Source organism: Triticum aestivum, chromosome 7B (assembly GCF_018294505.1).
Source record: "Triticum aestivum cultivar Chinese Spring chromosome 7B, IWGSC CS RefSeq v2.1, whole genome shotgun sequence".
Classification (NCBI taxonomy): Eukaryota; Viridiplantae; Streptophyta; class Magnoliopsida; order Poales; family Poaceae; genus Triticum; species Triticum aestivum.
This window is the reverse complement of record NC_057813.1, coordinates 598,220,165-598,364,343: the sequence shown is the minus strand read 5'-3', so window position 1 is coordinate 598,364,343 and position 144,179 is coordinate 598,220,165. Positions and strand designations below refer to the sequence as shown.

Genomic DNA, 144,179 nt, shown 5'->3' with positions numbered 1-144,179 from the left:
TTAGTGGGCCCTGACCCACAGGTCTTTTCCCAGGATCTTACCTGACTCTTCTAATTATTCCGGAGACATACCTAATTCTTTTCAAGTGCGATGTAAGAATGAATTTCATCAGTCAGATGCTTTTCCAAGATCGATTTCAAATCATTTTCATTGTTGGCTCAACCTCTCTCGCTTTTCATTCTTCCGGAGTATCTCAGTAATTTTGGTGGTGTTTTCCGTCGCATTTGAAGATCGAACAAGAGTTTTTCCTCTAAATCTTGTCTGTTCTCTCGAAGTTTCATGGTTCTAGCTTCATGTTATCCTCGCAATTTATTCCAGTTATCAGATATTCCTTTCTTACCCATCCGGAGTATGTCAGAAGTTGTTTTTCCGTTTCTTTTCACCGGAGGCCATCGTTCCAGAAGAATTCTTTGTCCTCACATTTCAGCTACCGTTATCCAATTATCCCAGCGCTATGTTCAAATGTTCATTAATCAGCTTGAGTTCTTCCCGTTCTCTTGCATCTAAATCCCCTCAAGCTTATTGGTTCTTCTAATTCTTCCGGTGATTATTTCTTTTTCGTCTGTCATTTCCGAATTCTAACGGTGGTTCGTTCAAGATTCTTTTTCTCCTATTACCATATTAATTCATTCGTTCTTTCCAATCCTACGGGTGGTTCATGAAGACCTTCTCAAGTTTGTGATATGTCACTACTCAATTCTTTTTCAACAAGAATAAGTAATATGCAAAATCCATTGTTTGTCATCAATTTAATTTGATGAAGGATAAGCATACAATAAATCTTATTCTTATTTCATCCAAGTGAGTAATCCCTTCCTTCGGAGTTTCTCCTTGATTAATAAATTCTAGTTCTAAGTGTTTTCATCTTTTCTTTTCCGGAGTTCAAATTTCCTCGGCCATGTCGTCGAAACCCCCATCTAAGTCACCACAAGCTTTAATCTTATTCTTTCATCCTTCATTCTATCTCATCATCCTTTTGTCACCGGAGTTCTTCATGGTGGTTCTTCATGATTTAATTCATTCCTCAATTGTTCATCAAGATTCTTATCGAAGGAGCTCAAGTATCTTTCCTTCTTGCTTTTCGAAGTTCAATTAAATCTCTGTATTTGAAGTGGAGTTTTGAATTTCTTTGTTCTTTTAAGCTATCTAATAATTTCTGTTTGTGGCTGGTTATCACCTTATGATCTTGAGATGTAACCTATAAGACCACAACAAGCTTATTCTTTTGTTGTTGATTTTCTCAACAACTCCATTCAACCCTTCCTTCTAAGTTCTTTTCATTCAACTCTTTCAATTCTTTCCGGAGGTTTTGTGTCATGTCTTCATCAATTATCATTCCATCCTCTCAAGCTCGTGTTCTATTCCTCCATGTTTCAGCCGGAGTGCTGCCTAAATCCTTTCAGTCTTATTCGTTTCTTATCTCGTTCTAACCGGAGTGGTTTCATAGTCTATCTGATTCCGTGAGCTTTAGATTCTCGTCATTCTCGTCGTTCCTCTCTTCTTCTCGAGTGCTCTCGATTCTTTGCTTCTTCTCTTGAGTTCTTGGTTCACCTCATCCCTTTTCCCTTCCGTCTCGGTCCTAAGATCTCGGGACGAGATCTCTTGTTAGTGGAGGAGTGTTGTGACGCCCCGAGACCGATGCTCCAGTTGCCTTCCATTTATCTTAGTTGTTGTCGTGTGTTTATTTTTTTGTTTGTTGCATTATCATAATTGTTTTGCATATTTTATTCCTACATGTTTATGCCATGATCATGTTGAGTGCCTTGTCATGTGTTTGCTTCTTGCACCATGCTCATTTCACTTGTTATGTTGCATTGTGCCTCTTGTCATTATATTTTATTGTGACATCTTTGTTTGTTTGCCATGTTCATCTCACTTTGTTATATGTTATATGCTTTGATATGCCTCTTGTCATTTATTTCATCATGATCATCATGTGGGTTGCACTCTTCATTTGGTGTATTGTTGTGTGTGCACCAGTCCTTGTTGTCTCTTCTCTCAAGCCATGCCCATGTATCATCACCTCCTTCTTCCTTCTTATTCCTTTCATTTTTGCTAGTGACATTTTCTCTCCTCCATAAATGTTCATTCTTTCCCTAAAAGTCTTATACATTGCCTACACCCTCTCTGCAAAGTTTCATCCCATTTGGAGTTGTTTTGGTTGGGTTCAAAAATGGCTCAAGTTTGAATTTAATTCAAACTTGGATTATTTTTCTACCTCTTAAAATTGCCAAGTCAATTTATTCAAATCCTGCACAAATTCTGGACTCCAGGAATATTCTCATATCTCTCTCAACCCTCTCCATTATACTTGTGCTTTTCTGTCTTGTTTTCTGTCTGAAGAAAAGAGAAGAAGGGAAGTAGCAGTAGCAACTGAGCAGCCCAGTAGAAGCAGCGCTGCTCCAGCCGAGCCGGCCCAAGTGCCGTGGTGAGCAGCCCCCCTCTGTTGGCCCAGCATGTGTAGATTCGGCCCGATGCGTGTTTTTTTCCTGCCTGCGATTTTACCAATTATCCAGAAAACTGCAGTTTTTCATAAAAATCCTCATGTTCATGCATGTAATAATTAATTAACCATGCATCGGTTTAAAACAAATTATATATGTAAAGTGCATAGAATTTCATCTAGTTTCATAATACGCCATTTTCATCCCATGTTAAGATGCTTAAGATGTTGTTTGTTTAATTTTTGCTTAGATAATATGCTAAAATGCTTTATTTCATAACTAAATAACCATAGCTCGGAATTAAATGTTCTTTATATGTAAATGGGGTGGAAAAATGCCTAGTTTAACATGGTGCACTTTATTTTCCTGTTTAACAACCTTAAAATATGGTTTAGGGAAGAACAGTACCAAATTCATTTTATGCACATGGGGATTTTTCGGAATTGTTTGTTTTGTTGTTCCGGCCTCATTTAAACTTGCTTAGATAGGTAGTTTTATTATGCCTCACCTCTTGCCATGTTTAACAACATTTAATATTGTTTGGTAGCTTAAACGAGATTAAACTAAATATGTCCATGTGGTGTTTTGTCAATATGCAACTCGTTGCATATTGAGCTCCACTTAACTTGTAGTATTGTTTGTTGCACTTTGCCATGCCATGCCTCATTAAACCGGACATGCATCATACTTAATTGTGCATCATGCCATGATTATGCTTGTGTGTTTACCATGTTGTTTGCTTCTTTCCGGTTGTGCTCTTCTCGATAGTTCCTGTTTCGTTGCGATTGTGAGGATTCGTTTGACTACGCTTGGATCATCTTCGTGGCTTCATCTTCTTCATGGACTTGTTCTTCTTCCTAGAGGAATTTCAGGCAAGATGACCGCAACCCTGGATCTCACTACTATGATTGCTATGCTAGTGGATTCGTTCTTATTGCTTTGCTGCGCTACCTATCATTTGCTCTTCAAGCCTCCCAAATTGCCATGTCAGCCTCTAACCTTTTCACCCTTCCTAGCAAACCATTGCTTGGCTATGTTACCGCTTTTGCTCAGCCCCTCTTATAGCATTGTTAGTTGCAGGTGAAGTTTGAAGAATGCCCCATGGTGGACAGGAATATGTTGGGATATCACAATATCTCTTATTTAATTAATGCATCTATATATTTTGTAAAGGGTGGAAGACTCGGCCTTATGCCTAGTGTTTTGTTCCACTCTTGCCTCCCTAGTTTCCGTCATACCGGTGTTATGTTCCCGTACTTTGCGTTCCTTACGCGGTTGGGTGATTTATGGGACCCCCTTGACAGTTCGCTTTGAATAAAACTCCTCCAGCAAGGCCCAACTTTGGTTTTACCATTTGCCTCACCTAGCCCTTTTTCCCTTGGGTTTCCGGAGCCCGAGGGTCATCTTTATTTTACCCCCCCCCTCGGGCCAGTTCTCCTACGAGTGCTGGTCCAAACCGAGCGATGTCCGGTGCCCCCTGGGCAACCAGGGTCTATGCCAACCCGTCGTCTGGCTCATCCGATGTGCCCTGAGAACGAGATATGTGCAGCTCCTATCGGGATTTGTCGGCACATCCGGGAGGCTTTGCTGGTCTTGTTTTACCATTGTCGAAATGTCTTGTAAACCGGGATTCCGAGTCTGATCGGGTCTTCCTGGGAGAAGGTATATCCTTCGTTGATCGTGAGAGCTTATCATGGGCTAAGTTGGGACACCCCTGCAGGGTATAAACTTTCGAAAACCGTGCCCGCGGTTATGGGCAGATGGGAATTTGTTAATGTCCGGTTGTAGATAACTTGACACTAGATCTGAATTAAAACGCATCAACCGCGTGTGTAGCCGTGATGGTCTCTTTTTGGCGGAGTCCGGGAAGTGAACACGGTTTTGGGTTATGTTTGATGTAAGTAGGAGTTCAGGATCACTTCTTGATCATTGCTAGCTTCATGACCGTTCCGCTTGCTCTCTTCTCACTCTTATTTGCGTATGTTAGCCACCATATATGCTTAGTCGCTGCTGCAACCTCACCACTTTACCCCTTCCTTTCCCTTTAATCTTTGTTAGTCTTGATACCCATGGTAATGGGATTGCTGAGTCCTCGTGGCTCACAGATTACTACAACAACAGTTGCAGGTACAGGTTATGTGATGATCCTGATGCGAGAGCGATGTTTACTTGTTTTGGAGTTCTTCTTCTGCTTCTTCTTCGATCAGGGGATAGGTTCCAAGTCGGCAGCCTGGGCTAGTATGGTGGATGTCGTTTGAGTTTCTGTTTGTGTTTCATCCGTAGTCGGAGGATGCTCTTATGTATTGTGATGTTGTATTCGTGTGGCATTGTATGCCTCTTGTATGTATCCCCATCTATTATGTAATGTTGATGTAATGATATCCACCTTGCAAAAGCGTCTTCAAGATGCGCTTCTATCCTTGGTGGGACCTTCGAGTTCCTTTAGGATAGGGTCGCATCTTGGGCGTGACATTGTAATAGTAACAACGGAAAAGTAAATAAGTGAAGCACAATATGTGAAAAGCTCGTAGGCATTGGATCAATGATGGATAATATGTCAGATGTGATTCCTCATGTAATAGTTATAACATAGGGTGACAGAAAACTAGCTCCAATTCATCAACGTAATGTAGGCATGTATTCCGAATATAGTCATACGTGCTTATGGAAAAGAACTTCCATGACATCTTTTGTCCTACCCTCCCGTGGCAGCGGGGTCCTAGTGGAAACTAAGGGATATTAAGGCCTCCTTTTAATAGAGTATCGGACCAAAGCATTAACAAATAGTGAATACATGAACTCCTCAAACTACGGTCATCACCGAGAAGTATCCGATTATTGTCACTTTGGGGTTGTCGGATCATAACACATAATAGGTGACTATAGACTTGCAAGATAGGATCAAGAACTCACATATATTCATGAAAATATAATAGGTTTAGATCTGAAATCATGGCATTCGGGCCCTAGTGACAAGCATTAAGCATAGCAAAGTCATAGCTGTTGGGGAACGTAGTAATTTAAAAAAAATTCCTCCGCACACGCAAGATCATGGTGATGCATAGCAACGAGAGGGGAGAGTGTGTCCACGTACCCTCGTAGACCGAAAGCGGAAGCGTTATAACAACGTGGTTGATGTAGTCGTACATCTTCACGGCCCGACCGATCAAGCACCGAAACTACGGCACCTCCAAGTTCTAGCACACGTTCAGCTCGATGACGATCCCCGGACTCCAATCCAGCAAAGTGTCGGGGAAGAGTTCCGTCAGCACGACGGCGTGGTGATGATCTTGATGTTCTACCGTCGCAGGGCTTCGCCTAAGCACCGTTACAATATTATCGAGGACTATGGTGGAGGGGGGCACCGCACACGGCTAAGAGATCTCAAGGATCAATTGTTGTTGTGTCCATGGGGTGCCCCCCTGCCCCCGTATATAAAGGAGGAGAGGAGGGGGAGAGGGCCGGCCCCTATGGCGCGCCCTGGAGGAGTCCTACTCCCACTGGGAGTAGGATTCCCACCCTTCCAAGGAGTAGGAGTCAAGGAAGGGGGAGAGGGAAGGGAAGGAAGGAGGGGGCGCAGCCCTTCCCCCTAGTCCAATTCGGACTAGGCCTTGGGGGGGGGGCCTGCCCTAGGCAGCCCCTCTCTCTTTCCCGTATGGCCCAATAAGGCCCAATACTTCTCCCCGGCGAATTCCCGTAACTCTCCGGTACTCCGAAAAATACCCGAATCACTCGGAACCTTTCCGAACTCCGAATATAGTCGTCCAATATATCGATCTTTACATCTCGACCATTTCGATACTCCTCGTCATATCCCCGATATCATCTGGGACTCCGAACTCCTTCGGTACATCAAAACTCATAAACTCATAATATAACTGTCATCAAAACCTTAAGCGTGCGGACCCTACGGGTTCGAGAACAATGTAGACATGACTGAGACATGTCTCCGGTCAATAACCAATAGCGGAACCTGGATGCTCATATTGGCTCCCACATATTCTACAAAGATCTTTATCGGTCAGACCGCATAACAACATACGCTGTTCCCTTTGTCATCGGTATGTTACTTGCCTGAGATTCGATCGTCGGTATCCAATACCTAGTTCAATCTCGTTACCGGCAAGTCTCTTTACTCGTTATGTAATGCATCATTCCGTAACTAACTCATTAGCTACATTGCTTGCAAGGCTTATAGTGATGTGCATTACCGAGAGGGCCCAGAGATACCTCTCCAACAATCGGAGTGACAAATCCTAATCTCGAAATAAGCCAACCCAACATGTACCTTCGGAGACACCTGTAGAGCTCCTTTATAATCACCCAGTTATGTTGTGATGTTTGGTAGCACACAAAGTGTTCCTCCGGTAAACGGGGGTTGCATAATCTCATAGTCATAGGAACATGTATAAGTCATGAAGAAAGCAATAGGAACATACTAAACGATCAAGTGCTAAGCTAACGGAATGGGTCAAGTCAATCACATCATTCTCCTAATGATGTGATCCCGCTAATCAAATGACAACTCTTTTGTCCATGGCTAGGAAACATAACCATCTTTGATAAACGAGCTAGTCAAGTAGAGGCATACTAGTGACACTATGTTTGTCTATGTATTCATACATGTATTATGTTTCCGGTTAATACAATTCTAGCATGAATAATAAACATTTATCATGAAATAAGGAAATAAATAATAACTTTATTATTGCCTCTAGGGCATATTTCCTTCAGTCTCCCACTTGCACTAGAGTCAATAATCTAGTTCACATCGCCATGTGATTTAACACCAATATTCACATCTGTATGTGATTAATACCCATAGTTCACATCGTCATGTGATCAACACCCATAGGGTTTACTAGAGTCAATAATCTAGTTCACATCGCTATGTGATTAAGACCCAAAGAGTACTAAGGTATGATCATGTTTTTCTCGTGAGAGAAGTTTAGTCAACTGGTCTGTCATATTCAGAGCCGTATGTATTTTGCAAAAACTCTATGTCTACAATGCTCTCCACGGAGCTACTCTAGCTAATTGCTCCCACTTTCAATATGTATCCAGATTGAGACTTAGAGTCATCTGGATCGGCGTAAAAGCTTGCATCGATATAACTCTTTACGACGAACTCTTTTATCACCTCCATAATCGAGAAACATCTCCTTAGTCCTCACTAAAGATATTGTTGACCACTGCCAGTGATCTACTCTTAGATCAAAATTGTATTCCTTTGCCAAACTCAGAGCAAGGTATACAATAGGTCTGGTACACAGCATAGCATACTTTATAGAACCTATGACTGAGGCATAGGGAATGACTTTTCATTCTCTTTCTATTTTCTGCCATGGTCTGGTTTTGAGTCTTACTCAACATCACACCTTTGTATCACAGGCAAGAACTCTTTCTTTGACTGTTCCATTTTGAACTACTTCAAAATCTTGTCAAGGTATGTACTCATTGAAAAGTTTTATCAAGTGTCTTGATCTATCTCTATAGATCTTGATGCTCAATGTGTAAGCAGCTTAACCGAGGTCTTTCTTTGAAAAACTCCTTTCAAACACTTCTTTATGTTTTCCAGAAAATTCTACAACATTTCCGATCAACAATATGTCATTCACATATACTTATCAGAAAGGCTGTAGTGCTCCCACTTACTTTCTTGTAAATACAGGCCTTTCCAAAAGTCTGTATAAAACCATATGCTTTGATCAACTCATCAAAGCATATATTCCAACTCCGAGATGCTTGCACCAGTCCATTGATGGATCGCTGGAGCTTGCACATTTTGTTAGCACCTTTCGGATCGACAAAACCTTCTAGTTGCATCATATACAACTCTTCTTCCAGAAATTCAGGAACACAGTTTTGATATCCATTTGCCAGATTTCATAAAATGTGGCAATTGCTAACATGATTCGGACAGACTTAAGCATCGTTATGAGTGAGAAAATCTCATCATATTCAACACTTTGAACTTGTCGAAAACCTTTCGCAACAAGTTGAGCTTTGTAGATAGTAACACTACTATCAGTGTACGTCTTCCTCTTGAAGATCCATTTATTTAACATGACTTGCTGATCATCAAGTAAGTCAATCAAAGTCCATACTTTGTTCTCATATATGGATCAAATCTCAGATTTTATGGCCTCAAGCCATTTCGCGGAATCTGGGCTCATCATCGCTTCCTCATAGTTCGTAGGTTTATCATGGTCTAGTAACATGACTTCCAGAACATGATTACCGTACCACTCTGGTGTGGATCTTACTCTGGAAGACCTACGAGGTATGGTAGCAACTTGATCTGAAGTTTCATGATCATCATCATTAGCTTCCTCGCTAATTGGTGTAGCAATCACTGGAACTGATTTCTGTGATGAACAACTTTCCAATTTGGGAGAAGGTACAATTACCTCATCAAGTTCTACTTTCCTCCCACTCACTTCTTTCGAGAGAAACTTCTTCTCTAAAAAGGATCAATTTTAGCAACGAATATCTTGCCTTTGGATCTGTGATAGAAGGTCTACCCAATAGTTACCTTTGGGTATTCTATGAAGACGCACTTCTCCGGTTTGGGTTCGAGCTTATCAGGTTGAAACTTTTTCACATAAGCATCACAGCCCCAAAATTTAAGAAACGACAACTTTGGTTTCTTGCCCAACCATAGTTCATAAGGCGTCGTCTCAACGGATTTTGATGGTGCCCTTTTTAAAGTGAATGCAACTATCTCTAATGCATAACCCCAAAACGATAGTGGTAAATCGGTAACATACATCATAGATCGCACCATATCCAGTAAAGTGCGGTTATGATGTTCGGACACACCATTACGCTGTGGTGTTCCATGTGGCGTGAGCTGTGAAACTATTCCACATTGTTTTATATGAAGGCCAAACTCATAACTCAAATATTCTCCTCCATGATCAGATCGTAGAAACTTTATTTTCTTGTTACGATGATTCTCCACTTCACTCTGAAATTCTTTGAACTTTTCGAATGTTTCAGACTTGTGTTTCATTAAGTAGATATACTCATATCTGCTCAATTCATCTTGTGAAGGTCAGAAAATAACGATACTTGCCACGAGCATCAACACTCATTGGATCTCATACATCAGTATGTATTATTTCCAACAAATCTGTTGCTCGCTCCATTGTTCCGAAGAACGGAGTTTTAGTCATCTTGCCCAAAAGGCACGATTCGCAAGCATCAACTGATTCATAACCAAGTGATTCCAAAAATCCATCTTTATGGAGTTTCTTCATGCGCTTTACACCGATATGACCCAAACGGCAGTGCCACAAATAAGTTGCACTATCATTATCAACTGTGCATCTTTTGGCATCAATATTATGAATATGTGTATCATTACGATCGAGATCCAACAAACTATTTTCATTGGGTGTATGACCATCGAAGGTTTTATTCATCTAAACAATTATTCTCTGACTTTAAATGAATAACCATTTTGCAATAAACATGATCAAATCATATTCATGCTCAACGCAAATGCCAAATAACATTTATTTAGGTTCAACACTTATCTCGAAAGTATAGGGAGTGTGCGATGATGATCATATCAATCTTGGAACCACTTCCAACACACATCGTCACTTCACCCTCAACTAGTTTTTGTTTATTCTGTAACTCCTGTTTCGAGTTACTAATCTTTAGCAACCGAACAAGTATCAAATACTCAGGGGCTACTATAAACACTAATAAGGTACACATTAATAACCTGTATATCAAATATACCCTTGTTCACTTTGCCATCCTTCTTATTTACCAAATAATCAAGGCATTTCTGCTTCCAGTGACCATTTCCTTTGCAGTGTAAGCACTCAGTTTCAGGCTTTGGTCCAGCTTTGGGCTTCTTCGCGGGAGTGACAACTTGCTTGCCATTCTTCTTGAAGTTCCTTTTCTTTCCCTTTGCCCTTTTCTTGAAACTAGTGGTCTTGTCAATCATCAACACTTGATGCTCTTTTCTTGATTTCTACCTTCGTCGATTTCAGCATCATGAAGAGCTCGGGAATCGTTTTCGTCATCCCTTGCATTATAGTTCATCACGAAGTTCCAATAACTTGGTGATGGTGACTAGAGAACTCTGCCAATCACTATCTTATCTGGAAGATTAACTCCCACTTGATTCAAGCGATTGTAGTACTCAGACAATCTAAGTACTTGCTCACTAGTTGAGCAATTCTCCTCCATCTTTTAGGAGAAGTATTAGTCAAAGGTCTCATATCTCTTGACACGGGCATGAGTCTGAAATACCAATTTCATCTCTTGAAACATCTTATATGTTCCATGACGTTTCAAAAACGTTTTTGTAGTCCCGATTCTAAGCCATAAAGCATGGTGCACAAAACTATCAAGTAGTCATCATATTGAGCTAGCCAAATGTTCATAACGTCTGCACTTGCTCCTGCAATAGGTCTGTCACCTAGCGGTGCATCAAGGACATAATTCTTCTGTGCAGCAATGAGGATAAACCTCAGATCACGGACCAAGTCCGCATCATTGCTACTAACATCTTTTCAACTTAGTTTTTCTCTAGGAACACATAGAAACATAGGGAAGCAAAATCATAGGGAAGCAACAACACGGGCTATTGATCTACAACATAATTTGCAAAATACTACCAGGACTAAGTTCATGATAAACTAAAGTTAAATTAATCATATTACTTAAGAACTCCCACTTAGACAGACATCTCTCTAGTCATCTAAGTGATCACGTGATCCAAATAAACTAAACCATGTCCGATCATCACGTGAGATGGAGTAGTTTCAATGGTGAACATCACTATGTTGATCATATCTACTATATGATTCACGTTCGACCTTTCGGTCTCCGTGTTCCGAGGCCATATCTGTATATGCTAGGCTCGTCAAGTTTAACCTGAGTATTCCGCGTGTGCAACTGTTTTGCACCCGTTGTATTTGAACATAGAGCCTATCACACCCGATCATCACGTGGTGTCTCGGCACGAAGAACTTTCGCAATGGTGCATACTCAGGGAGAACACTTCTTGATAATTTAGTGAGAGATCATCTTAATATGGTACCGTCAATCAAAGCAAGATAAGATGCATAAAAGATAAACATCACATGCAATCAATATAAGTGATATGATATGGCCATCATCATCTTGTGCTTGTGATCTCCATCTCCGAAGCACCGTCATGATCACCATCGCCACCGACGCGACACCTTGATCTCCATCGTAGCATCATTGTTGTTACGCCATCTATTGCTTCTACGACTATCGCTACCGCTTAGTGATAAAGTAAAGCAATTACAGGGCGTTTGCATTTCATACAATAAAGCGACAACCATATGGCTCCTTCCAGTTGCCGATAACTTCGGTTACAAAACATGATCATCTCATACAATAAAATATAGCATCACGTCTTGACCATATCACATCACAACATGCCCTGCAAAAACAAGTTAGACGTCCTCTACTTTGTTGTTGCAAGTTTTACGTGGCTGCTACGGACTGAGTAAGCATTCTTACCTACGCATCAAAAACTACAATGATAGTTTGTCAAGTTGGTGCTGTTTTAACCTTCGCAAGGACCGGGCGTAGCCACACTCGGTTCAACTAAAGTTGGAGAAACTGACACCCGCCAACCACCTGTGTGCAAAGCACGTCGGTAGAACCAGTCTCGCGTAAGCGTACGCGTAATGTCGGTCCGGGCTGCTTCATCCAACAATACCGCCGAACCAAAGTATGACATGCTGGTAAGCAGTATGACTTATATCGCCCACAACTCACTTGTGTTCTACTCGTGCATATAACATCAACGCATAAAACCTAGGCTCGGATGCCACTGTTGGGGAATGTAGTAATTTCAAAAAAAATCCTACGCACAGGCAAGATCATGGTGATGCATCGCAACGAGAGGGGAGAGTGTGTCCACGTACCCTCGTAGACCGAAAGCGGAAGCGTTATAACAACGCGGTTGATGTAGTCGTACGTCTTCACGGCCCGACCAATCAAGCACCGAAACTACGACACCTCCGAGTTCTAGCACACATTCAGCTCGATAACGATCCCCGGACTCTGATCCAGCAAAGTGTCGGGGAAGAGTTCCGTCAGCACGACGGCGTGGTGACGATCTTGATGTTCTACCGTCGCAGGGCTTCGCCTAAGCACCGCTACAATATTATCGAGGACTATGGTGGAGGGGGGCACCACACACGGCTAAGAGATCTCAAGGATCAATTGTTGTGTCTATGGGGTGCCCCCCTGCCCCCGTATATAAAGGAGGAGAGGAGGGGGAGAGGGTCGGCCCCTATGGCGCGCCCTGGAGGAGTCCTACTCCCACCAGGAGTAGGATTCCCCCCTTCCAAGGAGTAGGAGTCAAGGAAGGGGGAGAGGGAAGGGAAGGAAGGAGGGGGCGCAGCCCTTCCCCCTAGTACAATTCAGACTAGGCCTTCGGTGGGGGGGGCCTGCCCTAGGCAGCCCCTCTCTCTTTCCCGTATGGCCCAATAAGGCCCAATACTTCTCCCCGGCGAATTCCCGTAACTCTCCGGTACTCCGAAAAATACCCGAATCACTCGGAACCTTTCCGAACTCCGAATATAGTCGTCCAATATATCGATATTTACGTCTCGACCATTTCGAGACTCCTCGTCATATCCCCGATCTCGTCCGGGATTCCGAACTCCTTCGGTACATCAAAACTCATAAACTCATAATATAACTGTCATCAAAACCTTAAGCGTGCGGACCCTACGGGTTCGAGAACAATGTAGACATGACCGAGACATGTCTCCGGTCAATAACCCATAGCGGAACCTCGATGCTCATATTGGCTCCCACATATTCTACGAAGATCTTTATCGGCCAGACCGCATAACAACATACGTTGTTCCCTTTGTCATCGGTATGTTACTTGCCCGAGATTCGATCGTCGGTATCCAATACCTAGTTCAATCTCGTTACCGGAAAGTCTCTTTACTCGTTATGTAATGCATCATTCCATAACTAACTCATTAGCTACATTGCTTGCAAGGCTTATAGTGATGTGCATTACCGAGAGGGCCCAGAGATACCTCTCCGACAATCGGAGTGACAAATCTTAATCTCGAAATAAGCCAACCCAACATGTACCTTCGGAGACACCTGTAGAGCTCCTTTATAATCACCCAGTTACGTTGTGACGTTTGGTAGCACACAAAGTGTTCCTCCGGTAAACGGGAGTTGCATAATCTCATAGTCATAGGAACATGTATAAGTCATGAAGAAAGCAATAGGAACATACTAAACGATCAAGTGCTAAGCTAACGGAATGGGTCAAGTCGATCACATCATTCTCCTAATGATGTGATCCCGTTAATCAAATGACAACTCTTTTGTCCATGGCTAGGAAACATAACCATCTTTGATAAACGAGCTAGTCAAGTAGAGGCATACTAGTGACACTATGTTTGTCTATGTATTCACACATGTATTATGTTTCCGGTTAATACAATTCTAGCATGAATAATAAACATTTATCATGAAATAAGGAAATAAATAATAACTTTATTATTGCCTCTAGGGCATATTTCCTTCAATAGCAATATCAATCTCAAAACATAGTGGATACTAGGGATCAAACCCTAAAAAAACTAACTCGATTACATGGTAAATCTCATCCAACCCATCACTGTCCAGCAAGCCTACGATGGAATTACTCATGCACGGCGGTGGCCATCATGAAATTGGTGATGGAGGATGGTTGATGATGACGATGGTGACGAATCCCCCTCTCCAGAGCCCCAAATGGACTCGAGATCAGCCCTCCCGAGAGAGATTAGGGCTTGGCGGCGGCTCCGTGTCGTAAAGAACGATGAAACTTTCTCTCTGATTTTTTTCTCCGCGAAATGGAATATGTGGAGTTGGAGTTGAGGTCGGTGGAGCATCAGGGGGCCCATGAAACATGGGGGGCGCGCCTGGGCCCCCTGACCTTGATTCTTTCTCCAGTATTTTCTATATTCCAAAAGTTATCTCCATGGATTTTTAGGTCATTCCGAGAACTTTTGTTTTCTACACAATAAACAACACCATGGCAGTTCTGCTGAAAACAGCATCAGTCCAAGTTAGTTTCATTCAAATAATGCAAGTTAGAGTCCAAAACAAGGGCAAAAGTGTTTGGAAAAGTAGATACGATGGAGACGTATCACCACCCTCGAAGCGGGCACGGCGGCGTGGTGGCTGATCGCAGCCACCGCTGGAGGAGCCGTCGCCGGAGGAGGAGCCGCTGAAGCTCGACGGGATGCCGTCGCCGCCAGGGGCTGGTTCGCCTTCACCCTCGTCGCGGTCATCGCCAAGGCCGAGCACCTCGTCGCCGTCATCGTCTTCAAGGCAGCACACAACACGTCGGCCATCTTGTCCGAACACCCTCACGTAGAGGGTCGCGTTGCCATCGAACTTGAAGTGGAGGGTGCACCGCCGGCCCAGGGCACGCGCGCGGGCAAATGTCTGCCAGCTCCGGGCCAAGGCCATGTTCCTGGCGACGGAGATCTCCACCATGACCCAGGAGGCCCTGCTGCAGCAGCCGTCCGCCTGCAGCCAGATCCCACCAGGGCCAGCGGCCGGCAGTTCGCCGACGAAGAAGCGAGGGAGCTGGAGCCAGTTGCCGGCCGGGTTGTCCGACCACACAACAAACTCCGGCAGCACCTCTACTAAATGGAAGCACGGTCGGGGAGGCCGCGCAGCCACGACACGCCTTCCTCCATCGATTGGGCTGCCTCGATATGGGCGGCCACCACCACGCGAAGGGCCACCACCGCGACCACGAGGAGCCGTGACGGGAGTCGCGAGATGCTTGCGGGGACGACGACAGCCGCGCTTGGGCGGAGGAGAGCCAGACCCTTCCTGGCGAGCCTTCCCTTTTTCCGCGGCCGAGAACCTCTTCAAGGGCGCCATGGGACGCTGCAAGCAGCCAGAGCAAGGAGGGAGAAGAAGCAGGCGGAGCAAGAAGAGATGAACAACGAGGGCTTTCACCCCTCCCCATTTATAGCCCAAAGAAGGCCAACCGTCGGCCTCCACGATTACAGGTAATGATGACTCTTTTTGCATGCAGCAGGGACTCGTCAAATCGGGCAGTTGCCGAGGCAGCGTGGGAAAGCGGAGACGCCCACGTCCAATCAACCGCCACGTGGCGACCAAGGCCGCGGGCTGTTGGGGCCCGCGACGCTCCGCACTTGCCCTTTGGCTTCGCCTTTAAGCCAAGTCCGAGCGCGCCTTGGGCCCGGGGGCTAATGTCGGCGTTCTGGGAATGGGGGTCCCCAGACTTGCCTGCCTGCGGCCTGCAGTGTGGCTCACCAGTGGCCCAGTATGGCCCGTCTTCATCAACAAACGTTCAAGACCCTCGCGAGGGGCCAAGCCTCGCGGGGCGGACGACACAAGGCCTACTCAGGGGTGGCCTCGCCAGGCAGGCTCGCGAGGAGGCGGAGAGATCAAGGCAAGGGGTACCTCACAAGGTGCTCATGGCGCAAGCCATGACGATCAAGACCAGGCGGGCGCCAGGCGGGTGTCGGTGTCAAAACCGGCGGATCTCGGGTAGGGGGTCCCGAACTGTGCGTCTAAGGCTAATGGTAACAGGAGACTGGGGACACGATGTTTACCCAGGTTCGGGCCCTCTCGATGGAGGTAATACCCTACTTCCTACTTGATTGATCTTGATGATATGAGTATTACAAGAGTTGATCTACCACGAGATCAAAGAGGTTAAACCCTAGAAGCTAGCCTATGGTATGATTGTTGATATATGTCGTACGGACTAAACCCTCCAGTTTATATAGACACCGGAGGGGGCTAGGGTTACACAGAGTCAGTTTACAGAGAAGGAGATCTACATCTGAATCGCCAAGCTTGCCTTCCACACCAAGGAGAGTCCCATACAGACACGGGACGAAGTCTTCTGTCTTGTATATTCATAGTCCAACAGTTCGACCAAAGTATATAGTCCGGCAGTCCGGATACCCCCTTATCCAGGACTCCCTCAATAGCCCCTGGACCAGGCTTCAATGACGATGAGTCCGACATGTAGATTGTCTTCGGCATTGTGAGGCGGGTTCCATCTCCGAATACTCCAAGATAAATTGCGAACACAAGGACCGTGTCCGGCTCTGCAAGATAACATTCCATATACCACCATAGAGAGAATAATAATAATCCACGAATCTAATCTGCTGACAATTCTTCAAAAAGTGACATCACACCAAGGTCCGGTTTTTACTCGAACCGTTTTCTACAACCCGCTTCCGCACACATCGCGAGGCGGTTTCTTTGGCACGTCTTGTCAAAGTAGAGATCGTGTCCCCTTTTCACGGGATCTCCATCAATGCGGGTATGGGTAACCCAACCAGCACCAGTAATCGAGGCACCTGGAAAAATAAGAGATTTCAATAGGCAAGTGGGGAGGCACACATTCACATCGCCTTTATAAAGGGGCAGAAACCTCCCATTTTCACCCACGCCTTCTTCTTCCTTCGCTCATCCGTTCTCGCACCCTCGAGCTCCAGTGCCCAAGTTCTCACCTTCTCCATAAGACTGCAGCATGTCCAGAGCGGGAGGCAAGTGGATGGCCTCCTCTGTCACAGAGGAGAACATTACCAAGCTTCGGGAAGCCGGATACCTGCCGCAAATATCGCGCACAGGCTTCCAACAGAGGGACAGATTACCCCTACACCGAAGTCTCGGGAGAGAGTGGTATTTCTCCCTCATTTTGTCCATGGACTAGGGTTTCCACTCCACCCTTTCGTCTGTGGGCTCATGTACTACTACGGGCTAGATTTTCACGATCTGGCTCCGAATCTCGTCCTCAACATCTCGGCGTTCATCGTCGTGTGCGAGGCCTTCCTCCACATCAAGCCTCACTTCGGCCTGTGGTTGAAAATCTTCTGCATGAAGCCGAAGATCGTGAGCGGCCAACAGGTGGAGTGCGGAGGTGCCATGGTGGGCAAAATGCCCAATGTCATATGGCTCGATGGCTCCTTTGTGGAGTCCATAAAGGGGTGGCAATCAGGGTGGTTCTACATCACCGAGCCGCGTGACGCCAACTGGGTGGCGGCCCCCAAATTCAGATCCGGAATCCCCACGCGGCTCACCTCTTGGGAGAAAAGGGCCTGGCCTGGGGCGAACCCATGGAGCTAGCCGGACTCGAGACCTGCCTCAGAAGTATGAGGGACAGGAAGATCAAGCTTGTCAACATGGTCCAGGTTATGCTCATTCGCCGGATTCTCCCGTGTCAAAGACGGGCGTTTGATATGTGGGAGTTCGACCCGGCCGAACACCAAATGCTGCTAGAGCTCTTCGACACAATGCACAAAGAAATCTGGAAGGTTCTGTTCAAGACTAGTGAAGTCCCTCCTCCCCTTTCCGAGGACCGAGGGCTCAGCGCAACGCGCCTTGCCAGTCTGGTAAGTCCCTTGACTATTTACGAGACCTTCCCTTAGTACTTTTGTGGAAGGATTTTTAAGTCACCTTGCTGACCGAACAGGAGTGGGTGGAGACGGCGGAGCGAATCGACTGTCCGACTCCACTGCCAGACCCAGTAAGCGTACTCCTAGCGGAGATGCTGGTTCCGGCGCCTTACAAACTGCCAGAGAAAAAGGCCGAAAAGAAGGCCACGGGGACCCGAAGGGGTCTTCGGCATGAGGCCACACTCGACGCCTCGCTAGAAGAGGACGAGGCGCACTCCTCTCACGAAGGGGAGGAGAGGAAGAAGAAGAAGAAGAAGAAGAAGAAGAAGAAGAAGGCCGCCTCAACTAAGGGGGGTGAAGGGTCTAAGAAGGCGACCACAGGGACCAGAAAAGGTTACCGGCGCAGGGCCGTGATAGAGTCGTCATCTGAAGACGACGAGGAAGATTCTCCCCCCCCCCCGAAGACAGGGGAGAACATGAAGAAATGCCTCCTCCCCGCGCTAGGGAGGATAAGAAAAGGAAGGCTGCCCCGTCGGGGGAGGCCGGGACGCCGAAGAAGGGCAAGGCGTCCCTTCCAGATCAATCCACTACTGCCGCTTTTAGTGACAAGGAGTGGCTGCCCAGGGGTAAACCCCGGGCGAGGTCGTAAGTATCCGCATTCCATAATATTTTTCGTACGACTTTCGACCTCATGGTTTGTAATGACGCGAACATGTATATGCAGTCCGGCCGGGTCCGATCTCGAGGAGTCCTCTTCGGAGGAGTCTCTGAATGAGTCGGAGATGAATTCGCTCCCGACGGTGACCTCTCCACGACCTATGGATGACACCGGAGGTGTTGTCCCGGAGGATGCCAGAGCAGGAGGCGACGGTTCCGGAGACGCCCCAAGGCAAAATCTCGGGCGCCGAACACATGGGGGATGAGAACCCCATGGATTATGCTGACGGGAGCCATAGCAAGTCTGGCTCTCGGTCGGTTACTGCGCCGGAGCCTACAAAGGTTCCGGATTCCGGTAAACAGTCCCTCGGGAAGGAGGGCAAGCCGGCCGTGCCAATGACCTCCGCCCAGCCGGAGGCACCGGATAATTTGTTGGAAGTGCTTCGAGGCGCTTCCATCGAGGATGAACACCGTACACTTATGGGTATGGTGATTGAGAAGGTTCGGTCTGCCAAGAGCAGATTGACCGAAGCCTGCACCAGCCTGCTAACAGGCTTTGAGGTAAAGAAAGTGTGAGGAAATATCACGCGATAGATAGTAGCCCCTGATGCTCTGGTTGGTGTTCGGAAAGAAAAGCCAAACAGAGGATCAACTAAAAAACCGCAGGAAGCTAATAGTATTTGTCTATATGAATCAAACAGGCACTGCTGCTGACCGCCGCTGCACGCACGACCGAGGTCGCCGGACTCAAGCGCGAACTGGGGTAGGCCAAAGAAGAGCTCAACCTCGTGAAGAAGCAGCTTGAGGCGAACATAGGTGAGAAAAAACCCCGTCCATATGTCGCATAGAGGATAAAAAGTTGGTGATGCTAAGAAAAAGCATCATGGCTTTTGATAGGGACCGCGACCGAAGTGGCGGCCCTGAAGGAAGCGTTGTCCGCGGCCAAAGCCAAGGCGGATACTGAGCGCACCGAGCGAGAGAAGCAAGATGCTCGGGTGGGAGAGGTACAGCAGGAGCTCCAGGAGCTCGGCCAGAAGTTCGGCTCCCTAGAGCATGACTACAAGACGCAAGCATCTGAGCTTGCAAAGGCCCTCCAGAGCGCGGCCGACGCCAAGGCCGAAGCCCAAAAGGCCCTTCAGGAAATCCAGGCGGCCAAGAAGATAGCGGAGGGTAAGGCATTCTTTATGCAAAGCAAGCATGTGGAGGAGTCATTTCTTTTACTTACACGAATCCGGAGCTCTCTAGGGGCATTCGTAGATCTGCCACACAGCATTTCGAATGCTGCGGAGTTCTATCGCGCTGAAGAGAGGAGCTCTACGGAGAAGTTGTTCTGGTCCCAATATACTGGGGCCTAACACCCGATGCCTCTGAGTGACCAACTGAAGCAGCTTGTCGAACTCCACAATGCGGCCGAACAGGCCATGGGGGACCTCATAGCGGATGTGGCCTGGGGAGCCCCTGCCCAGTAGCTACTTTGGCCTGGTGAAGCGGATGGTGCATGCCTGTCCACGGCAAGAAGTTATCAAGTAGTCCGCATGTATTGAAGGTGCCCGACGGGCCTTTGCCCGCGCGAAGGTGCATTGGGGCAAGCTGGACGCTGAGAAGCTCGTGAAGGATGGACCCCCAGAGGGCAAGGAGCGTCGTTGCCCCGAGAAATATTATGATGGCGTTATGAAAGGCGCTCGTCTTGTGGCGAATGAATGTCCTAAGAACATAAATTTTGAGTGAATGTGCTCATGTCGTCCGTGTAATATGAGAACAGGTTTATTTGTGCTATGCAACACTTTGTTTGATTTAATATATTACCTTCTCTGCGGTCGTTTATCAAAATCTGAAAGTAGACAGTCGTCGGCTTCCGCCCCCTTGTAACTAGTACTAGGGTGTTCGTGGAGACCCAAACACTCTTTATCCAGAGTTTTGGTCCTTTAAGAAGGTGTTTGGCGCAATGAACAAGGCAATCGGACTATTCGGCTTTATAACTCTCACTTGACCATAGAGGTCTACAATTTTAAATTTCGGCGAAGCCCCTAGCATACGGAAAGCCGAACTGGGGCGTCATACACGCCTAAATCGGACGAAGCCGATTCCTCGCCTTAAGCGGAAAAAATCTTTAGGGATTTTGGTACCTCGCAAACAGCGACCAGCTCTCGCCGCATCATGACGGTTAGTTTTCGGCTTTCTCTACTGAGGTGCTCGTCCGGAAGAACCGGGACACAATCGCAGTAGTTCTCCCTGCGCTACCTTAGCCGATATAACGGAACATAAGGTACCAAAACAAGGGAGCCGGGCTAACCCAACTATTGACCCAAGATATGATTCGGAGCTGATGCATATAATGCTATAAGTTTGGGGTGCCGCACTGTTGAAAGTGTCCGGACTTTTCTTGCCATAGTATGGGGCCCGATAAGAAGCCCCTGGCAAACTGACCGTACCAAAACGTACGGATGCAATATTGAATAAATATTCAACAGAAAATATGAGGATAGTAATAAGAAGCTGACGCTACGTACTACTTCCAATTTATTTGGACAATACGGTAAGACGTAGGTGTACAATTGATGCATTAAGCAGAAAAAATAGGACTATTTGACATGTCCTATCCAAGGGCAGGCTACATGCGGGTATGTAAGGACAGGTATAACGATCATTGGAGAAGACCACCTGAGTATTCCCTTGTGTGCAAAAGCCTCTTGCCTCCTTGGTGCCCCCTCCATAATGAGTCCGGTTATCTGATCTCTTCTGAAGGGGCTGCCCAAAAGTGGGGTCCTGAAAAATAAAAAAAGGTATGCTGGCCTCCTGGCGGCTGAACCGCACTCTGGCCGCATTGTCATCTCGCCTCCACCTATGCCCATGTTATTTTGAGCGCGTAATTGTGCATGCGTGGTATGAACGCTGCTTGAGTGGGGCTGGGGTGGAGTCCGGATTGCTAATCAAGCTCCTGGCGTGCCTGACTGTCCTGTTGCGGGGTACTCCGGACTCGCTTGACGGTGTTCGGAGATGTCGTTGCCGGATTGGCTGTTTGTCGGAGGAGGCTGCTTTGTACTTCTGCCACGAGGGCCGCACTGTGTTCTTCCGTACAGAGGGAGCGGTCCGTATTTCTATTTATTATGACCCCGCGAGGTCCTGGCATCTTGAGCTTGAGGTATGCATAGTGCGGTACCGCGTTGAAACGAGCGCACGCGGTTCGTCCAAGTTGTGCGTGATAGACACTACAGAAAGGGACGATATCGAAGATTAACTCCTCGCTTCGGAAGTTATCCGGAGATCCGAAGACCACTTCCAGTGTTATTGAGCCCGTGCATCGGGCCTCTACCCCTGGAATTACACCTTTGAAGGTGGTTTTGGTGGGTTTGATCCGTGACGGATCGATGCCCATTTTGCGCACTGTATCCTGATAGAGCAGGTTCAGGCTGCTGCCACCGTCCATGAGGACTCGCGTGAGGTGGAATCCATTGATGATTGGGTCAAGGACCAATGCGACTGAGCCGCCGTGACGGATGCTGGTGGGATGGTCCCTACGATCAAAGGTGATCGGGCAGAATGACCATGGGTTGAATTTTGGGCGACGAGCTCCATCTCATAGACGTCCCTAAGTGCACGCTTTCGCTCCCACTTGGGGATGTGAGTGGCATAAATCATATTCACCGTTTTGACCTGGGGGGGGGGGGATTTCTTCTGTCCTCCAATGTTCGGACGCCGGGGCTCCTCGTCATCATCGCTGTGCAGCCCCTTGTCCTTGTTCTCGGCATTTATCTTGCCGGCCTGTTTGAACACCCAGCAATCTCTGTTAGTGTGATTGGCTGGTTTGTCGGGGGTGCCGTGGATCTGGCACGAGCGGTCGAGTATGCGGTCCAGACTGGACGATCCCGGATTGTTTCTTTTGAATGGCTTCTTCCGCTGACCAGATTTGGAGTTGCTGAATCTGGCATTGACTGTCGTATCCTCCGTATTGTCGCCATTATTTCGACGCTTGTGTCTGTTGCGTCTTGGCTTTCCGTTACTGTCATGGATGTCTAAAGTACCGGGGTTTCTAGGCGCGGTGTTGCTGCAAGCCAGCCAACTGTCCTCACCGGCGCAAAAGCGGGTCATTAGTGTCGTGAGGGCCGCCATGGTCTTCGGTTTTTCTTGGCCGAGGTGTCGGGCAAGCCACTCGTCACGAATATTATGCTTAAAGGCCGCTAGGGCCTCAACGTCCGGACAGTCGACAATTTGGTTCTTTTTAGTGAGAAACCGAGTCCAGAAGTTCCTGACTGACTCTCCGGGCTGTTGGGTAATGTGACTTAAGTCATCAGCATCCGATGGTCGCACATAGGTGCCCCGGAAGTTATCGAGGAATGCGTCCTCAAGATTTTCCCAACTGCCAATGGAGTTTGCTGGCAGGCTATTCAGCCAGTGTCTAGCTGGCCCTTTAAGCTTTAGTGGGAGATACTTGATGGCATGTAGGTCATCGCCGCGGGCCATGTGAATGTGGAGAAGAAAATCCTCGATCCACACCGCGGGGTCTGTTGTGCCATCGTATGACTCGATGTTGACGGGTTTAAACCCTTCTAGGAATTCATGTTCAATTACTTCATCAGTGAAGCAGAGGGGGTGTGCGGTGCCTCTGTGTCGGGCTATGTTGCGGCGTATTCTGATTGGGTCTGGTCGGTAATGTCCGGCCTGGTCGGATTTATCAGCATTGTATCCGGCATGACGATCGGTTTCATGAGCTATGGCGCGCCCCCGTGATCCGTAGATCGATCTTGGTTGTCCTGCATTGTTTTCCAATATGTCTCACAGGTCCTGCGTATTCCGCCGGGCCATGGTGAACCGGCGTGGGGGTGCGGGCTGGTGTCCGGCCTGAAATGTCGTTTTATCCCGGCCGCGTGGTGGCCGGTCAGCCTCGTCTTGTGCTGGAAGTTCAGGCTCTTCGGCCTCTTCGTCTAACGGTTTATGTTTTGGGTATCCCCTGCTCGGGGGCTCGAGTCTGTATTCCTCGGCCGCCAGGACTTCGGTCCATCTGTCTGCGAGCAGGTCTTGGTCAGCTTGGAGCTGCTTCTTCTTCTTCTTTAGGCTTCGTGCAGTGGCTATAAGCCTGCGCTTGAAGCGCTCCTGCTCTATGGGATCCTCTGGTACGCCGAATTCATCGTCACTGAGGCTCACCTCGTCTTCGGAGGGAGGCATATAGTTATCGTCCTCCAAGTATCCGTCCGTCGCCTGTTCATCTGGGCTAGCCAGCCCGTGTTCCTGCTCAGCTTGCTCGAAGGTGGGTTGATCAAGATCGTATTCCTCTTCGGCACCATCTGGATTTTCTTCTCCAGTGCCGGTATTGATGTGGCGAGGCTTGGAGCGGCGCCGATGACGCCCGTGTTTTGCTTTCTTCCCCGAGGGGTTATCTTCCGTTGCCTCATCGCCATTGGTTTCTTTGGGAGTATCCACCATGTATATGTCATATGAAAAGGTGGCAGTCCAGCGCCCTGTGGGCGGTGGTTCCTGTTCTTCTCCTGCATCGTCGTCTATATCATCGATGTCTTCGGAGTCGAAGTTAAGCACGTCGGTCAAGTCATCGACCGTGGCTATTAAGTGGGTGGTGGGTGGGAAACGAATTTCTTCGTTGCCAGCTTCCCACTCGAGCCGGACATAGTTCGGCCAGGAGTCTCCTGACAGAGAGAGAGAGACCTTAAAGAATCTAGCACGTCTCCGAAGGGTGAGTGCTGAAAGATATCCGCGGCGGTGAACTCCATGACTGGAGCCCAGTTAGATTCAATGGGCACGAGTGCGCGCGGTCCAAAACACACTGCCGGAGATGAGTCCAGGGGTCCGGAGACACAGATCCTTTTAGGAGAGGAGTCTGTGTTCGGCTCCAACGCCGAGGAGTGTGCGGCCTCTGGGGCGGGGTCCATCCACCCGTCCTTGGAAGGCACGACCCGCTCTGGAGCGAAGTCCGGATCGGTAGCAGGTGCGATGTTCCGAATACTGTCTGACTGCCGATCTAGGTCGTGCACGTCGTGATTGTTTGGCGCTCCTGACACAGGTCCGAATCCGTCGAAGATCAAGTCTCCGCGGATGTCGGCGGTGTAGTTTAGGTTTCCAAACCTGACCTGATGGCCGGGAGCGTAGCTATCGATCTGCTCCAGATGGCCAAGCGAATTGGCCCGCAGTGCGAAGACGCCAAACACGAAGATCTGTCCGTGGAGAAAAGTCTCGCCCAGGACAGCGTGGCTGAAGGATGGATGAGCCATCTAGCCTTGTGGCGACGACACAGAGGAACTCTCAATGAAAGCACCAATGTCGGTGTCAAAACCGGCAGATCTCGGGTAGGGGGTCCTGAACTGTGCGTCTAAGGCTAATGGTAACATGAGACTGGGGACACGATGTTTACCCAGGTTCGGGCCCTCTTGATGGAGGTAATACCCTACTTCCTGCTTGATTGATCTTGATGATATGAGTATTACAAGAGTTGATCTACCACGAGATCAGAGAGGCTAAACCCTAGAAGCTAGCCTATGGTATGATTATTGATATATGTCCTACGGACTAAACCCTCCGGTTTATATAGACACCGGAGGGGGCTAGGGTTACACAAAGTCGGTTTACAGAGAAGGAGATCTACATCCGAATCGCCAAGCTTGCCTTCCACGCCAAGGAGAGTCCCATCCGGACATGGGACGAAGCCTTCTGTCTTGTATATTCATAGTCCAACAGTCCGGCCAAAGTATATAGTCCGGCAGTCCGGATACCCCCTTATCCAGGACTCCCTCAGCGGGCGCCAGCCTACGCAGTGTCCTCGTTTCCTCTTTGGTGCAAAGAGGGCAAGCGCAGGCGCGGAGTACCGAGGCATCAAGCAAATGTTTCCATATTGGTGCAACGAGACCAAGACGAGCAGGACGGCAGGACGGAGGTCACTGTGGAGCCCAAGACGGCGTCATCACCAGTGCCTTTGGCATTCGAAGACCACCTTTAGTCAGGATAGCTTGTACTAGTTGTCCCCTTACAAAATGGTCGTTGTTGGCTCCCTTCCCGCTCAATATTTGGGAAGAGGATCAGGGCCTCTATAAATAGAGATAGCCACCACAGTAGGACGGGATCGAATCCTTCCCAAGCAGAACACCTCACCACCGCAAGAACACCCCTCGCGAGGCTGTTCTTCCTCTGTATTGTTCAGCATCAGCCCAAGAGGCAATCCACCACCACACACTAGAGTAGGATATTACACCACAACGGTGGCCCAAACTATTATAAACCATACGTCTCTTGTGTTGTTCATCGTGCTAGCTTAGAATCGCGGAGAGGTTTTGGGGCGTGGATCGGTAGGGAGAAGATCTTCGTGCGCACCACAGAGTTCGAACCTTAAGGGTTTTGTCGGAACCCGATATCTGACAGCTCCGGATCAGAATGGGTCGAAAGCGAACAGAAAATGGACGACGGTTTGTTTGCAGCCGCGCGTTGGAAGGCCTGCTTTGTTCGTTTACCCCCAAACGAACGCGAATGGACATGATGGGGGTCGCGTGTTGGAGTTGGCGTGAGAGAAAAAATCGGTAGGAGGAACCCTCCAGCGAATGTTTCACGCTTCCCCGGTCGTTTTCTACGGTGAGGGTTCAGCACAACCACTTAACTGAATTTTTTTTTGCAAAAAAGAATGCCATCAACAACAAAGCTTTAATTTATGAAAAAGGCATAGTAATGTAAATTTACAATTTTCACGATCTAAGTTTTAATTTTTTTTTGCCATGCTATAATATATAAAACTGCCATCCTATAATTTGTAAAATTTACAATCGTATCTCAAAAATAAATGTATTGTGTTTTCTAGAAAATAAAACAGAGAAAAAAATTACACACAAATTTGCCATGGGTGTACATAATAAAACTAAAAAACAAAAATTGTCATGCTCTAAAGTAACAAAAACTCGTCGTGCTCTAAACACCACTCTAAAAGTAACAAAATATTGTAATGCTCTAACCAGCTCTAAAATAACAAAAAATGCCATGGTTTAAAACAATTTAAATTGTCGTGCTACCTACAATAAAATTATCATGGTACAATTAATAAAATTGCCAGGTCTTACTGAAAAAATTGTCATGATCTAAAGTAATGAAATTGCCGTGTCATCTATAATTAAATTACCATAATCTAATTAGTAAAATTGTCATAGAGTAACTAAAAAAATTATCTTGGTCTAAAATAATGAAATTGCCATGCAGTCTACAATAAAATCAACATGATCTAATTTATAATTTTACATGGTCTAACTGAAAAAATTGCCATGCTATCTACAAAAACCACCATGGTCTAAATCACTTTCATGCTACCTACAATAGAACTATCATGGTCTAAATAACTAAAATTGGCATAGACATATGGAAATTTTGGGAATGACGCATACAATTAAAAATGTATTTTTGTGTTTAAAAAACGTTGCAAGATAAATCAAAACAATTTGTGGTGATGACCATTTGTACCTAGCAAGAAAATTTGCCATGTACACTTTTTTAAAAAATTGCCATGTACCTTTTTTTGCATTTTTTCACACTTGGCAAAAAGAGAAGCAAAAACAAAGGACCGGGATTCAAGCAAAGGCCCCCGGTGGAGTCATGAGGTGCTAGCCAGTGTGATGGGTAGGTCTGTTTGGACAGAGGAACGTTCACGCTGCTTTTGTCCCCAATGAACGACTTTCTAAAGCTGATGTGCATCCTCTCCCTACTCCAAGATTCGGGTGACACATCCGGCGACGATAAGCACGTTCGTTGGGAGGGAAAACATTTATGACATTCGCCAAATATCATTTCCCCTCTTTGGAGGAGGGGAGTTGCGTACATGGATGAGGTGTGAGATTAGATGACTGACGTGGGTTCGGTCGTACGACATGGGAGTAGGCCGATCCGGTGCTAGATCGGTTGATCTACGCAAAGTAGTGTCTGACGACACACTGGTCCGATCCAACGGCACATGATCTCGTCGATGCGACTGTGTTTTTTTAGGGTTAGAACGGCGCACAACACGATCGGTTGAATGCCAGGTTGGTCGCCAATTTGAAATACTTCCCATTAATGTCTAAAAATAACCTTCATATCCAAAAAATTCCATTTACAAGATTGGGAAGGTCATATTTAAGCATTGTTCTCGTTCTCGTAATCAAGCGGCTCATGTGCTAGCTCATTTCAGCTACGTAATAAGAGTTTGATTAGTTGGTTGGACGAGACTCCTGATTTTGTCGTAAGTGAGCTCATGTATGATGTAAATATCAATAAAGCTAGTCATGATGACCTTATCTAAAAAAAGCCTTCACGTAAAAAAATCGTGGGCCACTTGGAGTAAAAAAGCATCCAACGGCTAGGATTCAAAAAACTTTCCATATAATGTCTAAAAATAGCCATTGTGCTTAAAAGACTGCCTTTTGGATAATTTAGAATTAAAAAAGTTTCCAATAGCTCCATGATTTGAAACACTTTTAGGGCATCTCCAACGCCGCCCCTCAAAACACGAACAAGTATCCGTCCGTGAACATGGCTACGAGAGCCGGTCATGTAATCCTATACCTCAAATGTTTGCTTGTATTAACTTGAAAAATTGCAAGATTTGGTGTCCAAGACGTCCACCGTGACCCCTGCCCCCGCCGCCAAAGCTGGGAGTGACATTTTCGATTCCTCCCGATTCTAACCGTTCCCCTCCCCTCCATCGATCGAAATGGTCATCGCCGCACCACTGTAGGCCACCGAGCCGCGACTCAGGCGACACCGCGCCATCGGAGTTGGCCGCACCCATGTCTCCCATCTGTCCCATGCCTCGCCTTTCCTTAGCCTCCAGTGACTTTCACCAGTCAAAATCAAGATCGGCGCCCAGCGATTGTCAGATCTGCCTCCCTGCCTCCCCACCGTTGAATCTTTTTTTCGAATACGCATGAGTGTGCATATCATTCATTATAGAAGAAGGGAAGAAAGACTCCCAAAACATCCACCGTTGAATCTCACGCTTAAATTGTTTTTCAAATTTTAAGACACCAGTTTTACCCCGCAAAATAAAATAAAATAAGACACCAGTTTTAAACTAAAGCGGTTGAAACACCAGAAACTTTTCTAGTGCCTAAAAATCTTCTTATTTCTCCTGGCCTAAAATCATTTTTTGGGCCATAAAATGTTCAGCATCCGTTGAAGATGCTCTAACGTTCGACTAGCCGTCTCTCTCTCGTCTGCCGCCGTCGCCCTCCATCCCGCGGCGTCTGCTCTGTCGCGTACACGCCCCAGCTTTGCGTGACCCCTTGTCCGCGACCCGACCCACTAGGAAACCAGGACGCGGGCACCACCAGTTCGCGGGTAAGTGGATGTGAACCCGAACCAAAAAACCCGCGTCCGGCGCCACGTGTCACCAGTTGGAATAAAGTCCCGCCCGTCTCCTCCACCGCTCTCTCTCTCTCGCTTCGCCCCCCGCAAAAACCCTAGAGACCTCCCGCCTCGCCTCGCCGCCGCCGCCCTCCCCCCTCTCGGCGAGCCGGTGAGCCCCCCATCCCCACCCCTCCCCCCTTCCCCCACCTCGCTCTTCGCTCCCCGCGCTCACCGGGCTCCGGAATTTTTGCCTTCTCGCCAGGGATTCCAAAGCGCAATACATCTCCCAGGGAGGCCGCCGGGCGCGGAGGCGATGGTGGCCGAGCTGCGGCGCGACGACATGGCGGAGGAAGCGGGGATCGTCCGCGACGCCGTGGCCTTCCGGCTCGTCGAGCACGTGCTCCAGTCCGTGCGGATGGTGCGTCGTAGCTCCAGCCCCCTTTTGTTCTCTGTTTGCACTTGTTTTAATCCGAGAGACGCGCGGCCGGTGTTTCCTGCGGATGCCGTGATTAGGGGAAACGTTCGTTTGTTTGCTGGATCGTTAGCCTCGAACGTTCGCGTTTTAGCTTGAATTGCGCTCGCTAGTAAATTTGGCGTTTTAGCTGCTACTTTTGACTCCAAATTCCCCCCATTTGGGTGTCGGTTGCAACCATGGAGCCGAAATAACTTAACTACGTGACTTTAGAAACCAGTCAAAACTATACAGTATACAGTCTCCCATCTTATTGAAAAGCCCCTTAAATTGGCAGTCCTATTGGGAAACCCCTAAGCCAACGAATGGTTTAGCACTTCAGGTATGGTACTATACTAAAGCATGCCTTGAAACAGAGGTAGGACATGATTTGCAAACTTCGGAGATGCTGTTGTGGATAATAATAATATAACATTTTACATAATGACCAAATGTGGGAATCTTTTGAACACGACCTGCGTTCAATTCATTGGAGTGCTTAATGTCCAATTTGATGGTGTCATGATACTGACTTTTAAAAAAATTTAGTTGGCATTGCTTTTGTTACTCTCTGGAAGTCAGGCATGAGTAAAAATCTAATCTGATATACAGCTTCCACCTTCTTCCCTGGGACTGCTCGGGCAAAGGCAGAACATGCAATGATTGTAAAGGCATATCCTTCCTATGTGGAGAAGACATGGGGGTTCTGGGACCTTCTGGAGTTCTGGACCCCATGATATACGTTGTTCACTTCTGTTGCGTGTATTGAAGTCAATTTGGGGAGCCAGGTGCTTGCGTTCATCCCTTACACATTCAGGCCATCCGTTGTGTACTATTGAGATCAAAGATAATAAATGCATTCTTTATCATTTTATAAATAATGCATTTCTTCAGAATAATATCGAGACATCTAGTAATGGGTTCAAGTTTGAAATTCAAGGCTGTTATTGAAGATGTGAGAGACTATGCCAGATGGGTGAGAGTTTGTATAATTGTAAGGTGATTATTTTCCTATGGATGCATTTTTTTGAATGCCAATTTGTGGGTTAGGCAGCAGGGCGCATGTTATTTCTTCTATTCATACCTGAAAATCACCAAGGAGCTTCCAGATGTTGCATGTTTCTGCCAGCGAACAATTAGATTTATTTGGCCTAAGGCATTACCTTTTTTTGGGAGTGCTTAATATTTTTGTAGATATGCATTTTATGGAGGACTGGCATAAGTCCATAACCGACTCACTAGATAGAACTATACTTATGTTGTTTATTATGGGCATTATTTGAAATTCTTTCCTGTTCTGACCGCTTATCGAGTAATTTCTTCAATCCGATCTTATTGCGGCATATATGCATTCTACCGAGAGTGACTATCGCATTCTATCGAGAGTGACTGTCATACTGTACTCGCTGGAGATACAACCTTGTTGTTTATGGGTGATTTATGTTGTGAAAACCCGTTCCTGTCCTCACTCTGCTTATCGAGTAATTCACCCGTGAGCTTGATCCCATACTAGAGGAGTCCATTCCGGCCATGGTTTTCGTTGTGTGACATCAATCAACAATATATATCTCAAGAATGCCTTTTGAACCGTTCACACCATTTATCTTTGATTCAGGAGCCGTTTCTAGTTGACCCGCGTGATCTGGAGCAATATGAGAAGATGTTAAAAACTCTAGACACTAGCAAGAGAAAGAGTGCCGACGATGAGGCTTTGTATATGGTAAGACATTGATCTTGTTAGTCTATCCTACCATTTTTTGTACTTGATATCACTTCTGATAAAATGCACATATTGCCTATTTTTCCAGACGTGTTTGAAGGCATTGTCAGATGCAGTATCCAAAATAGACATCATGTACCATCATTCACTTTTGAACAATGTAATCTCATATTGACTACTTACTCTTACATCTCCATTTGGTTTGTCGAGTTACTTGGATCTCATCACTAAAAAAACATCCATTTCAGATATTCAGCGTCCGCATCTGGTACTTGCAAAGAGATACAATGGTTGCTTTACTGGACCTAATAACCAGATTGGTATTCTTCTAATAGCACTTACATCGTTTCCTGCATGATCTGCTTATGAGTGTCTGTAGCTAATTGATTATTCGTCCATCCAGGCTGCAGTGGCAGATCAGTATCTAAGAGAATGTTTGCAGATGCTTGTGAACAACTTTACTCCGCCTATTGTTGGTGAACGCAATGAGGTGCCTCCATGGGCAGTCTCGAGGAAGAAGGATATTTTTTCTTATCTGTGTGGGAGTTTGAAAACGATCTCCGACACTGTACCCTTAGCACCAAGGATGTTAAGGGATATAATAGATCGGAGTATGCCGAAGTTATTCGATAACAAAGCTGTAAGTGTGAACTCTATAATATATTTTCTGTTTTCATCGTCTGTTGAGTTCTCTGAGTCGCTTCTCCTAATTAGCTTGAATTAATGCTAGGCAAACAACACACAAATGCTGAAAAGGGGTCTTGGTCTCCCCAGTTGACATCCTAGTTAACCATAAATCCTTAGATTCTACACGGCTACATCCTTTCAACAACACTGCAGATTTTATTAAATATAAATGCTAATTTGCCATCATTTTAGCTTCTGTATGTTTGTGTGATGACCTTATCTTGAAAGCTTCTTCTATATCAAGTGATAGTTGGCATTTGACTACTTGGCCTGTCAGCTTTTGTTGACAATTTATGCTTCCTGATTTTTTTCACTTATATGCTGACAATTTAGCCGACGACTTTGCTCATTATTCATAGAGCATCATTTCTTACTTTCTGGTAATGCCTTTTGCAGAAGATGATCTCGTTTGTCGAGTGCATGTTGGGACTAGATACTGACAGAATGGGGGATCTTATCGGAGCTATTTTGCTGGCCAAAGTTGTTGATCTTCTTACAGAATTGGATGTATGCTTCTTTTTTCACTTCTAGTCTACCTTGCAAGGTCTCAACTGATTCTTGACCTCGTTAGTTGATTGGTGAACTTTTCAGGTTAATATAACCTGGGAAGATATTCTTCAAGAGGAACATGACAAAGGTATATTTGAAATGGAGCTTGAAGATTTGGATGCCGATGATGATGGGGATGGCTTTGGACAAGCAGGAACAAAGGTTTGGGAGCTATACTTAAAATTTCTGCCTAACTAGTCGAGTAGTTTTATACAAAAATTACCAACTCCGCAACTCGAACTCTGATTTTGTTGTTTAGGTCTGTTTTGGAGGAAATGCATGTGCTGAAAAGCTTGATGGTTTAATGGTTGTTGTATGCGAGCACCTTAAGTCATTAGATCGTCAGTGCCTATATAAGGTGAGTATGTGCTATGCAGTTTATCCAGGTCTTTGCAGAAAAAAAATCTGTTGTCATATTTTAGCATCCCTAACTTAATTCTTCCACTCGCTCCAGTTCATGAGCAAGTGGCGTTTTGGACATATCTTCAGTCAAACTTTTGAAGATTTGACTGCCAGTATTGATTTAAATTAAGACATTTTTTAGGCAAGTTTAGCCTCTTATATTTTGGTACAGAGGTAGTACATTGGAAACATGAAAATCATATGTATATATTTGTCTCAAAAAGTAGCTCTAAAATATTGTAGTTTTATAGGGTCTTATGCATATACGCTAGTAGAAATTAGTGGTCAACGCTAAAAAAGGAAATTAGTTGTCATAGTTAAATCTTGAAGACTCTGTCAATGTCCAAAATGCCGTACTTTTTTTTTGTGAACTTAAGGGAGTAATAAATAAGGAAATTAACTGTTAAAGCTGAATGTTAGTTTTTTTATTTGTCACTTCTCATGTTCTTTTTTGAACTGGACAGGAATTTGACATTCTGAAAACTATATTTCGAGCATCTCTGCTGAGAGTGCACAGATCAAAATTTGCCCAGGTCAGGATTCACTGTTATTTGGTGTGTGTGTAAACTAGATTCACCGGGCTTTCATGATCGTATTGAGTTTTATTCATCTTCATGTTTTCTAAATTGCTTATCGCTTTACCTTCCTTTTAATTTGGCTTTGCCTGCCATTGTTTGCAGTTTATCATGTTCTATACCTGCTCACTGGATCCTAAAACCCTTGGTGAGGGTTTTGCTGTTTTTCTTACTGACATTGTTACGGAAAAGAAAGATGATCCAATTTCAAGGTATGTCTTATCATGTGAGGCATACACCGTATGCACATCACTTCTATTTATATGTCATGTGTTATAGCCGTGATCACAACTTGCTTTACATGTTGTGATGATTGGTAGAATCTTTGGTTTGTCGCCACACTTTGCTTTACTCATGTTTGGCTTTTTGACAATCCTGTGGCTGGTGTTTGCATTGTGACAACAGTTGTGGCGATCCACACTTCTTGGCTCTTTGAACCACCTGCCATAGACATGACTTTTTGCCAAGTTGCCACAAATTTGGCAAAAAGTGTTTACATAGACAATTCATGAATACACCCCTCATATTTTCTGTCGCTACAGTGTAGTATACTCTGTTATGATTCCCATTTATAGCCTAAGCTTTTGTACGGGTTGAAGAAGCACTAATTACCACTTATGTTTTGAAGTGCAGAATGTCTGCAGTTTCATATGTTGGAAGCTATTTGTCTCGGGCAAGGTTTATTTCTGCTGATACAGTTGTTACTATACTCAAAAAGTGGGTGCTCTCTAGAAATTCATCTATTTATGACTTGCCTGATGTTTGTTCTGAGATCTGAAAGTAACTTTATTTGCTTTACACAGATTAGTAGATTGGTGCGTTGACTATTGTGACCATCAGAGCAAGAGAGAGGCCACACCAATTCCAAATCATCAATTATTTTACGCGACCTGCCAGGTTAGTTATGCCATTGTGTTTCTTTAATGACATTGATTGTGGGGGGTGGGGGGGTCTCTGGTCGCCAAATTTGTGTGCTACACAAGGTTGTCAGAATCGCGATTCTATTGTACGATTCTACGACTTTTTGATCCAAACTAAGCCCTCTGATTCTACGATTTTGGTTCATAGAATCTACGTTTTTACGATCCTGGTAGTTAAGATTCTACGATTTGCGATCCTGCCATCGGACTTCCGATCCGATTCAGAATCACGATTCTGACAACCTTGGTGCTACATACATTTATTGTTAGTACTCCCTCTGTTCACTTTTATAAGGCCTTGAAGACATTTCAGACAGTGTGCAAAGCAGTCCATTTTCAGTTGTCTGAAATGACTTGCAAAAGTGAATGGAGGGAGTAAGTGTTTTTCACTATTTTCATCACACTGTCTCTAAGCATTTATTTTCATATATTTCTTAATCTGCAGGCTGTGATGTATGTCCTTTGCTTTCGCTTGAGATCTATTATGGATTATCCAAATCTTAAATCAGATCTGTTTCACATGCCTTTTGGATTTCTGTTTCGCCACCGACTAGAACCTCTAAAGGTTTGTATGACATGCACTCTCTGCCTCCTTGATAATATACCCTCTTTAGGTATCTCCATGAGTGGTTACATTTTGATGCTTGGAGTTATTAACTGGCAATACTATGCTATTTTGGCAATTCACAGTGTCCTTTGATATCCTAGGTGTGCTTGCCTTCAATAGTAAACGAGTTTCTGAGACAGGCCAAGGATGCCGGATTGGTTGCTGCATTTGTGGATCCAGCAGCTGAAGATGCAATTGAATCTGATTTGTCCAGGACTTTTGGAGGAATCAATAGACTTGACATGTTCTTCCCATTTGATCCTTACCTGCTAAAAGAATCTGACAGGTTTGCACCACTGACGTTTTTTTTTGAACTTTTGAAGCCTACTACAGCGGCAATTAACCACTGCTCTTTGCATTGTTTGTGCTCTGTTGATGGGAATGTCTAGTAAGCCATGTCATTGTTGGACTTCCCTTAGGTTTCAGAAGAACTATACTTTGACAAAACTGTTTGGGATTTTAGTTTCTGTTATCTGTCTGGAGAACAGTGATTTGCAGTGTATTGTTGGACTTCTCTAGCTAGTTGTCCTCGTTATACTCACAGTTTTGCTCCACTTGTGCCTGCAGATATATCCGTCCGAATTTTGAGTTCTGGTCCATGGTCAAGACAACGTATAGCGACGACACCGACGACGATGACGACGAGCTCGAGGACCTTGATGCCCCTGAGATGAATGTGGGCAGCTTGGATGATCATGTCGAGATAGACATCAACAGTGACGACGACGACCTGGAGTACACGATGAACAAGATGTCTATAACCCCGCACCACTCTTTCTTACACCAGATGGCCATGGACAGCGACGGCGGCCTCAGCATGCCAGCGAGGATCAGACCATCGACAAGCCCTCCGTCGCGGTGGGCCATGTCAGGAGAATCACCATAGATGGAAGAAACAGCTGGATACTTGGGGCTGTACAAGGAGGGTATGACTGTCAAACTGATACGGGGAGCTTAGTTTGTAGTGGGGTCAAAGAACCCATTCATTTGCAGTGTATTCAGCCCAAGTAATTCTAAAATTTTGGGCTGAGAGTGTGAAGTACAGATGTTGTTAGAAAACGTAGTTGAGTGGTTGTAAGATTATATATATATATACTGCCACTAGGCTTGTATGAGTAAGACGATGATATTTTGATGTAGAACGGTCTGTCAACAGGTTGTTTCACTGGAACAGCATCGGCTTGAGTGATATATCATGTTGATTCTTGTTGTTGTTTCTGTTGTATGTATGTTTTGTTGATAGAAGAGTGTAGGTTGTGTGGCCTGTTTCTGTAAAGCTGTTGCCCTTCTTTTGACATTTTGAATTGCCCTTTTTTTGACATTTCGAATTTTGTGCATGACGTCAAGTTTCATTTCATCAGAGATAGCAGCCTGGCGTCAATAGTTACCAACTTGAACTATGTATGCATCTTCTGCCCAGGCCTTTTAGTCCTCGAATTTTGAGTTGAACTAGAACTTAGAGTAACAACATACTCCCTCGAAACTTGTTACACCACGATCAGCCGCAGACGCGAAGCGAAGGTACATGGCCCCGATGAAAGAAGGGACGGTTTTTGGGCTGCAGGTGCCTGATGGAGTTGATGACGGCTGCCTGGACGGCAGTGGTGTCGTTGTGGAAGGCGTTGGAGGGCTCGATGGTGACCATGGCAAGGCACCGGGCCGCCTCATAGTCTCCCTCCGGCATGAAGACCTCGACGGAGTCAGGGTGCCGGGATTCCGCCGCAATGGAGCGCCCAGACGAGGGGGAGGAGTGAGATGAGCCCATCAGAGGCGATGCGGAACCGTCCGAGAGTCCCCCACCGGCAGCAGCCTGGATGGGGGGCGGCGCGCCTCCGAGCTGCAGGCAGGCTGGGGATGACCCAGATCGGGAGATGTGGCCCGTGACGAGGGAGGGGGGAGACTACAAGAACTCTACGTATATGATTACTACTTGCACCTATTGAAACGGTGGTTAATTGATAGTAGGTGGGCTAGGCTTGCAGTGTCTGCTCGGGATCTTAATTTTCTTTGTTGAATCTTATTTATTTGCAGAAAGACCGAAGAATGTATATATATATATATATATTCTGGTGTGCCAAAGTCTTCTTTCTTCCGCAACCACCACCAGGGCGCCGTAATCAAAGGTCATCATCTTAGCGAAGCAAATTTGTTAAATCCAAGAGCTTGTAGTTGTAGAGGTAGCGGCGAGGAAGTCTTCTTCGGATATTACTTTGGTATCAAACTGCAAAAGAAACAAAGGTGTCGTGAGAAATAAACTCCTTCTTTAAAGTAAATGAGAAAGAAACTACTTTTGTGATGTTGTACTGAACACGTACCTTGAGTGTAGGACGGTTGGGATGGATCTCAATTGTGTGCTTCAATGACGCAATTGCCTGCAACATGTCAATTCGCATGGCAGCGGTACCATGTATGTGAACGTCAACTTTCTCAAGACGAGGGAGGTTCTCCAAGCTGTTGAAGTCCACGCCACTGGACAGTACCAGGGCGTATAACATAAGAGACTCTAGGCTGGGCATTGCTCCCCATACAAATTCCGGCCGTACAACATTTGACAGCTCCAAGTATCTCAACTTGGGGAATGCACCCTCTTCCATGGCATCAGGAAAAACAATGTAATCTCTGGAACGAATTTGCAGAGTAATGAGCTCTGAGAACCTCCCAAGGATCTCCATATCCCACGCTTTCGTAGCTTTAAGACGCATATACAAGTGACATAAGTTCGGGAGGCACGAGGAGTTGATCCACATGGGCAGACCAGGAAGCTGACCATTCAGTCTCAGATGACGGAGATGCCCAAGAACCACAGAGCCATTGTAACCAGACCATGGCCCATAACTAATAAGATCAATTTCTATGACTTGAAGTTTGTGCAGATTGCCAATGGTTTCCATCAAATCTTCGAGCCGCACATTACCAATACCAAGCTCTTGATAACCTATCTTGAACTCTCTCAGCTCCATCAGCTTGCCCAGATCTTTCAGAAAGTCAAAAGAGATACCACTCGACAGCATCTCTTCACGGGATGTTATGTTCGTCCAGTTCGACAACCCCACGCTTAAACTGCCAAAGCGCATGCACTTTAATTGTGTTAGCTGACCAACACTTCGAGGTAATTTTATTATGTCAGCTCCGCTCAAGTCCAGTACCTGTAAAAACCTTAGATCGCCTATTTCTTCAGGCATCACAACGATAGGCCTGCCACGCAACCCAAACTTGCATGAGATTCCAAGGTACCTCAAGTGAATCAGCTTCCCAAGATGCTTAAGATGATAAGGATAAGAAACTTCCGGCTTCATTGAAAACATGCCTCTTGTCAAAAAAGTGCATTCTTCTAAAGCCAATACACGCAGAGCTTTAAAGTTTGTAAGTAATGGCAGCATACTAAAATGACACATGGTGGCATTATATGACCTCACTTGCTGCATGCTTTTGTTAGCCATACAACCATCCTGCTCTATGACTTCATTTTTCATGGCTGACCTACAAGCAAGGCTATGTGGAGACGTGAGTGTCCTGTTACTGTTCAATACAACACCAAGAGTTTCTTCCTTTAATAGGAAATGAATCATATCGAGCACCAAATCATGCACACGACAAGCATATATGACACTGTGATATGGCTTCTCCACTGCCTGAATCATGCTTCTATCTATCAGCACGTTGAAGTATTTCTCTCCGATCTCAAATAGATCTTTTCCTGGCTCCTCATGGACATATCCTTCAGCTAGCCACTTCCATATTAAAGTTTGCTTTTTGATCTCATAATCTTCAGGGTATACGCTTAGGTGCAATAGACAAAGCCGTGGATAATATGGAAGATCATAGTAGCTATATAGCAAAATCTTTCTTGTGTTATCCACTTCTTTGTTATCTTCATTTCCAAACCCAATAGAGTCATAGACCCCAGACCAATCCTTTATTGGTTTACTAGCCAATAAGCTTGCTATTGTAATGATAGCTAACGGCATGCCACCACATTTTTGTAATATCTTTTTAGTTGTCTTAACTGATAGATCACTATTGTTTTTGCTTCTGCTAATAGATAATCTCAACAAGAACAATTCCTTAGATCTACCAGGAGAAAGGGGTTCTTGCATGTAAATATCACTTGCCACTTTCGCCACTTCAAAAATACGAGTAGTTGTGATGACTCTGCTTCCACATTCACTATCAATAAAAGCACATTTGAGTATGTCCCATGAACTCATATCCCATATATCATCAACAATGATGAGGTACCTATTGACATGGCAACACGAGAGGCATGGATTAGTAAATCTATATATCTAAAGTGTCGACATAGAAAGAAAAGAAATGTGCAAGAACCTCAACCATGAATCCGAAAATAGCATTATTCTACTTACACCAAGGTGCTTCATAGGATAAGTAAATAATAAATGAGAACTGGAAGTCATTATCAAAATAGATGCAAGGGATTGATTGAGTTAATTCTATTAGAGTTTCTTAAACCTTAATCCATAAATGAAATATAATATTTCATATAATACACCATCTAAACTAACATGATTCCAGTTAAGCAAAAATAATTGGCACGAACATTTGATAGTAGGTAAATCTGGTATTTGTTTAACACGCGTAAGAGTATTACAATGAAATCTAAATCTAATTGATGTAAAACATCTGCAAGAAAACAAAACACCTATTTCTTCCTCACCCTTTTTATTACAAGATAGGAGTATAGAGTAATCATGCATTTGCAGTGAGGTAGATATCTCATAGCATGGATATTAGGTTGGATAGTGCGTGGTACCTCTTATTTGCAAGAAGCTCTCGGAGTTTCTCAATGAGCAGCCCCTCATCTAACATCGTTTCATTGGAACAAGAGTCTTTCTCAAGTCGGAGGAGAATTCCTATGAGAACATTCTTCAGGTTAGGATTCTGACCCACCGAATAAAAAGCCTTGCATTCAAATTTCGTTTGCAACTTATCATAAACTGCTCTGGCAAGAGTTGTCTTGCCAAGTCCTCCAAATCCGAAGATCGAGAGTACCTTGAGCTTCTGCTTGGACACACAATCATCATCTACCAGCCTCTTGATTAGCTCGTCCCTTGGCTTCTTGATACCAACAAGTTCTCTCTGATCTTTGAATTGAACCATCATGCGAGGGTCAACAGGGTCAATGATGGTTGTAGTAGCCTGACTTGCCTCAACATCATCAATCTTGTACCTGTCACGTCGATCTGCCACCTGCTGGACCTGATCCTTGATGCCTTTGATTGCATAGGCGATCTGGTGGCGGGTCTTGACTTCTGTGAACACGTTGGACACCTTCTTCACGAACCCTTTGAAGCTGCCTGGGTTAGTGGCAGGCACAAAGCCAACCACGAGGAAGCGTTCAACGGCATCCTCCATCTCATATGATAGCTTCTTGACATCATTGGCCCAGATCTTGGAGTTCTCATCGAGCTTGTCAGGCGGCACCATGGCCACTTTGCGGAGGGCAACGTCTATGCTCCTCATCTCCCTCTCGAGAAATTCTACATCTTTCCTCAAATCCTTTTGCAGCTTGTATTCTCCTTGGAGGAGCTCGACCAGCTTAGGGAGGAGAGAGTGCATGGCCGCCGTCGCAAGTTCCATGGTTCGAATGGTGGCTTTCACTTTTGTCTCTTGGTGGTGTAGTTCTTGCCTTCTGCATATAGCAGTAATTGTGAACTTGTGATGTGGGTCTGTGAGCTTACTCTTTTTATAGAGCCCGAGCTAACTGACTGATTTGCCAGGAAGCATCTGGCGTACACGTTGGCTGGAGACTAGAGCCGGTATACATCAAGCAGCTGGAATGGAACCTCCAAAATTACTATTGGTTGAGCTTTACTATGTTTCAGGAGACCGGGTCCGTCATTGTCCTTATCGTCAACTAATCATAAGATAATATATTGTGTCAACAAACATAAGTAGCTCGTCCTTCTCATATGATAATACATTAGCTAATCAAGGTAATCATATAGATTCGCACACACTTAGCTTAAGATACCTCATGTATGCCACATTGTCGTTATCATCATAAGATAAGATTTTCCCTTGGTCCTGTCGGGCCGGCAGCATCGGTGTTGTCGTCCATTGTCAGCAATGTTGCTGTGGACGACGCTGCTAGAAGTACAAGCTTTGGTGTTAGAAGTGTCGCTCCAATATGTGACTTATTCCATATTCCTTCGCCCGTTGGTAGAGAGGCGTTATTAGGTAACACCCGCAAGACAATATACGTCAATGACACCGACGACGATGACGACAAGGCACAAGCTCGAGGACCTTGACGCCCTTGAGATGAACGTGGGAGCTTGGATGATCATGTCGAGATAGGTATCAACAATGATGATGACGACTTGGAGTACTCGATGAATAAGATGTCTATAACCCCGCACCACTCTTTCTTCCACCAGATGGCCATGGACAGCGACGCGGCCCCATCATGCCCGCGAGGTGGCGAGCCCTACATCGTGGTGGGCCATGTCAGGAGATTCATCATAGATGGAAGAAACATCTGGATACTTGGAGTTGTACAAGGATGGTTTGACTGTCAACCTGATAACGGGAGCTTAGTTTGTAGTGGGGTCAAACAACCCATTCGTTTGCAGTGTATTCAGCCCAAGTAGTTCGAAATTTTTGGGTTGAAAGTGTGAAGTACAGATGGTTGTTAGAAAACGTAGTTGAGTGGTTGTAAGATTATATACATATGTACTGTCACTAGGCTTGTATGAGTAAGACGATCATGTTTTGATGTAGAACGGTCTGTCAACAGCTTCTCTCGCTGGAACAGCATCGGCATGAGTAGTGATATGTCCTGTTGATTTCTTGTTGTTGTTTCCGTTTGTATATCTTGTTGATAGAAGAGTGTAGGTTGTGTGGCCTGTTTCCGTAAAGTTGTTGCTTTTTTTTTTTGACATTTCGTATTTTGTGCACGACGTAAGTTTCATTTCATCAGAGATAGCAACCTGGCGTCAACGGTTACCAACTTGAACTATGCATGCTTCTTTCAGTAACAACATATGAGTTATATGCCATATCAAAACATCTTAAATTTGTGAATGGAGGAAGTATTGTTAGCTAAAATATATTTGTGAACGGAGAAAGTATTAGTTGGCTAAAAAAACATTACTAGTTAAATTTTGGGTGGACTCAAAATTCAAGGGGCCCTATGAACCCAGATGGAGTAATAAAATAAGCTTTGAAAGCATCTCCAACAACTGTCCTATAATACGGCACGAGGGGTTTTTAGGGCACAAGAGGGCAAAAACGCCCTCCGATAGCTGCCCAATCGCAAAAAATTTACTAATTTTTTTGGGCTGCCCAAAGAAAGAGCTTTATGTGCAGCAAATTTGCAGCTCGCACACTCACTCCACCCCGCAGCCGCACCCCGCCACCGGCCAAATCCACCGGTGTTATATCTCCCCGTGGCTCGACGCTGGCCGGATCCGCTTCCCCGTTGTGCCCCGTAGCCGCTAGTGGAAGGAATCAAGTCGCCACTGCACAAATCCGTCGACGGCTGCCCAAGCTTCGTCGTCGCCGCCGCTTCCTTCCCCGGTTCTTCTCGGGGACGGTGCCTCCCCGGAGCCGTCCACTCGTCACTGGCAGCCTGGCGCTTCCTCTTTGCCGCCGCCGTGGCTTCGATGCACAAGAGCTCTGCCGGCTACAATGGCGTGTGCCGGCAGCTGTCCGACAACTACGTCGGGGAGTTCCAGCACGCCGGCAGCCGTCCGGCAACTACGTCTTGGGGTTCCAGCACGCAGGCCGCCGGTATTCGCTTGGAACATTCACGTCGGCTGACATTGCCGCCCGGGCGTACGACGTCGCCGTGTGGAGGCTCGGGCTCCCCTGCTCAAGGCTCAATTTCCCGAAAATTCAGACTCGGGCCTGCCGGTGACGATTGGGTTGAGCCCTATTCGGGCTCCTCACATCGTTGTCGATGAGCGCGACAAAATCCGTGAGAGTGACGAAGTGCCCATGGCTGCATTTGCTCGGGCACATCTGGAGTATGTGCAAGCCGAGAGAGAATACTACTGGAAGGAGGCGAGAAGCGCAAGAACGACGACGAGGCAGGGCCATCTTTGTCACAGATTAAGAAGAATGGAGGAGGCGACAAAGTGGTTGACGTCGAGAATGACTCCGATTCCACCGAGTGGGACAATCTGTAGTTTAGTTTGGTAGTTTGAGTTTAAGTTTCATGTAGTACTTTAACTATGTTTGTATTTCGGTCGAATGTTGTTTGAACTATGTTTAAATTCCGGACGAATGTTGTTTGAAATATGAATTAGGTTGAAGTAGTTCAAATGTTTAGTTCGAAAAGAATATGATTTGGTTGATCTGGTTCCCTATTTTAGAGCTGCTGTTGGAGACGACGACTTCTCACGCCCTAAAAAAACCAGTTTTTGTGCCCATTTTTTTACTCTACCACTTTTATGCCTTAAAATAGGGTAGCTGTTGGAGGCGCTTTGATTGACTGCAATGCAATGGCTGTTACGATCACATTCTCCTGTAATAATTTAGAGCAACTCCAAGCGATCCATTTCGTCTGCGCGCGTCCGTTTGGGTCGGTGCGGACAGAAAAGTCGGCCCAACGCGCCAACCCAAACGGACGCGCGTCCGCTTTTCGTCCGCCTGCCGACCCATTCCCGGTCCATTTTTGAGTCGGATTTGCGTCGGTGCGGACACATGACAGACACGCGCACGCTCGCCATCTCCTCCCCGAGCCAGCTGGTCGTTGGCAGCCTCCACCATTTCCCTCCACCCCACCCCCCAAAACCCGCCCGCGCACGCTCCCTGCGCCCGCCATGGACAACGACCTCGACGCCGCCGTCGGCCTCGCCCCCTCGCCTCGTCCGGCATGACAACCGCCCCCTCCGGCAAGTGAAGCCTCGCCCCCCCCCCCCCGCAAGACCGTCGATGCGCCCAAGCCGAAAAAGACGCTGACGCCCGAATAGTGGGCAAGGGAGTCGGTGAAGAGGAAGGACCGGAGGCACGCGGCGGACGCGAGGGATGAAGCCATCGCGACGGCCGCCGTCGCCCCCGCCGTGCAGCAGGAGGTCACCAGCGCCCGCGTCGTGGCGGCAACGAGGGAGGCGCAATATATGCTAGGGTTAAACCCTAGCCAGCATGTCCTCGTCAACGCCCTCATGGCCGCGACCAACACCGTCTCATCCGTGTTCCCTCAGATGGTGCTGCCCGAGTCGCCCCACGCGTCGGCTTGCACCCCGATGCCCGGCTTTCACGTCTACCCGCAGGCCTCCCGCCTCTCCGAGGAGTGCTCGCCCGAGGTGAGCGTGGTTGCGCCTTCCACGCCCGCGCCTGCGCCCATCGATCTCAACGCCACACAGGTGGCCGATGGCTCGTCATTCGGTGGTGTGAGGAAACGCGCGGGGCACATGCCAGCCGACGTGTCGCCCGGTGCACGCAACCTGTTCGACGGAATGCCGGCCTCCGGCGACGATGACTACATGCAGAACCTCATCTTCGAGGGTGGTGCACCAGCCGCTGGCGGTGCCCCCGGGGCTGGCTACCACCCCAACGAGACACAAAGCCAGGACGGCCGAGGGGCGTTCATGCCGTCCACCTTTGATCAAGATCAGGCGGCCTTCATGCATGATCAGGTTGGCCTGGACCTGGACGGCTTCCCACTCACCCACGAGTTTCCGGAGGACTACGGGCAAGAGGAAGAGGACGAGTGCGACATTGAAGGGGAGCCTTTGTTCGAGGACGAGCTGTCCAACCAAGCCACCGGGGCGAAGCCGAAGCGCAAGAGCAAGCGGACCAAGGCATACACGGCGGCCGAGGATAAGCTTCTTTGTGAGTGTTGGAGAGACATTGGGCAAGATCCCAAGACGGGCGCCAAACAAAAGGCATCAACCTTTTGGATTCGTGTCCACCGTGAGTTCCATGAGCGCAAGAAGTTTCCGCCATACCAAATAGTAAGCACGCGAGGGTGGGTGTCCATTTCGAAGCGATGGAGGGTGATCCAACAAGAGTGCAACAAGTTTTGTGCCACTCTTGAGAGCGTCAAGGCCCACCCCGTGAGAGGCATCGGCATGCAAAACATGGTATGCTAGCAAGCCGCCCTCTTTTGTGTCATTCTGTTTATGCTTGCGTGTTCATTTGCATACCATTTTCCAATATGCTTGCATGAAACACATTTGTAGGAATTTCAAGCTTTGGAGGCATTCAAGGTCTAAAACAATGGCAAGTGCTTCAACCTCTCCCATTGCTTTAGGGTCATCAAAGACGAGGAGAAGTTCAAGGCACAATATGCCACCCTCAAGTCACGTGGGGGAAGCAAGCTGTGGAGGAAGTTGGGGACGGCGAGAAGGCACGACCGTGGGGGATGACCAACTCCAAGAAGAAGGACAAGCGGGATGCGGCGTCGAATTCCTTGATCGCAAGCGTGGAGGGCATGATGAGCAAGACGGACTCAAGGGAGGAGGAGCGCCGGCGATACAAAGAAGAACAAATGAACACCTTCATGGAGATCCAAAGGAGGAGGCTTGAGATGGATGCGGAGAAGCAAGCGAAGATGCTTGAGATGGAGGTGGAGAAGCAAGCCAAGATGCTAGAGATCTAGGCTGCCAACGCCAAGACCAAGGCGAAAAAAGTGGCTCTCACGAGCATGATGACCGGGGTGGAGATCATGAAGGTGGATCTCAACACCATGTCGCCAAGGAAGAGGCCGTGGTTCGAGAAGATGAAGGCTGACATGCTCAAGTTTGACGACGAGTGATCTATGTCGGCGAGCGCCATCTTTTTTTTATGCCGGATGGTGTGCTGGTATGACCACGGGGCCGCGACGGCGTGGTCGAACTCAAGTACCACCTCCTTTTTTGTGTGTTGGCATGTGTGCCGGCCGTTGGTGAGTGCGTCAGCATGAACTGTGTGGTGTTTTTTGAAGCTGGTATTGTATGCCGGCGCTGGCATGGTGCCGGCATGAGCTTCAGGCAACGACATGGCTGCTGGCATGATGTACGTCCGTGGGCCTTTTTCAAAAATTATGTGCAGACATGAAATGGGTCGGCGCGCTGGGCGCACTGCCGACCCAAATCTAAAATAGGATGAACGTTGAACGAGCGGCCGACCTGAATGAACAAAAAGCGGACAAAAGCATCGCTTATTTAAGTCGCCTCGTTGGAATTGCTCTTAGTTCATGTGGCAACGATGCATGCAGGCCTGTCTCCCTCGTACGGATTTAGGCCTACACGGTACAATAAATCCAACAACTTGACATATTTAAGATTCGTTTTGTCCCCCGGACATTTACCGGAATAGTCTTTCACCCCGTTTTATATATAAAGCAATGATCATCCACAATCCAGTATAAACACACGTCATCACAATACACGTACACACCAAATGCAAGATATATAGGCGCAGCAACACCACCCCTAGCACTACAAGAGCAACCAGGGTCCTTAAGCATGAACACGCCACCGCAAAGAGATGAAGTTGCATACGACGAGTCGTGGCTTCAAGGCGACGCCTTCAAGAAGGTTGCGACACTGGAGCGCCGCCACCACCCGACCCGAGGATCAGAGTTTTCCCTGAAGCAACATGGTGGACAATGAGAGCCGCGACAACGCCTTTAGGAAAGGAACGAGCTTCACCGCTACCGGTCCGTCCGAAGATCGAATAGGTTTTCACTCCGGCCAACACTGACCGCTACCAAACGCCACACTCCCGGACATTTTACTGAGTGAATGTTGTTTTTCACCATTTCCGTCCATTAGAGCTGACCTAGCATCAGGGTGTGCGTAAGGATGTGAGCAGCAACCGAGAACACCTTAGTACAAATGTAATGCTATGTTTGGACAAATGCTATGGTCAAACTAACTGATGCTCCCTCCGTCCTATAATATAACATTATTATTATGATAAAATAATTATGTGCTAACTGATTGATGAGTTTCTTGGGATGAAGCGCGATGCGACTTGCTCTTTTTTTGGCTGTGTGGGAAGCAAGCACCAGCAGCAGGTCGCACGCACGCATGCAGAGCACGCTTCCCCGATCAAGTATGCTGGATCGGAATCCGCATCGTCAAGTAGGTACCATCCTCCTAGCAAAAAAGTGGAATCGCAGATGACTCACTGTCACCACGAGTAATGCTACACATACATAGGTTTACATGAGTTTTACAAACAGGTAGGCTGTGATTGGAGGTTAAGGGGGAGAAGGGGCCCACCCCATAAAAATCAGGGGAGAGTGGATTGCATGTAACTCTTTGTATGTTTAGCATTATTGCCGCCCCATGCTGCCCGGCCGGCCCTCACCACCTCACATGCCACTGCCTACTTAACCCAAGAGTGTTAAGAGCCGTCCCATTCAGTGGCGGAGCTAGGTAAAAACTGCTGGGGGAGCCAAGGCTAAAACATGGATGTTTGACGGTATAAAATGCTAGAAACAAATCTCATCTAAGCCCTCCTCCAAAAAATTTGTTCACAGCTTGGTCCAAAGTTGGGGGGCCACAGCACCCCAGGCTTGTACATAGCTCCGCCACTGGTTCCATTCACTCTCTCTTCGCCGCCCACCGCCGCCAGCCAGCATCACCATCACCGTATATCAGCATGGGTTCCGACTTCAAGGCTATCCCTCTCGTTGGTACGTAGGTATGCTACCAGTCAATCAAACCCCTGAATTGTGCACATATCTTCTCTTTTACGAACACTTTGCATGCCACTAGTAGAAAACAGGGCTTTCGTTCGGGCTAGGTAAGCCCATTAGTCCCGGTTCAGTCACGAACCGGGACCCATGGTGGCATTGGTCCTGGTTCATGAAGCCAGGGGGCCTGCCGGGCCTCATGGGGGCATTGGTCCCGGTTCTTCTGGCCCATTTGGTCCCGGTTGGTGGGACGAACCGGGACCAATGGGCCTCGCTCCTGGCCCACCACCATTGGTCCCAGTTGGTGGCTTGAACCGGGACCAAAGGATGGTCTTTAGTCCCGGTTCCAGCCACGAACTGGGACCAATGAGTTTCCTATATATACCCCCTCGCCCGCGAGCAGAGCACTCCACTGATCTGTTTTTCTGGCCGGCCATTGGAGAGCTTTGTGGTGCTCTAGCTCACCTATTATGCACACGAGGTGTTCGATGGAATGCCCGAGCCACACTACTTAAGCTTTCTCCTCTCCAAGCTCGACCTCCAAACTCCATTTTCCTTAATATTTGTCTAGGTTTAGCGGTCCGTCATGTCCCGTCCCCGTCTTCACCGCCGTCGATCGCCCGCGCCGATCTCGTCGCTAGCACCACCGTGGTGAGCCTCTTGTTCTTATCTTCTTTCTGAAAGGAAAAACAATTTCTTACTTGTATGTTTAGATAGATACTTGTATAATTTTCCTACTTTTATTATTGCTTCTTATTATTTAGTGCGATGGTTTTGGTATCCGCCCCCGTCGGCCCTCGTCCTGTCTATGATTCGGATGTGGTATATATTATCTTTATAACTATTTGGTTCATTTATTGTTTATGATAATTATGCCGACCAACGTGACATAGATTTTATTTATCTAGGAGGTATGTGAACCGGAAATTCCAACCGACCCTATTGTCGAGAGGTTAAATTTAATTGAAGAAGAAAACAATTTCTTGAAGGAAAAAAATAAAAAAAATTGAGGAGGAGAAGATGATATTGGAGTTGCATGTTGCGGATGTCGTCGATGATCACAAGATCAAGATGGATGCAATGCGCTTGAAGATTAGAAAGATTAAAAAATATGCCATTCATACCGAGGCTTGGTATCATTATGCCATTGGATCAATTGTTACCTTGGTTGCGATTATGATTGCATTTGTTTTCGCATTGAAATATTTTACATAGTTTCAATGTATGGTTTAATTAATTAGATGCTCTGGAGAGCTATATGTTGTTAGATGAGAACTATGTATGTACTTTGGTTTTAATATGATGATGAACTTCTATTAATTTGGTCACTTAATTATCTATTCATGATGTTCTCTAATGGTTTTTGACACACTTAATTATATATAATGCACGCAGATGAACCGGCAATGGATGTGCGATGACAGACACACCTTCAAGTACATTAAGGGCGTGCATAATTTTCTAGAAGTGGCTGAGGCAAACAAGTAGAATGGTTTTATGTGTTGTCCATGCCCTATATGTGGGAATACGAAGTCTTGATCTGACTCGAAAATCATTCACACCCACCTGCTTTATAAGGGTTTCATGCCACACTATAATGTTTGGACCAAGCACGGAGAAATAGGGGTTATGATGGAAGACATCGAAGAAGAAGAGGACGATGACAACTATGTGCTCCCTGAGTACAGTGATGCTGCAACGGGGAAGCTATTGAAGATTAAGAGGAACCAGACGATGTGCCCGATGATGATCTCCGCCGGGTCATTGTTGATGCAAGGAGACAGTGTGGAAGTCAAAAGGAGAAGCTCAAGTTTGATCGCATGTTAAAGGATCACAAAAAAGGTTTGTACTCCAATTGTGAAGATGGCAACACAAAGCTCGGTACCGTACTGGAATTGTTGCAGTGGAAGGCAGAGAATGGTGTGCCTGACAAAGGATTTGAGAAGCTACTGAAAATATTGAATAAGAAGCTTCCAAAGGACAACGAATTGCCCGACAGTACGTATGCAGCAAAGAAGGTTGTATGCCCTCTAGGATTGGAGGTGCAGAAGATACATACATGCCCTAATGAATGCATCCTGTACCATGGTGCGTACGAGGATTTGAACCGCATGCCCGATATGCGGTGCATTGCGGTACAAGACCAGACGAGATGACCCTGGTGATGTTGACGGCGAGCGCCCCAGGAAGAGGGTTCCTGCGAAGGTGATGTGGTATGCTCCTATAATACCACGGTTGAAACGCCTGTTCAGAAACAAAGAGCATGCCAAGTTTATGCGATGGCACAAAGAGGACCGTAAGAAAGACGGGAAATTGAGAGCGCCCGCTGACGGGTCGCAGTGGAGAAAAATCGAGAGAAAGTACTGGGAGGAGTTTGCAGGTGACGCAAGGAATGTATGGTTTGATTTAAGTGTGGGTGGCATTAATTCTTTCAGGGAGCAGAGCAACAACCACATCACCTGGCTCGTGACTCTATGTATCTATAACCTTCCTCCTTGGCTGTGCATGAAGCGAAAGTTCATTACGATGCCAGTTCTCATCCAAGGCCCTAAGCAACCAGGTAACGACATTGATGTGTACCTAAGGCCATTAGTTGAAGAACTTTTACAACTGTGGATTGGAAACGGTGTACGTGCGTGGTATGAGCACAAACAGGAGGAATTTGACCTGCATGCATTGCTGTTTGTCACCATCAATGATTGGCCTGCTCTCAGTAACCTTTCAGGACATACAAATAAGGGATACCACGCATGCACACACTATTTAGATGACATCGAAAGTATATACCCGAACAAATGTAGGAAGAATGTGTACCTGGGGCATCATTGATTCCTTCCAACGAATCATCAATGTCTAAAGAAAGGCAAACACCTCAAAGGCGAGGCAGATCACCGGAAGAAGCCCGCCATGCGTACCGGTGATCACGTACTTGCTATGGTCAATGATTTAAAAGTAATCTTCGAAAAGGGTCTCGGCGGACTATCTGTTCCGGATGACGCCGAGGGTCACGCACCCATGTGGAAGAAGAAATCTATATTTTGGGACCTACTCTACTGGAAAGACCGATAACCCACAAGTGTAGGGGATCGCAACAGTTTTCGATAAGTAAGAGTGTAGAACCCAACAAGGAGCTAAAGGTAGAATAAATATTCCCTCAAGTTCTATCGACCACCGATACAACTCTACGCACGCTTGACGTTCGCTTTACCTAGAACAAGTATGAAACTAGAAGTACTTTGTAGGTGTTGTTGGATAGGTTTGCAAGATAATAAAGAGCACGTAAATAAAAGCTAGGGGCTGTTTAGGTAAAGAAGTAATAAAGTAAATATAGCGAGTGTGGAAAAGTGGTGGTAGGAGTTGTGGAATTGTCCCTAAGCAATTGACTATGTTACTAGACCGGTAATCACTATTGCAATTCTATTTGAGGGAGAGGCATAAGCTAACATACTTTCTCTACTTGGATCATATGCACTTATGATTGGAACTCTAGCAAGCATCCGCAACTACTAAAGATTCATTAAGGTAAAACCCAACCATAGCATTAAAGTATCAAGTCCTCTTTATCCCATACGCAACAACCTACTTACTCGGGTTTGTGTTTCAGTCACTCACGCAACCCACTATAAGCAAATCATGAACGCATTGCAACACCCTACAGCAGTAATCCCTCACGTTTGCGCGACACGGAGGACACAATAGGACAGCACCAATAATAAAACATGCAACTCAAACCAATCATAGCAATTCATCAATCACCAATAGGACAACGAAAATCTACTCAGACATCATAGGATGGCAACACATCATTGGAAAATAATATGAAGCATAAAGCACCATGTTCAAGTAAAGGGTACAGCGGGTTGCGGGAGAGTGGACCGCTGGATATAGAAGGGGGAAGGTGATGGAGATGTTGGTGAAGATGACAGCGGTGTTGGTGAAGATCGCGGTGATGATGATGGCCCCCGGCAGCGCTCCGGCGCCACCGGAAGCAAGGGGAAGAGAGCTCCCCTTCTTCTTGTTCTTCCTTGACCTCCTCCATAGATGGGAGAAGGGTTTCCCCTCTGGTCCTTGGCTCCCATGGCGTGGGAGGGGCGAGAGCCCCTCCGAGATTGGATCTATCTCTCGGTTTCTGCGTTCTCAGGTTCTACCCCTTCACCATTTCTTTAATATCCGGAGATCCGTAACTCTGATTGGGGTGAATCTTTCGCCCAGATTTTTCTCGTAAAATTAGCTTTCTTGCCGCAAAAGAAGGGCATCAACCGCCTTATGGGTGGCCAACGAGAGTCCAGGGCACGCCCAGGGGAGGGGGCGCCCCCTGTCTCGTGGCCACCTCGGACACTATTTCGCGTTGATTCTTTCTCCGGAAAATCCTAAATATTCCAAAATAATTCTCCGTCCGTTTTTATCCCGTTTGGACTCCGTTTGATATTGGTTTTTTGCGAAACAAAAAACATGCAACAGACAGGAACTAGCACTGGGCACTGGATCAATATGTTAGTCCCAAAAATAGTATAAAAAATTGCCAAAAGTATATGAAAGTTGAAGAATATTGGCATGGAACAATCAAAAATTATAGATACGACGGAGACGTATCAAAGACCTAGAGGTCCGCTCTTCAATCGACGTGATGCACGTGACGAAGAACCTTTGCATGAACCTTCTAGGCTTCTTGGGCGTGTATGGGAAGACAAAAGATACACCGGAGGCACGGGAGGACTTGCAACGTTTGCACGAAAAAGATGGCATGCCTCCAAAGCAGTATGAAGGTCCTGCCAGCTACACAATTACCAAAGAAGAGAAGGAAATCTTCTTTGAATGCCTGCTCAGTATGAAGGTCCCGTCTGGCTACTCATCAAATATAAATGGAATAATAAATATGGCAGAGAAAAAGTTCCAGAACCTAAAGTCTCATGAGTGCCACGTGATTATGACGCAACTGCTTCCGGTTGCATTGAGGGGGCTTTTACCGAAAAACGCTCGATTAGCCATTGTGAAGCTATGTTCATTCCTCAATGCAATCTCTCAGAAAGTGATCGATCCAGAAATCCTACCAAGGTTAAGGAGTGATGTGGCGCAATGTCTTGTCAGTTTTGAGCTCGTGTTCCCACCATCCTTCTTCAATATCATGACGCACGTCCTAGTTCATCTAGTCGATGAGATTGTTGTTCTGGGCCCTGTATTTCTACACAATATGTTCCCCTTTGAGAAGTTCATGGGAGTCCTAAAGAAATATGTCCGTAACCGCGCTAGGCCAGAAGGAAGCATCTCCATGGGCCATCAAACAAAGGATGTCATTGGATTTTGTGTTGACTTCATTCCTGACCTTAAGAAGATAGGTCTCCCTCAATCACGGTAGGAGGGGAGACTGGGTGGAAAAGGCACGCTAGGAGGGGACTCAATAATATGTAGGGACGGGCATTCTTGGTCTCAAGCACACTACACGGTTCTACAGAATTTTACCTTGGCGACCCCGTATGTCGATGAACACAAGAACATTCTGCGCTCCAAACACCTGGACCAGTGTGACGACTGGATTACATGTGAACACATTAGGAGTTTTGGCAGTTGGTTCCAAACACATCTCAGGTGTGACAACACTGTTTCTAATGACATGTACTCGTTGGCGAGGGAACCATCTTCGACTGTAATGACTTACAAAGGGTATGAGATAAATGGGAATACATTTTACATGATCGCCCAAGATCAAAAGAGCACCAACAAAAACAGTGGTGTCCACTTTGATGCAGCAACCAAGAGGGGAAATGACATATATTATGGTTACATAGTGGACATATGGGAACTTGACTACGGATATGATATTAAGGTCTCTTTGTTTAAGTGCAAATGGGTCAACCTGTCAGGAGGCGGGGTACAGGTAGACCCACAATACGGAATGACAACAATGGATCTGAACAATTTGGGGTACAGAGACGAGCCATTCGTCCTAGCCAATAATGTGGCGCAGGTTTTCTATGTGAAGGACATGTCTACCAAACCGAGAAAAAGAAAAGATAAGGAAGCGGATACATCATACGATGAGCCAAAGCACCACATAGTTCTTTCAGGAAAAAGAGACATCATGGGATTGGAGGGAAGACAGACGTGTCTGAAGATTATGAAAAGTTTCATGAAATTCCTCCCTTCAAAGTCAAGGCTGACCCAAGCACCCTGTTAAACGATGAAGATTATCCATGGTTACGGCACAATAAGCAAAGAACACAAGCGAAGAAAAAGTGAAGACTTTCTATCAACAACTATTATGATGATACCTTTGACAGAATATCACTGCAGTTACATATGAACAAATGAAATCCCTTTGTAACAGATGAGTTTTCGTCCGAAACCCTGATACTTCCAAAGAGATTGTCTGTTTTGTACACGAAGTGCATCCAGTTTTTGTCGTAACCCTCTCAACTTTTTAACACATGCCATGTGGGTGAAATGATGATACCATGCCAACTTTCAACCTTTTCAGAGTTCATTTGAAATGCTTTTCAATTTCAGGGATCAACCAAAAAGCTTTTATAAACCTCTAGTATTATTGAAACTAAAATTATATAAAATTTATGCAACTAAAATTATCAAAATATTTTCTGTTTAAAACATTAAAAGCAAAAAGAATTTTCATAAAATAAATAAAAAGGCAAAAAATAAAATAAAATAAATAAGTAGAAACAAAATAAAATAAATAAGTACAAACAAAATAAACTTTAATAAATAAGTAGAGACAAAATAAACTTTAATAAAGTAAAATAAATAAACTTTAATAAAATAAATAAAAAATATCAATAGTAAGTAGAAACAAAATGAAATAAATAAAGCAAAAAAAAGAATTTTCATAAAATAAATAAAAAAGCAAAAAAAAGAAAATTAATAAGTAGAAACAAAATAAACTTTAATAAATAAGTAGAAACAAAATAAACTTTAATTAATTAAAATAAATAAACTTTAATAAAATAAATAAAAATAGTAACAGTAAGTAGAAACAAAATAAAATAAATAAAGCAAACAAAGTGCCACCTACTGGGCCACCACGGCTTGAATACGACTAAAAACCCAATCATGGGTCAGGATTCAAGCCCACAACAGGCCCAGTAGGCCCACACGCACACACTAACCGGTTAGGCCCTAAAGCCTGCAGTTGAGAGGAGCTCGAGAGGGTGGGCGCAGCAGCGCTTATAAACCACTCTTGAGCTCTCTCAACTAGCGAGCTGGGACTAAACTTTTGATGTGGGCAGCACAAGGCCTTTGGTCCCGGTTGATGGCACCAACCAGGACTAAAGGGGGCATTGGTCCCGGTTCATGGCACCAACCGGTACCAATGCCCCCCTTTAGTCCCGGTTGGTGCCACCAACCGGGACCAAAGGCCTCTGCTTCCCGCCCTTTGGGCTGCTGAAAAGAGACCTTTGGTCCCGGTTGGTAGCACCAACCGGGACTAAAGGCTTTGCTATATAAGGTGACACTTAGGAAATTTTCACTTCTCATCTCGTAGTTGCCCTCGACGATGCCGACGACATCAACGCCGCTAGGCTGCCCCAACGCCGCCCGCCGCCCCCACCATCCCCGTCGCCGTCGCCCGCGCCTGTCGTCGCCGTCGCCCGTGCCCTCGCCGTCGCCTGCGCCCTCGCCCGATGCCGTCGCCGCTCGTCGCCCCTACCCTGACGCGCACCCCCCCGGCCCGCCCCCATCATCGTCATCGCCCTGCCCCGCCCCCTTAGTCGCCGTCGCCCCTGCCCCGAGCGTGCGCCCCTACCCGTCGATGTCATCGCCGTCACCGTCCTCGCCGCTGACCCTGCGCCCCTGCCCCTCCTCACCTTGGTCCAGCCGGCGCCCTTCCTTTCCTTGTTTTTTTATATATATGATGATATATATGCTTGTTATCATAATTGTTTTTGTTCATATATATGATGATTTTTTTGTAGAATATGATGTTTTTTTTGTTCATAGATGATCATATATATGATGTATGCATGGATGTGGATGGAATATGATGTTTTTTTGTTCATAGAATATGATGTTTTTTTATTCACAGATTTTTTTTGTTCATGAGAGAGGCGGGGACGTCGAGGAAGTTGTACTATTTAGGGTTAGGGTCGTCGAGGAGGAAGGAAAATAAGGAAAAAGAGTAAAAGAGGAAGAAGGAAGAAGGAGAAGAAGAAGGAGAAGAAGAGGAGAAAAATCATAAGAAGATGAAGTAGAAGAAAAAAAGAGAAGAAGAAGGAATAAAGGAGAAGAAGAAGGAATTTTTTCTTCTCCCCCTCTATTCCTTCTTCTTATCCTCTTTCTTTATTCTATTTTTTTATTCTTCTTCTTCTTCTTCTTCTCTTTTTCTTCTTCTTCTCCTCATTTCTTCTTTCTTCTTCTTCTTCTTCTTCTTCTTCTTCTTCTTCTTCTTCTTCTTCTTCTTCTTCTTCTTCTTCTTCTTCTTCTTCTTCTTCTTCTTCTTCTTCTTCTTCTTCTTCTTCTTCTTCTTCTTCTTCTTCTTATTCTTCTTCTTATTCTTCTTTTTATCGGGAACGAGGGTGTCGAAGATCGCCGAGGGGTCGAGGGTCGGGAACTAGGCTAGAGGGTCGAGGGTCACAGAGGGGTGGAGGGTCGTCGAGGCCGGTCGAGGGTCAAGGGTTTGAGGGTTGTAGGGTCGAGGGTTCGAGGGTCAAGGGTTTGAGGGTCGAGGGGTCGAGGGTCGAGGGTTCTAGGGTTCTAGGGTCGAGGGTTCGAGGGTCGAGGGTCGTTGAGGGGTCGAGGGTTTGAGGGTTCTAGGGTCAAGGGTCGAGGGTCGTCGAGGGGCCAAGGGTTCGAAGGTCGAGGGTCGTAGAGGGGTCAAGGATTGCCGAGGGGTCGAGAGGTTGCCTAGTGTCAAAGTATTGAAGAAATCCATGGCTTCATCATTAGCCGGAAGTAACCGGGGCATGATGGTATGAAGTTCGCGAAACTTATTCTGGAACGGAGTCCCGGATAGGATAATCCGCCTTTTGGTACAAATTTCAGCAAAGGCCTTCCAAATAGCGATATTCGGAAGGCTCTTGCTGTACTTTGGACCAAAAAGCGAATTATCCTATCTGGGATTCCGTTCCAGAATAACTTTATATTGGAGAACTTCGTACCATGATGCGCCTGTTACTTTCGCCTAATGATGAAGACATGGTTTTGTTGAATCCTTTGACACTAGACAAACGTGACATGAGGGGGTCGAGGGTCCTGAACTAGGGTAGAGGGTCGTGGATCGCCGAGCGGTCGTGGGTCGTGAACTAGCTAGGATCGAGGGTCGAGGGTCGCCGAGGGGTCGAGGGTCGTCGAGGGGTCGATATACCCCCTCTCCGATAACTTTTACATGAGGGGGGGGGTCGATATACCCCCTCTCCGATAACATTTTGTTCTATGTATATGTCGTCGTTGTCGATATACCCCCTCTCCGATAACTTTGACATGAGGGGGGTCGATATACCCCCTCCCCAGTAACATTTTTTTCTATGTATATGTCGTTGTTGTCGATATACCCCCTTCCTGATAACTTCGATATATCCATCTCTCATGTTTGTATATTAATTGCCATGTTGTAATATTTGCAGAAACTATGGATCAACAAAGAGACTTCGAACAAGAAGAGATATTGGGGGACATAATCCGCGACGGACGTGATGTCATGTTGTTTCTCAACGACATCGAAGAAGGTCTGCAAGGAGAGGAAGCAGGCTACGGTGATCAAACAGTGGAGGAGGAAAGTCATGATCATGATGGTGGCTCCGGCGACCGTGATGACGGCTTCGATGACCGAACGGAGTCGGGATCAGCTATTGCAAAGTCCGACGAGGTCTATATATATATATATATTAATTAAGCGTGTGCTGACTAGCTAATTGATGCATTATAATTGTTTGGTATGTATATATATTAACTCTTCTTTCTTCTTTTATATAGCCCTCCGGACCAAGCAATACTTCAGTAAAGAAACGAGGCCCGAAGAAAAAGTTGCGCCCGGATGAAAGGTTTACGATCACAGAAATCACGCGCGATGGCCAACCAATTAAACCCCTCCAGATCAAGGAAGCATTTTCTGCTCAGTGCGGGGTTCTTGTTAGGGACATGATCCCGGTCAGCATCGAGCTATGGAATGAGCCTAAGAAGTAAGAGCTTCAAGTTTCTTTTGTCGAAGATAGATAGAAAGAAGATCTTTGGAAAGTGCTGAAGGTAAATTTCACCCTACCGGAAGAGGAGGATCCGGAGAATCCAGTTATAGAGACATTGATCAAGTCCTGTGCTCTCAAGAAGATGGTAGATCTATTCAGGAGGTGGAAGAATGAGTTGAAAGCAACGTATGTCGACCAAGACAAGACTCCAGAATTCACCGGCCGATTTGAGAAGATAAGAGATCACTGGCCCGTATTTGTGGCCAACAAGACATCGGAGAGGAGTAAGAAGATGTCAGCGATTGACAAGATAAATGCTACAAATAAGGAGCATCACCATCGCACGGGGTCAGGTGGCTACCTCAAAGCCCGACTGTTGTGGGACAAGGCTGAGCGGGACCTGATTGCTAAAGGGGTCGAACCAGAGACATTGCACTAGCCAGACTGTTGTAGGACTTGGTTCTTCGGGGCTGGTGGAACATTGGACCCTGAAACAGGGAAGTGCTGCTGGACGGATGAGCAACTTGCAACACCCGTCAAGAAGCTTCAGAAAGCAATCAACAAAGTGCGGGAAGGGAAGTTTGTTCCCGACAGAGAGAATGACGAGCTCACAAGGGCCCTCGGGAATCCTGAGCACGCTGCTACGTCTTGAGCTTGCATTGGTTTTCCTCGAAGAGGAGAGGGTGATGCAGCACAATAGCGTAAGTATTTCCCTCAGTTTTTGAGAACCAAGGTATCAATCCAGTAGGAGGCTTCTCAACAAGTCCCACGAACCTACACAGAAAAACAAAGAACTCGCAACCAACACGACAAAGGGGTTGTCAATCCCTTCACGGCCACTTGCAAAAGTGAGATCTGATAGAGATAATTTGATAAGCTAAATATATTTTTGGTATTTTATAATATAGATGCAGAAAATAAAGATGCAAATAAAAGTAGATTGGAAGCAAATATGATAAGAGATAGACCCGAGGCCCTAGGTTTCACTAGAGGCTTCTCTCGAGAGCATAATTATTATGGTGGGTGAACAAATTACTGTCGAGCAATTGATAGAAAGCGAATAATTATGACGTTATCTAGGCATGATCATGTATATTGGCATCACGTCCGCAACAAGTAGACCGACTCCTGCCTGCATCTACTACTATTACTCCACACATCGACCGCTATCCAACATGCATCTAGAGTATTAAGTTCATAAGAACAGAGTAACGCATTAAGCAAGATGACATGATGTAGAGGGATAAACTCAAGCAGTATGATATAAACCCCATCTTTTTATCCTCGATGGCAACAATACAATACGTGTCTTGCAACCCTTTCTGTCACTGGGTAAGAACACCGCAAGATTGAACCCAAAGCTAAGCACTTCTCCCATGGCAAGAAAGATCAATCTAGTAGGCCAAACCAAACCGATAATTCGAAGAGACTTGCAAAGATAACTCAATCATATAAAAGAATTTAGAGAATATTCAATTATTATCCATAGATAAATCTGATCATAAACCCACAATTCATCGGATCTCAACAAACACACCGCAAAAAGAGATTACATCGAATAGTTCTTCACAAGAGAGGGGAAGAACATTGTATTGAGATCCAAAAAGAGAGAAGAAGCCATCTAGCTAATAACTATGGACCCGTAGGTCTGTGGTAAACTACTCAGAACTCATAGGAGGGGCAAGGATGTTGATGTAGAAGCCCTCCATGGTGGATTCCCCCTCCGGCAGAACACCGACGACGGCTCCAAGATGGGATCTCGCGGATACAGAATGTTACGGTGGTGGAAATTGTGTTTCGGGTTGCTCCTGGATGTTTTCGGGGTATGTAGGCTTATATAGGAGGAAGAAGTACATCGGTGGACGCCCGAGGGGCCCACGAGATAGGGGGGCGCGCTCCTATCTTGTGGGAGCCTCGACTGCTTCTTGACTTGCACTCCAAGTTCTCTGGATCATGTTTGTTCCAAAAATCACGCTCCCGAAGGTTTCATTCCGTTTGGACTCCGTTTGATATTTCTTTTCTTCGAAATACTGAAATAGGCAAAAAAAAACAGCAATGCGGGCTGGGCCTCCGGTTAGTAGGTTAGTCCCAAAAATGATAATAATGTATAAAATAAAGCCCATAAACATCCAAAACAGGTAATATAATAGCATGGAACAATCAAAAATTATAGATACGTTGGAGACGTATCAAGCATCCCCAAGCTTAATTCCTGCTCGTCCTCGAGTAGGTAAATGATAAAAAAGAAATTTTTGATGTGGAATGCTACCTAGCATAAATCTCAATGTAATTTTCTTAATTGTGGCATGAATGTTCAGATCCAAATGATTCAAGATAAAAGTTCATATTGATAAAATAAATAGTAACACTTCAAGCATACTAATAAAAACAATCATGTCTTCTCAAAATAACTTGGCAAAAGAAAGTTCATCCCTACAAAATCATATAGTTAGGCTATGCTTCATTTTTGTCACACAAAGATGTTCCCAACTTCTATACCCCCGATGACAAGCCAAGCAATTGTTTCGTACTTAAATAATCTCAAACTTTTTCAACCTTCATGCAATACATGAGCGTGAGCCATGGATATAGCACTATGGGTGGAATAGAATAATGATTGGGGATTGTGTGGAGAAGACAAAAAAATGAGAAAGTCTCACATTGACGAGGATAATCAACGGGCTATGGTAATGCCCATCAATTGATGTCAACATGAGGAGTAGGGATTGCCATGCAACGGATGCACTAGAGCTATAAATGAATGAAATCTCAACAAAAGAAAACTAGTGGGTGTGCATCCAACTTGCTTGCTCACGAAGACCTAGGGCATTTGAGGAAGCCCATCGTAGGAATATACAAGCCAAGTTCTATAATGAAAAATTCCCACTAGTATATGAAAGTGACAACCGATGAGACTCTGTACATGAAAAACATGGTGCTACTTTGAAGCACAATATATGAGACTCATAAAGAACAAGGTGCTACTTTGAAGCACAAGTGTGGAAAAAGAGATAGTAGCATTGCCCTTTTTATTTATTTTCTTCTTTTTTTTCTTTTTTTTCTTTTGGCCTTTTTTGGCCTTCCTTTTTCTTTTCTTTTTGGGCAATGCTCTAATAATGATGATCATCACACTTTATTGATTACAACATATGAATTACAACTCGAAACTAGAACAAGATATGACTCTATATAAATGCCTCTGGCGGTGTACCGGGATGGTGCAATGAATCAAGAGTGACATGTATGGAAAATAATGCATGGTGGCTTTGCCACAAATACGATGTCAACTACATGATCATGCAATGGCAATATGACAAAAGTAATGTATGTCATGATGATGATGAATGAAACGGTGGAAAGTTGCATGGCAATATATCTCCGAATGGCTATGGAAATGCCATAAATAGGTAGGTATGGTGGCTGTTTTGAGGAGGTTTATGTGTGATAGAGCATATCATATCATGGGTTTTGGATGCACCGGCGAAGTTTGCACCAACTCTCAAGGTGAGAAAGGGCAATGCACGGTACCGAAGAGGCTAGCAATGATGGAAAGGTAAAAGTGCGTATAATCCATGGAGTCAACATTAGTCAAAAGAACTCATATACTTATTGCAAAAATTTAGAAGTCATCAAAAATCAAGCACTACACGCATGCTCCTAGGGGGATAGATTGGTAGGAAAAGACCATCGCTCGTCCCCGACCGCCACTCATAAGGATGCACAAGCCAGGTACACTTCATGTTTCAAATTTGTTACACAACTTTAACCATATGTGCATGCTACGGGACTTGCTAACTTCAACACAAGTATTCTTTAAATTCATAATCACCCAACTAGCATGACTTTAGTATCACTACCTCCATATCTCAAAATAATTATCAACTATCAAGTTGATCATAGCATCCAATTCACTTCCTATGATAGTTTTTATTATACCCAACTTGGATGCTCATCATTCTAGGACCAAATCATAACCATAGCAAATACCATGCTCTTCTAAAAGACTCTCAAAATAATATAAGTGAAGCATGAGAGACTAGCAATTTCTTCAAATTTAATCCACCACCGTGCTTTAAAAGATATAAGTGAAGCACTAGAGCAAAAACTATCAAGCTCAAAAGATATAAGTGAAGCACATAGAGTATTCTATCAAATGCTAAGCAAATAGGCTTCTCCCAAAAGGTGTGTTACAGCAAGAATGATTGTGGTAAACTAAAAAGCAAAGACCAATATAATACACGACGCTCCAAGCAAAACACATATCATGTGGTAAATAAAAATATAGCTCCAAGTAAAGTTACCAATGAACGAAGACAAAAGAGGGGATGCCTTCCCGGGGCATCCCCAAGCTTAGGCTTTTGGCTATCCTTGAATATCTTGGGGTGCCTGTTGGAGAACGTTGCAGAAAATTAAAATTTTTCCTACGGTTTCACCAAGATCCATCTATGAGTTCATCTAAGCAACGAGTCATGGGAGAGAGATTGCATCTACATACCACTTTGTAGATCGCGTGCAGAAGCGTTCAAGGGAACGGGGATGATGGAGTCGTACTGCCGTGATCCAAATCACCGATGACCAAGTGCTAAACGGACAGCACCTCCACGTTCAACACACGTACAGAGCGAACGACGTCTCCTCCTTCTTGATCCAGCAAGGGGGAAGGAGAGGTTGAGGAAGAAGGCTCCAGCAGCAGCACGACAGCGTGATGATGGTGGAGAGGCAGTACTCCGACAGGGCTTCGCCAAGCACTCAACGGAGGAGGAGAGGTGTTGGGGAGGGGAGGGGCTGCGCCTTGGATCAGGTGTTCAGCCCTCCCCTCGCCCCTCTATTTATAGGGGAAGGGGGAAGGGGGCCGGCCCCCTCTAGATGAGATCTAGAGGGGGGGGGCAGGGAGGGGGGCTTGCCCCCCAAGCAAGGGGGGCGCCCCCACTAGGGTTCCTCCCCCAACCCTAGGCGCATGGGCCCAAGGGGGGGGGCGCCCAGCCCTCCAGGGGCTGGTTCCCTGCCCCTTGCGGCCCATGAGGCCCTCCGAGAGGGGTGGCCCCTCCCGGTGGACCCCCGGAACCCCTCTGGTGGCCCCGGTACAATATCGATATGCCCCCGAAACTTTCCGGTGTCCGCATGACAACTTCCCATATATAAATATTCACCTCCGGACCATTCCGGAACTCCTCGTGACGTTCGGGATCTCATCCGGGACTCCGAACAACATTAGGTAATCACATACAAGTCTTCCTAATAACCCTAGCGTCACCGAACCTTAAGTGTGTAGACCCTACGGGTTCGGGAGACATGCAGACATGACTGAGATGGCTCTCCGGTCAATAACCAACAACGGGATCTGGATACCCATGTTGGCTCCCACATGCTCCTCGATGATCTCATCGGATGAACCACGATGTCGAGGATTCAATCAACCCCGTATACAATTCCCTTTGTCAATCGGTACGTTACATGCCCGAGACTCGATCGTCGGTATCCCAATACCTCGTTCAGTCTCGTTACCGGCAAGTCACTTTACTCGTACCATAATGCATGATCTCGTGACCAAACACTTGGTCACCTTGATCTCATTATGATGATGCATTACCGAGTGGGCCCAGAGATACCTCTCCGTCATACGGAGTGACAAATCCCAGTCTCGATCCGTGTCAACCCAACAGACACTTTCGGAGATACCTGTAGTGCACCTATATAGTCACCCAGTTACGCTGTGACGTTTGGTACACCCAAAGCACTCCTACGGTATCCGGGAGTTACACGATCTCATGGTCTAAGGAAGAGATACTTGACATTGGAAAAGCTCTAGCAAAACGAACTACACGATCTTGTGCTATGCTTAGGATTAGGTCTTGTCCATCACATCATTCTCCCAATGATGTGATCCCATTGTCAACGACATCTAATGTCCATAGTCAGGAAACCATGACTATCTGTTGACCAATGAGCTAGTCAACTAGAGGCTTACTAGGGACGTATTTGGTCTAAGTATTCACACGTGTATTACGATTTCCGGATAATACAATTATAGCATGAATAAAAGACAATTATCATGAACAAGGAAATATAATAATAACCCTTTTATTATTGCCTCTAGGGCATATTTCCAACAGTCTCCCACTTGCACTAGAGTCAATAATCTAGTTACATTGTGATGAATCGAACACCCATAGAGTTCTGGTGTTGATCATGTTTTGCTCGCGAAAGAGGTTTAGTCAATGGATCTGCGACATTCAGATCCGTATGTACTTTGCAAATATGTATGTCTCCATCTTGAACATTTTCACGGATGGAGTTGAAATGACGCTTGATGTGCCTGGTCTTTTTGTGAAACCTGGGCTCCTTGGCAAGGGCAATAGCTCCAGTGTTGTCACAGAAGAGTTTGATCGGCCCCGACGCATTGGGTATGACTCCTAGGTCAGTGATGAACTCCTTCACCCAAATTGCTTCATGCGCTGCCTCCGAGGCTGCCATGTACTCCGCTTCACATGTAGGTCCCGCCACGACGCTCTGCTTGCAGCTGCACCAGCTTACTACTCCACCATTCAACATATACACGTATCCGGTTTGTGACTTAGAGTCATCCAGATCTGTGTCGAAGCTAGCGTCGACGTAACCCTTTACGACGAGCTCTTCGTCACCTCCATAAACGAGAAACATGTACTTTGTCCTTTTCAGGTACTTCAGGATATTCTTGACCGCTGTCCAGTGTTCCTTGCTGGGATTACTTTGGTACCTTCCTACCAAACTTACGGCAAGGTTTACATCAGGTCTGGTACACAACATGGCATACATAATAGATCCTATGGCTGAGGCATAGGGGATGACACTCATCTCTTCTTTATCTTTTGCCGTGGTCGGGCATTGAGCCGAGCTCAATCTCACACCTTGCAGTACAGGCAAGAACCCTTTCTTGGACTGATCCATTTTGAACTTCTTCAAAATCTTATCAAGGTATGTGCTTTGTGAAAGACCTATGAGGCGTCTTGATATATCCCTATAGATCTTGATGCCTAATATGTAAGCAGCTTCTCCAAGGTCCTTCATTGAAAAACACTTATTCAAGTAGGCCCTAATGCTGTCCAAGAATTCTATATCATTTCCCATCAAAAGTATGTCATCTACATATAATATGAGAAATGCTACAGAGCTCCCACTCACTTTCTTGTAAACATAGGCTTCTCCATAAGTCTGCATAAACCCAAACGCTTTGATCATCTCATCAAAGCGAATGTTCCAACTCTGAGATGCTTGCACCAGCCCATAAATGGATCGCTGGAGCTTACATACTTTGTTAGCATTCTTAGGATCGACAAAACCTTCCGGCTGCATCATATACAACTCTTCCTTAAGATAACCGTTAAGGAATGCCGTTTTGACGTCCATCTGCCATATCTCATAATCATAGTATGCGGCAATTGCTAACATGATTCGGACGGACTTAAGCTTCGCTACGGGAGAGAAAGTCTCATCGTAGTCAATCCCTTGAACTTGCCGATAACCCTTAGCGACAAGTCGAGCTTTATAGATGGTTACATTACCATCCGCGTCCGTCTTCTTCTTAAAGATCCATTTGTTTTCTATCACTCGCCGATCATCGGGAAAGTCAGTCAAAGTCCATACTTTGTTTTCATACATGGATTCTATCTCGGATTGCATGGCTTCAAGCCATTTGTTGGAATCTGGGCCCGCCATCGCTTCTTCATAGTTCGAAGGTTCACCATTGTCTAACAACATGATTTCCAGGACAGGGTTGCCATACCACTCTGGTGTGGAACGTGTCCTTGTGGACCTACGAAGTTCAGTGGCAACTTGATCCGAAGTACCTTGATCATCATCATTAATTTCCTCTCTAATCGGCGTAGGCACCACAGGAACATTTTCCCGAGCTGCACTACTTTCCGGTTCAAGAGGTAGTACTTCATCGAGTTCTACTTTCCTCCCACTTACTCCTTTCAAGAGAAACTCTTTTTCCAGAAAGGATCCGTTCTTGGCAACAAAGATCTTGCCTTCGGATCTAAGGTAGAAGGTATACCTAATGGTTTCCTTAGGGTATCCTATGAAGACGCATTTTTCCGACTTGGGTTCGAGCTTTTCAGGTTGAAGTTTCTTGACATAAGCATCGCATCCCCAAACTTTTAGAAACGACAGCTTAGGTTTCTTCCCAAACCATAATTCATACGGTGTCGTCTCAACGGATTTAGACGGTGCCCTATTTAAAGTGAATGTAGCTGTCTCTAGAGCGTATCCCCAAAATGATAGCGGTAAATCGATAAGAGACATTATAGATCGCACAATATCCAATAGAGTGCGATTATGACGTTCGGACACACCGTTATGCTGAGGTGTTCCAGGCGGCGTGTGTGAAACGATTCCACATTTCCTTAAGTGTGTACCACATTCGTGACTTAAATATTCTCCTCCACGATCCGATCGTAAGAATTTGATCTTTCGGTCATGTTGATTCTCTACTTCATTCTGAAACTCCTTAAACTTTTCAAAGGTCTCAGACTTGTATTTCATCAAGTAGACATACCCATATCTACTCAAGTCATCAGTGAGAGTGAGAACATAACGATATCCTCCGCGAGCCTCAACGCTCATTGGACCGCACACATCGGTATGTATGATTTCCAATAAGTTGGTTGCTCGCTCCATTGTTCCGGAGAACAGAGTCTTGGTCATTTTACCCATTAGGCATGGTTCGCACGTGTCAAATGATTCATAATAGAGAGACTCTAAAAGTCCATCGGTATGGAGCTTCTTCATGCGCTTGACACCTATGTGACCAAGGCGGCAGTGCCACAAGTATGTGGGACTATCGTTATCAACTTTACATCTTTTGGTATTCACGCTATGAATATGTGTAACATTACGTTCGAGATTCATTAAGAATAAACCATTGACCATCGGGGCATGACCATAAAACATATCTTTCATATAAATAGAACAACCATTATTCTCGGATTTAAATGAGTAGCCATCTCGCATCAAACGAAATCCAGATACAATGTTCATGTTCAAACTTGGCACTAAATAACAATTATTGAGGTTTAAAACTAATCCCGTAGGTAAATGTAGAGGTAGCGTGCCGACAGCGATCACATCGACCTTGGAACCATTCCCGACGCGCATCATCACCTTGTCATTCGCCAGTCTCCGCTTATTCCGCAGCTCCTGCTGTGAGTTGCAAATATGAGCAACGGCACCGGTATCATATACCCAGGAGTTACTACGAGTACTGGTAAGGTACACATCAATTACATGTATATCAAACATACCTTTAGTGTTGCTGGCCTTCTTGTCCGCTAAGTATTTGGGGCAGTTCCGCTTCCAGTGACCCTTCCCTTTGCAATAAAAGCACTCAGTCTCAGGCTTGGGTCCATTCTTTGACTTCTTCCCGGCAACTGGCTTACCGGGCGCGGCAACATCTTTGCCGTCCTTCTTGAAGTTTTTCTTACCCTTGCCCTTGCTGAACTTAGTGGTCTTATTGACCATCAACACTTGATGTTCTTTCTTGATTTCAACCTCTGCTGACTTCAGCATTGAGAATACTTCAGGAAAGGTCTTCACCATCCCTTGCATATTGTAGTTCAACACGAAGCTCTTGTAGCTCGGTGGGAGCGACTGAAGGATTCTGTCAATGACCGCCTCGTCTGAGAGGTTGATCTCCAGCTGGGACAGGCGGTTGTGCAACCCAGACATTTTGAGTATGTGCTCACTGAAAGAACTATTTCCCTCCATCTTACAACTATAGAACTTGTCGGAGACTTCATATCTCTCGACCCGGGCATGAGCTTGAAAAACCATTTTCAGCTCTTCGAACATCTCATATGCTCCGTGTCGCTCAAAACGCTTTTGGAGCCCCAGTTCTAAGCTGTAAAGCATGCCGCACTGAACGAGGGAGTAATCATCAACACGTGACTGCCAAGTGTTCATAACATCTTGGTGTTGGGGAACGTTGCAGAAAAATTAAATTTTTTCCTACGGTTTCACCAAGATCCATCTATGAGTTCATCTAAGCAACGAGTCATGGGAGAGAGATTGCATCTACATACCACTTTGTAGATCACGCGGAAGCGTTCAAAAGAACTGGATTGAAGTAGTCGTTCTCGTCGTGATCCTATCACCGGAGATCCTAGCGCCGAACGGATGGCACCTCCGCGTTCAACACACGTACGGTCAGCGTGATGTCTCCTCTGTCTTGATCCAGCAAGGGGGAAGGAGAGGTTGATGATGAAAGCTCCAGCAGCAGCACAACGGCGTGGTGATGGTGGAACAGCAGTACTCCGGCAGGGCTTCGCCAAGCACGTGACGGTGGAGGAAGAGGTGTAGCAGGGGGAGGGAGGCGCCAGAAGTTCAGGGTGCGGCTGCCCCCCTCCCCCCTCCCTTTATATAGGCCCCCAGGGGGGGGGGCGCCGGCCCTGGGAGATCCAATCTCCCAAGGGGGCGGCGGCCAAGGGGGGTGGAGTACCCCCAAGGCAAGTGGGGCGCCCCCCACCCTAGGGTTTCAACCCTAGGCGCAGGGGGTGGGCCAAGGGTGGAGCACCAGCCCACTATGGGCTGGTTCCCCTCCCCACTTTGGCCCTTGGGGCGCTCCGTGATGGGTGGCCCCACCCGGTGGACCCCCGGGACCCTACCGGTGGTCCCGGTACAATACCGGGTGACCCCAAAACTTTCCCGATGGCCAAAATACCACTTCCTATATAGTTTTCTTTACCTCCGGACCATTCCGGAACTCCTCGTGACGTCCGGGATCTCATCCGGGACTCCGAACAAGATTCGGTATGCTGCATACTCATATTCATACAACCCTAGCGTCACCGAACCTTAAGTGTGTAGACCCTACGGGTTCGGGAGACACGTAGACATGACCGAGACGGCTCTCGGGCAATAACCAACAGCAGGATCTGGATACCCATGTTGGTTCCCACATGCTCCTCGATGATCTCATCGGATGAACCACGATGTCGAGGATTCGAACAACCCCGTATACAATTCCCTTTGTCAATCGGTACGTTACATGCCCGAGACTCGATCGTCGGTATCCCAATACCTCGTTCAGTCTCGTTACCGGCAAGTCACTTTACTCGTACCGTAATGCATGATCCCGTGACCAAACACTTGGTCACTTTGACCTCATTATGATGATGCATTACCGAGTGGGCCCAGAGATACCTCCCCATCATACGGAGTGACAAATACCAGTCTCGATCCGTGTCAACCCAACAAACACTTTCGGAGACACCTGTAGTGCACCTTTATAGTCACCCAGTTACGTTGTGACGGTTGGTACACCCAAAGCACTCCTACGGTATCTGGGAGTTACACGATCTCATGGGCTAAGGAAGAGATACTTGACATTGGAAAAGCTCTAGCAAAACGAACTACACGATCTTGTGCTATGCTTAGGATTGGGTCTTGTCCATCACATCATTCTCCTAATGATGTGATCCCGTTGTCAATGACATCTAATGTCCATAGTCAGGAAACCATGACTATCTGTTGACCAACGAGCTAGTCAACTAGAGGCTCACTAGGGACATGTTATGGTCTATGTATTCACACGTGTATTATGATTTCCGGATAATACAGTTATAGCATGAATAAAAGACAATTATCATGAACAAGGAAATATAATAAGAACCCTTTTATTATTGCCTCTAGGGCATATTTCCAACAGTCTCCCACTTGCACTAGAGTCAATAATCTAGTTACATTGTGATGAATCGAACACCCATAGAGTTCTGGTGTTGATCATGTTTTGCTCGCGAGAGAGGTTTAGTCAACGGATCTGCGACATTCAGATCCGTATGTACTTTGCAAATATCTATGTCTCCATCTTGAACGTTTTCACGGATGGAGTTGAAACGCCGCTTGATGTGCCTGGTCTTCTTGTGAAACCTGGGCTCCTTGGCAAGGGCAATAGCTCCAGTGTTGTCACAGAAGAGTTTGATCGGCCCCGACGCATTGGGTATGACTTCTAGGTCGGTGATGAACTCCTTCACCCAAATTGCTTCATGCGCTGCCTCCGAGGCTGCCATGTACTCCGCTTCACATGTAGATCCCGCCACGATGCTCTGCTTGCAGCTGCACCAGCTTACTGCTCCACCATTCAACATATACACGTATCCGGTTTGTGACTTAGAGTCATCCAGATCTGTGTCGAAGCTAGCGTCGACGTAACCCTTTACGACGAGCTCTTCGTCACCTCCATAAACGAGAAACATGTCCGTCGTCCTTTTCAGGTACTTTAGGATATTCTTGACCGCTGTCCAGTGTTCCTTGCCGGGATTACTTTGGTACCTTCCTACCAAACTTACGGCAAGGTTTACATCAGGTCTGGTACACAGCATGGCATACATAATAGATCCTATGGCTGAGGCATAGGGGATGACGCTCATCTCTTCTTTATCTTTTGCCGTGGTCGGGCATTGAGCCGAGCTCAATCTCACACCTTGCAGTACAGTCAAGAACCCTTTCTTGGACTGATCCATTTTGAATTTCTTCAAAATCTTATCAAGGTATGTGCTTTGTGAAAGACCTATGAGGCGTCTCGATCTATCTCTATAGATCTTGATGCCTAATATATAAGCAGCTTCTCCAAGGTCCTTAATTGAAAAACACTTATTCAAGTAGGCCTTAATACTGTCCAAAAGTTCTATATCATTTCCCATCAAAAGTATGTCATCTACATATAATATGAGAAATGCTACAGAGCTCCCACTCACTTTCTTGTAAACGCAGGCTTCTCCATAAGTCTGCATAAACCCAAACGCTTTGATCATCTCATCAAAGCGAATGTTCCAACTCCGAGATGCTTGCACCAGCCCATAAATGGATCGCTGGAGCTTGCATACTTTGTTAGCATTCTTAGGATCGACAAAACCCTCCGGCTGCATCATATACAGTTCTTCCTTAAGATGCCCGTTAAGGAATGCCATTTTGACGTCCATCTGCCATATCTCATAATCATAGTATGCGGCAATTGGTAACATGATTCAGACGGACTTAAGCTTCGCTACCGGAGAGAAAGTCTCATCGTAGTCAATCCCTTGAACTTGTCGATAACCCTTAGCGAAAAGTCGAGCTTTATAGATGGTGACATTTCCATCCGCGTCCGTCTTCTTCTTAAAGATCCATTTGTTTTCTATCGCTCGCCGATCATCGGGCAAGTCAGTCAAAGTCCATACTTTGTTCTCATACATGGATTCTATCTTGGATTTCATGGCTTCTAGCCATTTGTTGGAATCTGGGCCCGCCATTGCTTCTTCATAGTTCGAAGGTTCACCGTTGTCCAACAACATGATTTCCAGGACAGGGTTGCCATACCACTCTGGTGCGGAACGTGTCCTTGTGGACCTACGAAGTTCAATAGCAACTTGATCCGAAGTACCTTGATCATCATCATTATTTTCCTCTTCAGTTGGTGTAGGCATCACAGGAACATTTTCCTGAGCTGCACTACTATCCCATTCAAGAGGTAGTACTTCATCGAGTTCTACTTTCCTCCCACTTACTTCTTTCGAGAGAAACTCTTTTTCCAGAAAGGATCCATTCTTGGCAACAAAGATCTTGCCTTTGGATCTTAAGTAGAAGGTATACCCAATGGTTTCTTTTGGGTATCCCATGAAGACGCATTTTTCCGACTTGGGTTCGAGCTTTTCAGGTTGAAGTTTCTTGACATAAGCATCGCATCCCCAAACTTTTAGGAACGACAGCTTAGGTTTCTTCCCAAACCATAATTCATACGGTGTCGTCTCAATGGATTTAGACGGCGCCCTATTTAAAGTGAATGTAGCTGTCTCTAGAGCGTATCCCCAAAATGATAGCGGTAAATCGGTAATAGACATCATAGATCGCACCATATCCAATAGAGTGCGATTACGACGTTCGGACACACCGTTACGCTGAGGTGTTCCAGGCGGCGTGAGTTGTGAAACGATTCCACATTTTCTTAAGTGTGTACCAAATTCGTGACTTAAATATTCTCCTCCATGATCCGATCGTAAGAATTTTATCTTTCGGTCACGTTGATTCTCTACTTCATTCTAAAATTCCTTGAACTTTTCAAAGGTCTCAGACTTGTGTTTCATCAAGTAGACATACCCATATCTACTCAAGTCATCAGTGAGAGTGAGAACATAACGATATCCTCCGCGAGCCTCAACGCTCATTGGACCGCACACATCGGTATGTATGATTTCCAATAAGTTGGTTGCTCGCTCCATTGTTCCGGAGAACAGAGTCTTGGTCATTTTACCCATTAGGCATGGTTCGCACGTGTCAAATGATTCATAATAGAGAGACTCTAAAAGTCCATCGGTATGGAGCTTCTTCATGCGCTTGACACCTATGTGACCAAGGCGGCAGTGCCACAAGTATGTGGGACTATCGTTATCAACTTTACATCTTTTGGTATTCACGCTATGAATATGTGTAACATTACGTTCGAGATTCATTAAGAATAAACCATTTACCATCAAGGCATGACCATAAAACATATCTCTCATATAAATAGAACAACCATTATTCTCGGATTTAAATGAGTAGCCATCTCGTATTAAACGAGATCCAGATACAATGTTCATGCTCAAACTTGGCACTAAATAACAATTATTGAGGTTTAAAACTAATCCCGTAGGTAAATGTAGAGGTAGTGTGCCAACGGCGATCACATCGACCTTGGAACCATTCCCGACGCGCATCGTCACCTCGTCCTTCGCCATTCTCCGCTTATTCCGCAGCTCCTGCTGTGAGTTACAAATGTGAGCAACGGCACCGGTATCAAATACCCAGGAGTTACTACGAGTACTGGTAAGGTACACATCAATTACATGTATATCAAATATACCTTTAGTGTTGCGGGCCTTCTTGTCTGCTAAGTATTTGGGGCAGTTCCGCTTCCAGTGACCCTTCCCCTTGCAATAAAAGCACTCAGTTTCAGGCTTGGGTCCATTCTTTGACTTCTTCCCGGCAACTGGCTTACCGGGCGCGGCAACATCTTTGCCGTCCTTCTTGAAGTTCTTCTTACCCTTGCCCTTCTTGAACTTAGTGGTCTTATTGACCATCAACACTTGATGTTCTTTCTTGATTTCAACCTCTGCTGACTTCAGCATTGAAAATACTTCAGGAATGGTCTTCACCATCCCCTGCATACTGTAGTTCATCACAAAGCTCTTGTAGCTTGGTGGGAGCGACTGAAGGATTCTGTCAATGACTGCCTCATCCGGGAGGTTAATGTCCAGCTGGGACAGGCGGTTGTGCAACCCAGACATTTTGAGTATATGCTCACTGACAGAACTATTTTCCTCCATCTTACAACTATAGAACTTGTCGGAGACTTCATATCTCTCGACCCGGGCATGTGCTTGGAAAACTAGTTTCAGCTCCTCGAACAGCTCATATGCTCCGTGTTGCTCAAAACGCGTTTGGAGCCCCGGTTCTAAGCTGTAAAGCATGCCGCACTGAACGAGGGAGTAATCATCAGCGCGAGTCTGCCAAGCATTCATAATGTCTTGGTTCTCTGGGACGGGTGCATAACCTAGCGGTCCTTCTAGGACATATTGTTTCCTGGCAGCTATGAGGATGATCCTCAGGTTCCGGACCCAGTCCGTATAGTTGCTACCATCATCTTTCAGCTTGGTTTTCTCTAGGAACGCGTTGAAGTTCATGTTGACATGAGCGGTGGACATTTGATCTACAAGACATATTTGCAAAGGTTTTAGACTAAGTTCATGATAATTAAGTTCATCTAATCAAATTATTTAATGAACTCCTACTCAGATTAGTCATCCCTCTAGTCATCTAAGTGTTACACGATCCGAGTTGACTAGGCCGTGTCCGATCATCACGTGAGACGGACTAGTCATCATTGGTGAACATCTCCATGTTGATCGTATCTTCTATACGACTCATGTTCGACCTTTCGGTCTCTTGTGTTCCGAGGCCATGTCTGTACATGCTAGGCTCGTCAAGTTAACTCTAAGTGTTCTGCATGTGTATATCTGTTACAACCGTTGTATGTGAACGTAAGGATCTATCACACCCGATCATCACGTGGTGCTTCGAAACGACGAACTTTAGCAACGGTGCACAGTTAGGGGGAGCACTTTCTTGAAATTATTATAAGGGATCATCTTATTTACTACCGCCGTTCCAGGTAAACAAGATGCATAAAACATAATAAACATCACATGCAATTATATAGTAGTGACATGATATGGCCAATATCATATAGCTCCTTCGATCTCCATCTTCGGGGCTCCATGATCATCTTCGTCACAGGCATGACACCATGATCTCCATCATCATGATCTTCATCATTGTGTCTTCATGAAGTTGTCACGCCAACGACTACTTCTACTTCTATGGCTAATGCGTTTAGCAATAAAGTAAAGTAATTTACATGGCGTTGTTCAAAGACACGCAGGTCATACAAAAAATAAAGACAACTCCTATGGCTCCTACCGGTTGTCATACTCATCGACATGCAAGTCGTGATTCCTATTACAAGAACATGATCTCATACATCACAATATATCATTCATCATTCATCACAACTTCTAGCCATATCACATCACATGACAATTACTGTAAAAACAAGTTAGACATCCTCTAATGGTTGTTGCATCTTTTACGTGGCTGCAATTGGGTTCTAGCAAGAACGTTTTTCTTACCTACGAATAACCACAACGTGATTTTGTCAACTTCTATTTACCCTTCATAAGGACCCTTTTCATCGAATCCGCTCCAACTAAAGTGGGAGAGACAGACACCCGCCAGCCACCTTATGCAACTAGTGCATGTCAGTCGGTGGAACCGGTCTCACGTAAGCGTACATGTAAGGTTGGTCCGGGCCGCTTCATCCCACAATACCGCTGAAGCAAGATAAGACTAGTAGCGGCAAGCAAGTTGACAAGATCTGCGCCCACAACAAAATTGTGTTCTACTCGTGCAATAGAGAACTACGCATAAACCTGGCTCATGATGCCATTGTTGGGGAACGTTGCAGAAAAATTAAAATTTTTCCTACGGTTTCACCAAGATCCATCTATGAGTTCATCTAAGAAATGAGTCATTGGAGAGAGATTGCATCTACATACCACTTTGTATATCGCGCGGAAGCGTTCAAAAGAACGGGGTTGAAGTAGTCGTTCTCGTCGTGATCCTATCACCGGAGATCCTAGCGCCGAACGGACGGCACCTCCGCGTTCAACACACATACGGTCAGCGTGACGTCTCCTCCGTCTTGATCCAGCAAGGGGGAAGGAGAGGTTGATGATGAAAGCTCTAGCAGCAGCACAACGGCGTGGTGATGGTGGAACAATAGTACTCCGGCAGGGCTTCGCCAAGCACGTGACGGAGGAGGAAGAGGTGTAGCAGGGGGAGGAAGGCGCCAGAACTTCAGGGTGCGGCTGCCCCCTCCCCCCTCCCTTTATGTAGTCCCCCAGGGGGGCGCCGGCCCTGGGAGATCCAATCTCCCAAGGGGGCGGCGGCCAAGGGGGGTGGAGTACCCCCCAAGGCAAGTGGGGCGCCCCCACCCTAGGGTTTCAACCCTAGGCGTAGGGGGTGGGCCAAGGGTGGCGCACCAGCCCACTATGGGCTGGTTCCCCTCCCCACTTCGGCCCTCTGGCGCTCCGGGATGGGTGGCCCCACCCGGTGGACCCCCGGGACCCTACCGGTGGTCCCGGTACAATACCGGGTGACCCCGAAACTTTCTCGATGGCCGAAATACCACTTCCTTTATAGTTTTCTTTACCTCCGGACCATTCCGGAACTCCTCGTGACGTCCGGGATCTCATCCGGGACTCCGAACAAGATTCGGTATGCTGCATACTCATATTCATACAACCCTAGCGTCACCGAACCTTAAGTGTGTAGACCCTACGGGTTCGGGAGACACGTAGACATGACCGAGACGGCTCTCGGGCAATAACCAACAGCAGGATCTGGATACCCATGTTGGTTCCCACATACTCCTCGATGATCTCATTGGATGAACCACGATGTCGAGGATTCGAACAACCCCGTATACAATTCCCTTTGTCAATTGGTACGTTACATGCCCGAGACTCGATCGTCGGTATCCCAATACCTCGTTCAGTCTTGTTACCGGCAAGTCACTTTACTTGTACCGTAATGCATGATCCCGTGACCAAACACTTGGTCACTTTGAGCTCATTACGATGATGCATTACCGAGTGGGCCCAGAGATACCTCTCCGTCATACGGAGTGACAAATCCCAGTCTCGATTCGTGTCAACCCAACAGACACTTTCGGAGACACCTGTAGTGCACCTTTATAGTCACCCAGTTACATTGTGATGTTTGGTACACCCAAAGCACTCCTACGGTATCCGGGAGTTACACGATCTCATGGTCTAAGGAAGAGATACTTGACATTGGAAAAGCTCTAGCAAAACGAACTACACGATCTTGTGCTATGCTTAGGATTGGGTCTTGTCCATCACATCATTCTCCTAATGATGTGATCCCGTTGTCAATGACATCTAATGTCCATAGTCAGGAAACCATGACTATCTGTTGACCAACGAGCTAGTCAACTAGAGGCTCACTAGGGACAGGTTATGGTCTATGTATTCACACGTGTGTTACGATTTCCGGATAATACAGTTATAGCATGAATAAAAGACAATTATCATGAACAAGGAAATATAATAATAACCCTTTTATTATTGCCTCTAGGGCATATTTCCAACACTTGGTTCTCTCGGATGGGTGCTTCACCTAGCGGTGCATCTAGGACATAATCTTTCTTGGCTGCTATGAGGGTGATCCTCAGGTTCCGGACCCAGTCCGAATAGTTGCTGCCATCATCTTTCAGCTTGGTTTTCTCTAGGAACGCGTTGAAGTTCATGTTGACATGAGCGTTGGCCATTTGATCTACAAGACATATTTTGCAAAGACTTTAGACTAAGTTCATGATAATTAAGTTCATCTAATCAAATTATTTAATGAACTCCCACTCAGATTGACATCCCTCTAGTCATCTAAGTGTTACACGATCCGAGTCGACTAGGACGTGTCCGATCATCACGTGAGACGGACTAGTCATCATCGGTGAACATCTCCATGTTGATTGTATCTTCCATACGACTCATGTTCGAACTTTCGGTCTCTTGTGTTCCAAGGCCATGTCTGGACATGCTAGGCTCGTCAAGTTAACCCTAAGTGTTTCTGCATGTGTAAAACTGTCTTACACCCGTTGTATGTGAACGTAAGGATCTATCACACCCGATCATCACGTGGTGCTTCGAAACGACGAACTTTAGCAACGGTGCACAGTTAGGGGGAACACTTTCTTGAAATTATTATAAGGGATCATCTTATTTACTACCGTCGTTCTAAGTAAACAACATGCATAAACATAATAAACATCACATGCAATTGTATAATAGTGACATGATATGGCCAATATCATATAGCTCCTTTGATCTCCATCTTCGGGGCTCCATGATCATCTTCGTCACTGGCATGACACCATGATCTCCATCATCGTGTCTTCATGAAGTTGTCACGCCAACGACTACTTCTACTTCTATGGCTAACCCGTTTAGCAATAAAGTAAAGTAATTTACATGACGTTCTTCAATGACACGCAGGTCATACAAAAAATAAAGACAACTCCTATGGCTCCTGCCGGTTGTCATACTCATCGACATGCAAGTCGTGATTCCTATTATAAGAACATGATCTCATACATCACAATATATCATTCATCATTCATCACAACTTCTGGCCATATCACATCACATGACAATTGCTGCAAAAACAAGTTAGACGTCCTCTAATGGTTGTTGCATCTTTTATGTGGTTGCAATTGGGTTCTAGCAAGAACGTTTTCTTACCTACGAATAACCACAACGTATATTGTCAACTACTATTTACCCTTCATAAGGACCCTTTTCGTCGAATCCGCTCCAACTAAAGTGGGAGAGACAGACACCCGCTAGCCACCTTATGCAACTAGTGCATGTCAGTCGATGGAACCTGTCTCACGTAAGCGTATGTGTAATGTCGGCCCGGGCCGCTTCATCCCACAATACCGCTGAAGCAAGAAAAGACCAGTAGAGGCAAGCAAGTTGACAAGATCTACGCCCACAACAAAATTGTGTTCTACTCGTGCAATAGAGAACTATGCATAAACCTGCTCATGATGCCACTTTGGGGAACGTTGCAAAAAATTAAAATTTTTCCTACGGTTTCACCAAGATCCATCTATGAGTTAATCTAAGCAATGCGTCATGGGAGAGAGATTGCTCTACATACCACTTTGTAGATTGCGTGCGGAAGCATTCAAGGGAACGGGGATGATGGAGTCGTACTCGCCGTGATCCAAATCACCGATGACCAAGTGCTGAACGGACAGCACCTCCGCGTTCAACACACGTAGCGGACGACGTCTCCTCCTTCTTGATCCAGCAAGGGGGAAGGAGAGGTTGAGGAAGAAGGCTCCAGCAGCAGCACGACGGCGTGATGATGGTGGAGAGGCAGTACTCCGATAGGGCTTCGCCAAGCACTCAACGGAGGAGGAGAGGTGTTGGGGAGGGGAGGGGCCGCGCCTTGGATCAGGTGTTCAGCCCTCCCCTCGCCCCTCTATTTATAGGGGAAGGGGGAAGGGGGCCGGCCCCCTCTAGATGAGATCTAGAGGGGGGCCGACGGCCAGGGACAGGGGCTTGCCGCCCAAGCAAGGGGGGCGCCCCCACTAGGGTTCCCCCCCAACCCTAGGTGCATGGGCCCAAGGGGGGGGGGGCGCCCAGCCCTGCAGGGGCTGGTTCCCTGCCCCTTGCGGCCCATGAGGCCCTCCGAGAGGGGTGGCCCCTCCCGGTGGACCCCTGGAACCCCTCTGGTGGCCCCGGTACAATACTGATATGCCCCCGAAACTTTCCGGTGTCCGTATAACAACTTCCCATATATAAATCTCCACCTCCGGACCATTCTGGAACTCCTCGTGACGTACGGATCTCATCCGGGACTCCGAACAACATTCGGTAATCACATACAAGTCTTCCTAATAACCCTAGCGTCACCGAACCTTAAGTGTGTAGACCCTATGGGTTCGGGAGACATGCAGACATGACCGAGATGGCTCTCCGGTCAATAACCAACAGCGGGATCTGGATACCCATGTTGGCTCCCACATGCTCCTCGATGATCTCATCGGATGAACCACGATGTCGAGGATTCAATCAACCCCGTATACAATTCCCTTTGTCAATCGGTACGTTACATGCCCGAGACTCGATCGTCGGTATCCCAATACCTCGTTCAGTCTCGTTACCGGCAAGTCACTTTACTCGTACCGTAATGCATGATCCCGTGACCAAACACTTGGTCACCTTGAGCTCATTATGATGATGCATTATCGAGTGGGCCTAGAGATACCTCTCCGTCATACGGAGTGACAAATCCTAGTCTAGATCCGTGTCAACCCAACAGACACTTTCGGAGATACCTGTAGTGCACCTTTATAGTCACCCAGTTACGTTGTGACGTTTGGTACACCCAAAGCACTCCTACGGTATCCGGGAGTTACATAATCTCATGGTCTAAGGAAGAGATACTTGACATTGGAAAAGCTCTAGCAAAACGAACTACACGATCTTGTGCTATGCTTAGGATTGGGTCTTGTCCATCACATCATTCTCCCAATGATGTGATCCCGTTGTCAACGACATCTAATGTCCATAGTCAGGAAACCATGACTATCTGTTGACCAACGAGCTAGTCAACTAGAGGCTTACTAGGGACGTATTTGGTCTAAGTATTCACACATGTATTACGATTTCCGAATAATACAATTATAGCATGAATAAAAGACAATTATCATGAACAAGGAAATATAATAATAATCCTTTTATTATTGCCTCTAGGGCATATTTCTAACGGTGCCTTGGGCATCCCCAAGCTTAGTCTCTTGCCACTCTTTATTCCATAGTCCATAAAAGCTTTGCCCAAAACTTGAAAACTTCTCAACACAAAACTCAACAGGAAATCTTATAAGCTTCGTTAGTGAAAGAAAACAAAACCACCACATAAGGTACTGTAATTAACTCATTCTTTATTTATTTTGGTGTTAAACCTACTGTATTCCAAGTTCTCTATGGTTCATACCCTTGCATACTAGCCATAGATGCATCAAAATAAGCAAACAACAAACGAAAAACAGAATCTGTCAAAAACAGAACAGTCTGTAGCAATCTGTAACTAACACAAACTTCTGGAATTCTAAAACTCCTACCAAAATAGGAAGTCCTAAAAAATTTGTTTATTGATCATCATCAAAAAGAATCAATACAAAATCTCGTTTCTATGATTTATTGAATTTTTTCTCGTGAGCGCAAAGTTTCTGTTTTTCAGCAGAATCAAATCAACTATCATCATAGTTTATCCTATAGGTTCTACTTGGCACAAACACTAAATAAAACATGAAAATACATCTAAACAGAAAGTAGAAACAAAAATTTAACACTAAACAGGAACAACAACAAATAACATAAAGAAAATTGGGTTGCCTCCCAACTAGCGCTATCGTTTAACGCCCCTAGCTAGGCATAAAAGCGAAGATAGATCTAAGTAGTGCCATCTTTGGCACTTGATTCATTCATAGAGAACTTGTGATCTCTAGGGGTTTCTCCCCTTTTAGCAATGGCTAAACCTTTAGATAAAAATTCAAGAAATTCATTGGTAGCAAAAGGTTCCTTAACGATAGAAACACAATTGGGATAAACACTTATGGATTTGAGATCCGCGTGTCCCTTATTAGAAGAATCACCCTTATTTTTAGGGACATAAATAAACTTGACATTTTTAGTAGAGGGGTTTGGAGTGTTTTTCATAGAGGAAAAAGCGGAACCTAAGTTTGTAATGATATCCTCAAGTTTACCGATTCTAGCAGAGTCTAGATCTATTCTCTCATTTACTATAGGTTCTTTCTCTTTAAGATTATTCAAAGTAACTCCAACCCTAGATCCATATTGGGTGATATGATTATGAATCTTTTTATCCAAATTTTCAATTGACTCAATAGTGGCTGTCGTGGTTCTAAGTCTGATAGTAGTGTAGGGGGGTAGGTATGGAGAGGCAAGATCCTAGCTATGGAGTAGTTGTATACGCAAGGGACTTACGAGTTCAGGCCCTTCTCGGAGGAAGTAACAGCCCTACGTCTCGGAGCCCGGAGGCGGTCGACTGGATTATGTGCGTATGAGTTACAGGGGTGCGAACCCTTTACATCAAGGAGGGGGTGGCTTATATAGAGTTCCCCAGACCCCTCCGGCCCTCTATTATGTAGGGTTTAAAGTACATTAAGATCGGGCGTTACTGGTAACGCTACAAATAAAGTGCCATGATGACCATAAAAGCTACTTAATGACAGACTGTTTGCATGCAAAGTGACTTTAGATCTCCTGGCCGTCGAGTGGTTGGCTTCATGGTCGAGTGGTAGGCTTCATGGTCGAGTGTCTTCGAGTCTGTCGAGTGGAACACTTCTGAGTCGATTGACAGGCGGTTTCTTCTAGAGATGTCCTTGGGTAGGGTAGTTTGGACAGGTCCATGACCCTACCCTAGGTACATAGCTTCATCATTAGCCCCCGAATGGATCGAGGTTTGAGTAGGGAAGGAGTTGAGAACTCTTCCGACCCATTTTTCGTGCTATGAGTGTATCTGGCTCTGGATCCAAGAACTTGAGTAATGACACCAACTCCTTTTTCAGTCGCCTTGATCCATTCTTGGTTTCAGTCGAGTGAATTTCTTTACTTGAAAAGTTCCGAGTGATGGTGTGGAGGAGATCCTTCGTCTGGCAAGTTGTTCTGCTGCTCGCGGATTTTGTGGTATTCGAATTTTCGGGAAGCGCGTGGGGCGGAGGAGGCCGCAGTAATTGGATGGGATAAGGCAGGGACACCTCGATCTCCGTGCCACCTTTTTCGCCACGTATCGCGCGCGCGCCTGTTGCGGGATTTTACAGGATCGCCTGGGCCTACAAGTCAGTCACTCGGAAGCAACCTCATATAAGGCGCCGGACGGGGGTTTTTGAACAGTGCATTCTCATTTCCTCATCTCTTCCCTAGATTTATCCACCGCATTCGCTTCTGTCTCAGTGCCGCTGCCCCGTACGCGTCTCGCCGGCGACGATGGCGAAAGAGAAGACGGCGGCCCTAGAGTGGGTGAAGAAAGCAACGGCGAAGGCAAAGGGGAGGGCGACCAGTCGAGGCAGATCTTCATCGAGGGCCGGCCTACCGCAGGGCTGGATCCAGGGAGACTGGATCCGCTCGATGATTCGTCAAGCAGATCTTGACGACCTGGCCGATGGAGGACTGATCCCCCACGGATTGGCGTGGCTCCTGGGGAAGGAGTCTGAGCCGCAACCTCAGGAGGGTGAGTGTGTTCTCTTGGCCACCCATGTCGACTGTGGGTTTTCTTTGCCGCCTCACCCTTTCTTTCGGGGATTTCTGAATTTCTTTGGGGCACAACTCCACCACTTCACACCCAACACGATCGTGTACCTCGCTGCTTTTGTGTCTTTGTGTGAGAATTTCTTGGGTTGTTGGCCTCATTGGGGTCTTTTCAAGCACATCTTCACCTGTCGCTCCCAGACGGTGAAAAAGGCCAATCCGAGTGACAAGAGAACACAAGTGATTCAGATGTGTGGGGGTCTTGGGGTTCAAATGAGGGGGAAAAGTGCTTTTCCGGCCATGATCCTACCCGACTCGGTCCGTGGATGGCAGTCGACCTGGTTCTACTGCAAAGACCAGCCGACGCCAGGGCAGTCGACCGGACTCCCTCCTTTTTCCATGGACCGAGTGAGGAAGCCTTCCTCTTTGAAGGTGATCCCGGAAGAGAAGGCGCAGGTTAAGGCGCTGGTCGAACGTGTTGTCCAGCTTATCCGTGACGGAGTGACCGGCATGGACCTCTTGGAGGTCTTCCTCCGACGACACATCCAGCCACTTCAAGCTCGAGACCATCCGATGTGGTTGTATTCTGGCACTAAGGACACCACTGGGATCCACCCGGAGGAGATTGACGATGCCACGCTGGAGAGGTGGCTGGCGAGCATCACAGGGAACAAAGACAACCCTCGAGGAGCCAGGAGGATTCCTCCACTCGACCAATCATACGACGTAGACAAGGTCCAATTCTGCATCTCTGACTGTGATCCTGCTTTCTTCATTCTGTTTGCTTGAAATTAGTCGACTGACTTTTGTCTTGTTTGTTGTCTTCTAGGCCACTACTGAGATGTACTCGATGCCCAACGAGGCGCAAGAACAGGCCGAGGAGGGAGAGGCGAGCGGAGGTGAAAGTGAGGAGGAGTGGAAATCTGATGGTGAGGGGGAAGAGGATGACGACGACTCCAGTGAAGAGGAGGAGGAGGAGGAGGAAGTCGATCCTCCTCGCACGGAAAGGCGATCCAAGCTCATCCACGACCCAGCGAGCGAGCGTGGCAAAGCGATTGCGCCCGTTGGGCATTCGTCAAAGTGCCCTTGGGCGGCTTCTCCGGCGCCGACTGAGAAAGCGCCGAAGCATCCACGAGCGGTGCCATCAAAGCCGCCGAAGGCCTTGCCCAAGATGAGAATGGCCATTCCCACTATCTCCGGGTAACAGCAGAACTGGTTTCTGAAATCTGCAGTGCTGCTACCTCCGAGACCTCCGCCAAGAACGAAGACCAGGAAATGGAAGACGCAGCCACCTCCAACCTTGGTACGCTCTGTGTAGTTTTACTTTTGGTTGATTGGATTTCGATTTCAACTTTGGATTTTTCCTGTAGTTCCTCCTCATGTCATCGATCTCCCCGATGATGACGACGAGGTGCCACTGAGGGCGAGGAGGAATAAAAAGGCGCCAGCTGGCAAGACCACTCAGATTGCATCAGTGCCTGAGGCATCGGTTCAAGAGGGTGGCGATGTCACTCGGCATTTCGTGTCCTTCGCTGTGCCGTTGACAAGTGTCCGGCCTTCGACGTCCACTGCTGATCCGCCCTCCCTTTTCGCCACACACCACGTCCCAAAGGACCAAGCGGGTGCTGCTAAGGAGGCTATACGCCAAGCGGGGATCATGAAGGAGCAGGTGAAGGTGATCCGGGAAGCTAGCCAAGCGGCCTATGATGCTAGCTCAGCCCTTCAGAGCAACGTCCATGTTAGTTGGTCACTGCTTGTTCTGTTAGGATATGCTATCTGAAGACTTTCTTTCCGAAGATCTTTGTATCTGTACACCCACTGGGTGTGTCGATTGAATATTTGAATTGGTGGGGGCACGCTGAGTGCACCCACTGGGTCTAGTCCCCGAGACTATGGTGGACTGCTGGCAGTCGACTGTAGTCTTTATATTTTGAATTTCTTCACTCTAACTTCTTCACTCAGTCTGTTCGGACCATGTCGAATGGAATCTTGGAACCGGTGGGGGCACGCTGAGTGCACCCACTAGGTGTAGTCCCGGAGACTATGGTGGACTGCTGGCAGTCGACTGTAGTCTGAAGAACCTATTTTTTTTGGTAGATCGTGATGAGACCAAGACTAACTGCTGGCAGTTAGCTATAGAGCTATAGTTTTAGGATCATAACCTCTTTATCTCTTTCGGCCGACTGATCGGACCGAGTCGGTAGAACCAGTGGGGGCACGCTGAGTGCACCCACTGGGTGTAGTCCCCGAGACTACTGTTGAATATTTTGATTCGGCTGTAGTCTTAGAAATGCTATGATTTTTCTCTTAGTCACTCGGAAGCAACCTATCTTTGATGTCTGTCGACTGACCCTTCGCAGAAATCTTGTGAGCTTGTGGCTCGCTATACTGAGTTGGAAAACAAACATATCCAGCTCGACCTTGACTTGAAGCTTCTTCAGGAGAACTTTCAGAAGGCGAAGGGCGAGGCAAAAGGTATGATTGGTGAGAACTTGACAACTGTCTTTATCTTTCTGCCCATTCCTGATTCTGATCTCATTGTCATTTTGCAGATAAAATGAAGGAGGCTATGAAGAAGAAGTACCATGACCTTTCCGAGGCACAGAAGGTGGCTTTGGACAAAACGAAGCTTGCGGAAGAAAAACTGGCTTCAGTCGGTAAACTTGAAGAGGAGAACGCCAATCTGAAAGCTGCTCTCGACGCGGCCAACAAGGAAGTCAGCCGCCTAAAGAATGATAAGATAGCTCTGAATGACAAGGCTGGTGAACTGGTGGGGAAGAAGAATGATCTCGAGGCTTATCTGGGAGGGCTCGCCAAGAAGTTATTTATCATGCTTGAGGGTAATCTCTCTTACCCGACTGATTTGTAATACTTATCATAGAACTGCTGGTTTACCTTTGAATTGTGTTTACAGAATTAAGCCAAAACTTCGAGGAGGAGACCAGTCGAGTGGAGACAGGCTTGGACCCCATTAACTCTCTTGTGAAGGATGAAGCTGCTATGAGCATGCTCCGACTGGAGTCTCGTGTTGCTGGTGTGGTTGACTATCTTGCTCGACTGAAGGTTGCGGCATCGCGAATCGACACGACACTCTGGCTAGGAGCGACGCTTAAAAATGACCTCGAGTCTCTAATGACTCGACTGAATGAAGTTCCAGGTTGAGTGCAAGAATGGAAGAAATCTTCTGCCAGGTGCGGCGCCGACGTTGCTCTGTCCCTGGTCCGTGTTCATTGCAAGGATGCACGAGAGGAAAAGCTGGCGTCCATCAAAGTTGCCAATACCAAGAAGCATGACTTCCGATCTTTCATGGAGACCTTCATTGCTGCTGCCACTCGGATTGCTGACGGAATCGACTTGGACCAGTTTGTCGCGCCCTCTAGTCCTCCACCTGAGGAGTAAAAAACTTCTATGCTTCGTCTTAAATTTGCCTCGGAATGCTGAGTGGTTTTGTAACCGATAAACTTTTACGGGCTTGACGCCTGAGCACTTTCGAACCCGTAGGATATTATTTGAACTTGGCTTATCATTGAATATGCTTGCGTTTGCCTTCGAGCGAACTTTGTTCTTCACTCGGAATATACTTTAGCGCTAGAGACGCGGCTCTGAGGTGGAAAATCCAGTCGACCTGCTCTTCATCACTCTTGCAGGTAAGGATGGAGCACAGATTGCAGCCGACCTGCGTCCTTGTATAGTGCATGTTGTATTTGTGGCGTAGCTCCGAAGGAGAAGGTAGCAATCGACCTGCACCTCGTTGTCCTTGCAGAGCACACATTGTATTTGCGGCGTAGCTCCGAAGGATAAGGTAGCAGTTGACCTGCACTTCGTCGTCCTTGTAGAGCGCACGTTGTATTTGTGGCGTAGCTCCGAAGGAGCAGGTAGCAGTCGACCTGCACCTAGTCGTCCACTCGGTACTGGACTGCAGCTAAGCCCCCGAGTGGGAGGTTTGCTCTCCACTCGGTAGGATTTTCATATACTTAGGCGAGTACTGGACTGCAGCTAAGCCCTCGAGTGGGAGGGTTGCTCTCCACTCGGTAGGATTTTCAAATACTTAGGTGAGTACTGGACTGCAGCTAAGCCCCCGAGAGGGAGGGTTGCTCTCCGCTCGGTAGGATTTTCATATACTTAGGCGAGTACCGGACTGCAGCTAAGCCCCCGAGTGGGAGGTTTGCTCTCCACTCGGTAGGATTTTCATATACTTAGGCGAGTACTGGACTGCAGCTAAGCCCCCAAGTGGGAGGGTTTGCTCTCCACTCGGTAGGATTTTCATATACTTAGTGTGACAGCCCAAAAATTTAACCATGTTTTTTTTATTAAAATTTTGCCAGGAAACTTAAACTTTTATTTTCTGGATTTCCATTTGATTTCAGAACCTTTCTTTTCTTTATTATTATGGAGTTTTTACCCCAAGTAAAAAAACTTTTCAATCATTATTGGACTTATTTACCCTCTCTAATAAAACATTTTTTATTAACAGTGGATTTATTTGCATAATTATTGCTCTCTGAACTTTATTTCTTAAAGTGATTTTCATTAGTTTTGGAGCTCTATTTGAACTACAACCATTTGATAAATTTACTTAAAATTCCAACCAAAATTTGGAGATGTCATGTGATGTTTTTAAATCACTTTTATGCAAAAATATCTTCTGTTCATTGGAGATTTTGAGCCATGCACCAAGTTTTCAAATCTGGTCCAGTGGGCAATTTTGCACTACAACCTATTTAAATATTTCTTTAAAACTTCCACCAAAATTATGGGATGTTAATAGGAGTATATTATTCAACTTTATGCAAAAATCCAGTTATGTCCTTTGAAATTTTTTGAGTGAAACAACCTATTTTTCATTCTGGCCCAGTTGGGTGTTTTCTACTGCATCCCTAATTATTTGTGCTCTAGTGACCACGAGCTTTCTCCTGCTTGTAGTGCACCTTACCAAACCCTTAAGTCCAAGAGAGTGAACCCACGGGAGGATTTTAAGTTCATGCAATCATGCCTTTTTCTTTCTGTCCAAAACTGAAGTTTTGCAAAACTTACACTATCAAGTTTCTAGTCTTATCCAACTAACATTGCCACCCTCTCTATCTTCTAAATAGACTAGGATCTGGAGATTTTGGCCACCCCAAGAGTTGCCTTAATGCACTTAGCATTCTGTCGAACACCTTGAGTGCATGCACAAATTTGGCATGATCTTTAGTCTGCATTGTGAACTTGATCCCCTGACCTAACTACCATGTCCCTTGATCTCCTTACTAGCTCTAACCTAGTCCTGTTATTTGCCAGCCTCGCTCAAGCACTCTAGGCTACCCTGGCATTCTGTCGAGCACGTCTCGTGCGTGCTCTGGGCGCTCCCAGGGCACGCGTTTTGCATGTGCGGGCGCCGAGCCACTGCGTCGCACGACCACCTCCCCGCGCCCGCTCTGGCCTCTCCCCACTCGCAGCCAGCACGCCCGCCCCCTCCCTCGTCGCAGAGCCGCCCCTGGCGCCCTACAGCGCCGCTGTCAGGTCGGCCACGGCGGCTAGCGACCGACCACAGTGGGCTCCTGCCCCGGACGGCGCCGCCCGAGCCACTAGCGCTCGCCAGCTGCCCCCTGGAGTAGCTCAAGCTCATCCGCAAGCTTGTCCGCAAGCGCTCGTCGCCGCCACGTCCCCCTGCTGCTACAGAATGGCGGTCGCCGGTGATCTTATCCACAGCCACCGTCGGAACCGACCCTGATCGCCTATTTAAGGACCCCCGAGCTCGTCTAGGTCCTCAAGCAAACTCATACCACCTCTCTCACTCCCTCACTAATCCTCCCGTAGCAGTAGAAAGACCAGAGAAGGTTGTCTTCCTCTTCTCCGGCAACCACAGCCGCCGCCACTGTCTCGATCATTCGGGCGCCACCAGGGCCTCCCCCTCTCCACTCTCTTCACCAGAAGCTCTCCCTTCATCTCTTGTATCCATCCCCTTGCTCGATTTTGATCAGGAGCCGCTAGAGGCAAGAACCCCACCCTGCCCGACGGCCATCGTCCGCTGCGGAGCTCGCCGCCGGCGACTCCGTCCACCCCAGGGACCATAGCAACCACCGAAGGGACCGCCTCGACCCCCCCTGAGCCCGCGGATGGCATCGGTTTCTCGAACGGTGCCGCCGTTCACCGGCGAGCATCGCCGGAGTCCCGCCTCCGCTCGGTCAGAGGAAGAGGAGGGAGAGACGACTGGTCAAACCTGACCAGTGGGCCCCGTGGACCCACTGTCAGTGACCCACGCGCCCGTCCACGCTGGATAAGTGAAAGCGTAAAGTCTCGTGTACGTATCCCCTACCCCGAAGGCGTATTCTGTATCGAAGCGTGTTCCTTTTTCTGTTTTATTTTAAAAATAGAGTTTGACCAAAACTTTGACTGGCTATATCTTTTAAAATAAAACTCCAAATAAGTTGATTCTTTTTCCTACCTCTCTCAAATTTAGTCTAGTTTATTTTAAGATTTATTTGAAAAATTTAAGACAACTTGTTTTCACTATTTTTGAAACTATGTGTTAATTTGAATAATTTCAAAAATAGGTTTTTGAAGAAGAAGGCATCTTTCAAAAATGCACCCCCACTTGCATATTCTTGAAGGCAAGCATTCTGAACCCCGGCATAATATTTTTTTTGTGTTGTTTAACACGATTATAACACCACCGTAATACTGAGAACTCGTTATTTTATGTGGTGATACGATCATTTGCATGAATGCATATTGGAGATGTCCTTGCTGTTGGAAATGGTCATACTTGTGACAACAATCATCCTCGAATGCTTTTCGTTCCTGCCGGAAGGAAGCCAGGAAAGTCTCTGTCTTGGGTAGACCTGAGCTTGTCCCTAGTCCCTCGTCGAGACGAGTGTGTCCGGTACGGCATGATGGGGTATGATGAGTGGCGATTCTGTCTGTTGGATGAAATATATTCGTTATGCTAATCATGCAGGGAACACTTAAACCTCTTGAGTCGACCATAGATCGAGTCTTGTTCCGGTAACCCCCACACTTGTTTCATACTACCACTTGTCCCTGCCATAGGTAGGGTACGGTTCAGTAAGTTGTCATCCCCTTTCTAGCACACACCGTACAGAGGGGCCGGGATGAGGGTTCCACGGTTGTGGATTGAAGGCAGTCATCCGATCAGGGGGCATGGGTGTTTCGGTTCTAGCCGAGGGGGTAGCTCCCCCAGTTTGCGCGCGGTATGAATTTTGTGATCCCATGCTAATCGAGGTTGTAGGCTCCCCACTTAGAGTTTTTCTTAAACTTGTGTCGTGGGTGATTCCGGACACAGGTAAATCAGGCTGGTGTGTGCAGTCAGGTGTGTTTTCAATCAAAAAACCGTAGACAGAATTAGTCCCAATGGACTAAAGGAATCCGTTACTCGTGGGTAAAGAGTACACCCTCTGCAGAGATTAAATCTATTCGAATAGCCGTGTCCATGGTTAAGGACTACAGTCTGGGATGGGTCAAGTGTCGGTCTTAGTGTCGGTCTTCGGAGGAGCAACTACTAAACCAGAACATGGATCATGACGTGTGACTTATGATGATTATGATTATTATTAGTATGGACTAACCCCTTTATATTATTTGAAGTATTGAGTATCCCTGGGACGGTTCTACCTCTTGGATATTCACTGTGATTGTTTTTCTTATAAGCTCTTTATGTGGTGTCGCTCAGACGCCCGACTGTGGCATGCTGTTATTTATTTACTTTATAAGCCCTTTATGTGGTGTCGCTCAGACGCCCGACTGTGGCATGCTGTTGTTTATTTACTTTATAAGCCCTTTATGTGGTGTCGCTCAGACGCCCGACTAAGGCATGCTCGTTATTTACTCCCCTTTCGAGGCGTCGCTTCAGATACCCGATCGGGCATTTTATTACTACTCTGTTATCACATATTCATGTTGCATATAAATAACCTGCTTGCATGCATCAGGGAATTTAGTTTACGACTGACGTGTGATCATAGAATATTCCGGAGCATGATTATTGTTTGTTATATTATACCTGTGTTCATAATGTTTGCGAGTACATTCAAAGTACTCATTGGCTTGTCCCTGGCTATTGTCTTGGCCAGATTTCTTGCATGGAGAGGAGCATTGCGATGACAGCCCCGGCGCCTTAGCAATGGTGATAGCAGCCTCGCGGAGATAGGAGTTAATCTGGTCAGCTGGTCCTGTGGGAAATGGAGTCCCAATGACACTGATGACCCACAAACCGCTTCCGCCATCAACCACTAGCAACCTTATGTTGTACTCATGGGCCAGAATGGTCTTGTACTACATATTATGTATTTTTGCTTGGAGTTTCTGTATCAAGTTGGTGCCTCATCAGCTAACAGTAATCCTGGGGCTAGTGAGCACAAAGGCCATTTTCTGGGAAATTAATACCCGGAAAACCGGTCGTGACAAACTTGGTGTTAGAGCCATGCTGACCATTGGCTAATCCTATCTTAGCCAGGTCGAAAAACCTAGGAAAACCAACCCACCAGACCTTAACCTAAACCCAGCCAAGCTTCTCATGCAAGATAGCCACACAGTGACCGATAACTTTTGGCAGTCGGTGCCCAACCTATCAGCCTAGCCCGTCAATCACGCGCTAGTGACCGACACCTATATTGTCCCATTCGCAAGCGTGCGAAGGAAGACTCCGTCCCCTTTTTCTATAAAAAGGGCCCGCTAGCCTCAACACAGCACATCACAACTCTTTTCCCAAACCGAGCTATAATGCCTGGCCCCGTCATGCACAATGAGACCACAGCAACCAACCTTGGAGGTTTTGTGACCGTGCTCGCGAAACTCACCCGCCGTGCCTTTGCATTAGAAGAGCCCCCAGAATATGTTGTGTACCAAGGACCCATGAGCGGTGAGAGCTGTCAATTCTGGGCCACCGTGCACATCTATGGTAGGGGTCTATCTCCAGAATGCCCCTACAGGTTCACCGGAAGGACAACTTCCTTTGAGCCACAAGCCATCCAACTAACTGCTCGAGAAGCTATAGTTCAACTCCGGCACTTGTCGCCCAGAGTTAACTGTCGCTCGTTCTACTACTACCCCAGCCGTGACGGGTATGGTAGGCCACCCCAGGTTGCCAACGGAGATCACGAGACGGACCCTGCATTGTTGCATCTGGTGCACTATGTAAATGCACTAGAGGATATGTTCGATCAAATCACCCTTGATCTGATCGCAGCTCATGGAGAGCTGATACACCGAGCCCCGGCAGGAGGAGAAGAGGAGCCCGGCACCAATAGTCCAATCGTGCTGTTCGGGCAACCGATCGAGTCCTTGAGTACAGCCCGAGTCATCAACCAAAATACCTTGATGACCCTAGAAGCGCTTCGTCGCCTTTTGGGAACACGTTCCAACGGGATTGTGGCCAACAATCCCCGGGATGGTCATCATCGCTACCCCGACCCTGCAGCCCCTCAACCCCCTCCAGCTATCCTGACGGTGAAACCCGTTGAGAAGCCTCGACGTCCGCAAGGCACGCCGGCTTAGATATTAATGAAGTAGATTAAGTCACTCGAGTAGTACCGAGTCTTGGCATGACCACGCCTGGTAATTGTGTGACCCTGTATCGCCATAATTAAATGATGTTGCTTGTGCGCCCCCTATTTCAAATAATAGCCATGCATGAGTATGTTGGTGTGCGGTTGCATTTTTTTAATTCCAAGCGTGATTGCCCAAAAAACCAACCCCGACGGCACATTTTTTTTGTGCTATGAGTAAACTTTTTAGTTTCAACTTACAGGAATGATATTTTCCAAAACAACTCTTAACAAATCTCGAGGACGAGATTTTTTCTTAAGGGGGGTAGTGTTGTGACACCCCAAAAATTTAACCATGTTTTGTTTATTAAAATTTTGCCAGGAAACTTAAACTTTTATTTTCTGGATTTCCTTTTGATTTCAGAACCTTTCTTTTATTTATTATTATGGAGTTTTTACCCCAAGTAAAAAAAGTTTTAAATCATTATTGGACCTATTTACCCTCTCTAATAAAACATTTTTTTATTAGCAGTGGATTTATTTGCATAATTATTGCTCTCTGAACTTTATTTCTTAAAGTGATTTTTCATTAGTTTTGGAGCTCTATTTGAACTACAACCATTTGATAAATTTACTTAAAATTTCAACAAAAATTTGGAGATGTCATGTGATGTTTTTAAATCACTTTTATACAAAAATATCTTCTGTTCATTGGAGATTTTGAGCCCTACACCAAGTTTTGAAATCTGGTCCAGTGGGCAATTTTGCACTACAACCTATTTAAATATTTCTTTAAAACTTCCACCAAAATTATGGGATGTTAATAGGAGTATATTATTCAACTTTATGCAAAAACCCAGTTATGTCCTTTGAAAAAATTGAGTGAAACAACCTCTTTTTCATTCTGGCCCAGTTGGGTGTTTTCTACTGCATCCCTAATTATTTGTGCTCTAGTGACCATGAGCTTTCTTCTGCTTGTAGTGCACCTTACCAAACCCTTAAGTCCAAGAGAGTGGACCCATGGGAGGATTTTAAGTTCATGTAATCATGCCTTTTTCTTTCTGTCCAAAACTGAAGTTTTGCAAAACTTACACTATCAAGTTTATAGTCTTATCCAACTAACATTACCACCCTCTCTATCTTCTAAAGATACTAGGATCTGGAGATTTTGGCCACCCCAAGAGTTGCCTTAATGCACTTAGCATTATGTCGAACACCTTGAGTGCATGCACAGATTTGGCATGATCTTTAGTCTGCACTGTGAACTTGATCCCCTGACCTAACCACCATGTCCCTTGATCTCCTTACTAGCTCTAACCTAGTACTGTTATTTGCCAGCCTCACTCAAGCACTCTAGGCTACCCTGGCATTCTGTCGAGCACGTCTCGTGCATGCTCTGGGCGCGCCCAGGGCGCGCATTTTGCACGTGCAGGCGTCGAGCCGCCGCGTCGCACGACCGCCTCCCTGCGCCCGCTCTGGCCTCTCCCCACTCGCAGCCAACACGCCCGCCCCCTCCGTCGCCGTAGAGCCGTTCCTAGCGCCCTACAACGCCGCCGTCAGGTCGGCCACGACGGCTAGCAACCGGCCACAGTGGGCTCCTGCCCCGGACGGCGCCGCCCGAGCCACTAGCGCTCGCCAGCTGCCCCCTGGAGCAGCTCAAGCTCATCCGCAAGCTTGTCCGCAAGCGCTCGTCGCCGCCACGTCCCCCCGCTGCTACAGAATGGCGGTTGCCGGTGATCTTATCCATGGCCGACCCCGATCTCCTATTTAAGGACCCCCGAGCTCGTCCAGGTCCTCAAGCAAACTCATACCACCTCTCTCACTCCCTCACTGATCCTCCCATAACAATAGAAAGACCAGAGAAGGTCGTCTTCCTCTTCTCCGGCAACCACAACCGCCGCCACTGTCTTGATCATTCCGGCGCCACCAGGGCCTCCCCCTCTCCACTCTCTTCACCAGAAGCTCTCCCTTCATCTCTTGAATCCATCCCCCTGCTTGATTTTGATCAGGAGCCGCCAGAGGCAAGAACCCCACCCTGCCTGACGGCCACCGTCTGCTGTGGAGCTTGCCGCCGGCGACTCCGTCCACCCCAGGGACCATAGCAACCACCGAAGGGACCGCCTCGACCCCCTGAGCCCGCGGATGGCCTCGGTTTCTCGAACGGTGCCGCCGTTCGCCGGCGAGCATCGCCGGAGTCCCGCCTCTGCTCGGGCAGAGGAAGAGGAGGGAGAGACGACTGGTCAAACCTGACCAGTGGGCCCCGTGGACCCACTGTCAGTGACCCACGCGCCCGTCCACGCTGGATAAGTGAAAGCGTCTAGAGTACGTATACCCTACCCCGAAGGCGTATTCTGTATCAAAGCGTGTTCCTTTTTCTGTTTTATTTTAAAAACAGAGTTTGACCAAAACTTTGACTGGCTATATCTTTTAAAATAAAACTCCAAATAAGTTGATTCTTTTTCCTACCTCTCTCAAATTTAGTCTAGTTTATTTTAAGGTTTGTTTGAAATTTTTTTCAGACAAATTATTTTCACTATTTTTGAAACTATGTGTTAATTTGAATAATTTCAAAAATAGGTTTTTGAAGAAGAAGGCATCTTTCAAAAATGCACCCCCACTTGCATATTCTTGAAGGCAAGCATTCTGAACCCCGACATAATATTTTTTTTGTGTTGTTTAACACGATTATAACACCACCGTAATACCGAGAACTCGTTATTTTATGTGGTGATACGATCATTTGCATGAATGCATATTGGAGATGTCCTTGCTGTTGGAAATGGTCATACTTGTGACAGCAATCATCCTCGAATGCTTTTCGTGCCTGCCGGAAGGAAGCCGGGAAAGTCTCTGTCTTGGGTAGACCTGAGCTTGTCCCTAGTACCTCGTCGAGACGAGTGTGTCTGATATGGCATGATGGGGTATGATGAGTGGCGATTCTGTCTGTTGGATGAAATATATTCGTTATGCTAATCATGCAGGGAATACTTAAACCTCCCGAGTCGACCATAGATCGAGTCTTGTTCCGGTAACCCCCACACTTGTTTCGTACTACCACTTGTCCCTGCCATAGGTAGGGTACGGTTCAGTAAGTTGTCAACCCCTTTCTAGCACACACCGTACAGAGGGGCCGGGATGAGGGTTCCACGGTCGTGGATTAAAGCCAGTCATCCGGTCAGGGGGCATGGGTGTTTCAGTTGTAGCCGAGGGGGTGGCTCCCCCAGTTTGCGTGCGGTATAAATTTTGTGATCCCATGCTAATCGAGGTTGTAGCCTCCCCACTTAGAGTTTTGCTTAAACTAGTGTCGTGGGTGATTCCAGACACAGGTAAGTCAGGCTGGTGTGTGTGTGCAGTCAGGTGTGTTTTAAATCAAAAAACCGTAGACGGAATTAGTCCCGATGGACTAAAGGAATCCGTTACTCATGGGTAAAGAGTACACCCACTGCAGAGATTAAATCTATTCGAATAGCCGTGTCCATGGTTAAGGACTACAGTCTGGGATGGGTCAAGTGTCGGTCTTAGTGTCCGTCTTCGGAGGAGCAACTACTAAACCAGAACATGGATCATGACGTGTGACTTATGATGATTATGATTATTATTATTATGGACTAACCCCTTTATATTATTTGAAGTATTGAGTATCCCTGGGACGGTTCTACCTCCTGGATATTCACTGTGATTGTTTTTCTTATAAGCCCTTTATGTGGTGTCGCTCAGACGCCGACTGTGGCATGCTGTTATTTATTTACTTTATAAGCCCTTTATGTGGTGTCGCTCAGACGCTCGACTGTGGCATGCTGTTGTTTATTTACTTTATAAGCCCTTTATGTGGTGTCGCTCAGACGCCCGACTGAAGCATGCTCGTTATTTACTCCCCTTTCGAGGCGTCGCTTCAGACACCCAATCGGGCATTTTATTACTACTCTGTTATCACATATTCATGTTGCATATAAATAACCTGCTTGCATGCATCAGGGAATTTAGTTTCCGATTGACGTGTGATCATAGAATATTTCAGAGCATGATTATCATTTGTTATATTATACCTGTGTTCATAATGTTTGCGAGTACATTCAAAGTACTCACTGGCTTGTCCCTGGCTATTGTTTTGGCCAGATTTCTTGCATGGAGAGGAGCGTTGCAATGACAGCCCCAGCACCTTAGCAACGGTGATAGCAGCCTCGCAAAGATAGGAGTTAACCTGGTCAGCTGTTCCTGTGGGAAATGGAGTCCCATAGACGCTGATGACCCACAAACCGCTTCCGCCATCAACCACTAGCAACCTTATGTTGTACTCATGGGCCAGAATGGTCTTGTACTACATATTATGTTTTTTTTGCTTGGAGTTTCTGTATCAAGTTGGTGCCTCATCAGCTAACAGTAATCCTGGGGCTGGTGAGCACAAATGCCATTTTCTGGGAAATTAATACCCGGAAAACCGGTCATGACACTTAGGCGAGTACTGGACTGCAGCTAAGCCCCCGAGTGGGAGGTTTGCTCTCCACTCGGTAGGATTTTCATATACTTAGGCGAGTACTGGACTGCAGCTAAGCCCCCAAGTGGGAGGATTTGCTCTCCACTCGGTAGGATTTTCATATACTTAGGTGAGTACTAGACTGCAGCTAAGCCCCCGAGTGGGAGGTTTGCTCTCCACTCGGTAGGATTTTCATATACTTAGGCGAGTACTGGACTGCAGCTAAGCCCCCGAGTGGGAGGTTTACTCTCCACTCGGTAGGATTTTAAAATACTTAGGCGAACCGGATTCGCAGCTAAGGCCCCGAGTGAGAGGCTTGCTCTCCACTCGGTAGTTTTTTTTGCAAACTTAGGCGAAACGGATTCGCAGCTAAGCCACCCACTGGGGGATTTCTCACGTAAACAAAAGAAACAACAATCACTGGGAAAATTATAATACTCTTGTCTTCGATAAACAAACTACAGAGGTATTTTTTTATTACATCTCATCCGAGTGAGTACTTAAGTATAAAAGGGGCGGAGCAGCTCCGCATTCCAAGATCGTGGCTCATCAATCTGGCGATTGATGGAGAACTTTGGTGACGATGAAGGGACCTTCCCAAGTAGGAGCAAGTTTGTGTGGCTTTTGTTGATCCACTCGGAGGACCAAGTCTCCTTCTTGGAAGGCTTGACTCTTCACGTTTCTGGCATGGAATCGACGCAAGTCCTGCTGATAGATAGTCAATCGGATCATGGCCATCTCTCTTTCTTCTTCTAGAAGGTCGACTGCGTCCTGCCGGGCTTGTTCTGCTTCATCTTCAGAGTAGAGCTCGACTCGTGGTGCATTGTGAAGTAGGTCACTCGGCAGAACTGCTTCGGCTCCATAAACCAGAAAAAATGGAGTTCGCCCAGTCGATCGGTTAGGAGTGGTCCTCATTCCCCAAAGAACTGAAGGAAGTTCGTCAACCCACGCGCCTGTTGCGTGCTTGAGATCACGCATCAACCAGGGTTTCAGTCCTTTGAGAATTAGGCCATTTGCTCTTTCTCCTTGTCCATTCGACTGGGGGTGGGCGACGGAAGCGTAGTCGACTCGCGTGCCTTGAGAAGCACAAAAGGCTCTGAATTGGTCGGAATCGAAGTTTGACCCATTATCAGTGATGATGCTGTGAGGAACTCCGTATCTGAATATCAACTCTCTGATGAAGCTGATAGCAGTGCTGGCATCAAGATTCTTGATAGGCTTGGCTTCGATCCACTTAGTGAACTTGTCGACTGCCACCAGTACATGGGTGAAGCCGCTTCTGCCAGTTCTTAGTGGTCCAACCATATCCAATCCCCAAACAGCGAAGGGCCAGACGAGTGGAATGGTCTTCAAGGCTGAGGCGGGTTTATGTGACATATTGGAGTAGAACTGACATCCTTCACACTTGTCGACTATCTCCTTCGCCATTTCATTTGCTCTTGGCCAGTAAAACCCCGCTCGGTATGTTTTAGCCACAATGGTCCGAGAGGATGCATGATGACCACAGGTCCCCGAGTGGATATCGTCAAGAATTATCTGACCCTCTTCTGGTGTTATACATTTCTGACCGACTCCAGTCGCGCTTTCCCTGTACAACTGTCCCTTTATCACAGTAAAGGCCTTGGATCGACGGACGATCTGTCGAGCCTCTTCTTCATTCTCTGGGAGCTCTTTCCTTAGGATATACGCGATGTACGGTACCGTCCAGTCGGGAGTGATGACCAACACTTCCATGATCAGGTCGACCACGGCTGGAACTTCAACTTCCGTCGGATCCGTGCCACTTTTTGGCTGTGGGGCTTCTTCGGTGAAAGGATCCTCCTGAACTGATGGTGTGTGGATGTGTTCCAAAAACACATTACTGGGAACGGCTTCTCTCTTGGAACCTATTTTTGCCAAATCATCAGCCGCTTGATTTTTCAGTCGGGGTATATGATGAAGCCCTAACCACTCGAATTTCTTCTCCAGCTTTCTCACTGCATTGCAATAACCAGTCATGGCTGGACTTCTGACGTCCCACTCCTTCATCACTTGGTTAACCACCAAATCTGAGTCGCCATAGACCATGAGGCGACGGACGCCGAGTGAAACGGCCATACGCAACCCATACAAAAGTGCTTCATATTCTGCTTCGTTATTGGAGGAATCAAAGTGAATCTGGAGCACATATCTGAGTTTATCTCCTCGGGGGGACACCAACACTACCCCAGCAACGGAACCATTCAGCATCTTAGATCCATCAAAGAACATGGTCCAGTGCTCCGAGTGAACTTGATTCGGCAGTTGCTGTTTAGTCCACTCGGCGATGAAATCTGCTATTGCTTGGGACTTGATGGCTTTCTTTGCCTCAAACTTGATATCTAGGGGAAGAAGTTCAATCACCCATTTTGCCACTCGACCAGTTGCATCTCTGTTATGCAGAATCTCTGACAATGGAGCGTCGCTGACGACTATAATGGTATGGTTAGAGAAGTAATGAGCAACCTTCTTCGTGGTCATATAAATCCCATATACAAGCTTCTGATAATGAGGGTATCTTTGCTTTGATGGGGTCAAAACTTCAGAAATATAGTATACCCGGCGCTGAACTTTAAAGGCTTTTCCTTCTTCTTCCCGCTCGACCGTAAGTATTGTACTGATGACTTGTCCTGTGGCTGCAATGTAAAGCAGCAAAGGCTCTTTGCTGATCGGGGCAACAAGCACCGACTAGGTGGAAAGCAGGGCTTTTAGCTCTGCAAATGCTGCATCAACTTCAGGAGTCCACTCGAACTTGTCTGACTTCTTCATCAGTCGGTAAAGAGGCAATGCCTTTTCACCGAGACGAGAGATGAATCGACTTAAAGCGGCCAAGCAACCAGTAAGCTTCTGAACATCATGCACACGCATAGGTCGTTTCATTCGGAGTATAGTACCAACTTTTTCTGGATTAGCGTCGATTCCTCGTTTGGAAACGAGAAAACAGAGTAACTTTCCGCCAGGAACTCCGAATGTGCACTTTGATGGACTAAGCTTGATATCATACCTCTTGAGGTTGGCAAATGTCTCTTCAAGGTTAGTCAGCAGGTCGGAACCTTTCTGTGACTTGACTACAATATCATCCATGTACGCTTCCACATTCCGACTGATTTGAGTGAGCAAACACTTCTGAATCATCCTCATGAACGTGGCTCCGGCATTCTTGAGGCCGAATGGCATGGTGACATAACATAAGTACCCGAATGGAGTGATGAAAGCTGTTTTGATCTCATCGGGTCCATACAGACGGATCTGATGGTACCCGGAATAGGCGTCTAAGGAAGATAGGCGCTCACATCCCGCAGTCGAGTCAACTATTTGGTCGATGCGGGGGAGAGAAAAATGATCTTTCGGGCAGGCTCGATTGATATGTTTGAAGTCAATGCACATGCAAAGTGACTTGTCCTTCTTGGGGACCATGACAACATTGGCGAGCCACTTGGAGTGATAAATTTCTCGGATAAACTCCGCTGCTAAGAGCCGAGCCACCTCCTCGCCAATGGCCTTTCTTTTCTAGACGGCGGACTGTCGAAGATGTTCTTTAACAGGTTTCACTTTTGAGTCGACTCGTAGACGGTGCTCAGCCAGCCCCCTGGGAACACTCGGCATGTCAGAAGGTTTCCTTGCGAAGATGTCCCAGTTCTCACGGAGGAACTGGATGAGCGCTTCTTCCTATTTCGAGTCGAGCGTTGTAGAGATATGAGTCGGAGCAGCACTGGGGTCGGTCGGGTGAATGTGAATCGGTTTGGTCTCACCAGACGACTGAAACACTAATTCCGTAGCGGGCTTCTTGGCTCGCAACAAATCACTCGGGTCTGCAGTTTTCTGGTATTCCTGCCACTCTACGGCTGCCATCTGAGCATCGGCGATCTTTGAGCCTTTCTGAAAGAACTCTTCCGCCTTCTTCCGATTGCCAGTAACAGTGATCACACCTTTGGGGCCAGGCATCTTCAATTTGAGGTATACATAACATGGTCGAGCCATAAAACGTGCATAAGCTGGCCTGCCCAAAATAGCGTGATAAGCACTCTGGAAATCCACAACTTCAAATGTCAACTTTTCTTTGCGGTAATTTTTGGAATCACCGAAAACCACACCAAGAGCAATTTGACCGAGTGACTCGGCCTTCTTTCCAGGAATGACTCCATGGAAGCTCATGCTGCTGGTACTGAGCCTTGACATCGGAATACACATCCCTTTCAACGTCTTTGCATATAGTATATTTAGGCCACTGCCACCATCCATCAAAACTTTAGTCAGTCGAGTGCCTTCGACGACTGGGTCGACCACCAGAGCTTGCCTCCCAGGGGTGGCTATGTGCGTCGGGTGATCAGACTGGTCGAATGTGATGGCAGTCTGAGACCATTTTAGATAACTGGGGGTCACCGAAGCAACCATATTCACTTCTCGGTTGATAACTTCCAATCGACTTTTGCTTTCAACGTCAGCAAAAATCATCAGGGTGGAATTGACTTGGGGATATCCATCATCACTATCTTCTTTGTCCTCAACTTTGTTCAACTCCTTTTCCTTATCTTTGGGCTGTTTCCCCTGGAATTGCTGGATCAAGAGCCGACACTGTCGAGTGGTATGTTTCGAGTAAATGAGTTTACCCTCCTCATCTTTCTTCGTGTGGATGTGGCACGGCAAATCCAACACGTCATTCCCTTCCTTGTCCTTCACCTTCTTAGGGTTCCAAGACCCTTTGGGCTTCCCTTTAAACTTTCCTTGAGTCACGGCCAAGGCTTCTCCAGGAGCAGCTGGTTCGGCTTTCCGCTTCTGCTTCCGACTGGAGTTCCCAACTCCGGTTTCGTGGGTGACTGACTTGTGCTTGCCACTCCGGAGCCGATCCTCTTCTTCACCATTGGCATACTTGGTGGCTATCTCCATCATTCGACTCAGAGACATGTCTCCGGTTCGACCGAATTTCAGGTTTAGCTCTCTGTACTTAACGCCTTCCTTGAAGGCACAAACTGCCTGGTGATCAGATACATTCTCTACCGTGTGATGCAACGTGATCCATCTCTGGATGTAATCTCTCAAAGTTTCATTCGACTTCTGCACACAAGATTGCAGCTCTGTCAGTCCTGCTGGTCGCTTGCAAGTTCCTTCAAACGTTCTGACAAACACTCGGGCAAGATCTTCCCAAGTGCAAATGCTGCTGGCTGCTAGCTGATTCAACCATGCTCTGGCCGAGCCCTCCAACATAAGAGGCAGGTGTTTCATGTCCACCTCATCATTGCTGCTGCCAATCTGAACAGCCACTCGGTAGTCTTCAAGCCAAGTATCAGGCTTGGACTCACCAGTGAACTTACTGACTCCAGTCGCCAATCTGAAGTTGGGAGGAATCACCGCGACCCTGATGGATCTGCTGAAACACTCTGGCCCTGAGACGCGCACTCTGCTGCTGGTGGATACATCTCTGTCATGACCTTCTCAGTGAGCTCTATTCCTGTCAACCAAACCTTGAACAATAATGGATCTTGCATCAAAGCCTGGCTCCCTGGGGTCGACTGGAATCCTTCGCCCAACACTGTGATGGCGTCTATCATCCTGCTGTCGAGGCGCGTACGATCCACCCCTTGGGGGAGGGGTGGGCACTCAATGTCGATCATCACGATCGAATCGGTGATCATACTGCTCACGGTCCTTGTACTGATCATGCTGGTCCCCACGTTCCTCACGCCTCGGAGGTGATCTTGGGCTATGGACTCACTGGACTGTATTTGCATTGGCGGATCTACTGTGAATCCTATTCCGCGACTGCGATACAGTTGAATTTTGATCTCCTGCTGCCCGGAGCAAATCTCTGATCTATAACAAGCCTCTGCCAGCCTTTGACTGGGAATGCTGAATCGACTCTGCTATACGGGCTGCAGCTGCTAAATTCTGAATTGGAGTTCGATATACCTGAGTCGGTGGTGGAAAGAGTTTATGTCGACTGGATTCTGGAACCCGTTGTCGCGCACGCTCGTCGAGTGCTCGCTGAAGGTTCTCCAGTCGAGTGTGCTCAGCCAAGTTGCCCAAGCGTGCGTCCTCTAAGGCACGAGCCTCGGGGGTTTCACCAACGATAGGAGTGTGCAGCGCATCCATGTTTCGGCGGCGAAGTTCTTCCCTCTGCAGCGAAGTGAGGGGCTTGGGGAGATACTCTTCATGGGCATGCGACGGATCGCCTCCACCGTCGCCCCCGTCGGTGCGGGGAAAACCGGGAGGACTGTGTGGTCCATCGACCATAAGTACCTCCGCCGCTGGATCACTACTGTCGCACTCGGATGCAGTCTCTGCTGAGCCAGTTGACAGGTCGAATAGGTCGTAGAGAGATTCGTCGGGCTCGATTGCCGCGACTTGGGGGGTGGACGACTGGCGAGCCATCACGTGCCTCACCCACCGCTAAAGCCTCGACCGACCGGAGCGCTTGCGCCGGCGGGAAACAGGGAGGGAAGACGACACAAGGGTCGACTGATACTGGGTCGACGGTTGCCGCAGGTGGACGCCGCGGACGCACGCGCGAAAGTGCATCGCTCCGCGGACGGGGAGCGCGTCGATGTCGAGTGGATCCTCCTGAAGCCAAACGGAGTCGTCGGTGACGAACGTGAGCACGCCGAGACGGATCTCGCGGCCCTCAACCCAAACTCTGCCTGAAACCATGATGAAGGAGATCGAAAAAATCGCAACTTCTCCAATAAGTCGCTAAGACACCAGACCCATGGTGGGCGCCAACTGTCGTGGTTCTAAGTCTGATAGTAGTGTAGGGGGGTAGGTATGGAGAGGCAAGATCCTAGCTATGGAGTAGTTGTATATGCAAGGGATTTACGAGTTCAGGCCCTTCTCGGAGGAAGTAACATCCCTACGTCTCGAAGCCCGGAGGCGGTCGACTGGATTATGTGCGTATGAGTTACAAGGGTGCGAACCCTTTACACTGAGGAGGGGGGTGGCTTATATAGATTTCGCCAGACCCCTCCGGCCCTCAGTTATGTAGGGTTTAAAGTACATTAAGATCGGGCGTTACTGGTAACGCTACAAATAAAGTACCATGATGACCATAAAAGCTACTTAATGACAGACCGTTTGCGTGCAGAGTGACTTTAGATCTCCTGGCCGTCGAGTGGTTGGCTTCATGGTCGAGTGGTAGGCTTCATGGTCGAGTGTCTTCGAGTCTGTCGAGTGGAACACTTCTGAGTCGATTGACAGGCGGTTTCTTCTAGAGATGTCCTTGGGTAGGGTAGTTTGGACAGGTCCACGACCCTACCCTAGGTACATAGCTTCATCAGTGGCAATTTTATTTTCAATAATATCAAGCCGCTGCATAACGTGTTCTAAAGTTAAAACAGTTCCATTAACCAAAAGAGGTGGTGGGTCAAACAAATCTAACATAGCATTATAAGCATCAAACATATGGCTACTCAAGAAATCACCAACAGCAACAGTATCAAGAACACATCTATTCCAAGGAGTAATGCCTACATAAAAATTGCGGAGAAGAACGGAAGTAGAAAGCTTCCTAGTAGATCTATTTTGAGCAATGCATATTCTATGCCAAGCATCTTTTAAATTCAACCCCCCTTTGTTTGAAATTGAGGATTTCATGTTCAGGAGTAATAAAGAGGATAGGAGGACTAGCCATAACGATGAGGTAAACGATCTAACACATGAGCAAACGGAAAAAGGCAAACTGAAAAGAGAGGAGGTAGATTGGGAAAGAGAGGCCGAATGAAACGGCAAGGGTGAAGTGGGGAGAGGAAAACGAGAGGCAAATGGAAAATAATGTAAATGCGAGGGAGATGAGTTTGCGATGGGTACTTGGTATGTCTTGACTTGAGCGAAGACCTCCCCGGCAACGGCGCCAGAAATCCTTCTTGCTATGTCTTGAGCTTGCGTTGGTTTTCCTCGAAGAGGAGAGGGTGATGCAACACAGTAGCATAAGTATTTCCCTCAGTTTTTGAGAACCAAGGTATCAATCCAGTAGGAGGCTTCTCAACAAGTCCCACGAACCTACACAAACAAACAAAGAACTCGCAACCAATGCGACAAAGGGGTTGTCAATCCCTTCACGGCCACTTGCGAAAGTGAGATCTGATAGAGATAATATGATAAGATAAATATATTTTTGGTATTTTATAATATAGATGCAGAAAATAAAGATGCAAATAGAAGTAGATTGGAAGCAAATATGATAAGAGATAGACCCGGGGGCCATAGGTTTCACGAGAGGCTTCTCTCGAGAGCATAAGTATTACGGTGGGTGAACAAATTACTGTCGAGCAATTGATAGAAAAGCAAATAATTATGACGTTATCTAGGCATGATCATGTATATAGGCATCACGTCCGCAACAAGTAGACCGACTCCTGCCTGCATCTACTACTATTACTCCACACATCGACCGCTATCCAACATGCATCTAGAGTATTAAGTTCTAAGAACAGAGTAACGCATTATGCAAGATGACATGATGTAGAGGGATAAACTCAAGCAATATGATATAAACCCCATCTTTTTATCCTCGATGGCAACAATACAATATGTGTTTTGCAACCCTTTTTGTCACTGGGTAAGAACACCGTAAGATTGAACCCAAAGCTAAGCACTTCTCCCATGGCAAGAAAGATCAATCTAGTAGGCCAAACCAAACTGATAATTCGAAGAGACTTGCAAAGACAACTCAATCATATAAAAGAATTCAGAGAAGATTCAATTATTATCCATAGATAAATCTGATTATAAACCCACAATTCATCGGATCTCGACAAACACACCGCAAAAAGAGATTACATCGAATAGTTCTTCACAAGAGAGGGGAAGAACATTGTATTGAGATCCAGAAAGAGAGAAGAAGCCATCGAGCTAATAACTATGGACCCGTAGGTCTGTGGTAAACTACTCACAACTCATAGGAGGGGCAAGGATGTTGATGTAGAAGCCCTCCGTGGTGGATTCCCCTCCGGCAAAACACCGGCGACGGCTCCAAGATGGGATCTCGCGGATACAGAAGGTTATTGTGGTGGAAATTGTGGTTCGGGTTGCTCCTGGATGTTTTCGGGGTACGTAGGCTTATATAGGAGGAAGAAGTACGTCGGTGGACGCCCAAGGGGCCCACGAGATAGGGGGTGCACCCTACAAGGGGGGGGGCGCCCTCCTATCTCGTGGGAGCCTCGGCTGCTTCTTGACTTGCACTCCAAGTCCTCTGGATTACGTTCGTTCCAAAAATCACGCTCCCGAAGGTTTCATTCCGTTTGGACTCCGTTTGATATTCCTTTCCTTCGAAATACTGAAATAGGCAAAAAAACAGCAATACGGGCTGGGCCTCCGGTTAGTAGGTTAGTCCCAAAAATGATAATAATGTATAAAATAAAGCTCATAAACATCCAAAACATGTAATATAATAGCATGGAACAATAAAAAATTATAGATACGTTGGAGACGTATCACACCCTGGACGAACACGAGGCATGCCAGGCTCTGTTGCGTGGAAGGTTGGGTTTCCCGACGCAGGCGGTTAGAAAACCCACGAGAGGAGGAGGAAAGTGGAGCAGAGCAAACTGCAGGAGCTTAAGGCAAGGGTACGAAAGCTAAAGGAACGACAAGATGTTGAGAACCAGCAGCTGCGAGATCCTGCCCAAGAAGCTACCCTAGAAGCTACCCCGCCATCTTAGCGGAGAAGCAGCATGGCTTCCACCGAGCTCGTTCAGTAGTCTGACTTGACGGGTCCTAGCTACCCCGTGGATTTTATCACGGATTCACACCAGTGCCACCTTATGACGCAATGGCTTCCGCTCAAAGTCAAGACGACTGTCGGCTCTATGTTCCCTCCTTCACCCGGAGCAACTTTTCACTGCCATCCGATTCCACAAGGCTATGCTATTGTGATGGTGGACAAAATAACGAAGGGATTTGAGGAGCTCCAGCTTGACCACCCTACATGTGATGGGGAGACTCAGCTGGGTCTTGCTATGCATACTCCGTGTCTATGGCGGAAGGAGCACATCAAGCTTCTAAACTTCACGACTCCTGCTAGTCAACTGGGCACTCCACCTCCTCCTCCGACGACGAGTGATCATGGCACTCCGCCTCCTGCTCCAGCGCGTGAGGGCGGCAGTACTCTGCCTCCTTCTCTGCCTGCTCCGGCGTGTCCGAGCAGCCCACCTCCTCCTTCGCCGCCTCGTAAGCGACAGTGAAACACATACGCCGCCGCTCTGACTGCTCCGGGGCATCGTAGCAATCCGCCTCCAGCTTCTCCGCCTCTTCAGCAATGAAAGAAGACAACCGCAACCGCGCCGACTGCTCCGATGTCTAGCAGTACAGCCAGAGGCGGGAGGTAATACAGATTCGGTCCATCGTCTCTCAAGCCTCTAGAGTAGTTATCATACGAGAGGAGCGATGAGGAAAACCAGAAGATCTCTGAAGGCCAAGTGAATGACTTCTTTCAATCAGTAAAAGCTAAGAAACATCCATCTCCGAAGGAGAAGATAGATCCGGTGAAAGCGAAGCACACTTTAGATGCCCTGCAGCGACCATCATAGCCTCCGCCGCAATCCAACTATGACCGCATCATTGAAAGAACATATGAGGAAGCGGAGCGGTCGGGAAGTACCTGCAGTGATCAAAGGCTGGCAGAACGAAGAAAAGGGAAAAGAATTCCCCAGCTCGGCGAACAAGCGAAGGAATCGTGCCCCCCCACTCAATGTGTCTAGCGATATCGTCGCTAATCTTGCAGGGATGCTGCCCGTTACCAATCCTGGAGATTACATGACCGATGACGATGCAATTTTTTTTGAAACAATGGAGGTGGACACATTAAGAATCGAGCACGGGAAGCCTCTCGTCAGACCTGCTACTTCCCTAACAACGATGATGCGAAGATTCCATGATTGGTACATGGACATCTGCAGGAAGTCTGGGAAAAATACTTTGTCTTTGAGAGTTAAAGAGGAGCATGACCTCGTTGGAATTGATCTGTTGTTAGTTCCTTATGAGGAGTTCTTCCAGTTTTTCAATCAAAAGGCACTCGATAAAACACTCATCACTTGCTACTGTCTGTAAGTACTACTTCTGTGTAATTAATTAAGTCTCTATATATCGCTCAGCTCTTTCATTGCATGTATATATAATTATCCTCATTATATTATGCAGATTGAAGATCGCCGAATTGAAGAAAAGACAAGTAGGTGATATTGAGTTCATTAACATAAATCTCATGGATGAATGGAGTGTTAAACACTCTGTCAGAGAAACCGAGGCCAACTTGCTCGCATCGTTACTTCAAAATCGAAACAAAGCTACAATACTCTTTCCTTACGAATACAAGTGAGTGCTACTGTCTTGTGCATATTCAGTTTCCCTTATTACTTGAGGTTATAGTAATGTAATTGATGAGTTATGCATGCGTGCGCAGCTTCCACTTTATTCTGCTAGAGATTAAGCTTGAGGAGGGACTAGCAACCGTCACAGACTCCAAACGAAAAAATCCGGAGGAGTATGCGACCATGACTAAAATGCTCGAGAAGTAAGTTCAAATCATTATCGCACCATATCGGCAACTTTGTTCATTTCTTGATATCAAGTAATTGTTTTCTTTGTCTGGCAGGGTTTGAAAAAAGTTCACCGCACAAGCTCCGGGACTGCCGGCTCAGCTGCGATTTAACCACCCGAAAGTAAGTACTAGCTACTAGCTAGTTCCGCGCATCTCCCATTGATTCTAACTAGTTTCATCAATACCATTTAGCATGCTTGCTTATCAGTTTGATTGACCTCTATTTCTTGTAAAGTGGTTGTGGCAGGAACCCGAGAATGATTTCTGTGGATACTACATTTGCGAGTATATCCACCACACCACCTGTGAGCGGGGCTACTCTAAACAACAATATGAAGTGCGTAAGCAATAATATTCACAATTTTATTTTATTACCATCATTTGTGTTGAGTTTCATTCATATATATGTATTGACCCCCTTCTTGAAATTAGATGTGGCAGATGCGGGATGAACTCCTACCACAAGATCGCATACGAGCAATTCAAGAGGAATTGATGGGATTCTTTCTTGACCATGTCATCGACAAACACGAAGACTACCATGTGGAAGTTGAGTTCAGATGTTAGGGAATTTTGTAAGAGATCTTATATTGTGTGTATATATATATATATATATATATATATATATATATATATATATATATATATATATAGCCAGTAGCGTCGGATAGATATACGAAAACTTGTTATTCGACCAATCTATCAGAGAAGGAGAGGTCGATCACTTCTTTCTGTGTATATGTTCATGGTGATCTTCTGTACTTAATGGTTTCCTTCATTTGCTTACTAGCTAGCTAGCGTGTCGAGTCCTCTTTATATATATAGTACGTAGCGTCGACCAAGAACGGAGATAAGAGAGGACACTTCTCTCTATTAGCTAGCTAACACAATATATGAAACCCCTAAATTAACCCTAGAAAACCCCCAACCCCTCCCCCCCCCCAAGAAAAAAAAACAAAAAACCCAGCCCCTAAACTGCTGACGCGTGGAAGCCTTTTGGTCTCGGTTGGTGGCACCAATCGGGACAAAAGGTCCCCCTACTTGGCCAAGCGGCAGCGGCTACGTGAAGCCCCATCTGTCCCGGTTCCTGGGCGAACCGGGACTAAAGGTTTTAGGCTTTAATACCGACCTTTTAGTTCTGGGTCCAGAACCGGGACAAATAGGCCTCACGAACCGGAACGAATGACCATTTTTCTACTAGTGTGCATTGTTCAGACATCAGCGTGCTCGTGGAGAAGATCGATGATCCGGGCATGGCCGGCGACGGGGACACGCTGTACGTGGTCTGTGAGCTCGACCGCACCTGCAAGGACGCCGGCTTCTTCTACGTGGTAACCACCTGCTCGCACTTAGTCTTGTGTAAAAGTAAAAACCCACCCAATGTCGTGTCAAAGCTAACCACGTAAATGATGGTGGAAACTAATAGAAAGGCCACGGGATTGCGGAGTCGCTGATGGTGGGGTTTTCAGCTCCCTCTTGACGAAAAATACAAGATCAGACTCACACCTCGGACAGGATACAGGTGTGGTTTCTTAAGCGTCTCCAACTTATATTGTTTCCGCTTGATTTGGAATAAATTTTGTATACGGCTTGTCTTCAGAGGGTACCAGAGAGTGGGCGAGAACATCACCAAGGCCAAACTTGATATGCACGAAGAGATCGATGTAAGTTTAATCACCCACTTGTTCGAGCCTCTGGGTTAAGTTATCCAGACTTATGAGCTGACAAACTATCACAACAACCCCTGCCTTATCGCTTGGCCATGCCGCCAAAAGATCCGATCAAAAATCTAGAAAACAACAAGTGTTCATCCACGTTTTCTTACGAAAAGCCCCTTTCTTTTATTTTGAATATAATTCTACTTACTTTTTTCCAATCTTTTTTAAAAAAATCTATTCCTACTTTTTTGATCCAGTTTCTATTATTCTCCTCGATAGATTCACTTTCGCTTGGGTAAAACCCCCGTAAACACATCAACGGTTGTGATTATCCTATATCCCTTCATAAGGATGGGCATGTGGTCTTTTTTGAAAGTATGATGTCTTTTTTTTTTTAAAAAATGCAAGTACGATGTCTACACCGAGACCTTCGTTACGCATATCTGGGCCAGCCCAGCAAGCGCTAGGCCGCTTGCTATTGAAAGGCGAAGAAAGTATACTTTTCCCCCTCAAATCTGTCTCGATGGATCAAATCCCCCCTGAACTCCAAAACCGGATAAATCACCCCCTGAACTTTGTAAAACCGGATAAATTTCACCCCTGAGCGGTTTTGGAAAGAATTGAAGGTGGTTTTCTTATTAAGGATGCTGACTGGGCTGGTAATAATCACTAACTAGGCAAGTAATGATGTTGACGTGGCAGTGAAAGATTCGCCATGAAATCCAGTCCTTGAGCAATCCATCAAGCTCCACCACGTCGCACAAGTTCAGATCAATGCTGCAAGTCCCATGGTGATCTCGCCAATGTAGACGTCGCCGATATCGTCACTCCTGCCGCTGTCTTGCTGCACCTTGTCGCCGACAGCCTCCTTGTAAATCTTCTCGCGCACGACAGCAGCGGCAGAGGTCGCACACTGCCGGGAGGAACTCGTACGGCACCCACCCCGGTCGTGCTTCAGGCCGCTACTTGCATCTTTCCGCCTTCCCTTCTTTCCACTCCTCGAGCCTATGAGGTAAGCTAGCCGGGATTCTCTGACCAATCTGAGCACTGTCGTTCTATTAATCCGGTCTTTGCTTCCCTGTCAATTTTGTTGTTCATGTGAGGCGTCTAGGATTCACGTAATTTTCGTCATGCGATTGTGATCCCAACCAAGTCCAAGTGCTATTACTTGTAGAGCCCCACTTGTTCACTGTGTAATCATCCTCGTTCCTTTCCGCTCGGCATCGTACGAGTTGCCAGGAAAGCAACACTCGCCCGAGCACGGCCGGCTTAGCGGCGGGGCCAGCCAGGGGAGGGCGCGCGCGTTTGCGAAGCTGCGGGGTTGCGGCCAAGGGCGGTTGCAGGCTATGCGCGCGGTGTGGCTGGGCGGGCGCGTGCACGGACGATCTCGGCCATGGCCATGCCGGCCGAGCTCGAGCTCGAGCTCAAGCGGGGCGACGCCTACGAGTGAGGGAATCGGACAGGGAAGAAGGTAAGAGGGGCGCACGCTCACCGGGAGCTCGTAGGCGAAGTCAGGGCGGTCGGGGAAGCAACGGTGGTTAGGAATTTGACGCCGGCGGCAGGCGAACATAGGCAAAAAGGAACGTCGAGAAAATGGGGAAATTTAACCCAAACTGTTCCTTGCCGCTGCCCAGTCAACATCATTAATTAACAGCCCAGTCGGTATCATTGGTAAGAAAACCACCTTCAATTCCTTTCAAAAACCGCTCAGGGGTTACATTTATCTGGTTTTGCAAAGTCCAGGGGGTGATTGATCCGGTTTTAGAGTTCAGGGGGAATTCGATCCATGAGGAAGAATTTGAGGGGGAAAAGTAAACTTTCTTCTTGAAAGGCAGACGTAAAATTCCTCAAAGGAGTAAGTTCATACCAGGAATCAAACTCGTCAACTTATCCTCCAGATTACACAGCTTTGCCGCTCCACTACAATGGCCTTTGGTTATAAAAACAACAGAAAGTTTATAAGAACATACTAAAACGATGTGCAAGACCAAACCGTCGGTCCATCATTCTAGACCTCCCAAGAAAAAATTATGCGTTTTATTGGCACTTCTCAGGACTCGATCTAGCGACCTCTCGAATAATAAAGCTTGTCAAAATAATTGGGGCGACCAGCTAGATGGTAGTTTATGGTCAGAGGAAGGGAAATAACCTTTATGACTTCAACTTTTCATAAGTATATGAAATTATCAGTTGTAGGATTCCTGTCATTTGTGGAGATATTTTCTAAAATTCCAAAACGCCTCCATTCACTTGAGGCATGTGAGGAAACACCTTTGCTTTTTCAAGGTGTTTCATCGAAATGCCTACAAAAATATACATTAAGGCAGTTAAAAAGAGACCTCAAAATACTTTTTATGCACACAACCCGCTATAGACAACAGCTGAATCCAGTCGGACGTTTTTCTCTAACAAGATAGAGCCAACTTAGATTTTGACACAGGGACCTCGGTTTTGATGGACCGGCTTTGGAACACAGGAACGCCCCCAGCTCCAAGGAGGAACAACATTCGCAAAAATGAAAAATGCTCATCGATTAGGATAAAAGTTTACGAATTTGACTAAATTGAAAAAAAGTTCATTGATTTGAAAACAAGTTCATGAATTTGAAAAAAGTTCACAAATTAAATACTTTTTTCACAGGAGGCCGCCTACTGGGTCGGTTCACTATCGCGTGAAAACAGGGAAAAATAAAAAATATTTTTAAGTACCTATTTAAATTATAATTTGAACATGTACTCAAAATTGTTATTTTGAGTTTTTAACATTTTTCGATACCGTATGTAAATTGCGACACGTCCGGCCATTTATCACCCTTGTTGACCGAGAAAACTCTAGAAGATGCAAAAATTGTAGAAAACCAAAACAACTTGGCATGGACACATGGTGCCTTGAGATGTTCATAAAAGTAAATTAAAAAATTGGGGTCATTCGACGGATGTCGAGAAACAACATGCTCTTAAACGGAGTTTTCTGGCCTACCCAGACTTGAACATGGTGTTTTTTTAACATTCTTGAAATAGTCCCTTCTTTTCCAACCGGTGGGCAATGCCCATGTAGGACCGGCCCAAGAGCTTGCGGATTTGTAAAAGGTTCCTCTTTTTTTTAATATTTGATGGATCAGAAATTTTTGCAAAATTGAAAAGAAAATCACTAAATAAAAGGCTGCAAAAAAGCATTCCCGGTTTTGGGAACATCGGCTTCCCAGCAATTTTCCCGGTTTTGGGAACCTTCTCGGAGGTCGTGAACCACATTTTTTCTTTTTTCTTTTTATCTTCTCTCCTGTTCTATTTTTTCCTTTTTCATATTATTTGATTTTTCATTCTTTTCTGTTTATTTTTTCTATTTCTCATATATTAAAAATTTTCAGAATTCAAATTATGTTTGTATTTTTCTGATTTTTTGTGGAATTCAATTTTTTACTGTTTTTCAGAAAAAGATCGCTTTCAAAATCTTGTTCGCTCTTTTTAAATAATGTTCATGTTTTGACATTCTAAGCAAGTTTGAAAGATATGAACATTTTTTTAATTTTCTGTACAATTTTTTAAAATACTAATATTCCTATTTTATGAACAAAAAAGGAACAATAAAAACCCGAGCGAAAACCGTGCATAAAAAAGGGAAAGAAAAACCAAAGAGTGAAGGTGCTGTGTGTTTTTCTTAGCGTTATTTATCTCACGCAAGAAGGATAAAACAAGGTTAAGAAGCACACCCGATTAGCTATCTTAGATGGTTGTGCCCTTACGAATACTACATGATACATGATGTCTGCAGTTCAAATCCCAGGTCGTACATTCACATTTTGGAGTTTAAAACTTAAAAAAGAAACTAAACGGGCTGAGCCCATGAGGGAGGGGTGTGTGTGTCAGGAATTGTACGGACCTACAGCGTACACATTCTGATGGATACCATATCGAACCGGGCAAGTATGGAGATCTCGGCAAGCATTTGGAAGGAGATAAATTGTGGTATGTTTTTACCATCCCATCTCTGATCTAGAGCACCACTTGTTAGGCATTTCTGTAGGGAAGGGTTTAGTTCCTGCTTGTTTCATGCATCCGAAATTTTGATTTGAGTCATAACCTCAAACTGTTATTACTAGATTTATCAAGAAATATACTGCTTTTATAAGATGTAATTATTTTAACGTGAAACAACATGTTTTCACCGAAATTATATGGCTAAAGTATCATTTTGGGGATGGTCGCATGTCCTAAGGACCTACATTTCGGATGGATCGGAGAAAGTGGTAGTTGTGTGGTGCTTGCTTTAAAGAATTTATTATTTTCTTCTTTCATGCAGGCCCGATTGCCCATCAAATTTTGAAGTACTCCTAGATAACTATGCGAGCCTTCTTCGAGGTTACCACTCAGCTACGTTTTAACTACTACTCCAATTACTCTTTGTGCTTATGGTCATTACTAGTACTGTAATGCTTATCATTCCGTTGTGTCATTGCAGATCTTTCAAGGAAGATCATGCGAGGTATAGCCTTAGCACTAGGCGCGCCGTCAGATGCTTTCGAAGGAAGAACAGTAGGGGATCCCTTCTGGTACCTCAGGCTGATTGGGTATCCAGTCCCAGCTGCTATTCCACAGGCTCAATGCACTGATACTGGATGGTAAGCGAAAAAAAACACCATTGTTGTTTTGTACTCCATTGATATTGGATGGTAAGCAAAAAAGAAAAGAAACAAGAAGGGCAGTAGTATGTTCTGCACAAATTATGCTCACTTGGGTGGATACATCTCACTCTGCTTTTCTTTTGTGCTCGATGCATTCTGTGACCAATTCAGCAGAGCTCACACAGATTATGGTCAGTTGGACTAGTATACTTTGCTTGCTTCTTTGAAAAGTCAAACACTTTCTGCATATTTTGTTGCCTCCCAAGATCAGTGGAGGATCTTGCACTTTATACAAAAAATCTTGGAGATCACTTTATACACAAAATCTTGGGAATCGTTAACGTTATTTTGTTAAACTGCAGGCCTTTTGAAACTTGTTAACCAAGATGATGACATTTGTGCTCTTGAGGCACTTCTTCATTAGGATATCACTGTCATATACATATTGCATTTTTTTGTTTGTTCCCTCTGCATCCTCTATCATCAAGAAAAAGAAAAGCTTCGTTTTTTTTGCTATTATGGTTTCAGGTCAGAAACCTGTCCGGTGAGTGGATACAGGCCAAGCCAGTCCCTGGAACCTTTGTCTGCAACATTGGTGACATGCTAGAGGCTAGTCTCCTCCAAAACATGAAACCTGCTTGATCCTACTCCAACTTCTGTGCAGGAAAAAAGATGCTCATTACTGACTATCGTACTTATTCGGTTTTCCGAAAAAAGGGTTTTCCCCGCTTTGTATTTCAAAACAACCAACACCGATACATGAATCGCTGGGGCGAACATCACAACAAGACCAAATAAAAAAGAAGAAGAAGCAAATGCCAACAGCGGCAGCTCGACAAAGCCCGGATGCCCCGCCACCGCTACCCCATCAGAAACAAACCACCACCACCCGAGGCTCCGAACCACCGCGTACAAAGCAACACCTCCAAGAAGGAAAGCGACGCCAACAACGCTGCTGCCCGTACATGTCCTAGGGTTTCCCCGGCACGCGGAGGGAGGTGGGGGATGGATATCACCAACACCCTCCAGCAAGGAATGGAGGCACCCACAAGTGTCACCTCATCGGAGCCGAAGACCGGCAAGGATTTCTCCCGCACTCCAACCCCACCGCCCAACGGCTCGGAGCCGACCAGCCAGACCACCGCCCACCACCATGCGCCATCGCGGTTGCGCCGCCACCCACGCCGCCTCACTGCGAACACCAACACGAGGCTAAGGGGACCGGAGAGAAGCGCCCCGCGGAGGGAGAAGCAACACCGAAGCCGAACGGGAGGGAACACCTCCACCACTGTCGTGCAGGAGGCTAGAGCCTCCGGCACCGTCGCGGTAGCCGTCCGGACGCGGCGGCAGGGCATGTCAGGCCACCCCTGGCCCGGTCAGGACCGAAACGGGCCCGCTGAGCCCCGCCGCCATGCTGCAGCAAGCCGGCGATGGCGCCGCCAGCACCCTGCCGCTCATCGCCTCTCCCCCGCCTCCCGAAAGCCACGAAGCGGGCCCACCCCAACGCCGGCCCGCCCAGACCCAGATGGGGCCCGAAGGGCCCAGATCTGGGCCGAGCGGGCGCCGCCAGACCGCACCGCCGCGTTGCCCCGCCGCCAACGGCGACGCCGCCGACCAGAAGTCCGCCCCCACCGCCGCGCTGGACCGCCGCCGCCTAGGAACAGCGCCTGGGGTCACCCCGTCCCGCGCCGGCGGACACCCGAGATGGGAAGGGCCTGGGGGCCGCCGCCACCAGCGTCGCCCGGGCCAGGCCCGCAACGGGCGCCGGCGGCAGGGAGGGAGGGGGAGGGAGAGGCGCGTGGGGGAGGAGGTTGGTCGTGACCGGCCGCTCGCGGGGGCGACGCGGTCGCGGGAGGGAGAGGCCTTTCTTGCTTGTGCTATTGGATAAAAAATCCTCCTTTTCGACTTATTCGGTTTTAGGTTTGGTGTAATGGAATATATCAGCCCACACTCCATAGAGTTTTCAATAGCTCCCCTCGTTACCGTGTATCCGTTGCCTTCTTCTACGAGGTATGTGCGCATCCACAGAGATAAAAATAACATTTTTTTTAGGTTAGAAAAACCAACCATTTCTATACATGCCGCCCTTTGCACCTACAGAGTCAAACTTCGATGCCGTGGTTGAGCCTGCGGAGCTATGCCAGGAGAAAACGGGTGGCGTTGCCAAGTACCACAAGGTGGTGTATGGGGATCATCTGGTCAAGAAAGTTCTGAACAACTTCGTGCTGTAAGAGCATCTTAAATAGCTTGTCTATATGAATGTCTATACTCGTTTTCCACGACATGAGCCTAAAACAGTCATCCAACAGCTTGTTTATATGGTCGTTCAAATATACACATCCTCTAAATCAACCTCGACAATGTCCACGTCTGGACAATGTGAAGGCGTTGTCTAAACTCAGTTACAGTCATGATTTCTTCCTCTCCCCAACGACGGCCCACCTGTCATGGTCCCTGTATATAGACATTCTCATGCAAAACTAGACGTGTATATGAAGGAATCTTTTTAGACCATTGTCTTTATGAATATATAGACATCTCAATATACACATGCTATTGGAGATGCTCTAACGTCTGATGTACAGCTTACCAGTTACAAATCATGATTTTGATGTCCCTTGTTCTCGTTACGCCGCGCCCCATTGTAACTTTGTCCTGTCCGGCATGCTTTGTTCATTATGATTATTATCTTATCAGGATTTTGATGTGCTTATGATATAGAGAGACCGGGAGTTGAAACTAATTGCGGTTGTCTCACTTTGATATGGTGCCATAAATCAATGAAATGTTTCTGTCTGTTTGTGTGAGCGTGCTCGATATACATTTTGACGATTCAACCATGAAGTTCCGCGATTCCAGTGAGTTACACTCGGTGTTTGCAAGAAAATAAAGAGAGAAAAAAACTCTGTCTCATCGATCTTATGATGATTGATTAATGTGATAAGAGGAATACTTTGAGTGGGGTTGCTACGCTGAGGATGAACTTGAATGTTCGAGAACCCACTTTGGTATATGCGTGAACCTCTTTCTTCTTGATGGCAGTTTACTCACGCTTCACACCCAAACAACAAGATTCCACCCCCGGCAGAGCTACGCGATCCATCTTTCACGCTAGCCTGTTGTTGCTGCTACTTTGTGGAAAGAAAAGAAGAAGAGAAGGGTTGCTTCCATTCTTGCTTTCTACGTACTAGCTTTACATGACGATTGCTAGATTTCGTAATTACCTTAGCCCAGGTGAAGAAGTGCTTGTCTGATCTATAACTGCTGGCTGATTCACCAAACCATCTTCCTTGCCAACTTTAGCATCTTGTGATGTGGAGCCAAGCCAGTGCCAGCCATCTTCCATCTCCATCCGGACAAGTGCTTTTCTTCTCCTCTTCTCTTCTCTCCACGAAATGAAAGCAGAGAAAATATGATGTGGTTGATGTAGCAACAAGCAAGCAACAGAGTTAATATTATCACTTACCAAAGAAAACGTTGTAAGTATGATGACTGATATATACTCCATATATTACCTTAGCATCTTTCACCCACAGTCATAGCGCGCTCGTCTCTCACGTACACCACACACACCGTTCCTCTCTCTTCTCTTGCGCTCTCCTCAGCCAGCGGTGCGCTCCTGCCATCTCCATGTCCCTCATCACCGATGACCCCGACCGCGCTCCGAGGGACTGCACGGCGGCCAGGCGCCACCAGTCCGGTAGGCTCCGATGGAAGATGGTCGTCTGGGTGTCCAGTAGCCGCACCCTCGCTGCCGAGTGCATCGCCGCCGCCGTCTCGCCGTCTCAGCTCAGGGCCGTCGTCGTGCAGGACTGCCAGTGCGCCACCACCATCGAATGAACAAATCTGAACAACGAGGATATAATATCTGCATGTATAGTCGTGTGCTTAATTATACTAGTAGTACTTCCTCCATGTTCTTGTACTTACTGTAGTCAATAGTTAATTAGGACAATATCGACGGCACGTGCATGCAATCAGTGCAATGGTTGCGTACCTTCTCTCGCATATATATGTATTTTAAAATAATTCCCCGTACATTAATAATTGATTAAAACAATATGTCCATCATTACAGCAAATGCAACGCATGGCGAAAAACTATTAAGAAGTAGACCGTCAAATCTACTCCCTCCGTTCCTAAATATTTGTCTTTCCAGAGATTTCAACAAGTGGCTACATACGAAGCAAAATGAATGAATCTATATTCTAAAATATGTTTATATACATCCGTATGTGGTAGTCCATTTGAATCTCTAAAAAGACAAATATTTAAAAACGGAGGGAGTATTATCAAAATTAAATAATTGAGCAATTTCATGTGTCATCATATTGGTCTGCCTAATGATTTTAGACAACATATAACTATCGAGAAGCTTGATGATGCCAAGCTTTTCCTTCTTCAGATCAACGAGCATGGATTTATCAGGACTTCCATTTGCAAGGAAAGGAATCACAAGCGTGTGCAATCAATTTTCAAAATAATAGCCTTGTGAAGAGAAATAGCGATATAAAATTCAGCCAGGCATGCCCGAAGCTCCCCTTCTTTCTCATCAAGACACAACCCAATAAAGTCCCAAGATGAGATGTGTCTTCAGAAGAGTTCCTAGCCACCACACCAATGCTTGTTGCACTTATGCTCTTCACAAAACTGACGTCAACATTGATATATTGATAAGGTTAGAAGGGGGCGGCCGCCACACCACTTGATTCCCCAAAGCGGTAGTAACTGGTATAAACCCAGCCACCACCTCCTTTCCTTTGTTATTGGAGGCCACCTCAGCATTAGCATGACTAGATGTAAAGAAAGACCAGTAACTATCCACAAAAATAGCAGATATTGGTAGATTCTTTTCCTGTTCCAAAAATCAAATCATTCCTCACATGCTAAGATCAACAAATAGGATATGCCACCACCTCGGTGCTGTGTAATGAAGATGAGCCGGCAATGGAAGTACGATGACCGATGCTCTCCCCAGTTCGTTAATGGTGTGCATACTTTTCTGCTTGCGGCTGAGGCAAAGAAGCAGGCAGATGGTTTTATGTCTTGTCTATGTGCTGGATGTAAGAATGATCGGAATTACTCTAAGTCAAAAATCATTCACGACCACCTGTTTGAGTCCGGTTTCATGCCCTACTATAATGTTTGGACCAAGCACGGAGAAAGAGGGGTTATGATGAAAGATAATGAAGAAGAAGAGGACGACGACAGCTATCCTGGCCATGGGTTCCCTGAATACGATGGTACAACAATGGGGGAAGAAGCTGAGCCGGCAACGAGGGAAGAAGCTGAGCGACAATGCGGGAAGAAGTTAAAGAAGAGGCATCAGATGAGCCCGCTGATGATCTAGGTCGGGCCATTGCCGATGCAAAGAGAAACTGCGCAAGTGAGAAGGAGAGGCTGAAGTTGCAGTGCATGTTAGAGGACCACAAGAAATTGTTGTACCAAAATTGCAAAGCTGACAAGAAAAAGCTGGGCACCACACTGGAATTGCTGCAATGGAAGGCAGGGAATGGTGTATCTGACAAGGGATTTGGAAAGTTGCTGATATTGTTAAAGAAGATGCTTCCAAAGGACAATGAATTGCCCGAGAGTACGTACGAAGCAAAGAAGGTTGTCTGCCCTCTAGGATTAGAGGTACAAAAGATACATGCATGCCCTAATGACTGCATCATCTACCGCGGTGAGTACGAGGATTTGAATGCGTGTCCGGTATGCGGTGCATTGCGCTATAAGATCAGCCGCGATGACCCTGGTGATGTCGAGGGCGAGCGCCCCAGGAAGAAGATTCCTGCCAAGGTGATGTGGTATGCTCCTATAATACCACAGTTGAAACGTTTGTTCCAAAACAAAGAGCATGACAAATTGATGCGATGACACATAGAAGACCGTAAGAAAGACAGGAAGTTTAGAGTACCCGCTGACGGGTCGCATTGGAGAAAAATCGAGAGAAAGTACTGGGAGAACTTCACAGGTGACTCAAGGAACGTATGGTTTGGTCTAAGCGCAGATGGCATTAATCCTTTTGGGGAGCAGAGCAGCAATCATAGCACCTGGCATGTGACTCTATGTATGTATAACCTTCCTCCTTGGTTGTGCATGAAGCAGAAGTTCATTATGCTGCCAGTGCTCATCCAAGGCCCTAAGCAACCCGGCAACGCCATTGATGTGTACCTAAGGCCATTAATTGAAGAAATCTTACAACTATGGAATGAAAAAGGTGTATGTGTGTGGGATGAGCACGGACAGGAGGAATTTAACCTACATGCATTACTGTTTGTGACCATCAATTATTGGCCTGCTCTCAGTAACCTTTCAGGACAGACAAATAAGGGATACCACGCATGCACACACTATTTGGATGATACCGAAGTATATATTTGGATAATTGTAAGAAGAAAGTGTACCTGGGACATCGTCGATTTCTTCCGAGCAGGCATCCCGTAAGAAAGAAAGGCAAGCATTTCAAAGGTGAGGCAGATCACCGGACGAAGCCTCGCCACCATACTGGTGATAATGTACATGATATGGTCAAGGATTTGAAGGTAATCTTTGGAAAGGGTCCTGACGGACAATCTGTTCTGAATGACGCCGACGGACGCGCACCCATGTGAAAGAAGAAATCTATATTTTGGGACCTACCCTATTGGAAAGACCTAGAGGTACGCTCTGCAATCGACGTGATGCACGTGACAAAGAATCTTTGTGTGACCCTGTTTGGCTTCTTGGGCGTGTATGGGAAGACAAAAGATACACCAGAGGCATGGGAGGACCAGCAACGTATGCACGAAAAGTATGTCATACATCAGGGTCATGCTAGCTATGCTCTTACCAAAGAAGAGAAGGAAATCTTTTTTGAATGCCTGCTCAGTACGAAGGTCCCATCTGGCTTCTCGTCGAATATAAAGGGAATAATAAATATGGCAGAGAAAATGTTTTAGAACCTAAAGTCTCATGACTGCCACGTGATTATGACGCATCTGCTTCCGGTTGCATTGAGGGGGCTTCTATCAGAAAATGTTCGATTAGCCATTGTGAAGCTGTGTGCATTCCTCAATGCAATCTCTCAGAAGGTAATCGATCCAGAAATCATACCAAGGTTGGAGACTGATTTGGTGCAATGTCTTGTCTGTTTCGAGTTGGTGTTCCCACCATCCTTCTTCAATATCATGACGCATGTCCTAGTTCACCTATGCGAAGAGATTCCCGTTCTGGGTCCTGTATTTCTACACAATATGTTCCCCTTTGAGAGGTTCATGGGAGTCTTAAAAAATATGTTCATAACCGTGCTAGGCCAGAAGGAAGCATCTCTAAGGGACATGAAAATGAGGAGGTCATTGAGTTTTTTGTTGACTTATTCCTAACCTTAAGCGATTGGTGTTCCTGAATCACGGCATAAGGGCAGACTGGGTGGAAATGGCATGCTAGGACCGGAGCAAATAATATGTATGGACGGGCATTCTCTCACTAAAGCACACTACACAGTTCTACAAAATTCCGCCTTGGTGGCTCCGTATATGGAGGAACACAAGAATATTCTAAGCTCCAAATACCCGGAGCAGTCTGAAGACTGGATTACACATGAACAAACAAGGACTTCCGCCGGTTGGTTGCAGACACGTGCCATGCATGACGACGCTATTGAAGATGACATGTACTTGTTGTCCCAGTTACCATCTACGAATATAATGACTTTCAAAGGGTACGAGATAAATGGGAATACATTTTACATGATCGCCCAAGATAAAAAGAGCACCAACCAAAACAGTGGTGTCCGCTTTGATGCAGCAACCAGTAGGGGAAATGACACATATTATGGTTACATAGAGGAGATATGGGAACCTGACTATGGAAGTGATTTGAAGGTCCCTTTGTTTCGGTGCAAATGGGTCAATATGATAGGAGGCGGCGTAAAGGAGGACCCGTAGTACGGAATGACAACAGTGGATCTCAACAATCTTATGTATGCAGACGAACCATTCATCCTAGCCAATGATGTGCCGCGGGTTTTCTATGTGAAGGACATGTCTACCAAGCCGAGAAAAAGAAAAGGTAAGGAAGCGAATGCATCATACAATCAGCCAAAGCACCACATAGTTCTTTTAGGGAAAAGAAACATCATGGGAGTGGATGACAAGACAGACATGTCAGAAGATTATGAAAAGTTTCATGAAATTGCTCCCTTCACAGTGAATGTTGACCCGAGCATCCAGTTAAATGATGAAGATTGACCATGGTTACGGCCAAAGGGACACACGTGAAGAAAAAGTTTCACACCCAAAGATCCCACTCTAGGATGTAACCTGCTTTACTGTCATCACTTTCTTCTCTAGTGAGTTTCCGGACTTATTGTAACATCCCAAATTTTTAATTTGGAATGTTATAGACAGGTCATTCATGCATATCATATTTTATTTCTTTTCTGTTTTGCAATCCTCGAAATCCTAAGCAACTCAAGGACCCTCGGAGAGAGTTGGGGATTTTTCGGTCTCATATTTGGATTTTCGTACCAAATAATGAAACGATGATTTTTGATTTTAATTATTCTTTCTCCGAAAAATATTTCGTACCAAAAATAAATGAGAGGAGATAATATGACTTGTGGGGAAAAGTGCGCAAACCTCTGCAGAGTGTACAATCTAATCATGGTTAGCCGTGTCCCTGGTTATGGACAATTCTGAGTATCTAGTACTTGAAGCTTCTTATGTATCTCATCACCCCTAATTAATATTTTTGGGTTGTTAATCACTTTTAATTGGGATTGAGTTGGGGTTACCTTCTCAATGTTGTTCAACTACCATGATAGTTAAATAAAATTTATTCCTTTGTAGTAGGGAAAAATTGGCTTTATGCAAAACTATAACCGTAGAGCTTTCCACTAGCCAAATATGCATGTAGTGTTAGCATTATTCTATTTTCATTCTACTGAGTTATATTGCCAGCATATTCCATGTGCTGACCCGTTCTTGGGCTGCAACGTATTATGTTGCAGACTTTTCAGACGAGGAGTAAGGTTCGTTAGGTCGTTGCTGTGCAGCTCAGCTATGCCGTTGGAGTTGATGGACTCACTTTATCTTCCAAGCCTTCCGCTGTTTTCGCATTAGATGGCCTTAAGCCATATTATTGTAATAAGTTCTCTTTTGAGACATTCGATGTAATAAGTGTGTGATTGATACTCTGTTATAAATCCTTCGAGTACTGTGCGTGTCAGCATTACTGATCCAGGGATGACACTGATGCACAGAGACTTGACCGTCTGAGGTCAGGTCGCTACACTTATATATCTGGAAAGTCCCACTTTGGACAAAGCGTAGGGAATCATTGTAATATTTAGGGTCCTTATGTGTTTTGGCATTTGAAACATCTACTTCTATGCTTCGGACAAACGTCATCAATTTTCAACCCTTTTCGACTTCATTTGGTATTTTTCATGCATTTACTGATTTTTTTGAGCAAAATGATCCTGAAATTGAAAAACACTACAAATGAACTCTGAAAAGGTTGAAAGTTGGCATGGTATCATCATGTCACCCACATAGCATGTGCTAAAAAGTTGAGAGGGTTACGGCAAAAACTGGATGCACTTCATGTACAAAATGGACAATCTCTTTCGAAGTGTTGGGCTTTCAGACAAAAACTCATCTTTTACAAAGGCATTTCATTCTTTAAACTTATTTCAACTCTAGACTTTTTGTGCGTTCAATATGCACCATTCAAAGCCACGTCATCAATTTTCAACCCTTTCTGACTTCATTTGCTCTTTTTCATGCATTTAGTGATTTTTTGAGCTGAATGACCCTGATATTGAAAAACACTACAAATGAACTATGAAAAGTTTGAAAGTTGGCATGGCATCATCATTTCACCCACATAGCAGGTGCTAAAAATTTGAGAGGGTTATGGCAAAAACTGGATGCACTTCATGTACAAAATGGACAATCTCTTTCAAATTATCAGAGTTTTGGACGAAAACTCATCTGTTAGAAAGGCATTTCATTTTTAAACATATTTCAACTCCAGACTTTTTGTGCATTCAGTATGCACCATTCAAAGCCATGTCATGAATTTTCAACCCTTTCTGACTTCATTCATTATTTTTCATGCATTTACTGATTTTTTTGAGCTAAATGACCCTGAAATTGAAAAGCACTACAAATAACTCTTAAAAGGTTGAAAGTTGGCATGGTATCATCATTTCACCCACATAGCATGTGCTAAACAGTTGAGAGGGTTATGACAAAAACTGGATGCACTTTGTGTACAAAATGCACCATCTCTTTCGAAGTATCAGGGTTTCGGACGAAAACTCATCTGTTACAAAGGCATTTCATTTTTTTAAACTTATTTCAACACCAGATTTTTTGTGTGTTCAGTATGCACAATTCAAAGCCACACCATCAGTTTTCAACCCTTTCTGACTTGATTTGAAAATTTTCATGCATTTACTTATTAATTTGAGCTAAATGACCTTGAAATTGAAAAGCACTACAAATGAATTATGAAAAGGTTGAAAGTTGGCATGGTATCATCATTTCACCCACATAGCATGTGCTAAAAAGTCGAGAGGGTTACGACAAAAACTGGATGCACTTCGTGTACAAAATGGACAATCTCTTTCGAAGTATCAGGGGTTCGGACGAAAACTCATCTGTTACAAAGGCATTTCATTTTTTTAAACTTATTTCAACTCCAGACTTTTTGTCCGTTTAGTATGCACCATACAAAGCCACGTCATCAATGATTTGACCCTTTCTTACTTCATTTGCTATTTTTCACGCATTTACTATTTTTTTTGAGCTAAATGACCCTGAAACTGAAAAGCACTACAAATGAACTCTGAAAAGGTTGAAAGTTGGCATGGTATCATCATTTCACCCACATAGCATGTGCTAAGAAGTTGAGAGGGTTACGGCAAATACTGGATGCACTTCGTGTACAAAATGGACAATCTCTTTTGAAGTATCAAGGTTTTGGAGGAAAAACTCATCTGTTACAAAGGCATTTCATTTTTTAAAACTTATTTCAACTCCAGATTTTTCGTGCGTTCAGTATGCATAATTCAAAGCCACTTCATCAGTTTTCAACCCTTTCTGACTTCACTTGATATTTTCATGCATTTAGTTATTTTTTTGAGCTAAATGACCTTGAAATTGAAAAGCACTACATATGAACTATGAAAAGGTTGAAAGTTGGCATGGTATCATCATTTCACCCACATAGCATGTGCTAAAAAGTTGAGAGGGTTACGGCAAAAACTAGATGCACTTCGTGTACAAAATGGACAATCTCTTTCGAAGTATCAGGGTTTCAGACGAAAACTCATCTGTTACAAAGGCATTTCATTTTTTTAACTTATTTCAACTCCAGACTTTTTGTGCGTTCATTATGCACCATTCAAAGCCACGTCATCAATTTTCAAGCCTTTCTGACTTCATTTGGTATTTTCATGCATTTACTGATTTTTTGAGCTAAATGACCCTGGAACTGAAAAGCACTATAAATGAACTCTGAAAAGGTTGAAAGTTGGCACGGTATCCTCATTTCACCCACATAGCATGTGCTAAAAAGTTGAGAGGGTTACGGCAAATACTGGATGCACTTCATGTACAAAATGGACAATCTCTTTCGAAGTATCAGGGTTTCGAACAAAAACTCATCTGTTACAAAGGCATTTCATTTTTCAAACTTATTTAAACTCCATTCTTTTTGTGCATTCAGTATGCACCATACAAAGCCATGTCATCAATTTTCAACCCTTTCTTACTCCATTTGCTAGTTTTCATGCATTTACTAATTTTTTTGAGCTAAATGACCCTAAAATTGAAAATCACTAAAAATGGACTATGAAAAGGTTGAAAGTTGGCATGGTATTATCATTTCACCCACATAGCATGTGCTAAAAAGTTGAGAGCGTTACGGCAAAAACTAGATGCACTTCATGAACAAAATGGACAATATCTTTTGAAGTACCAGGGTTTCGGACGAAAACTCATCTGTTACAATGGCATTTCATTTTTTAAACTTATTTCAACTCTAGACTTTTTGTGCGTTCGGTATGCACCATTCAAACCACGTAATCAATTTTCAACGCTTTATGACTTCATTTGCTATTTTCATGCATTTACTGATTTTTTGAGCTAAATGACCTTGAAAGTGAAAAGCACTACAAATGAACTCTGAAAAAGTTTGAAAGTTGGCATGGTATCATCCTTTCAACCACATAGCCTGTGGTAAAAAGTTGAGAGGGTTACGACAAAAACTGGATGCACTTTGTGTACAAAATGGACAATCTCTTTCGAAATATCAGGGTTTCGGACGAAAACTCATCTATTACAAAGGCATTTTATTTTTTTAAACTTGTTTCAACTCCAGACTTTTTGAGCATTCAATATGCACCATTCAAAGCCACGTCATCAATTTTCAACCGTTTCTGACTTCATTTGCTATTTTTCATGCATTTACTGATTGTTTTGAGCTAAATGACCCTGAAACTGAAAATCACTACAAATGAACTCTGAAAAGGTTGAAAGTTGGGCATGGTATCATTACTTCACCCAAATAGCATGTGCTAAAAAGTTGAGAGGGTTACGGCAAAAACTGGATGCACTTCGTGTACAAAATGGACAATCTCTTTCGAAGTATCATGGTTTCGGACGAAAACTCATCTGTTACGAAGGCATTTCATTTTTTAAATAAGCTAAGTATTACCGAATTGAATATAATGATAAAACACACTAATATTAAACATAAGAAAAAAGAATTAATGAAAAATCTATTTTAAGGTAAAGTTATTCACAAACTAGTGATTCACACAAATTTCAAATAATTCAAATTTAAACTATTCAAATTTGAAAACTACTGGCACTAACAGAAAGTTTGTAATTTTTTGTACCTAAAGCAAAAATATTCACAAAGAAACTCTAAATACAGCAAAAAAACAACTCAGAAATAAATAAAAGAAATTAAATAAAGCAGAAAAGAAAAAAACAAAATAAAAAAGCCCGCCTACTAGGCCACAACGACCTGCATACGACTACAAACCCAACCTATTGTTGGGCCAGGATGCAGGCCCGCTAGCCCAGTACGCCCAACAGGGCATCGCAGTAGAGGTAGGCCCAGAAGGCCTGCATTAGAGAGGAGTTCGAGACAGCAGCCGCCGTGGGGCGTATAAGCTAGTGTGGGCGCCCTTCGGCTAGCAAAGTGGGACTAAACTTGCCCGCACCACACCTGCGCCGGCGCACACCTTTAGTCGCGGTTGGAGCCACAAACCGGGACTAAAGGCGCCCCCTTTAGTCGCCGTTGGAGCCACCAACTGGGACTAAAGGTCTGGCTTCCCGCCGCTTGGCCTAGCCAAAAATTGACCCTTAGTCCCGGTTGGTGGCTCCAACCGGGACTAAATGTGCCTTATATATAAAAAACACTTATGAAAATTTTCAGTTTTTCATCTCCCTCTTCTTCGTCCTCTGCTTAGATCGACGTCGCCGCCGCCCCCGTCACGCGCCGTCGCCGTTGCCGTCCCCGTCGCCGCGCCTATGGCCGTCGCGGCGGCATCGCCGCGCCCGTTGATGACCCACAAGTATATGGAGTCAATTGTAAGCTTTTCGATAAGTAAGAGTGTCGAACCCAACAAGGAGTAGAAGGAAATGACAAGTGGTTTTCAGCAAGGTAATGTCTGCAAGTGCTAAAATTGTAAGTAGCATAGTAGTTTGATGGCAAGATAATTTTTAATGAGCAAGTAACGATAGTAGTAACAAAAGTGCAGCAAGGTAGCCCGATCCTTTTGAGGCAAAGGACATGCCAAACCGGTCTCTTATAATAAGCAAAGTGTTATTGAGGGTACACAGGAATTTCATCTAGTCACTTTGATCATGTTGGCTTAATTCGTGTTCCATACTTTAATAATTTGATATTTGGGTGGACCGGTGCTTAGGTGTTGTTCTTACTTGAACAAACCTCCTACTTATGATTAACCCTCTCGCAAGCATCTGCAACTATGAGAAAAGTATTAAGAATAAATTCTAACCATAGCATTAAACTTTTGGATCCAATTGGTCCCTTACGAAATAGCGCATAAACTAGGGCTTAAGCTTTTTTCACTCTTGCAACCCACCATCTAATAACTACTCCACAATGCATTCCCTTAGGCCCAAATATGGTGAAGTGTCATGTAGTCGATGTTCACATGACACCACTAAGAGAATGACATCATACATATCATCAAAATATCGAACACATATCAAGTTCACATGATTACTTGCAACATGATTTCTCCCATGACCTCAAGAATGAAAGTAACTACTCAGAGGGGTATTAAGTATCATAATGGATCTGAACATATAATATTCCACCAAATAAACCATATAGTAATCAGCTACAAGATGTAATCAACACTATTAGTCACCCAGAAGCACCAATCTATTGTTTTGATACAAAGATTGAACACAAGAGATGAACTAGGGTCTGAGAGGAGTTGGTGCTGTTGAAGATGTTGATGAATATAGCCCTCCCGAAGATGGGATAGTTGTTGGTGATGATGATGATGATGATTTCCCCCTCGGGGCGGGAAGTTCCCCTGGCGGAATCGCTCCACCGGAGGGCAAAAGTGCTCCTTCCCAAGTTCCGCCTCGAGGCGGCGACTCTTCGTCCTGAAAGTCCTCCCCTTATTTTTTCTAGGTCAAAATGACTTATATAACAGAAGAGGGGAACCAGAGATGGGCCGAGGAGGGCAGCACCCACCAGGGCGCGCCTTGGCCTCCTGGCGCCCCCAGGTGGGTTGAGCCCACCTGGTGGCCCCCCTCTGGTACTTATTTGCTCCAATAATTCTTAAATATTCCATAAAAAATCCTCGGGAAGTTTCAGCTTGTTTGGAGTTGTGCAGAATAGGTAGCTTGACGTAGTTTTTCAGGTCCAGATTTCTAGCTGCGAGAATTGTCCCCCTTTGTGCATACCTTGCATATTATGAGAGAAAAGGCATTAGAATTACTCCAAAGAGCATTATTATACAATAAACAACATAAATAACAGTAGGAAAACATGATGAAAAATGGACGTATCAACTCCCCCAAGCTTAGACCTCGCTTGTCCTGAAGCGAAAACCAAAATCGAAAAACATGTCCACATGCTTAGAGAGAGAGGTGTCGATAAAAACAAAAATACGGACATAGCAGCATCATGTAGCTTATTATAACAACAACAAACTTTAACATAATACTTTTATCATTGAACTTTTATCATAGACTTCTCATGAACAAGTGACAATTCATCACAACATCAAAGTATAAAGCATAAAATCTATTGGAAAGCAACAAACTATGTTCTCATTCAACTTTGCAACTACAATTCATCATCTTTTCAGGAAGGGTCACGTATCGGAGCCTTTAGGCAAGTCCACATACTTAACCATCATTTAGTATTCTATAATTGCTAACACTCACTGCGTACACATGAGCAAAACGTTACAACCGGACACATATACAGATAGTGGCTTATAGTTTCGCCTCCCAACGCACTCACCTCAAGGGTGATGTCAGCAATAATAAATCATGCTACCCATATTCAACTGGATAAATGTTCCTAGATCTTTCCTCACCACATGATGCTTGCCAAAGGAGAAAAATAAAAGGAATAGAGAGAAAAACTTGGACTCTTGTATGAAAGTAAATACATGGAAGTAAAAGACTGGCCCTTCGCAGAGGGAAGCAAAGGTTGCCATGCGCTTTTCATTTGTATGCTCAGCCCCTTAGTGCAAGAGAACGTTTTGTATTGCCCCTTGTGATGGCAACCTTTATTATGCAGTCTCTCACTATTATTCTTCACCATCACAAGTTCGTACAACACTCAATTTTCCCTTACACTAAATGGTCTTACACTTTTAGAAGCAATTTTTATTGCCCTTTTTGCACCGATGACAACTTACTTGAATGATCTTACTCAATCCATATGTAGGTACGGTGGACTCTCAAACAAGATTTGGGTTTAAGGATTTTGGATGCACGAGTAGTATCTCTACTTAGTGCGGAGTTTTTGGCTAGCAAAGATAGGGGCAAGAACCACATGTTGAAGGATCTATGACAATATAACTTCTATGTGAATATGAACAAACATAAATCATTAAGTTGTCATCCTTGTCCAACGTCTACAATTTGGCATATAATATTTCTATGGGTGCTCACAATCATAAAAGATTTCCAGGATAGTATATTTATATGTGAATCTTCTCTTCCCTTATTAATTCTTTCATGAGTTGCATCATTGACCAATGCTATGTTTGTCAATCTAGAATAAAGTTTTCTACTTATACTTTTCCTTGTGTAATGTCATCACTTACCATAAGATTAGAATATGATCTTTTTTCTTTTATTTCCCTTATTTTTATTGAAACAAGAAAGTAAAGAAAACAAAACTCAAACTAAACTTTATTATATATCTCACACACGATTACAAAGATTGATCACTAAGAAAACTCTTAAGAAGAAAGGATCGAACTAAACTTTTATTCATCTAATAGCAAAAGATTACCATGGATTGAACTAAGAAAGTAAAGGCAAAAGAGAGTGGAGACGATACAATACCGGGGCACCTCCCCCAAGCTTGGCGAAAGCCAAGGGGAGTGCCCATACCCGATATTCAGTTCTCTTTTGGTGGTGAACAAGGAGGTGGTGGTGATGAAGTAGAAGCGGTCTGGTCTTTAAGCACCAAGAGACTCTCCAATCTTCGGATGACACTCCGCAGGAAAGCGATGTGCTCCATATGCAGAATATTTTCATGAGTGAGATACTTATTTTGTATACAAACCTTTTCAATGATCCTGAAGGCTGCAATCTCAGTGGGGGTAAGATGAGCATAGTAGGGTTTAAGGATATCTTCCTCTTCCTCATTGGTGGGCAAGACTTGCTCGTCCATCGACACTTGATCTCCGGTGGCCTCCTTGCTCTTGTCCTCCTTAGCTGCTCCAATGGGGTCTTCTCTCTTCAGCTCGATCTTCATCATCCAAGCACCCTCTTCCATATGATCGGAGGGATAAGAAGACATGATGCCTGGCTCAACAGATCTGACAGAAAATAGCAAGAAAAGAAGATGGGAGATTTCTCCGCAATATGGAGGTCAACAGGTTCAGGAGGTATATAACGGTTTTTTATCTTGGGGAACAAGCAGAACAGAAGAAAAACGGAGTTCGGAAAGTACCCGAGGTGGGCACAACCCACCTAGGCGCGCCTGCATGCCAGGCGCGCCCTAGTGTATCGTGCCCACCAGGATCACTTTCTTGGAAGTTTCTTATTTTCCTAATCTTTTAAATATTCCAAAACTGACAAAAAATATTTTTGCGAATTTTCGGAGTCCGTTTACTTACCGTATCGCGTACCTCCCTTTTTTCATGATTCTGGAGTGTTCCGGAAGGTTTCCTTTATGTGTTCTTCCGGTGTCAAAGTTTGGATAATATTACTTTCAACATTAATGGGTGTACCTGAGATATAGTGTTTTATTCGTTTCCCATTGACAACCTTCGGGTTAGTACCTTCGGTATTATTTATTTTCATAGCTCCGGATGACATAGGGTCCCTCCCATTTGGAGAGGAGTTTTCCTGCAAAGTATCTGAAACGAGAGTTGTACAAAAGAACATATTCTCCAACTTTGAAGTCATGCTTTCGGATTCTTTTGTCATGCCATCTTTCAACTTTTTCTTTGAATAACTTTGCATTTTCATAAGCCTGGGTTCTCCATTCATCTAATGAGCTAATATCAAATAACCTCTTTTCACTGGCAAGTTTGAAATCATAGTTGAGTTCTTTAATTGCCCAAAATGCTTTATGTTCTAACTCAAGAGGCAAATGACAAGCTTTTCCAAAGACCATTTTATATGGAGACATGCCGATAGGATTTTCATAAGCTATTCTATAAGCCCAAAGTGCATCATCTAATTTCTTAGACCAATTTTTCCGGGACCTATTGACAGTCTTTTGTAAGATTAGTTTTATTTCTCTATTGCTAAGTTCAACTTGACCACTAGACTGAGGATGATAAGGAGATACAATTCTATGGTTAACATCATACTTAGCAAGCATTTTATGGAAAGCACCATGAATAAAGTGTGAACCACCATCAGTCATTAAATATCTAGGGACTCCAAACCTTGGGAAAATAACTTCCTTAAGTATTTTAATAGAGGTGTTGTGATCAGCACTACTGGTTGGAATAGCTTCTACCCACTTAGTAACATAATCAACAACAACCAAAATATGTGTATACCCATTAGAGGAAGGAAAAGATCCCATGAAATCAAATCCCCAAACATCAAATGGTTCAACTGCAAGTGAATAATTCATAGATATTTCTTGACACTTACAGATATTACCTATTCTTTGTCATTCATCACAAGACGAGACAAACTTACGGGCATCTTTGAAGAGAGTAGGCCAATAAAAACCAGATTGCAATACCTTATGAGCGGTTCTATCTCCCGCATGATGTCCTCTAGAAGCTTCAGAGTGACATTTCCGTAGGATTTGTTGTTGTTCATGCTCAGGTACACAACGTCTAATAATACCACCTACTCCTTCTTTATAAAGATGTGGGTCATCCCAAAAGTAATGTCTTAAATCATAGAAGAATTTTTTCTTTTGTTGGTATGTGAAGCTAGGTGGTATGTATTTAGCAACAATAAAATTAGCATAGTCAGCATACCAAGGTGTACTACTAGAAACATTTATTGTAGCTAGTTGTTCATCAGGAAAGCTATCATTAATAGGTTGTGGGTCATCAAGAATATTTTCCAGCCTAGACAAGTTATCAACTACGGGGTTCTCTGCTCCTTTCCTATCAGTGATATGCATATCAAATTCTTGTAGTAGAAGAACCCACCTAATGAGTCTAGGTTTAGCATATTTCTTTTACATTAGATATTTTATAGCAGCATGATCGGTGTGAACAATCACTTTAGAATCAACAATGTAAGATCTGAATTTATCACAAGCAAACACCACTGCTAAGAATTCTTTTTCGGTAGTAGCATAATTTCGTTGAGCACTGTCTAGAGTTTTACTAGCATAATGAATAACATTCAGTTTCTTATCAACTCTTTGTCCTAGAACAACACCAATAGCATAATCACTTGCATCACATGTAATCTCAAAAGGCAAGTTCCAATCAGGTGGTTGAATAACAGGTGCAGTAATTAAGGCTTTCTTTAGTGTTTCAAAGGCTTCCAAGCAATCATCATCAAACACAAAGGGAATATCCTTTTGCAAAAGATTCGTAAGAGGCCTAGAAATTTTAGAAAAGTCTTTGATAACCTCCTATAGAAACCAGCATGACCAAGGAAACTATGAATACCTTTGATATCTTAGGACATGGCATTTTCTCAATTGCATCAACCTTAGCTTTGTCCACCTCAATGCCTCTTTCAGAAATTTTATGGCCCTAAACAATACCTTCGTTAACCATAAAGTGACACTTCTCCCAATTCAAGACAATATTTGTTTGTTCACATCTCTGCAAAACTCGATCAAGATTGGTTAAACAATCATCAAAAGATTCCCATAAATAGAAAAGTCATCCATGTAAACCTCAACAACCTTTTCACAAAAATCAGAGAATATAGCAGTCATACATCTTTGAAAGGTAGCAGGTAAATTACATAAACCAAAAGGCATACATCTATAAGCAAAATTTCCAAAAGGACAAGTAAAAGTGGTCTTTTCTTGATCAGGTTGTAAAATAGGTATTTGTGAAAAACCAGAGTATCCATCAAGAAAGCAAAAAATGTGTGTGCTTAGATAATATTTCTAACATTTGGTCAATAAAAGGCAGAGGGTAATGATATTTTCTAGTTGCTTTGTTTAATTTAATAATAATCAATTACCATTCTATAGCCTGTGACAATTCTTTGTGGAATGAGTTCATTCTTATCATTAGGAACAACAATAATACCTCCCTTCTTGGGGACACAATGAATAGGACTTACCCATCTACTATCAGCTACAAGATAGATTATTCCTGCTTCCAGAAGTTTCAATATTTCTGTTCTTACCACTTCTCTCATCTTCAGATTTAACCAACGTTGGTGATCAACAACGGATTTAGCATCAGGTTCCATATTAATCTTGTGCTGACATAGAGTGGGACTAATGCCCTTAAGATCATCGAGAGTATATCCAATAGCATCCCTGTGCTTCCTTAGAACTTTCAATAATCTTTCTTCTTCATGCTCTGAAAGGTTAGCACTAATAATAACAGGATATATCTTTTTTCTCATCAAGATAAGCATATTTCAAAGTGTTTGGCAATTGTTTTAATTCAAACACAGGATCACCTTTAGGTGGAGGAGGACCTCCTAGAGTTTCAATAGGCAAATTGTGTTTAAGCAGAGGTTGGTGTTCGAAAAAGATTCTATCTATTTCATTTCTTTCACGCATATGCAAATAATTTTCATGGTCTAGCAAGTATTGTTCCAAAGGATCAGTAGGAGGTACAATCAATAGAAGCAAGACCAATAATTTCATTCTTACTAGGCAACTCTTTCTAATGAGGTTGTCTACTAAACTTGGAAAAATTAAATTCATGAGATTCGTCACTAAAGCTAACACCGACAGTTTGTTTCTCACAATCTATTTTGGCATTGACGGTGTTCAAGAAAGGTCTACCAAAAATAATGGGACAACAGTCATCTTGTGGGGAGTTAAGAACAAGAAAATCTGTAGGGTATTTTATTTTCCCAAACAATACTTCAACATCTCTAAGAATCCCAATTGGTGATATAGTATCTCTATTAGCAAGTTTAATAGTGACATCTATGCCTTCTATTTCAGCAGGTGTTATTTCATCCTTAATTTATTTATATAAGGAGAAAGGAATAGCACTCACACTAGAACCTAGGTCACATAACCCATGATAACAACGATCCCCTATCTTAACTAAGACAACAGTCATGCCAACAACTTGTTTATGTTTATCTTTTCCTTCAGGTTTGGCAATTCTAGAAGCTTCATCACAAAGGTAAATAACATGCCCATCAATATTGTTGACTAAGAGATGTTTAACCATAGAGCACTAGGTTCAACTCTGATTTGTTCAGATGGTTTGGGTGTTCTAACAAAGCTTCTGTTAACCAAAATTGAAGCTTTAGCATGTTCCTTCATCCAAACAAGGAAAGGTGGTTTCTCAATATAAGTAGTGGGAACAACTGGATCAACATTGTAAATGATAGTTTCTTCTTTAGCTTTTACTAGTTCTTTAACTTCTTATTTAATTGTTGGGTGATATTTAAACCACTTCTCCTTAAGGAGATCAACATGAGTAACAAAAGATTCACAAAAGGTAACTACTATCTTAGAGTCAAGTCCATATTTAGTGCTAAACTTTTGAAAAGCATCGGTATTCATAAAAGATTTAATACAATCAAACTTACGTTCAATACCTCACTCTTTACCTTCATCGAGTTCCCAATCTTCAGAGTTGCGTTTAATTATTTCTAAAAGATCTGAATTCAATAGTCTTCTTCACAAAAGAACCAGTGCAAGAAGTATCGAGCATGGATTGATCATTACGAGAAAGCCGAGCATAAAAATTCTGAATGATGATTTCTCTTGAGAGCTCATGATTGGGGCATGAATATAACATTGACTTAATCCTCCCAAGCTATAGCGATACTTTCTCCTTCCGGGGACAATAATTATATATATAATTCCCACTACTAGGAAAAGGGCTATAGATGATATGGCCACTAATGGCGCACCAGGCATGTGGTGCGCCATTACTATATACTAATGGCGCACCAAACCCATCGTGCGCCATTAGTAGTTTTGAAAAAAAATAAAAAAAAATTGTTAGTAATGCCAAGCCCCACCTCCCCTCGCCCCGTCGCCCCCCTCCCCTCGCCACCCTCTTGCCCCACCTCCCGTCGCCCCGTTGCCCCCTCCCCTCGCCGCCCCCTTGCCCCACCACCCGCCGCCGCCACACCGCCCCTGGCCCCACCACCCCTCGCCCCGTTGCCCCCACCGCCACCGCCCCTTGCTCCGCCCCCTCCGTCCGCCGTGCCTGCACGCCGTCGGCGCCGCCGCCGCCGCTGTGGTCTTGCGCTACCCTGACGCCGCCGCCCCGACCCCCGCGGGACTCCACCGGCCCCTGCAGCAGCCGGCGAGCGCGGCCCCGACGCGCCCACCCCGCCTGCCCCTGCCGTCCACTGTCACCGACGACCCACCGCACCCTCCCCCGCTCCACCGGCCGCCGCCACCGACCCCCGGCCCGCACCATCCCCCACTCCACCGTTGCCGATGACCCACCACACCCTCCCCCGCTTCACCGGCCGCCGCCGTCGACCCCCGGCCCACACCCTCCCCCACTCCACCATCGCCGACGACCCACCGCACCCTCCCTCGCTCCACCGGCCACCGCCGCCGACCCCCGGCCCGCACCCTCCCCCACTCCACCGCCACCCCGACCCCCCGCACCCTCCCCCCATATGAATATTTTTTCATATTCATAAATATTTTCAAATAACAAATTTGAACATATTTAAAAAAAATATTACTGTTTTTATAAAAAAATATTAGTGTTATGATTTAAACAAGTTTGAACATATTTAAACACAAATAAATATCAAACAACATTTAAAATGCATAAAAACAAAAATTGGGGAGCCTCGGAATCGAACCCAGGACCTCCTAGTGTGTGTGTTGTGTGCTGACTAGTCGGGCTAGTGGGCGGGTTCTGATTTAGATAGGGTTCTGATTTAGATAGGGTTAGGTGGTACTTATGGCACACTAGGGGGAGGTGTGCCATTAGAACCCTCCCCCACTCCACTTGTTGCCCTCGCACTGTGGCCTCCCTCCCTCCCTCGCCAGATTCCCCAACCGTACGCCGCCGCCCCCTCTGTCCGCCGTAGCCGCCCATGCGCCCCCGCCGCCTCCCTCTCCCCTTCCCCCCCCTCGAGCACCGCCGCCCCCTTCGTCCGCCGCAGCCGCCCACGCGCCCCCACCGCCTCCCTCTCCCCTTCCTCCCCCTCGAGCGCCGCCTCCCCCCGAGCCCCGCCTCCCCCGCGAGCGCCGCCTCCCTTGCCTTCCTCCCTAACCCTCGGAGCCACCGGAGACTTGGAGCCTCGGCGCCGCCCCACGTCCACCAGGAGAGGAGGCCCGCGACCTTCCCGCCGTCTATCCCCGCCTCCCCCAAGCTCGCCTCCTCCGCCCTCCGTCGTCTTCGCTTCGGCCACCACCTCATCATGGTCAGGTAACCCTCCTCCCTCTGCCTCTCTTATCCACTCTTCCTCCTCTCCTCCCTCCCGGCCATGCCCTCTTCTTCTTTCTATTGCTAGGTTTAGGTCAAATTCCTCTCTAATTTAGGTCAAATTAGGTTCAAAAAATTACTAATTTTGGTCAGCAACAGCCATAGCAAGTCAGCAACTGCCATAGCAGTGCTCCTATGTTTTCTGTAGTGTTAGTAGAGTGCTAATTTAATCTCTGCTCTAGCTTTGTTTAGTGGTCATAATTGAGGCCTAGGGCAGCTACCCCTCTGCTAGTCTCGAGCAATTCAAAGATTTAAGAAATAGCATTGGATAGAGACTTGAAGGAATGAGCTATAAGCAGAGAGGAGATGAGATGTTTGTGTTTCGATTCCAGATGCAGAGAGGAGATGAGATGTTCATTCTCTGGAATGCAGATACATTTTTCTTTTCGAACTTGTTTAACCAACAAATCTCCTTCCTTGATCATACATTTGAAGCTATGTATGATTCAGTTCACAGTATAATATTGGGAGAGGAAATTATTAGTAGTGGTTTGGTTCTGTTTGAGGCCGATTCAACTCTTTGATCCGACACGACATGTCACACTGCATCCATGTGTGTGAAGTAATTTAGATCATGTTAGTGCTCTATTGCCCAAGGTAATTGACTACAAGACCAGTAGATGGATAATCTGACAGTGAGGGTAGCAGTGAGATAATTTTAGTACTGACCTGGGAGAGGAAGTTGACCCAGATGGCGTAAAAGTTCTTTAGACTACGCATGCTCTTTGTTTCGTGCAATCTAGTGTCGGCCATCACAAAGTACATGACAAAACTAACAACATAGATGGCTTGTTGAAGTATCATAAGGTTATAAGGAGCACAGCAGCAGCTGTCAGCTATGATTTTTTTAGTTAACAGCAATCCATGATTTTTAGTTAACAGCAACCCATGATTTTTAGTTATAAGCAATCCATGATTTTTAGTTAACAGCAATCCATGATTTTTTGGCTGTTGGCTACTGCTGTATGTTGCTACTGCTACTTGTTGGTGGGGCACTGGTGCTACTGCTAGTCTGCTACTTGTGCTGGATGTGCTACTGCTACTCTGCTGCTTGTGTGTTGCTGTTAGTTACTTTGGTTGCTCGTTGGCTTTTGCTAGTGCTAGGCTGCTAGTAGTTCTGTAGTGTAGTTGCGACTGCTTGTGCTAGGCTGCTAGCATCCTCACGGTGTTTTATGATCTGTTGTAAGGGTACTAATTGGTCTCTTCTGCTGCTTATCAGAGATGGGGGGAAGCAGCCACCGCCGCTCTGCCACACCGCAGTACAAGTTGGATGCTTCAGAGTTCTTCAGTATCATACTTGGGACTTCAGTATCATCCATGACGCATGTATATAAAATGAGAGATCTCCCCTTCACCCATCTCATTATGATATCTGTTGTTTGCTACATCACTCATTGTCCCAAACTGCAGAGGCTGCCTGACAATTTTATGAACATGTTGGGTGAAGATCCGCCAAATAATGTGAAGCTGCGACAGGTCGGCAGCGGGTTTCGCAGGCTGTGGGATGTGGAGTTGGTGATCAAGGAGGGCCACATGTACTTGTATCGTGGGTGGGAGAAGTTCTATCGTGCCTACAACCTGCGGCTGGGGTACTTCGTTCTCTTCAGGTACGACGACAATGCCACCATGCTCACCGTGAAGGTGTTCAACGCGACTATGTGTCGCATGCACTACACTGACGATGATGATGCCACTATGTTCTGCCTCTTCTTATTCCTCTACATTTGGCTTTGTCTCACATCGATTGTTAACGGTCATTGTTGCATTTGGACAGGCAATGGGAGCAGCAGCAGCGACACTGGCTACAACCGAAGCAGCATCGATTATGGCTGTAGCAAAAGCAACAACGATTCTGGCTTTAGCGAAAGCAGCAGCGATTCTGGCAGCAGCGATTCTGACAACAAGAAGGATGATCCGGACTGGAGTGGGGGAGAAGAGGAGCAGAGTGGGGATGAGGAGCTGCAGGATGACAATGGGTATCAGGCTGAGGATGACCTAGCGCTGGTGGTGGCTGACCAAGGGCAAGAGATGGTGGTGGCTGACCATGGGCAAGAGATGGTGGTGGCTGACCATGGGCAAGAGATGGTGGTGGATGAGGATGACCTAGCAATGGCCGTGCCCGTCCTGCCTGAAGGTGGCCTCGCGATGGTGGTGGTGCCTGACAATGACCACACACCGGTGGTGGCGCCGGCGATCCCACAGCTGGGCGACATGACCACGCCAATTGTGGTAGAAGACTACATCCCTGCTGCCTCCACCGCCTCGCCGCTCTTGGCGCATCAGGCTGAGGAAGGAGAAGGAGAAGAACAATGAGAACTAAACTATGTCAGGTATGTCAGATCTCCAAATGATATATATATATATATATATACTTAGTTACCTATGTTATCTCTAATATGCTTAGTTTCCTATAGGTTAGCTTCATTTTACCTAAGTTGGCTCTAATATGCTAACTTAGATCTTATATGCTTAGTTTCCTATAGGTTAGCTCCAAAATAACTTATGTCAGCACAAAATGATCAAGTTTACATAATAAGCTTATAGTCTTCTTCTTATTCTTCTTCTTTTCCAAAATGACATAGGTTAGCTTCATTTTACCTAAGTTGGCTCTAATATGCTAACTTAGAGAGCTTATATGCTTAGTTTCCTATAGGTTAGCTCCAAAATAACTTATGTTAGCACAAAATGATCAAGTTTACATAATAAGCTTATAGTATTCTTCTTATTCTTCTTACTCTTCTTCTTTTCCAAAATGACATAGGTTAGCTTCATTTTACCTAAGTTGGCTCTAATATGCTAACTTAGAGAGCTTATATGCTTAGTTTCCTATAGGTTAGCTCCAAAATAACTTATGTTAGCACAAAATGATCAAGTTTACATAATAAGCTTATAGTCTTCTTCTTATTCTTCTTATTCTTCTTCCTATTCTTCTTCTTATTCTTCTTCTAGTATTCTTCTAGTCTTCTTCTTCTTCTTCTCTTCTTCTTCTTCTTCTTCTAACTTCTTGTTTATCATCTTGCAGATTTGATTTAATTCACGGAAGCTTGCATGGATGGAGTGCTTCTTTTCCATTTCTGTTTTTATTTTGTATCAATGTGAAACTTTTGTGAATTGATGGATAACGGTGTTGGATGAACAATGTGAAACTTTTGTAATATGTAACGATGGAACTATGTGTTGGCTATGTATGTATATATGATGAAACTTATGTGTTGGATATGATTGTTATATGGATGCTTGTTGTATATATATGTGTTGGATATCTCATATGTGAAATAGTGACCTGAGATTAAGAAAAAACAAAAAAAATTAAAAAAATTGTTACTAATGGCGCACTACCAGGTGGTGCGCCATTAGTATAGCAGATACTAGTGGCGCACTGTGGGCAATACTAATGGCGCACTACGTGGTGCGCCATTAGAACACCAGATACTAATGGCGCACCAGTGGTGCGCCATTAGAATTTAATTCTAATGGCGTGATGCTAGTGGTGCACCAGTAGTGCGCCATTAGAAGGCAAAACTGGTGCGCCACTAGCATGCCTTTTCCTAGTAGTGTCCGATCACGATGAACTAGATGGATAGGATAATTTTTTTTGATGAAATTCCAATTTCAACCGATTCCAGCTCCCAGACCCAATATCATCGCATAGCCTATACCATGTCAGTGCCTTTCCCTTCAAAGATAAAGGGAAAACCTTCTTCTTAGCTTCATCTCCGGGCAAACCTGCAAACTTAAACAATCCACGAATTTCATCCACATATATCAAGTGCATATCAGGATGTTCGGATCCATCTCCTGCATAAGGAATAGCTAGCAGTTGTTCTAACATACCCGAAGGAATTTCATATTAAATATTTTCAGTAGGTGTAGTAGGTTGAGGGGCAACTAATTGTAGTTTTGTTCGAGGTGAAGATACCCCGAACAAACCCCTCAAAGGATTGTTTTCCATAGTAGCAAGTGACAATAAATTTCAGCACGTAGTAATAATGGTTCCTTACCAATTTCCACTTACCAAGAGCGCTTCACTCCCCGGAAACGGCGCCAGAAAATAGCCTTGATGACCCACAAGTATACAGGGTCAATTATAGCCTTTTCGATAAGTAAGAGTGTCGAACCCAATGAGGAGTAGAAGGAAATGACAAGTGGTTTTCAGCAAGGTAATGTCTGCAAGTGCTAAAATTGTAAGTATCGGAGTAGTTTGATAGCAAGATAATTTGTAACGAGCAAGTAACTATAGTAGTAACAAAAGTGCAGCAAGGTATCCCAATCCTTTTGAGGCAAAGTACATGCCAAAACGGTCTCTTATGATAAGCAAAGTGTTCTTGAGGTACACAGGAATTTCATCTGGTCACTTTCATCATGTTGGCTTAATTCGTGTTTGGTACTTTGATAATTTGATATGTGGGTGGACCGGTGGTTAGGTGTTGTTCTTACTTGAACAAACCTCATACTTATGATTAACCCTCTCGCAAGCATCCACAACTATGAGAATAGTATTAAGAATAAATTCTAACCATAGCATTAAACTTTTGGATCCAATCGGTCCCTTACGGAATAGCGCATAAGCTGGGGTTGAAGTTTCTGTCACTCTCGCAACCCACCATCTAATAACTACTCCACAATTCATGCCCTTAGGCCCAAATATGGTGAAGTCTCATGTAGTCGACGTTCACATGACACCACTAAGAGAATGACAACATACATATCATCAAAATATCGAACACATAGCAAGTTCACATGATTACTTGCAACATGATTTCTCCCGTGACCTCAAGAACGAAAGTAACTACTCACAAATGATAATCATGCTCAAGATCAGAGGGGTATTAAATAGAATAATGGATCTGAACATATAATCTTTCACCAAATAAACCATATAGTAATCAACTACAAGATGTAATCAACACTACTAGTCACCCACAAGCACCAATCTATAGTTTTGATACAAAGATTGAACACAAGATGAACTAGGGTTTGAGAGGAGTTGGTGCTATTGAGTATGTTGATGAAGATAGCTCTCCCCAAGATGGGAGAGTTGTTGGTGATGATGATGACGATGATTTCCCCCTTCGGGAGGGAAGTTCCCCCGACGGAATCGCTCCGCCAAAGGGCAAAAGTGTTCCTTCCCAAGCTCCGCCTCGAGGTGGTGGCGCTTCGTCCTGAAAGTCCTCCCCCTTTTTTCTAGGTCAAGATGACTTATATACCAAAAGAGGGGCACCAGAGGTGGGCCGAGGAGGGCAGCACCCACCAGAGCGCGCATGGGCCTCCTGGCGCGCCCAGGTGGGTTGTTCCCACCTGGTGGCCCCCCTCTGGTACTTATTTGCTCCAATAATTCTTAAATATTCCATAAAAAATCCTCGAGAAGTTTCATATCATTTGGAGTTGTGCAGAATAGGTAGCTTGACGTAGCTTTTTCAGGTCCGAATTTTCAGCTGCCAGAATTCTCCCCCTTTGTGCATACCTTGAATATTATGAGAGAAAAGGCATTAGAATTACTCCAAAAAGCATTATTACATAATAAAACAACATAAATAATAGTAGGAAAACATGATGCAAAATGGACGTATCACCCGTCGTCCCCGTCGCGCCGTCCCCGCGTCACCGTGCCCGTCCACGTTGCCGCCCCCTTCGCCTCGCCCCGCCAGCCGTCGGCCCCGCTGTAAGACCTGCCCCCCTCACTACTAGAAAAATGTCTATAGCTAATATGGACATTAATGGTGCACCACGTATGTGGTGCACCACTGCTATATAGCAGTGGTGCACCATATATAGGTACGCTATTAAACTCCAAATACTAATGGCGCACCACATCCATGGTGCGCCACTACTAACATTTTTTTTCAAAACTAGTAATGGCGCACCAGGGGATAATGCGCCATTACTAGTTTTAACTAGTAATGCGCACCACACCCTTAGTGCGCCAGTACTAACAATTTTTTTTATTTTTTTTCAAAACTAGTAATGGCGCACCAGGGGATAGTGCGCCAGGCACCACACCCTTGGTGCGCCACTACTAGTTTTAACTAGTAATGGCGCACCACGCCCTTAGTGCGCCACTACTAACTTTTTTTTTCAAAACTAGTAATGGCGCACCTGGGGATTGTGCGCCATTACTAGTTTTAAGTAGTAATGGCGCACCACACCCACGGTGCGTCATTACTAACTTTGACAAGAAATTCCACCAAATGCACCCCCACAGTGGACCGCCTTTTCAGTTTTAAAAAATATAAAATAAAATGATGGAAATGTCAAAAAAATAAAAGAAAATAAGTTTCCCATGTGATATGTGGTCTAGTTGTTGGGAAAATTTAAAAATATGAATGTCGAATTTATTTGCAAAATCTCTCTGGAATTTAGTAAAATGGGCATAACTTTTGCATACGAACTCGGATTAAAAAGTTTTTTATATGAAAAATCATCTACTCGAAAAGGTACATCCGAATTCAACAAGGGGAACCCATTGAAGATTTTTAGAATCCCCAAAAACCTAACAGAAAAAAAGATACGGGGATTTTAAGATCTAGAGGGGGGAAATGGTAGAAAAATTAAACTTAGTAATGGCGCACCATTTGCCAGGTGCGCCACTAGTAATAGAAAAAAATGGTTTCAAATTTTTCTTTTTGGAAAAAATGTTCAAAATATGATACGTAATATGACCGGGAAGTTTGAAATATTTTTTCAAAATTTCATCACACTCATGAACATGAACAAAGTCCTAGACATCAACAAGGTTTAATATGATTGATATATCAAGAAGTGTCTGTTAAGTGAGCTGCTGTTGGGGTTGGATAGAACTGCGAAGTTAAGCATGCTCAGGCTGGAGTAGTGTGATGATGGGTGACCTTCCGGGAAGTTTGACCAGGGAGTGCGATTTGACCTGAGATTAAGCATATTGACCCGAGATTAAGCCATAGTGACCCAAGATTAAGAAAAAAATGATTTTTTTAAAAGTTGAATTTTTTTCTAAAAATAATTAACTTTTTTATTATTAATGGCGCACTTCTACGTGGTGCGTCATTACTAAGTCAGATAGTAATGGCGCACTTCTAGGCATAGTAATAGCACACTATAGGTGCGCCATTACTAGCTGTGATAGTAATGACGCACCAAATGTGCGCCATTACTATTTATTAGTAGTGGCGTGATAATAGTGGCACACCTATAGTGCACCAACTAATAGCCAAAACATGTGCGCCACTAACAGCCTTTTTTCTAGTAGTGCCTGCCACGCCATGGCCGCTCTCGAGCCC

At 45.5% G+C, this 144,179-nt stretch overlaps 3 protein-coding genes and 1 pseudogene across 4 annotated transcripts; 3 read left to right on the top strand and 1 right to left on the bottom strand.

The window, feature by feature from the left end:
• The first annotated feature begins 28,861 nt into the window (after nucleotides 1-28,861).
• Nucleotides 28,862-35,951, top strand: LOC123156457 (RNA polymerase I-specific transcription initiation factor RRN3). 2 transcript variants are annotated; one of them, XM_044574592.1, is made up of 16 exons: nucleotides 28,862-28,991; nucleotides 29,085-29,240; nucleotides 30,889-30,993; nucleotides 31,082-31,153; nucleotides 31,242-31,313; nucleotides 31,397-31,633; nucleotides 32,077-32,187; nucleotides 32,272-32,391; nucleotides 32,489-32,587; nucleotides 33,096-33,164; nucleotides 33,312-33,418; nucleotides 33,840-33,923; nucleotides 34,010-34,103; nucleotides 34,572-34,691; nucleotides 34,835-35,019; nucleotides 35,301-35,951. In XM_044574592.1, exons 2-16 carry the CDS (start codon nucleotides 29,136-29,138, stop codon nucleotides 35,617-35,619), a joined length of 1,899 nt encoding a protein of 632 aa, XP_044430527.1. In that variant the 5' UTR covers nucleotides 28,862-28,991; nucleotides 29,085-29,135; the 3' UTR covers nucleotides 35,620-35,951. The 2 variants fall into 2 exon arrangements, with proteins under 2 accessions (XP_044430527.1, XP_044430528.1); XM_044574593.1 differs by lacking the exons at nucleotides 28,862-28,991; nucleotides 29,085-29,240 and adding an exon at nucleotides 30,231-30,272.
• A 280-nt stretch (nucleotides 35,952-36,231) lies between these two features.
• Nucleotides 36,232-40,331, bottom strand: LOC123158236 (disease resistance protein PIK6-NP-like). Its single transcript, XM_044576302.1, has 4 exons — nucleotides 39,505-40,331; nucleotides 38,793-38,972; nucleotides 37,049-38,513; nucleotides 36,232-36,633 (listed from the first exon to the last, which is right to left on the bottom strand). The coding sequence occupies exons 1-4, from the start codon at nucleotides 40,329-40,331 to the stop codon at nucleotides 36,232-36,234; spliced, it is 2,874 nt and encodes a 957-aa protein (XP_044432237.1).
• Nucleotides 40,332-43,942: 3,611 nt separating this feature from the next.
• On the top strand, nucleotides 43,943-46,880 carry LOC123158235 (uncharacterized). The gene is made up of 2 exons (XM_044576301.1): nucleotides 43,943-44,531; nucleotides 46,870-46,880. Exons 1-2 carry the CDS (start codon nucleotides 43,943-43,945, stop codon nucleotides 46,878-46,880), a joined length of 600 nt encoding a protein of 199 aa, XP_044432236.1.
• Nucleotides 46,881-47,291: 411 nt separating this feature from the next.
• On the top strand, nucleotides 47,292-115,879 carry LOC123161913 (2-oxoglutarate-dependent dioxygenase 33-like; annotated as a pseudogene).
• The last annotated feature ends 28,300 nt before the right edge of the window (nucleotides 115,880-144,179 follow it).

Coding starts and splice junctions, on each gene's coding strand:
- LOC123156457 (XM_044574592.1), top strand. CDS start 29,136: ATGGTGGCCGAGCTGCGGCGCGACGACATGGCGGAGGAAGCGGGGATC. Junction 31,154..31,241: donor ATCATTCACTTTTGAACAAT/GTAATCTCATAT, acceptor CATCCATTTCAG/ATATTCAGCGTCCGCATCTG. Junction 35,020..35,300: donor CTGCTAAAAGAATCTGACAG/GTTTGCACCACT, acceptor TTGTGCCTGCAG/ATATATCCGTCCGAATTTTG.
- LOC123158236 (XM_044576302.1), bottom strand. CDS start 40,331: ATGGAACTTGCGACGGCGGCCATGCACTCTCTCCTCCCTAAGCTGGTC. Junction 38,514..38,792: donor CCTGGTAGATCTAAGGAATT/GTTCTTGTTGAG, acceptor ATTGCACCTAAG/CGTATACCCTGAAGATTATG. Junction 36,634..37,048: donor CCAACCGTCCTACACTCAAG/GTACGTGTTCAG, acceptor GAGTTCTTGTAG/TCTCCCCCCTCCCTCGTCAC.
- LOC123158235 (XM_044576301.1), top strand. CDS start 43,943: ATGCCCGGCTTTCACGTCTACCCGCAGGCCTCCCGCCTCTCCGAGGAG.